The sequence below is a fragment of the Hylobates moloch genome, unplaced genomic scaffold, assembly GCF_009828535.3.
Source record: "Hylobates moloch isolate HMO894 unplaced genomic scaffold, HMol_V3 SCAFFOLD_13, whole genome shotgun sequence".
Lineage (NCBI taxonomy): Eukaryota > Metazoa > Chordata > Mammalia > Primates > Hylobatidae > Hylobates > Hylobates moloch.
Window position 1 is genome coordinate 31093652 of NW_026652288.1, and position 144179 is coordinate 31237830.

General features: G+C 41.5%; 1 protein-coding gene and 1 pseudogene across 2 annotated transcripts; both read right to left on the bottom strand.

Moving 5' to 3' along the window:
• Positions 1–989: 989 nt before the first annotated feature.
• XDH (xanthine dehydrogenase) lies at positions 990–80588 on the bottom strand. Its single transcript, XM_032172121.2, has 36 exons — positions 80547–80588; positions 71828–71885; positions 68978–69074; positions 67175–67283; positions 64181–64307; positions 63275–63336; positions 53862–53930; positions 53446–53532; positions 52059–52200; positions 49411–49503; positions 48664–48815; positions 47344–47437; positions 45579–45688; positions 42585–42769; positions 40912–41086; positions 39412–39495; positions 37772–37941; positions 35885–36008; positions 34061–34180; positions 33489–33585; positions 32346–32470; positions 31450–31583; positions 30931–31018; positions 29629–29715; positions 15562–15753; positions 15216–15361; positions 14377–14458; positions 13749–13844; positions 13003–13131; positions 12251–12325; positions 10163–10215; positions 7770–7884; positions 6917–6982; positions 5065–5253; positions 3223–3399; positions 990–1595 (listed from the first exon to the last, which is right to left on the bottom strand). Exons 1-36 carry the CDS (start codon positions 80586–80588, stop codon positions 1545–1547), a joined length of 4002 nt encoding a protein of 1333 aa, XP_032028012.1. The 3' UTR covers positions 990–1544.
• A 60562-nt stretch (positions 80589–141150) lies between these two features.
• Positions 141151–142648, bottom strand: LOC116480531 (elongation factor 1-alpha 1-like; annotated as a pseudogene). The gene has a single exon (XR_004251322.2). The product of XR_004251322.2 is annotated as an elongation factor 1-alpha 1-like (transcript).
• Between the last annotated feature and the right edge of the window lie 1531 nt (positions 142649–144179).

Below are 144179 nucleotides of genomic sequence, written 5' to 3' on the forward strand. Positions count from 1 at the left end.
ATATCATTTTCACCCTCCATGGCCAGAACCACAGATTCTGTCTGGCAGAAGGTTGGATTTATACAATGAAGGCATGCGACAGTGATCCATTGTCCACCCAGCACCATGTAGGGATTAAATCACCTGTTGGAGCAATAAAAGGGATGTTTGTTCTTCCCTTGTTCTCTTTACCAACCGCAGAAACTTGAGGTGATCTCAGCAGAGTTCATTAGACCCAGGTATCATATGACAGTAAGAAAACCAAGCCTTAGATAGCTGCAGATCCCTTATGTAACTGGAGTTTTCAGGTCATATATTTATAGGCTTTTAAAGCAGAAGACGTGAGACAACCCTTTACTGCAACCCTTATGTTTGCAGTAAAATGGATCACAGGAAGGGGAAATGACAGTCCAAGATCACAAAGATAGACACAGAAGAGACAGAGCTGGGATGAGAACCCAGACTTCTTGGCTCTTCTACCTCTGGTTGAGCTTGATTTTGATAGCAGCATTTTTATTTCTTTTTTTTTTCTTCAGAGACAAGATCTTGCTCAGTTGCTCAGGCAGGAGTGCAGTGGCACAATCATAGCTCACTGCCGCCTCAACCTCCTGAGCTCAAATGATCTCTCCACCTCAGCCTTTCAAGTAGTTGGGACTATAGGCATGCACTATCAAGACCAACTAATTAAAAAAAATTTTTTTAAAGACAGGAGCTCTCTATGTTGCCCAGGCTGGTCTTAAACTGCTGGGCTCAAGCAATTCTCCTGCCTCAGCCTCCCAAAGTGCTGGGATTACAGGAGTGAGCCACCATGCCAGGCCTGATAGCATCATTTCTAGGTGGAAATTACTTTGGCTTCAAATGTAAAGATTAATCTTTTTTTGTAAATAAAGAGGAAGGGAAAGAAATCTAGAACATTGTAGGTGCTCAATAATTGAGTTGGTTGGATTTTTGTATTATAGAGTAATCTTGCTTTATGCAGCTTAACAAAATTAGATCCAATTAACCTTGAATTTGTTTCATTCTTTATTCTTTCCAATGATTCAAAGATGGTTAGAGGATTTAATCTTACCCCACTGCCTCATTGCAAAATTTGAGTATAGATTCAAGGTTATGCTTTGCTGTTCGTTGGATTGAAGGCAAGGCTTTCAGACAAAGGCACATGATTTAAAGTAACATCGGTTTAAGCTTCTAGAGGTTTGTGGGAATCCTCTTCGAAGGACAGACACCATCAGAACTTGAGGTTACACAGGCAGTCCAGTAAGTGGGGAATAGCACAAACCCTTCCCGACCCTATTCCAAATACATGATTAAAACAGACAGAAAATGATCCTAATTGCATATTCACCATTTAGACCTAACAGTTTTGAATTTGCTTATCATTGTGTTCACAAATTACATTTTTGATCAAAATCTTCCATTGCATTCACTTGTCTTCCAAATCCTATCCTGACAAATCACAGCTCTGTCATTCTATGACTTTAATAGATCCATGTTCTGTGGTATGTTCCTCCTGCTTCATGGAAGCCCAAAGGCAGCACAAGAAGACTCTTCTGAGGACTCTCTCTTCAGACCCTCACAGACCAGGGTTTGCAGTTTTCTGGTACACCAGTGACACACTAGGAAGGAATGATAGTGTTCTCATTGCCAGGGTCTGCTGATCATGCTCCTCCCACCCTCTTGCATACCTCACCTCCCACCACTGCCAACCACCATTGCAAGGCCAAGCACCACTCTGCAGGCCCAGCTGTTGAGAATGCCTCAGGGCAGGACTCCTTAATTTCCTAAGCCATTCATTTATCTTCGTAGAGCACTTTCCATGTGGCAGGCGTTCTATTAGGTTTTGAAGATATGGTGATAAACAATACAGATGCGATCCCTTTTGAAACTCACAGTCCTTAAAAAGTTCATAGAATCAGCTGCTCATGCAAATCCATGGCAAGAATTTTTAAATCGCTGGTATGTTGTAACATAGAAACGGATCTTTGTTTCGGGTCTGGGGCCACAAAGAGCTTATGAAAATGACTGAGTTCTGCATCAGACTGTTGGCAAAGAGCTCACCTTGCAACCCGTGGGAGCTTATTGGGAGCCATGCCGCCCACTCCTCTCAGGGAAATGGGTTTGGGTGATTGTCAGCATTGGGAGCCATAGTGGGAAGGTTCTGAGCTGTGGGTAGGTTGCTGTACAGATGTGGGCAACTTCACTGCCTGGGAGTGCCACACGGTCTGTGTAGTTCTCACTCCATGGTTAAAGCTCTTGGTAGACCCAAGGAAGACCTGAATGGGGACCCACATGCCTCCTTCACCCGCTGTGTTGAGCTCTGGGGATGGCGGATTTGTCTGCCCCTGGGGCTCTCCTGTGCCCTCCCCACTTGGGACCAGGTGTACCCACTTTACCCATAAATCCAAAAGGCTTATCGAATTTAAAAAAGAGGAAGCCCAACGTGAGTAACAGGAAGAACCCAGTCCTGCTAACTCCACACAGGTTGTAGTTGCAAAGGCAATTAAAGCCATGGTACAGAGCCCACTTCAGCACCACTCAGAGGCTGGGCTGATTCTGAGATCCCCACAGTGGAAGCAACCGTCCTAGCAAAGTCTTCTTTTGTTAGGCATTGCCAGCTACAAGTATCACATAGGTGCTTCTTAAAGTGATTCCAATGACTACGGAATTCTACTACTTTCTGCCACATACACCTTCAAGGCAGTAATCAATCGCCCTATAATGGAATCATCTGGTTTCCCAAAGTTGCAAAGTCCTCAAGGACACCTATGTGTCCCCAGTATTAGAATGGCACATGATAATCACAGGACAAATGTGGTTGATCTAATTAATTATTTCCTCTTTCTCCCTCCATCCCCCCAATATTCATACAGTGTCCTTAACATAAATTTAAAAAAAATGCTAGCGACTGACTCATACTAAAGATTAGGCTCTCTGGAGTTTCATCCATCATCCTTATCTAGATGGAAAATAATAAAATCTGTGAGTTATGACTGTGCACCACACATTCCTCCCATCTCTAAGGAGGCACAGCTATAAGCTACAGCTTTAAGGAGGTTTCTCATTATTCTCTTGCAAGTTTGAGTGTGTGCTTCACACCACGCACAATGAAGGGTGGCCATTGATGCAAGGCTGCCCGGTTAAGAGAGAGCCCAACACCTCTCCTCTGTGCAGAACCTTCCCTGCAGTTTGCCAGCCTATCCCTGGCCTCCCCTGGACTGAGTGGACGCTTGAGGGGCATCATACCAGGGTGGTGAACTTGTCCACACAGGCATTGCGGATCTTCTCCGGGGTGGCAGGGCTGTCTAGCCGGAAGAGTTCCTTCACGTTGTTACCTGTGTGTTGAGCTCGAGCTGCACGGATGGCATCTTTGATGGCAAAGAAGATAGAAGCAGCCAGGAAGAGGGGCGGCTCTCCAACAGCCTGAACACAAACAGGGCACAGGGCAGGGGCTCAGGCAGGTGGTCCCGCCTCCACATCATCAAGTGGACCTAGGAGGCCAGGCAGCAAACTCTGCACGAGGAGGGCTGGTGGCACCAGGAAAGCACCGATGGGAGCCACACCAAATACAGCAGGAAGGCACAGTCAGAATTGATCAGGGGCTAAGAACAATCAAGCTAGTACATGACTGGACCTCATGGACATATTTCTTTGAACACTCATTATGTAATTTTCTCTGATGACATCATGCAAATATAATGTACCATTTAAAGTTATACTCGGTAATTGTATTTTACAGACCACAAAATCTGACGTGACTTTTAACCTTTTCCTCAGTCACTAGCCAAGGGGAAGAGTCTACCTGCAACTCTGACACCAACATACAGGCACCATAGTCATATTACAGCATCCGCAGGAATTATGGGCATAAGAACAAATAAGAATTAAAACACTTTCTAGCATAGGTTGGTTCCCCCCTGCAAAGTATAGATCAGAGACCACCTATATCAGAATCACTAAAGATAGTTGCTGAAAATGCATGTTCCAGGGCCCTAAGCCACACCTATTGGAGCAAAATTTCTAGGCGTGGGCCCCAGAAAGGCACATTTTTATCATGGGCCCTAGTAATTCCCAAGCATGGTAAAGTATGGTAGTCAATGGCAAGGGTCACAATACGTCCCAGCTTCCCCCACCCACTACGGTAAAGTAAGCCACGAAATGAGCAAATGGATGTTTCTTTGGTTACCAAGGATTAGTTGCCTTCCTTCTTCAAACTAGGATTATATGCATCAGCTAAATCAATTTTCAACCATTTTTTCATACTTACTGGAGATAAGGAAGAAATAGAAGACAGTTATTTACAATCCTCCAGGCATCTGACCAAGTCTTTTTTTTTTTTTTTTAGACAGAGTCTCGCTCTGTCGCCCAGGCTGGGGTGCAATGGTCCAATCTCAGCTCACTGCAGCCTCTGCCTCCCAGGTTCAAAAGACTCTAGTCCCTAAGCCTCTTGAGTAGCTGGGATTACAGGCGTGTCCCACCATGCCCAGCTAATTTTTCTTATTTTTAGTAGAGATGGGGTTTTGCCATGTTGCCCAGGCTGGTCTCGAACTCCTGAGCTCAGGCAATCCACCCGCCTTGGCCTCCCAAAGTGTTAGGATTACAGGCATGAGCCACGGCACCCAGCCTGATCAAGTCTTAAAGTTGAGTATTGGCAACCGAAGGAGGTAAAAGGGTGTGTACAAAGATGCTATCCCATTGGCAGTGAATGTGCTGATTGTCATTGGACCATAGCAATGCTGTACCTGTAAAATCATCTCTTAGGATCAAGCACCAGTGACGTATGCCTGAGATATGGGTATGGGCCAGGATTTGAATGACAAGGTTTGACGGAGGAATCCCTCTAAATTCACCCAAAGAAGTGGGCTTCAGACCATACTAAGGTGCTGTCCTCAACCCAATTCAACTGGTTCTCAAGCAGGATTGCCCAACTATCCCACTGCCCCTACCAAGGTCAGTGTCAAACATCTTCCCTCCTCAAGATATGCCCTTTGAAGACCCACCAGGTGGGTCACTGAGGCCTCTTATCACCCGCTGGGGCCTCCCCTAGGGCAGATCAGAAGAGACAGCAGAGAGCCAGAGCAATGGTACCTTCGATGCATAGATGGCCTTCTTGTTGGGGCAGTCGCGGAGCAGGGACACCCTGAACTCAATGGGGATGCTGCCAAATGCGGGGATCTTGTAGGTGCTAGGGCCACGGGTGTGCAGGCTCCCCTCGGGGGAATAGTGTAGCTCCTCTAGGGTGAAGAGGCCAAGGCCCTGGACAAATGCCCCTTCCACCTGCAGGATGGATGGAGAGCACAGTTAGCCTGCCTCCTTCTTCCCTGAGGACAGATACCACTTGCCACAATGGACACAAAGCACCAACTGCAGCGCAGCATGGAATGTAGCTAAAACCACCTTCTGTTGCTTACCTGGCTCCTGCCTCAGCCCTGGGATAACCTATCCGGACTTCTGCCAGGCTTTGGCTCAGGCAGAGCAAAGACATTAACATGGAAGGTCAGTGATTCTAGGAAGGTCATGCTGGTGGGCACATTTCCCACTACAGCCTGCCACAGTGCAGATGGAAATGTTCCTTCCATGTTGCTACTGGGGAAATTGTGGGCCAACACTAAAAAGCAAGCTCACAGGAGGATTTACTCAATAGTAGATTCTTTGAGACTTACCTCCAGCCTTTTTGAACGCCCACCCCTGCCTGTCCTCGGGGAGAAAGTGCCCCCACTGCAGTTCAGCTTACAGGTCTCTCCCAGGGTAACCGCCATGCTAGACAGACCCACACATCTGCTCTCTCAGCCCCCTGCTCAGAAGCGTGACATGGGGCACTACCGTACCTCAACGAGCATTCAGAAAAGACACCGGCTGGCAATCACCTTTGGGTCTGCAGTGCCTGGCTTGGTGCCTGGCCACAGTAGGGGACCATAAATGGTTGTTCAATGAATTAATGAACAGATTGACTAATGGCCAGATTTTCATATACTCAGTTGTTGTCCATTTTTTAGAAGTACAATTTGTATTTTCTACCAGATGCACAGTCTTGAATTCTTGACTCCTCCTCTGTTTTCTCCTATTTCACCTATTCTTTATTTTATTTTATTTTTTTGAGACTGAATCTTGCTCTATCGCCCAGGCTGTAGTACAATGGTGCAATCTTGGCTCACTGCAAACTCCGCCTCCCAGGTTCAAGCAATTCTCCTACCTCAGCCTCCCGAGTAGCTGGGATTATAGGTGCATGCCACCACACCCAGCTAATTTTTGTATTTTTAGTAGAGATGGAGTTTTGCCACATTGTCCAAGCTGGTCTCGAACTCCTGACCTCAGGTGATCTGCCTGCCTCGGCCTCCCAGAGTGCTGGGATTACAGGTGTGAGCCACAGGGCCTAGCCCTATTTCACCTATTCTTCCCAATAATCCCATATTCTCCTAAAGCGATTTTCTCTGGGACCTCCCTTTACTACTTCTGCTTAAGTCTTTTGTGTTTTGCTCCCAGGGCCCTCCACCACTCCAGGTTTGGCAGCATCTACTTCCTGGGGTGCAAAAGCTGTCCTGGGTGGAGGAGGAATGAGAAGACAGAAAACTCTTCTGACTTCAGACCCCACTGTCTGGGCATTGATCCCAAACTCAATCTCCATCCTACGTTGTGCTCGCACTCAAATTGGGTGTGTGCGCACGTTCACATGTGCATGCCATGTTTCCCCATTTCTCATCTTGTTCTTTGAGTTGTGAGTGCCCTTCCCAAGTTGACCCATATTAATTTGCTTTCTCCCTTGAGAGTTGGTTGGACTATCACCAATCTAAATTCTACTCCGGGGGGACCTCCCTAGGTTCCATGTTTCAGCCTGTTTGAAGACAACCTTGGACAACATGCTGTGGCTGGCGGCTCCAGGAGGGGAATGGGGCGCATCGGTGGCCAAGTCTGTCACCACTCTGGTCCCACTGAGCCTCACCTGTCCAATATCAATGGCAGGGTTTAGACTGGAGCCAACATCCATGACAATATCTGTGCGTAAGTTCTAGAGAAGACAGCAAAGTTACAAGAAGTTAGAGGAGAAAAAGATGTTTGGAATATGACAGATGACTCACGGTGACCCTCAGACTACAAGTGCCAACCAAAGAGTATGTTCCCAAGCAGAAAGCCCTGGGTGTGCTCAGGCAGAAGTGTTGATGTTCCCACCAAATCTCTGCTGCCATCATTACTGCTGGAGTCTGAGTTTGTAGCAGCCGGGTAGGGGACGGGGAGCAGCAATGATCTCTCAGTAACTGGGAATAACACACATTCATATGTGAGGAGTCAGATAGGGTCCCAGAAACCTGGGGCTTTGAATCTGAGTCTGGGTAGATCATGTACAAAAGAGTCAATATACTGCTTTCCATGGGCTGAATCCAACTCACCCCTGTTTTTGTGGGGCCTGTAGGCTAATAATTACATTATTAAATAACTGGAAAAATAAAAAGAAGAATATTTTGTGACAAGTAAAAACTGTATGAGATTCAATTCAAATTCAAATTTCAGTGTCTATAAATCATATTTTATTGGAACAGAGTCACACTTATCTGTTTACAAGCTGTTTATGACTGCTGTCACACTTCAATGGTAGAGTTCAGTAGCTGAGGCAGAAACTGTATGGCCCACAAAGCCTAAAACACTTACTCCATGGCCCTTTATAGGATGTTTGCCTATCCTTAATGGAAGGCATTATTTTTCCAACCAGAAAGTTTGTGTCTATCAGCTCTTGGTATTATAACTCAGTTGTTTCTCTCTGTTTCCCACTAAGTACTAAAGTTTTGCAAAGTTCTTACCTTATGATCTCCTGTTAGGCAGTCAATTTCTACTTCAGAGCAAGCCACCCCATAGGTGAAGTAGTGGAAGGGATTCCCTGAGTTAGTCTCAAAGCTGTAGCCCAGATTGGGTGTTCTGGGAAAGGAAAGAGAAGATACTGCACATGTATTAACATGAACACACCTCCTTCCCTATGCACGCACAGCTTGACCCACAACATCTTTAAACCCCACAAGTTTTTGCATTCAGCTGTTCTCCAAAAAAGTCCATGTGGTTTGAACAATTTGAACCTGTTAATGAAACCCAGGTATTCCAGAACATTTTGTCTCTGGGCTCTCCTCTATTTTGCCAGTAGCCCTTCTGTACTCATTCTCTACAGCCTAGTAGTGTTTAGTACCATGCTAGCTTCTACACAGTAGAAACAGAGGTAACAGATCCGTCTGGGCTCACAAAGGACATGAAAGTCACACTCCAAAGGATGTACTGAATTAGAATCCAAGGTCTTCAGGACTGAAGGTTCTGCCTGTGGTGGCTCTTAGACTGTTCACACAAGTTCACCTGCTTACCTTCTCAAGGTGAAAGTTAATAAGATCAGTATCTCATGCTAACCTGGATGCATCTTTAAGCAGCCACTCCCCATCTGCTGGTCCCTTTGAAAGTTCAACAAATGATTTGAGGGAAATGATATGAATAGAAACAAATGCTCCCTTATACATTTTTAAAATTTTCAATCTGGAGTACCTTATACAATTCCACTTTTGCCTGAGTCATATAAATATATGTGTATATCTATGCATTTGTGCATGTGTATTCACACACCTAGAGTTTACAGTACACTGACTCTGTGTTATTCTATATACTACACAGGAATAACATGAGCTGATATGACCGGATCTGCACAAAAACAAAACCAATATGGGGCTGAAGGAAAAGGCTTCTCCCAGAAAAAACCACCACCAATTCCTTTGACCTCTGCTTTCACCATGCTTCTCTGGTTTCACCTTTATAAAACCTTAGTTTCATGAACTCCAGAAATGCAATACAAATTTATGAGAAAATGTGTTTATGTATGTGTAGGTCAGATATTAATAACCTAGAAAGAATTGGCAAAACATTTCTTCACCATATATATATATATATATATGCACGTTTATACATATATATGCCTTATACATATACATTCAATGTAATATCTATACACATATATATGAGCCACATATATGTTCATACATGGCATAGAAATGTTTTTTGTGTATATATGTTTATACACATATGCCTTATACATATATGTATAATACATATATATGTATATATATGTATAAAGCATATATATTCAGTGTAATATCTATACATATATTAGCAATATATATGTTCATATATATGGCATAGAAGTGTTTTGTGCGTGTATATATGTTTATACATATATACGTATTCAGTGTAATATCTATACACATATATTAGCCATATATATGTTCATATATAGGGCATATAAATGTTTTTTGTGTATATATGTTTATGCCTTATATGTATAAACATATATATGCCTAACATATGTATGGTCATATATCTATTCATATACATACGGAAAACAAATGTTTCATACAAAGAAATGTTTACACATATATATATTTATGCATCTATATATTCATACATTTAGACAAGATATTTTAAAGAAACATTGAATTATTTTCCAAATATATTGAAAGAAAATATTCCAAATATCTGTGAAAGAAAAGGTCCTAGTTAAACTTCCCAGAGATGGCTAGAACATGATGACTGACAGTAAATATGATCTTATCTTTTTACAGCTGCTAAGTCAGATGGGCAGGGTCTGTAGCTATTCACGCTGCTACTAAATTTAAAGTTGCAGAAGTCATACGCTGTCTTGAAAATCTCCCTGTATTAATAAGGTTCCACTGTATTCTGCATTTTGTAACAAGACCACATGCTCTAAATCCTCCTCTCATTCTATAAAAAAGTCCCACACACAGTACAAAGAAGCACGCATAGCTAACAGCAATGCCTAACTCATAATACTACACACCCTGGTTTCTGCAGGAAAACACTGAGGGAGGAATGGTTAGGTACTGGCCCCAACATGTCATCAATGAGGAAACAGGGGAACAGGTTCAGCAGGACCACTGATTTCCTCCAGTGAAATGGTGCACCCTGAGACCAGAACTAGAAGTCAGGTCTTCTGACACACAGCTGGTGCTTTTACCCCTTGGCACACAGTGTGACCATTCCACATATTTTAGAGCATCTTTAGACTGAAATTAGTGGAAGTCTGTTGAAGAGATAAGTGGAGCTGCTCTCTCCTGACCACAGCCTGGCAGGATTCAGTGCTGGAGCGGACCAGTGAGGTTAGGATGACATCACACTATGAGCTGGGCAAGGACAGCACCATACTTACCTATAAAACCCAGTGGCAGACAAGCTCACGGTGTCCATGTAGGCAGCTGTGACCTGAGGAGAGGAGATGGCCATCAGGCAGGGGAAGTGAGGTTTTCAGGAACCCCGACCTGCCACTAAGCTTTCAGGAGCTCACCTCCTCTGTAAGCCAATCAACTCATTTTACTAGTGACTCCCATTTCCATCCTCATCTCACATTCTCACTGGCACCACCTGCACCAGGTCCTTACTCTCTGAAGCCTGGAACACTGTAGTCACCTCTTAACTGGTCTTCCTCCCTCGAGTTGTCTCCCCAGCCCAGCCAGAGTGGCCATCTTAACATACCACATTGTGCATGTCACTACCCTACTCTAGAGCTTTCCATGGCTCCCTATTGCCTATAGAGCAAATGCCTGATGTTAAGGACCACAGTCTCTCTGGCATTTTGTAGCACACCATGGCCACCCCAGCTACACTCAAGAGCTAAATCTCTCTCAATTCTTCCATCTCCCACACCTCTGCATCTTTATGTATGTGGTTCCTCTTCTATATATGTGCAAATCCTTTTCTTCCCTCAACAACTACTCAAACTTGCCCTCCAGTCTCCCCTCCTTGGTGAACTCTCCCTAACTGGCCATTATAAAAGCAACATGCTATAGTGCTCATGTGGTACTTCACATGTTCACCTTGTGCTTTTACATATGCTTTCCTGTTGATCAAACTATCCCTCCATCCTATCCCTTTGACTATATAACGTGCTTTTTTGGTATCCCCAAACACTAGCACAGACTCAGATTTAAGTTGTGCTTGATATAATTTGTGTCCTCATCATTAGCAGCCACCAAACGATTTACTATGTCACACACACTATTTAGCACTTTGCATACATTATCTTACTTATATTCACAACCCTAGAAAACCTATACTATTATTAGCCTAATTTTACAGATGAGAAAACTAAGGCTTAGAGAGAAAGACTTGGGCCTAAAACCTGCACTAGTCATTTAACATAATGTGTGTGTGCATGTGTGTGTTTGCATGCATGCTTGTGTGCATTTGTGTGTGTGTGTGTGAGCGCATGTGTATGTATGTGTTGGTGACTGTGGTTCATTTATTGGGGTTATCTGTTTACAAGGCACACTGGTCTACACGGCTGGTGGCTGAAGACAAAGCTCAGATCCACAGGTCAGATGATAGAACATTGTTGTCCAGACTGTTGTTAAAAACATTTAAACTGCCTGATAAATCCATGCTAAAACCCAACTACCAAAATCAAGCTACATTCATGTGCTATTGGTGCACGTGATATGGAGAGGTCATAGAAGGCATAGTAAGATGAGTGGGTCTGAGAAAAATGGCATGTTTTCTTTAAATCTACTGAGGAAGATTTGTACTGAGCTGGTTTATGTGCAGTCACATTTGATGTGTTACTCTTCTGCCCAGTTCTACCACTCCAATACTGGGGAAGGATGCAGCGCTGCTATTGATATTTCTGCCTACTGGAGGAGCCACAGCCTCCCGCCTATGAGAGACTCCCTTGCAGCTTCCCTCTGAGATGTCTGACACTCAGGCCACTGCTCTAGAAGTCAGAGAATTGGGCTCATTCTTATTATAAGTGCTTGTTCTGTCATTCCCCAAATCACAGGAATGATAGAAGTCCTTGGGTGATGTTTTCTCCCCACGCTGTCACAGAGGGAATCTCAGTAGACTCAGACTCAAGAGATGGAGATTTGAGGAAAACCAGGCTCATTTGGGACAAGCAGGGTGTGGGAGCAGACCCGCTGAGTCAAGACAATCTGATGAGGCATGTTCAGCAGGTACCCATCCTCTCAGGCTCAGGCAAAGAAAACCCTGATTCCCACAAGGCTGTCAAGATCCTGGATCAAAAACTTCCCTCAAATGACCTCCCTCAATGATGAAAGCTATAGAGAAAGGGACCCAGCCAGGATGAGCATTTATTCGTCCTGTAAAATCACACAAACCACCTCAACTTCTGTCTGCTGTTCTGACTAGAATATTGTCTCCTACTACTTGTTTGGGTTCGGAACGGAGGCCCTGCTGTCAATTTCCCTCTCCTTTGCAAAAGTGACTTGGATCAGTTCAGACTTACCCAGTCTTCCCAGGAGCCACTGGGATTCTTCTTCTTGTAGGGTTCCAGCCTTTTCAAGATGGTCTGACAAGCCGCCTAAAGTAAACACCCCCACACCCCAGACACATCACTCCTCTGCATTCTGTAGCCCAGGCAAAACCCAAGGGCCCCAGCAAGGCTACCTCCAAGCAATGCTGTGCCCAGGATGCCACTCAAACAGCCTGGCCACCCACTCCAGAATGATCGAGGCCCAGGGTAGAATCCACAGGACCTGGCCAATAGGGCCACCACTAGTCCCTGCTTGGAGAGCGCTTCCTGACTCAATTCTTAGGCTGACAGAGGGTGAAATGTTTGAGGGATCCCCAGAGAGGTGTCTTCTTCCCTCAAACTCCTTGTTTGATTCTATCCCCCATACGGCAGAGGAGCAAGTATGTCCAACCTGACTCTATAATCAAATTTCAGCTTCAGCCCATTGTCCTACTGCTAGCTCCAGCACCAGGCAGTATTTCCAGAAGCCTCTGCTTTCCCTCGGTATCCTCACCTCCCCATCCTACACTCATCCTTCTCAGCTTTGAGGGCAGTGATTATGATTCTTGGACCTCTCTTTTAGCTTGAGGTTTGGAGAAACAGCATCCTCCTGGATAAGGGAGCCAGGGGCCTGGCCAGAGCCAAAGAGCCTGCAAGGAACCCTTCTAGCTCCCATCCAGGGAGACTCTCCAGGCCCACAGCTCTGGGCTGGCCCCCTGCTCTGCGGGATCCCACGGGCTCCTTACGTAGATGGCCTGTCCATTGAGGTCAGCGCTGGCAGAGGCAGCCGTGGGAGAGGTGTTGGGCACAGTGTTAGTGCTTGTCTCGCTGATGTAAATCTTAGAGGTGGGGATTTTCAGAGCTCTGCTGGCCACCTGCGAAAAGAGAAGACATTGCTCTTTAGGGAAGGGGTTATCATGGGACTTGGCTGCCTTCTCCCCAAGACAGGATTCACATTCACTGTTACAGGCACGAAAACAATTTTGTAAGCTCTAATCTCATTGCCTGGGATGTCCTTACATCTGGCTGAACTTGAAGGAGCACTTGATGGAGTTTGGTTGGATAAAAAATTCATAAACTGACAAACAGTGCCTTTTTACACTAACACTCACTTTTCACAAGATCCAATCTGGCCAGTCTCCATGCGCCAAGCAGATGTGCTGACTCTAATCCAGCTCATTGTCCTCACTCCACTCCGAGGAGTCTTGGAATCTGGGAAACTCACGACCTTTACACACAGAGCATGCCCACCTCACACACTGAGAATGTTGATAATAGCAATGTTCTCAGAGGTCACCTGGCCAACTCCTTTGCACAGATGAGGAAACTGAGTTCAAGTGGGGGAAAAGACTTGCCTGAGGCTACATGGACATAAGCGACTGGGCCAGGGCCAGACCCTGGGCCTGCTTCTGCTCTGGTAGGTCCCACTGCTCAATTTCTTATACCACTTCCCCTAGCAACAGACACCACGCTGCCAGAGAGGGCTGCTCACCTGGACCATTTTGGTATGAAGGCCTTGGCCCATCTCAGTCCCGCCATGGGTCAGCAGCACAGAGCCATCTGTGTACACATGAAGCAGGGCTCCTGCCTAGGGAAAGAGAAGGATGCCAGACACAAAATTCAGTAAATTCCAACTCAGTAAGGTTTGGGACCAAAGGCATGGAGCCCAGGAACAAGAGAACCAGCAGCATTTTGGATGTAAATCTCAGATAAAAATTATGGCAGTATGAATCTCATGATTTAATTATATAGCACTTCAGTAGTTTGCAGAAGGTTCATATGTTTCTCTCTGTTTCTCTTGTTCTCAAAGGGAAATAGGTCAAATATCTGTCCTCACTCTGTAAGTGAAGAAACAGAACAAGAAAAATAGAGTAGCTCTCTCCAGTCTGATAATAAGGAAAGGTAAGAACTAGAGGTTGATCCCAGATCTCTGAGTCTCACTGCCCATGACCTACTGGACAAATAGGACTGTGCAAGTTCAACTTTCATTTAAACAGCAAAGAGTTCCTCCAGTAAGCCCTGTTACCAGTGAAATTGAAATTTCCCTTGCAATACTGTAAACAAGGGGGAAATGAGGTCCTAGTCCAGCGGAGATGGACACAATTCTATAAAGCAATTACCTGATTCAGAAAAGGAAGTGTGAAGCTTATTCCAAACTTGGTGGGAATTATGCATAATCCTCTCTTTTTCCAACAATTCTCCCTAGAGAAAAAGGAACAGTCTTATAGAACCTTCTCTACCATATTGAGGTCATGAACATCTTTGGATGTTCAAATCAAAACAGAACATCCTTGGGGTTGCCCATATAGTCTTGTAATAATGGAACTATGCCCCAATAATGTAGACAAAGATGAGAACAGTCAGCTGGTGCACAGCCCACACCAAGGGGTCTTGTCAACACTCTTCTTCCCTGAGTGCAACTTGTACTGGGTCAGAGTGCCCTGGTAGTCTTGGGCTATCATCATCTCCAGGAGGCACTGTGCCTCACTACAATAATAAAGGCTTCTCTGTGCTTTATATTTAATTATCTGAGTAACTCTGTGAGGAAGACAGAGCCAGCCCAATTATGCCCACTTTTCAGATGATGAAACTGAGGCCCAGGGAGATGGAGTGACTCTCAAATTCATATTTATAGATCGGTGTCAGAGGCAGGTGCATAACTGTGATGTGTCAGTCCTGGGCCAGTGTTCTTTATAGTATGGTGTGCCCAGAAGGTTTACAAATGCATAAAGATGAACCACAACTGACAGGCTATGACACTGATTGCAGGCTGTGAGCCCACCTGCCCCTGGCTGAAGATCATTATAAGATCTTGAAGAGATGGCTGTAAATGAGTTGGCAAACTCAGCAGTCTCCTAAGTTATCCATTGAATTATTAGCTTCCTATTTTGGGGTGAGCAGAAAGGCTGTAGGATATGAAACCCAGAAGAGCAACTGGACCTCTACTCCTAGTGCTTACTTGTTGAACTTGTCAACCTCACTCTTCCGAGCATGATACTGAGAGCTTGCTAGGCATTCTTCCCAGCATCTGGGCAAGGTGAAACCCTCAAGCTTCTGGTTGAAGTGTGTCAGGTCCCCTTCTTTGTACAGGTTTTTCCTCCGCACCTTCACAAGGAGAGAGACACAAAGCCCTTGTTGGTGGCAAGAGACTGTGGGGGCAGGGCACAACCTAAAGTTAAGCTTCCAACCCCCTCAGCAGCCCCTGCCTGTCATCTGCCCCCATGGGAGATGCCCAAGATACAAAGCCGCTCTTCCCCAAAGTAGTCTAAACCACTCTGACTTGTGCTATCAAATTCTCAGCTTACCTCCTCTGCAGGCATCCCACAGGTCACTGCGACTTCACTCATCCAGCACTCAGCAATGAGCATCCCTTGGGGCCCCCCAAAGCCCCGGAAGGCCGTGTTGGAGGGAAGGTTGGTTTTGCACAGCCGCCCAGTGCCCCGGATGTTGGGGATTTTATAGCAGTTGTCCATGTGGAATAGAGCTCGTTCCATAATCTGAAGCAGAGGAAACAAAAATGGGAGAGAACGGTGTACTGATTTCATTGGTTCTTCAAAGTAGAAACTTTGAGGGCCATATCCATTGCTGGCCTTTCCCCTCCGCACCCAAGTTATTTCTCCCCCAGGATATTGCAGCAGCATCTTTTTTTTTTTTTTTTTTTTTTTTTGAGATGGAGTCTCGCTCTGTCGCCAGGCTGGAGTGCAGTGGTGCAATCTTGGCTCACTGCAAGCTCCTACTCCCTGGTTCAAGCGATTCTCCTGCCTCAGCCTCCTGAATAGCTGGGATTACAGGCACGCACCACCACGCCCAGCTAATTTTTGTATTTTTAGTAGAGATGGGGTTTCACCATGTTGGCCAGGAAGGTCTCGATTTCGTGACCTCGTGATCCGCCAGCCTTGGCCTCCCAAAGTGCTGGGATTACAGGCATAAGCCCAGCCTGCAGCAGCATCTTTACTGCACCTTACCCACCTACTAGTCCCCTCATTCAGCTCCTCTGTGGAGAAGCCCTTTCCAGAGCCTCTAGTTGGAACTAATCACTTGCCTCTTTTTGAAAACAGTTAACTTTTAAAAATTCATTGTAAATTAGTTAATGAAAACTATGAAACAACCATGAAAGTTGTACTGCAAATAGTTTGAAGTGTCCCATACTTCTATAAGTCATGGTATGAAAAACAGTAACCTCTTCCACTTTCCTTCCTTCTAGTCTCCAGAAGCAATTACTTACAATTCTCATAGCTTATCATTTATCAGCTATTTAGATAAACTTATACATCTCTAGATAATGTGGCTACATTGCTATGTCTTGACTTTTTCAGTTTTAGACTTCTAGGTTGTCTTTCTTTTATGGAAAAGGAGAATTTAGTTTTGGCTTAGCCCCCTCCCTCCAGCCCTCACCCTACCAGCTTCCTATTTCACAGTATAGTTGTATTTTGATCAGATCAATAGTCAATTTAATATTATAACTCTGTAAACATTACTTACAGCTGAACCATGTAGTTACATTACAATTTCTTCTCTCTTGATAATATTTTTTTCACCCTGGAGTTAATAACTGTCTTTATTTTTTCATCTGCTTCATTTTGTATGTACTTATTACTAAGCCAACTTATAGTTTTCCCCAATTCTAAAAATCTGCTCCTAATATATTTTCTTTTTTCCCTCCTGAGCCCTGCTTCCAACATGTTCAAGCACATCAGATTTTCTATCCTAGAGCCATCTGGCCTATCCAATTTAAATTGGCTGCCCACTAGGTCTGCTACTCAGCTGTTACCTTAGGATTTAAATCTTAAATCCCCCAGTGGGATCCAAAGGGGTAAAGGGATTCATCCCAGGTATTCCCTTCACCTCTCTCCATATTGAATCTCCTTTTCCTAGATTCCATGCCTTTCCCTTTTTAAATTTTACTCCCTCATTTTGTTGGAGTACATCCTTTAATATCTTCATAAGAAAGGGTACACAAAGAGGAACATCTTTGACACCTTGCATGTCTGAAATGTCTTTATTCTACTTTCATCTTTAATTAATGATTTAGCTGTATATAGAATCCTAATTTGGAAGTAGGCTTTCCAGTTTTTCTCAGCAATGTGAAGGCATTTTACTAGTACATTCTAGCTTCCTGCTATTGAGAAGTCTAATCAATGCCTTTCTAATTCCTGGAGAGTTCTGTTTTTTCTTCCTGAAAATTGTGAAATCTTCTCTTTGTCCTCGGGTTTCTAAATTTCATAATGTTATAACTTGGCATAGGTCTATTTTCTTTCATTGTGCTGGTTATCGTATGGGCTGTTTTAATCCCAAAGTGTATGCCCATCAGTTTTGGAAAATTTTTTGAATTATTGATAGCTTCCCCCTCTCTGTTTTTTCCATTCTTTCTTTCTGAAATGTCTATGATTTGGACCTCTTGAACTGATCCTCACTTTTTTTTGTATTTTCTCTCTTTTTTCACATTGTTTTCCATTTTTGGGAGATTTGTCAAGTTTCTTTCAACCCCTGTGCTTTCATAGTGTCAAGTCATGAGAGCTCATTTTTATTCTTTGACTGCTCCATTTTAGTAACATTCTGTTCCTTCTTTAAGTTGTAATATCTCATCTCTCTGGAAAGATCAATGGCAGCTTTCTTTTTTTGTTGTTTGTTTTATTTTGGTTTTAGTTTATTTCTGCATGTGTACTCTCTCTCTCCCACAAGTTGCTTTATGTGTCTTTGATAATTTCAGTCTTACTCATCCTAGATGATTTTTCTATGTTTCAATTCATTCTACTTTTGCTTTCCCTAGTACTTTATCAACTTGTATTTCTGTTTCTTTTATCATCTACTTCCCCTGCCATATTGTGAATTTCTTGAGGGCAGAAACAATGTCATAGCCTTCTTTATGTAGCCACCCTAGGCACTTAATAAATATTTGCTGGATTGAATCGAAAATCTTGTAAGATGTCTAGGGAAAAAGACTGTATGTTTTTCAACGTGATTTTTTTCCCATACCAAAAAGCATGTCTTATACGTGAAGAGAACACGTAATAAGAATACTTCTTTTTTTGAACAATTTTAACCCTAGATCTGAAGTGTGAAGTTTCCTAACTGAGCCAATTAGGCAGCCCCTAGCAGAGAGGAGTGGGATCCAAAGGGGTAAAGGGGAACGTCGGCTTTTCCTGAAAACTTTAACTTTTTTTTTTTAAGAGATGGGCTTTTGCCATATTGGCCAGGCTGGTCTTGAACTCCTGACTTCAAGTGATCTGTCTATCTCGGCCTCCCAAAGTACTGGGATTATAGACATGAGCCACCGCACCCAGCCACCTCTTTTTTTTTTTTTTTCAAACAAGAACCTATACATATGTAACTACTATGGTTACAAAATTAGGATTTAAAAAACTGTAAAAAGTGGTACCACCAAAATAAATTTGCTAATTCTCACAATTGCATTTATTTCATCCACGCCCTCTAGTTGTTTTTCCAAACAACTCAATATTCCAAGTTCATCTGCCAAAGCTGTGACCACGATAATGAGGAGTGCATAGCTCCCACTTCTGATCTTACCCTGGTCATTTATAATGTGACTGGAGGAGCATCAACTGAGACTAAATATAAAAGCACACGATAATTACTGATGCATTACTCAGGATTCTATCTTGTGAGAAACTCAACATTGATGTATAATATGGAGACTTTCACTTCCATACCTCCATTAAGTACCACTAAAAACTCTGGAATTCTATACATTTATTTAATATCAACCACAACAACAATGTAAGAATATTCCAAACAGTGAAGGAAAAAAAGGCAGTCCCAGTAGGGACTTTGCAACCCAAGGAATGACATGATGGTGAGTTCCAGGGGTTTCCTTTTTTCCTCATCTATATATTCCCAGCCTTGGGGCAGGAGCTGGCAATCCAGAAATGCCAATGATGACAGAGACCAAAAAGCTCACTCTCTATTCCAAATCCTTTTATCTCTAGCCAAAAGACCAGGAAAAGGGTAGTCTAGCAAAACTAAACACTTTTAGACAATAAGTACCCCAGCCAAACATCACAGAAAAAAAAAATTTAGTCTCATTCCTACTCACACCTGCAAAATCTCAGTAGGAGCCTAGACTTTCACATTCATGAGGCTGTTATGAGATACCCCGACATTCCTGCTGGGATGGTGCCAGAGGAGACCAAGCAGGGAGTCGAGACTTTCATTGCTGATGGCCAGTCATAAGGCTGTACCTACACCTTATGATGGAGTCATTGGCAAACACACTGACTTCCCCACCCATGTAACAAAGACACGCCACTCTTCCCTTCCTTTCTGGTGGTGTCAGAAAAAGTCTAGTGAAGAGTCAAGACTTTTAGCACAAGCCAGTGGTAAAGAGGCCACCCACACTATGATGTCCACGGACAACACGTGGAATGTAGATCTCCCACCTCTGCCCAGAAGTAAGAAGGAGTTGTTCCTACCCTGGGTATCAACAAAGGCCAAGTGGAAGATCAAGATTTCTACCTCCACCTAGCAGTGAAGAGGTGGCATCCACCACTGCTAGAGCAAGGTCAGAAAGAGCCAATTAAAATAGAAGGCTTAAATAAGATCCAAGCTCTCAGAACATCATCATCACCATCATCATCACCACTATCATCTGTACATTAATGACGGGTTTCTCCAAGTTTCAGTGAAAAATCACTTGTCATACCAAGTGATAGGAAGATCTCAAGCTTCCTGAATAATAAAAGATAACCAAGAGATGCCATCACTGAGGTGACAAAGATGTTAAAATCATCTGACTGTAGTTTTAATGCAGCCATGAAAAAAAAAAGCCTCCAAGATCAATTGTGAACACACTTGACACAAATAAAAAGCTTCTGGAAATAAGCAGATAGTCTCAGCAAAGACATAGAAGATACAAAGCAGAACCTAATGGGCCTTTTAGAATTGAAAAGGCAACAACCAAAATAAATAGCTATTGGGTGGATTCAACAGCAGAAGAGAGGGGACATAGAAGAGAATCAGTGAACTGAAGAATAGAATAAGATATATTATCCAGTCTGAACTATATTGAGAATATGGAATGAAAAAAAAATAACAATTTCAAGGACCTTTGGGACTATAACAAAAGACCTAACACTCATGCCATTGGAGATCTGGAAGAAAAGGAGAAAAAGAGAAGAACACAAAAGTACTCAAAGCAATAATAACTGAAAAGTTTCCTAGGTTTCAAGATATGTAAACCTACAGATTCAAGATTCTTAGTGATCTTGAAACAGGATAAGCCTGAAGAAATCCATGATAAGTCCTATCATAATTAAACTTCTGAAAACTAAAGACAAAGGAAAAATCTTGAAGGCACCCAGAGAATATGACAACTTACCTATAGGGGGAGCCTAATTAGAATGACAAAGGATTTCTCATCAGAAGCCATAGAGACCAGAACAAAGTGGCAGTTTTTCAGGTGCTGAAAGAAATGAACTGTTAACTCAAAATTTAATGCCCAGTAAAGTTATCCTTCAAGAACAAGGAAAAAAATCAAGACATTCTCAGATGGAAAACTAAGAAAATGTGTCCCCAGCAGACCCACAATAAAATAATGACTAAAGGAAGTTCTAAACAGAAAGAAAAGGATAAAAGAAGGAAGCTTGGAAAATTACAAGGAAGGAAAAACACTATAAGCAAAATCATGGGTACAAGCAGTAAGCTTTTCTTCTCAGTTTTTAAAATTGTCTGATGGTTGAAACAAAAATTAAAACACTGTCTTGATATGGTTCTAAATGAATGTAAAGAAAATATTTAAAATAAAAATAATATAAATGGGAAAGGGCAGAGTCATAAAGGGAGGTAAGTTTTCTATATTTCACCAAAACTAGTAAAATGAGAACTTCAGTAGGCTGTGATAAGTTATGTATATATAACATAATACCTTGAACAATGACTAAAAAAGCTATGTAAGAGATACTTTTAATCAAAATGGAATTCTAAAAAAAGTCCAGGTAACCCACCCACAGCAAGGCACACAAAAGAATACAGAGAAATGAAAAGCTGATAGAACAAACAGAAAACAAAAAATAAAGTGGCAGACTTATGCCTCAACACATCAATAATTATATTACGTATAAATAGTATAAATACAATTAATGAGATCAGCAGAATGGATTTAAAAACATGACCCAATTGCATACTATCTTCAAGAAAAACACTTCAAATATAATAATGTAGGCAAGTTGAAAGTAAAAGGATGGAAAAAGATATACCATGCAAACATTAATCAAAAGAAAACAAGAGTGGCTTTATTAATATGAGATAAAGTAGACTTCAGAGCAAATACAATTACCAGAGACAGAGAGAAGGAGATTATATAATGATAAAAGTGTCAGTCCTCCCAAAAGACAGCAATACTAATTGTGTCTGCCCCAAATAACAGAGCTGAAAAAGATATGAAGTAAAGACTGGTAGAACTAAAAGGAGAAATAGAAAAATCCACAATTACAGTTGGAGATTTCAATGCTCCTCTCTCAAAATTGGTAGCAAAAAATAGAAAATCAGGAAGGGTACAGAAGAACTCAACACCACCATCAGGATCTAGTGGATATTTATAGCACATTATACCTGTGGTAGGAAAAAGAAATGCCTCCCCAAAGATATATTCACTTTCTAATCATGGAACCTGTAAATACTACCTTATATGGCAAAATATGTGATAAAGTTAAGGATCTGGAGAGAAGTAGCTTATCCTGAACTATTGGAGTGGACCCTAAATGCAATCACATGTCTCTGTAAGAGAGGAGTATGTATAGGTAGACGAGAACAGACACACAGGAGAAGGTGATGGGAAGACAAAGACAGAGATTGGAGTGATGCAACCACAAGTCAAGGAGTGCCACCAGCCACCAGAAACTAGAAAAGGCCAGGAACGGATCCTTCCCTAGAGCTTCCAGAGGATGTGCGGTCCTGCCAACACCTTGATTTCAGACTTCTGGCCTCCAGAGCTGTGAGAAAATAAATGTTCATTATTTTAAGCCACTCAATTTGTGGTGATTTGTTATAATGGCCACAGAAAACTAATACACAGCCCATCAACAGCAAAATACACTTTCCGTTTAGGTGCCTGTGGAACTTGTATCAAAACAGACCATGTCCTGGGCCATGATATGAACCTCAACATACTTCAAAGAATTGAAATCCTATAGACTGTGTTCTTCAACTAAAATGGAATGAAACTAGAAATCAATAGAAAGCCTCGGGATACAAAGATAACAGGAACATCTATAAACACTTGAAAACCAAACAGCATGCTTCTAAATAATTAGGGATCAAAGAGAAAGTGTCAGGGAAATAAACAAGCAGACCAAAAATACGAGAAAAAAATGAAATACAACATACCAAAACTTATGGGACCTGTCTAAAGTAGTGCTGAGGGGAAACTTTATAGCACTAAATTGAATACGTTAAAAAAGAGGAAAACATTCTCAGATAGTTAATTTAAGCTTTCAACTCAAGAACCTAGAAAAAGAGAAGCAAAATAAATCCAAAGCAAACAGAGTGAAGGAAATAATAAGGGTAAGAGCAGAAATCAGTGAAACTGAAAACAAACACAATAGAGAAAATCAATGAAACAAAAACCTGGGTCTTTAAAAAGAGCAATAAAATTGACAAACCTCTGGCAAGACAGAAAAACAAAGTGAAGCCACAAATTACCCACATCAGGACTGAAACAGGGGCTATCACTACAGACCCTGAAGACATCAAAAGAGAAATAAGAACACACTATGAACGATTCTACACACATGAATTTTTAATAACTTAGACAAAATTAAATTGAATTCATGGAGATAAAGAGTAGAATGATGTTTACCAGAGGCTGGGGAGGGTAGGGGGCACAGGGGATAAAGTGGGGATGGCTAATGCATATAAAAATATAGTTAGAATGAGTAATATCTAGTATACAGTAGCAAAATATGGTGACTATAATATTTTAAAATATATAATAATTTATCATATATTTAAAAATAAATAAAAGTAGAATTGAAATGTTCCCTAACACAGAAAAATGATAAATTCTTCAGGTGATGGATACTTACATTACCCTGATTTGTTTATCCTGATACACTGCATGCCTGTATCAAAACATCATATGTATCCTATAAATATATACAACTACTATGTACCCATAATAATTAAAAACAAAACATTTTTAAATGAATGTCTCAAAATACAAAACTACCACTTCAGTATGAGATAGATAATTTGAATAGTCCTAGAACTATTAAGGAAATTTAATCAATAGTTTTTTTTGTTTGTTTGTTTCTTTTTTTTTTAGTATTATACTTTTAAGTTCTAGGACAGATCAATGAGACAGAAAGTTAACAAGGATATCCAGGAATTGAACTCAGCTCTGCACCAAGCTGACCTAATAGACATCTATAGAACTCTTCACCCCAAATCGACAGAATATACATTCTTCTCAGCACCACATCAGACTTATTCCAAAAGTGACCACACAGTTGGAAGTAAAGCACTCCTCAGCAAATGTGAAAGAACAGAAATTATAACAAACTGTCTCTCAGACCACAGTGCAATTTAATCAATAGTTTTAAGGCTATCAGAAAAGAAGTCTCCAGGTCCAAACAATTTCACTGGAAAATTTTACCAAACATTTAGAGAAGAATTAACACCAATTCTACACAATCTCTTCTAGAATTAGAAGAGGAATTCTAACTCATTTTATGAAGCTAGTGTTAACCTGACACCAAACCCTGACGAAGATGGTATAATTTTAAAAGAAAAAACTACAGAGCAATATTTCTCATGAATATGGATCCAAAAATCCTTAACGAATTTTAGCAAATAAAATTTGGCAATATATTAATTATACCATGACCAAGCTAGATTTATTCCAAGGATAGTGGTTGGTTCAGTGTTTAAAAAAATCAATGAATACAATCCACGATATTAACAAGCTAAAGAAGAAAAAAATCACATGATCATATCAGTCAATGCAGAAAAAGCATTTGACAAAATTCAACACCCATTCATTATAAAGATGATCAGAAAACACTAATGGAAGAAAACTTCCTTAACCTGATCATGAGTATCTACAAAAAACAAACAAACAAACGAAACCCTACCAATAACATATTTAATGGTGAAAGACTGGATGCCTTCCCCTTAAGAATAAAAACAAGGGAAGGATATATGACCTATAGTTCTGCAAGGTCTGGCTAGCCATCACAGTGTGTAAAGAAAAGGAGATGAAAACATGCAGATTGGAAAGGAAGAAAAAACCATCCCTATTTGCAGATGATAATGATTGTCCGCAGAGAAAATCCCAAGGAATCTACAGAAGAAATCCTAGAACTAATAAATGAGTTCTGCAAGGTCACAGGATATAAGAAACACAAACAAATCACAATGAGCTATCACTTCACACCCACTAATTCTAGTGGGTAAAGACAGACAATACTAAGTGTTACTGATGATGTGGAACCCCTAAGGATTATTGATTGGAATATAAAATGGTGTAGTCACTCTGGAATATAATTTGATCATTTCTTTTTTTAAAAAAATCAATAGAAATTAGGTAGATCCATTTATTTTTTAAATACAGGAATAATTTTGGAAGGGCTATTTGACAAATTCAGCATTATCTGCCAACTCTATAGACATGTTTAACAAAACAGAACAAAAACCAAAAAAAAAAAAAAAAAAACCAAGGTATTTCCTCTTGACCCTTTTAGTACAGGCAAAGTGACCTATTGCATCACAAGTGCTAGTGATGCAGTAACAGATTCAAGGGCATAATATCAATGATGTTTTTTCCAACTGTGATTTAGTTGAAAAATAACATAATACAAACATATATTTATGGCTATCAAGACCACCAGTGATCTGCAGAATACCTAGAGGCCTACATACTTAGAAGGCTGACACTAGTAAAGCAATATTAAAACCAGTGTTTTTTTTCTTAGATTAACAATGACAGAGTGAGATTTCTTTGATTCCAATTTTATAAGGTGTGGTGGGGAATTGAGAGGAGATATTGGGGAAGACTGGCTGTGTGCGCTGAGTTAGAGTTGGGAATGTGGCTCAAATTAATCAATACTCAGATTAGGATATTTTTTAGAAAATTTTAAATGTGTCCTAAATTGTGGCATATTGTAGAGGATATTAAGGAACAATGATTCATTAGCCCTAAACACAATTTAATGAGTGCCATCAATGGGCATAAAAAATAAGCAGGGATGGGGGATGGTGAGGCAAAATGAGGTGAAAGACAAAATGGTAAGTGGAAAATATGCCTGAGCATTGGAGAATGTGAAAAGGCCACCAGAGAAACTCCTTTAGTTATCACTCAGATGTGCTCTTCCCATTGGCTACCTGCTCCTGATCACCCAAACACCAATTTTAGAGCACAGGAGCAGTAACCCCCTTTATCTGCAATTTCACTTTCCGTAGTTTGTTAACCAAGGCAGCCTTGGTCCAAACATATTACGTGGAAAATTCCAGAAATAAACAATTCATGTTTTAAATCACAAGTCAGCCGGGCACGGTGGCTCATGCCTATAATCCCAGCACTTTGGGAGGCTGAGGCGGGTGGATCACCCAAGGTCAGGAGTTCAAGACCAGTCTGGCCAACATGGTGAAACTCCGTCTCTACTAAAAATACAAAAATTAGCTGGGCATGGTGGGGCGGTGCACCTGTAATCCCAGCTACTTGGGAGGCTGAGGCTGGAGAATCGCTTGAACCCAGGAGGCAGAGGTTGCAGTGAGCCAAGATTGCACCACTGCACTCCAGCCTGGATGACAGAGCAAGACTCCATCTCAAAACAAAAAATAAATAAAATAAAATAAATCATAAGCTGTCCTGAGTGATGAAATCTGATGATCTCCTGCTCTGTCCTGCCCAGGATGTGAATCATCCCTTTGTCCTGCTTATCCACACTGTATACTACCTGCCCCTTAGCCGCTTAGTAACCGCCTTGGTTGTCAGATTGAAAAAACATAGTCTGTAAAGGGTTCAGTACTATTTGAGGTTTCAGGCATCCACTAGGGTTCTTGGAATGTATCTCCTGCAGATAAGGGGAGACGACTGTATAACAAGGGGTTCAGTACTATCTGAGGTTTCAGGCATCCACTGGGAGTCTTGGAATGTACCTCTTCCAGATAAGGGGAGACTACTGTATTACATTTCAGCTTCCATAAAACTTTACTAATTTGGGTTAAGAACATGAGCCTGATTTAGTAAAAAGAATCCATAAATATTCAGAGGTATAGTTTTGTTTCATCAAGTAAAAAAAGAGCGACTAATTCCAACAGTTGAAGTAGTAACAAGTAAAGGCTTCACCAGGCTTGCCTTGATGAAGAGTTAAGACATATTTTTAGGTCAACAGCACAAAATTGTTGAATAACTTGTATGCTACAAATATGCTGCTTCCACTCATCAAAACAACCCAACAGTCTTTACTATTCCAACTTGCTGAGAACCATGTCAGATGTTGCCTTCAAGAATGAAATGTTTCTCAAAACTGTTCTATCAAATGTAGTAGCTATTGGACATAAAACAGGTAATTTATTTCAGACTTTAGCCAGTTTTCATGAAGTATTTATCTCCAGCTTCAGTTTATTCCAACATTAATTTATGAAAGGACAGTTATTAAAATCAGCCATTTCTCAGACTGTAACTTTGAAATCATAAGAAATGGACAATTAAGCTCACTAGTCAAAATCTTGATTCAAGTGATGATCCAATAGCTTATAAATGTCTTCAGTAAACTGAGCTTTGAGGCAGAACAAAAAACAGAAAAATCTAAAACCTCTCTATCTCAAGCACCAATAATGGAGGCTAAGCAATTATACCTACAAATCCTTAATGACAGGTCTCTCCTAATGAAAAATCCTGAGATTTAAGCACTGTGACTTACAGAAGGCAGATTGGCTTAATGAGGAAATTCACTTTCAATAAAAAGACAATCAGCAATATTTTATTTTGGGCACTTAGCATTTCACAGATCCTCAATATGTTTTGAGGCAGGTCAAATATTAACAGTGTATTTTACAAACAAAACTCAAGCATGTGTTTCGTTACTTGTCCCAGACCGCAGAAGCAGTTCTATCATGGTCAGGAATAACACGGTCTCTCTGATCTTTCAGATTAATCTTTCATGTGTAAATTTAATGGTAATCACTTGCAAATATTCATGAAAAAAACAAAAGACTAGATATAGAAATTCTACTATGGGATATTTTAAACTTCTTAAATTTAACCTGTAATGAGAATATACTTGCTCTCATTACAAATATATATATATATAAAACTGATCTTTACAATTACAAATGAGCACAGGACTGACTATGTTGCTTTTTTGCCTTTTGGGGTGAGTAGAGCAGGAAGAAAATCAGCAAGCTTTCCTCTGAGCACTAGGCAGCCTTTAACTGAAGGTGCTATGTTCAAGGCACCATTGACTATGATTTGGGATCATAGGAGAGCAGGTATACTAGTTGAACCAGGATTCAGAAAAGATGTCTGGATCCAAAAAGGGGAGGCTCTCTGCGAGCCATGGATGAAGAGAAAAACAATAACATCTCAAGCTACTGATCCTGAGTATCATACTACGGCATTAAAACTACTTGTGAGAAGAGCTCCTACGAGAGCAGTAAGCTTGTCCCAATAAAGTCTATTAAAGTTCTTACTAACTGGATAAGCCACAAGTAAAACTAAATTGGTATTTTATTAAAGTGACATCTATAGAAGCAAATATCTAAACATTTTTAATATGAGTAAGTTTTACCTGTCATGTAAATTCCTCTCATTGTCACAAGCCTAATTCAATTAGCTCATCATAATTCCTAAAATAATTTACTAAAATTCAGCTCATCTTGACATAGGTTCTTGAGCCAGTATTCCAAACTGTTTCATTATAAAGTTCCTTTTATTTAAACAATTGTAGAATATTAGTAATAATAAAGCCCACCTCTCCCAGTGCCTGCCGGGCCACCTCCACCCATGAAAATGCGATCATTTCTTAAAATATTAAGCTCACCACAGATTCAGCAATTCTATTCCTAGGAATCTACTCAAGAGAAATAAAAATACATGTCTACGTAAGACTAGTATGAGAGTGTTCAGAGCAGTATTATGCATAAAAGCAAAAAACTGGAAACAACACAAATGTTCATCAAGTGATGAATGGGAAACAACATATGGTGTATCCCTATGATGGAATATTATTCATCAATAAACGGGAGTGATGTAGTGATACATGCTATAATATAGATGGGCCAGATGCGGTGGTTCGCACCTGTAATCCCAGCACTTTGGGAGGCTGAGGAGGGCTGATCACTTGAAGTCAGGAGTTCGAGACCAGCCTGGTCAACATGGTGAAACCCTGTCTCTACTAAAAATACAAAAATTAGCCAGGCATAGGGGTGCATGCCTGTAATCCCAGCTACTTGAGAGGCTGAGGTAGGAGAATCGCTTGAACTTGGAGGCAGAGGTTGCAGTGAGCCAAGATCGTGCCACTGCACTCCAGCCTGGGCCACAGAGCGAGACTCTGTCTCAAAAGAAAGAATAATAATAAAAACGTAGATGAACCTACAAAACATTATTCTGAGAGAAAGACGCCAAACAGAAAAAACTACATAGTGTATGGTTCTATAAAATGACTTGACTACAAGACGGAAAGTAGATTAATGATGACCTGGGCCTATGGAATGATAATGGGAGTGACTACAAATGATGCGAGAGATCATTCTGGGGTGATGGGAGTTCAAACACTGGATTGTGACAGTGGTCTAACAACTCTTGAAATTTACTAACAACCATTAAATTATATACTTCAAATGGACTAACTTTATGGTATGTAAATTATACTTCAATGAAACCATTTTTTAAAAAGCAATTCGAATTATTTAAAATTAAAACATCACAGAAATGTGTAACAGAGAAAATGACAGTGTGTACCCCTCTCAATACCATTCCAATCATTGTTAATAATTTGGTCATCACTGCTAACAGTTTGGTATATGTTCCTTCAGACACTTTTCCATGCATGTTATATATCGTAATATATATTATTATTAGTTTATATGTTAGTGTGTGTGTATATATATATATTACTATTCCATGCATATATACACACACACAATGCCACCACACTATACATAAAACATTGTAACTAACTTTGCTAGCTTGGCAAATTATCTTGAACAGGAAGAATGGGTTTTTAACCAGAGAAATAATATGATCATCATTGTGCTATAGAGATTAATCAAGGATGGGAAACCCGAAAGTGGGGACCCATTAGGAGACTACTGCAACAGTAGCAAGCAGGGACTGGGGAGGCCTGTGCCTGTGTGGGAACAGGCTGACCTTGAAGTCAGCTCTGGGTGCAGGGGCAGCTGCAGGTCCTACTCACACTCTGAGAGAGATCCTGGGTGTTCCCCACATTGCTGAAGTGATCCACCTCAAGAGCCACAACCGTCCCAGTCTTCATGAAGCCAACCTGATAAAAGGAGAAAGGAGAGTGATTTATCATAAGTCCCCTTTCCCCCACCTCTCTGTCTCTCTCTGATCCTCCCTCCTACTTATGCCACCTAGAGGAAATAAACAGAACACCACATCATCCCATGAAAAAAAGGTGACCTACAGAAGTCACCAGAAGGTAACAAGTGAAGAAGAGAGGAACTGACCTCTCCCCAGTGGCACACACTTGGCTCCCCACCCCTGGAAGCCCTTGTCCCCACACCCCCTCTTCCTGCTACGGGCACCTGGCTTCTGGTCTAGGAGGGGAGTAAGGAGGTTGGAAAGAGAAGGTTGGTCACGATAGGGCAGGGAGGGGAGCGCAGGGAAGAGAAACTAGGAAAGATACCAGACTGTCTCCTCACAGATTTTGGTCAGAAGACAAAAAAAGTTGCATTTCACAGGAGCACACAAATCCTTGACCTTATGTACACTGTTAAAATACCCTTTACAGGCTGTTTTACACACACGGAAACTGGGACGCCAAAAGATCAAGGAACTCTCTTCAGGCCCACAAGAATTTGGGGCTAAGAGAAATATAATCCCTTGTTGGGAGTTAAATCATGAAACAAACTCAGAATAGGTCAAAGGCCATGTTCAAGGCCAATTCATGGAGAGAGGGCTCCCAGGTTTCTAGACCCAGGCGGAGCCCCGTAAGGCTTTGCTGATGTGTACAGGGAAAGGGTGCATTGGTCATCCACAGAAACCCAGAAGAGGGACTGTCCCAGAGAGAAGTGTGGACAGTGTCCAGCCATGGTCTGGAAAAGCACATGGCCATCCTAACATCTTGGGCCTGTCCAGGCCCCTGGGAAGTTTTATTTCTCACAGTAAATTACTAAGCTGTCATTCCAATTTTTACATTCAGGCCTGTGATCATGTTAATGTTGGGCTACCAAGCACGATGGGTTTACCCTGAGTCTGCTGGTGAATCATGTCTCTGAGCCTGACCCGACTCAGAACACAGCAAATCCACAGTAGTCACGAATGCCACCCCTGGGAGATGGGATGCCAGCCTCCCTCAGCACTACCTTTCAGTGTTGCTGTTAGCCTATTTGAATTTCTCTTCTTGCTATATCTTATTTGAACTTCTACAGATAGGCAAAAAGTAAGAGTGCAGCTGAGGATGCCTGGACATTCGGTCCCAGGTTTCCTCAAAAAATGGCACATCCCACCCCAGCACAGCCCCAACATCTAGAACCTTGTATCTGGCCAGGAAGGGATGTCTGCCGCCAGTTATCAGCATGTCCTCATCACGGTCCAGCATGCAGCGCACAGGACGGCCGGTCCTGGGGGTTACCGACAGTGTTAGAAGCCTGTGAGCCTTCAACAGCAGCTCAGCCCTGCAAGTCTCAGAATAAAAACAGCTGGGAAGCCATCTTTTCCACCTGCATGCTGAGCAGACCTGTACGGGGCTGCTTTGCCATCTAGGCACTGTGCTAGCCAAGGTGGAGAATATAAGGACGTGAGGTATGTGCTTTCCTTCGGAGAGCTCACAGCCAGTAGGAGAGATCAGACGTGGATACCTGTGCCAGACCACAATGGAACAGGTGATGTTACCCTCCCACTATGCCCAAGCATTCTAAAAACAGAGGGCTGTGAGAATTCAAAGCAGGGGGAAACTAATTCTAACAGGGGCAAGTCCCGAAAACCTTCCTGGCAGAGGCAGCCTTATTCTTCTTCCCAGAGCCAGACGGGAGAAACAGGCTTTGGAACTCACTTATATGCAGCCAGGGCCACCGCTGTGGACACCACAGTGCTCCGGGTCTCCTTCCCTCCAAAGCCTCCTCCCATTCTCTTCACTCGAACCACAATCCGGTTTGCTGGAACCCCCAACATTTTTGCAACAAAGCTCTATGGGTGAAAGACAGAACATTCGCACTGAATGCGTTACCAGAACTTACTTCAGGCCTGAGGCAGAGCCTGTCCAATATGCATGGACCTAATTACTGCTGTGAATTCTGAAATTCCTTGATTCAAAATCCCCATGCAGCCTTGTGGTTAGTGATGCTGGGGCCTGCCAGACTGAATTCAGGCATTGGCTTTTAACCAGAGGGCAAGCAGTTGGTCACAGAATACTTTTAGAAACTTATTCTGTCTGACCAGGTGACCAGCGACTGGTAGATCATGAGAGAAGGACCAGCTGCCAAAAACACTGGCAACCACTGTCACATTACAGGCAGTAGAGAAACAAAGAATATTTGAGCTGCTGTAGATAATTTAGTGGTCCCTGTGGCTATGACTTAATCCAACACCTTCATTTTACATATGAGGAAACTGAGGCAGGATATGACTTGACCAAGGCCATAGGCACTGAAATGATAACAGCCAACATGTACCAAACTCTAGTTTAAATATTAAAACTCATCTAATAATTATGACAATCCACCCAGGCCCCATTTTATAGATGAGAAAACTGAGGCTGAGAAAGGTTATGGAACAAGGTCAGTGATACCAGCTTGTTGGTGACAGAGTCTGGCTCCAGGACTATGACACTCGAGTACCCTCTGGACAAGCCCACATCTCCCTCTTCCCATTTCCCACATGGCCCTCCTGGTTTGCTAGGAGCTCCCTGCTACCATGACAGCCCCTTGAGCTGACCCAAAAGACATCTACCTGGGTCTTCATGGTGTTCTGTGTAGACACAAAGAGCTCCATCTCCCCTGCCTCGCCTTTTGGAACAGCAATGGTGCAGTGAGTCTCCAAGTAGAAGTGTTCTTGGCCACCAATGTATATCTCCCCTGGGGAAGCAGTGAGATCCCTCACAGTGAGCCCGATGCTGCAGAAGGGGCCAGCTTGCCTAAGGAGAGAGTATACTCTGCCAAGTGGCCTGGGCAGGAAGCAACTGATCACAGGGCTACCTGAGGGGTAACCTCAAGGTTTCCCACTTGGGGTGGAAAAGGATCCCAAAGTCTTAGCTATCTGGGAGCTGAACGCTCCAGCCTTATCCCCCACCCCCACAACAAGGAAAGAACGACACTGAAATGCATCCAGTCCAAAGTTCTCTTCTCACTGCAGCTTATGGAAATCAAGGATTTCAAAAACTGTCATTGTAAAATTTTGGAAAAAGTAAAGCAGGGATTAATAGATGTGATTGAAACACTGAAAACCAGAGCATGTTTCAGAACCTAAGCTACCAGGCCTGGTGGAGAGTTGGCTTCATACCAGGCTTGGTGGAGAGTTGGCTTCATAGTGACTGCAAAGCACAACAGCCAATGTAAAAAACAATTCCAAAAGAGGTAGTCAGCTGTGTTGTCCTGGGGTGGATTTGATTTCACAATGTCAGAGACAATGAAAGCAATGGATTTGATTTCACAGTGTCAGAGACAGAAGTGGAGGGAGAGCAGGGCAAAGGGAAGAGGAGGGAGGATGCTAGTCGAAGATGGGTAAGGACTGCCTTCAGGTAGGGGGAGGATGAGCATTTATGCGGTTAGAGGCCTGGCAGACCTAAGGCTGTCAGGCATATGTGGCTGTTATGATCCCTAGATGGTCTTCCAGATCAGAATATTCTAGAATCTCTCTAGAATCATTAGGTCCAGCCTAGAGACGGGAGCGTAGAGATTAAGATAACTGAAGCTCTTTCCCAGCCAACTGTCTACTATTTTGCTACAAACGTAGCAAAGTGTAGTAACAGAGGGAATCTTCTGTTAGGAAATGTCTGGAAATCACTTCCCTGCTTCAGAGTTCAATGCATATCTCTTGAATTTAATTTGCAAACCAGGGCCACCCCATTCCCACTGCGCCATGGAGCGGCTCTACCTGACACAACATTATCTGCTTCGGAAAACCCCTTCTTGAGATCCCCTTTCTCAATCTTCAGCTCAGGTCCATAAAAGGAGTTGTTCTTTATAGCATCCTGAGGATCACAAATAAGTTTCAGAAATGTGGCTTTTAGCAGGGAGGGAAAGATGGGTTCTGATTTAGGGGAAGAGAAGCTCTCTGAATTGTTGACTCTCTCTTTCCATAAATGAATCTCTATATGCTTCATTTGAAGTAAGCTCTACTGTAGCCCAGGGAATCATATTCCTCCATTTCCTCAGCTGTAGGTGGACAACCCTGGACCTTGAGGAAAAGCAAAGAATACCACAAGGACCAGATGGAGGTAAAATTTTGGGAAGGAGGAACTCAGTTTGGCTGTTGTTAGTGGACTGGGCCTAAGATCATAAAGGGGAAGGTTTCATGGACCCCTAATCCCAGGGTTGAAAGGGATTTAAAAATCCATCTAGTCAAATCCCTACCTGCTGCTCAAATCCTCTCTAGGGGATCCTAATAAATGCACATCCAGGGATGGGGAGCTCACTCCTCTACACAAGCAGCCCATTCTCAGTTACCTCAATTGTGATAATGGCTGGTAGTTCTTCATAGATGATTTTCACCCCTTGGGCAGCTCTCTGTGTGTGTTCCGGGGTGTCAGCAACCACAGCACCAATGATATGCCCAACACAAGTAACCTAGTAGCAGAGACAGACTGTTAAAGAGTGCAACCAGGCTCATGGTGAAACAAATTATTTTTGGATTGTTCAAAAAGCCAAAAGAAGTCCCTGCCCTCACAATCAAAGCACATTTTAGGAATGCCCTGGGGCCTCTTAATTTCCTCATCCTACTGATTGAGGATCCCTAGGATCAAGATGACAAACACATTTCATCTCAAGGGCCAATTCTGAGTATTTAGTACTGGCAGACTATTGAGAAGCTGAACCAGATAGAATGTGGCAATTGATTACTTGTTTGCCATGAGCAGAAAGGGGGATATGGTACCAGGAAGTGCATTTGTCAATTCAGATTCACTCCAACACCATTGGTCTTCCTATGGAGACTCAGAAGGCAAGGCCACATTTGGCTAGTTACTATTAACAAATCATGACTAATCTTAGGCCCTGACCCCCAGTTTTGTTTTCTTTTCACCACACCACTCTCTTTTATGTTCTATTTCCCAGATTTATACCAAAAGCTTCTCAAATCCTGTAAAGGCTGTAAGCATCAATATAAGGCCTGTGAGACATATACTTATAAGACATGATACTTTTTTTTAAGTATCATGTCTTATACTCCACCTAATACCCAAAAGCAGTAGCTCTCAAATGCTGGTTCTTAGACTTGATGACCCATAAAAAGATTTTTAAAAATTTATATGCTAATGATTGTTGTTTTATTTTATTTAATAATTCAGTTTCATAAAAGCTTAATGGATCTCCTTCAGAGATAATTTTCATCCAACATCCCCAAAAAAGTAAACAATAAAAATTTTTTGTCCAACACATCACTTTAGAAGACGAGGTTTCTGACAATAGGAACCAACAATTAGCATGCATGTCTCTGACAATTATCTCTTGTGGCCCAAATAAGCTATTGACTTGGTTGGTTAGTGCAATGGTGGTTAAATCTGGCTGTTGGTTAGTGCAATGGTGGTTAAATCTGGCTGGCTTTCACTAGCCATAACGCTAGCACTGCTTTGAGAAGCTCTTAAAGTATGTAAAGCAATTTGTTCTTCTATGAAATGCTCTCCTCATGGAGTCCTTGTTCTCATATTTTTAGTTTTTTGTTCTCTCCCTCACTTTTACATCAATAAGAAGATGAATTCACTCTTCAGAATACCCATTCATGTCTAATTTGCAACATTTGATGTCCATTGGAATTACAAAATGACTGTCAAGAACTATCCTATGAGTAAAATATAAGGACTTTCGTAGCAGCTGCCTTAAACATTTGAAAAATTTTGTTTGTTGTTGCAGAATTCCATATAGTTGAAATCAATAGATAAACTTTCATGTAAGTGAATTACCAATTCATGTAGTGGTGGTATCGTGATTTCTAACTAACTGTTTATTAAATGTATTCTTATTTTATTTTAATTAAGGAGCTTACTGTTGTCCCTTAAGAACCCAATTGTTAGTTCAAAAGCAATCACCAGCCTTGTTTTACTGCCACTTTGGCACAGAGACATCCTACCGTGTACGAACAGCAGCCATCAATTCAATAAACAAATAACATATTCTATCCCTTTTTGGATTGTCCTGAATATGGGCCGACTGGATGATGGCCACAATCCATGCAAATGTATAACCTTTCCAGATCAGGAGTCTGGAGCAATGTACACAAATTAAAACTTCAATACTTATTCAATTTACTTCATATAAAAAAAATCCAAGACCTACCTTCTCCTTCGCAAAGACCATCTCATCATTACAAATTCCAGTTATGTTACTCCCAGGAACATCATCAGCGGAAATGAAACAAACAAACCCTGGCACCTTCTTAGCTTCTGATGTATCTATGGACCTGCAAGAATGAGTGGTGTGAGGGGCCAGGGCAGCAGGCTGGAGCAGGGGACCCATCACCTGGTTGGACAACCCTGTTCTTATTTTGATTGGCTTGGCTCTATCCTAATTCCTCAATTCTCTGCTTCTTTTCTATTAGATTCTAATTCAATTATATTCTATTCTGCAAATGTCAATTAAATCCTCACCATGTTCAGGCCACTATGCTGAATGTTGCTGGGGTTATAAAGTGAATAAGCCATCCAGGCACAGTGACTCACACCTTTAATCCCAGCACCTTGGCAGGTCAAGGTGGGAGGATCACTTGAGCCCAGGAGTTTAAGACCAGCCTGGGCAACATAGCAAGATCCTGTCTACATTTAAAAATAAATAAAGTGAATAAGGCAGGCCAGGCCTCTTTGGACCTTACATGATGCCCTGTCTGGTCTCCAAGTACAAGCAAGCCATATCAGAACAAACAGCACTTACTTTGAAGAGCTCTGGCTCACGCACGCATCTCACCTAACTCCCTTCCAAAATCAGCACGTGGAGCCCTGCTGTGCCATTGATCCAATGGCCCTGAACAGCTTCATAAAGCTGGATTTCTCTCCCCACATTCATGGTGCTATCCCAGCACGACAGGGCATCCTACCATAATTAGGCAACCTCAAAGGGAGGTTTAATCGATGAACCTCAAAGGGAGAATGCCTGAATATATGATCAAGGATAACAGTCTCAACTATGTACTCATCACACTGGCACATGCCCCCACAGGGAAATAGGGCAACACATTTCAGGGAAAGGTATGGAAACTGCCCTGAAGTACTAACCATCTTCCAAATGCTTAATCCTCACAAGAAACCCTGAAAGTACTTATCCTAATTCCCATTTTATGTTTGGGGAAACTCAAACTCAAGGAAGTTAGGTAGTTTGTCCAAAGTCACTAAGCCAGAAAGCAGCGTGACTGGGATTATTGGAACTGAAAGTTAGGAGGGTTAAGCTCTGTCCTGCCACACCCACTTCCAAGTGTGTGCAGCCCGGGAAGGCCCCAATTGTTGCAGTTATGACAATGTCAACCCCCTCATCCTCTTCCATCCATTCACACATTGCTTGGATGGAGGTGATTTGAGTGTAGACAATGTGGGTTATGGTATTGTCAATATGGGCTCAGGACAAGGAACAAAAGGGAAAGAATGTATCCTATAGCTGGAAACCATAGGAACTTAAACACGTTTTTTTGTTTTCAGGGACCTGGACAAGTTTATTTATCTGTTGGATTTCAGCTGTGCCTGGTTCACCATTCCTGGAGGGAGCCCGTCTCCAAACTAGGAGCAGCAGCAGAGAAAAGACCAATGACAAGGAAACCTGATTCCTAGTCCACGCAGTGGGCCCAAGGAAGGGCTTTTCCTAGCTGATCTGCTCAGCAGGCTATGTGTCTAACGCCCACCAGGAAGTGAAGTTCATGCTCTCTGGCTTGAACATCCTGAGGCAGCACAACATAGTTGCTCACGTTGCTTGGCTTCAAATTCCAACTCTGCCACTTACCAACTGTGTGGCCTGGGGCAAGTAACATACCCTGCTTGTGCCTTAGTTTCCTCATCTGGAACAGAGAGATAATAATAGGACCTGCCTATAAGGTCTTCCCCTCTCTCTAGCCTGGGAGGTCCTGGAGGCACCTCATTATCTTTGCATCTCCATGGCCTAGCAGGGTGAGAGAAGTCTCCTGGGTACTGCCAGTGGCCCCCTCACAGCATTCCACCAGCTCCTCCTGGCGGTGACACTCACTTGATCTTGGCGTGGGCCCGGGTGCTGGTGACCAGCCGGAGAGACAGCTCATTCTCGTAGCGAGGAATATCGTCACAGTACACGGCCTCACCAGAGGCCTGCATGTTCGCTGCCAGGTGGGGCAGGGGCCGGCCCACCATGTCCTCCTCAGACTGACCCTTGGGCACCTCCTGGAATGACAGGGTCATCAATCAGGGTGAGCTGCCAAGGACACTGCCCCTCTACAGGCCCAGGGGACACTGGTGAGCTTCAGGCTACATGGCAAAGCACACCGAGGGGTAAGAATAAAGAATTCAGAGGGGCTTGGGGCAAAGGGAACAGGAAGGTGCATAAGTGATGGCAAGGGTGGTCCTAGTGTTGTTATACAAAAGAACAACAAGAAAAAGAAGAACCTACATTTCCACTAATTGGGGATTGGGTAAATAAATTATTCAGCCCCATATAACACAATAGTATGCAACCATTAAAACATACTTTTGAAGAACTTTAATTAGAAAGATTGTTCATGCAAGCATAAAAACATGACACAAAACATTTGTGTTTGTGTTTGACGATAATTCAAATTATGTAGGAAAAGATAATATATGCTATAAATATAGTATATATATGTCCATATACGCATAGAAATAATGAAAAGAATTAAACAAAAATATAATAATAATTTGCTCTTGGAGGTAGAATTGTTGGTGATTTTTATTTTCTTCTTTATGCTTTTCTGTATTTTCTAAAATGTTTTAAATTATTGATTTTATAATAAAGTTCTGTTTTTGTTTTACAAAGTAATCATAACAATGGCTAATGTTCATTGAGTGTTTCACCATATCCCAGGGACCATCTAAGCAATTTACTTTTATTAACACGTTTAATCCTCAAAACCATCTTATGAAACAGGTATGTGATTATCCACATTTGCAGGTGGGTATAATTAACTTGCTTAAGAGGCACACAAGAGGATAAATAAGTTGTTCAAGGTTGCACAATTTTGAAATGGCAGAGTGTGGATACAAATTCAGGCAGTCAAGCACCAGAGTTCATGCTTGGGACAACTACACTCCAGTGTGCAGGGGCAGTAAACTGTGGCCTGGGGGCCAACACAGGCCCACTGCCTGTTTTTATAAATGAAGTTTTATTGGAAGGCAACACAATCATTCATTCCTGTTTTGCCTGTGGCTGCTTTTGTGCTACAATGACAGAGTTGAGAAGTTGCAATAGAAACAATCTGGCCCACAAAATCTAAAATGTTTTCAGGAAAAGTTTGCTGACCCTTTATGTAGCACCTCTCAAAAAGCTGGAGTAGATAGATGGTTTGTTTGTTTGTTTGTTTGTTTGTTTGTTTGTTTTAGCATGCTCAAGAAGACTTCTGGCTTTGCACATTATCCATCACGTAAAAAAAAAATTTGTAAGGAAGAGATGCAGCTAAGAGTTTAATCCCAAAGAGAGAAATTTAGGCAAACAAGGGAGAAATAGTGACATTAACATCTATAAGGTTCCCATTTTCTTCACTGGATATTTACGCACAAGAGTAAGGAGCTTTATGCACCTATATACAATTCAAGTTAGTCATTAGCCGATGGTCAGCCACTAGCCAACTCGTGGCCTGCAAAGTCCCCTGATATTAGCCATACACTGACTGTACTCACTTGGAAGAGCTGGACATTGGCTGGGGGGTCTTTCTGAAAGAGTAAAGTTGCACTGGCGAAAGTGGGGTCCAGTTTACCACACTTCTGTGGAGACAAGATAACAGAGGTGATCAGGATTATATTTCAGTCACTGATCCCTTCCTTGGTTGTCCATAAAAATGACCAAACTGATAACTGATCCCCTTGTCTCTTTACTTCATGCCCCCTTTGAGTGCTGGCCGGATCTCTCAGCATCCAAACGTGGGCTCCGAGAGCTCAGAATTAAAGAGCAGCCTCAGCTTCACTGCTAGCCCCCCAGTGTGCCCTGTAGGCTGAATGGTCTGTACTTTCTCCAACACCCCAAACTCTTTCCCTCCTTCTTGCATTTATGCCTGCTGCTGTCTCTGTTGGGAATATCCTTCTCCTCCAGCCTTCCTGGAAAAACCTTCCCTGCCCTCCTCAATTCCATGGGAAGCATTCAGTGATACAGAAAATGTTCACAATATAATCCCAATGGAAGCACAGAGGGATTTAAAGCTCTATATGCAGCGTGGTCCCAAGTCTACTTAGAAAATAATATATCCACATCAAAAGATAGGAAGATGACAGATATTGATAGATGGATGGAAGGACAGACAGAAACAGAGAGAGAGATGGGGAAGACAAACAGTATGACAGATAGATGGACAGATAAATTCAGGAAAAAAGATCAGAGAAAATAACCAAAATACTTAGCAGTGGTTTTCTCTGGGATTTGCGAGTAAGAGTAATTTTAGGTTTTCTTTATCCAATCCTGTATTTTTAAAGTTTTTTTTTTTTTAAGAGGGATTTATCTCTGCTATCCCTGCATCAGTGACATCTTCTCCGCTTTGGTATCCTTCCACACTCCACCTCCGCAGTTGTCTCCCAAGTGCGGCCTTTATTGTCCATGTTCTCCCTGACACTGAGCTGCCCCCTAGCACCTCATGCAACCTGGCGTAGGACAGGCGCAAAATAAATCTTGGTGAACAAATCTCAGGAGTGGGGCCCCACCTCACCCTGCACTCTCTCTTGAGGGCACATCCTATGCATTCCACAGCCTCCTGGCTATTGCAGCCCCACCTGACATTCCCATTCCACCCTACGTACTCATCACACTCTGCATTCCCTTTTTTTTCTCTCTTTCTTTTTTTTTTTTTTTTTTTTTTTGAGACAGAGTTTCGCTCTTGTAGCCCAGGCTGGAGTGCAATGGCATGATCTCAGCTCACTGCAACCTCCACCTCCCAAGTTCAAGCGATTCTCCTGCCTCAGCTTCCCAAGTAGCTGAGATTACAGGGCAAGAACCTGTGTCCCCAAAGCCCAGCCCAGCTGCCTCTAAGCCAGCTGGTCACTCCCATTTCCGTGATTCTTGTGCTGTGACCCTGGTCCCTGCTATTCTGCCCTCAGATATCCAGAGGAGAGGAGCAAGTTTACTACCCAGACCAACTTCTTATATCCCCAAACATGCTACAGAGAGCCTGTGCCTGGCCAGGCCCCACTCACGTCTTCCAGGTTCTCTTGGCCCAGCTTCTGAAGGACTGTCAGGTAGAACTTGAAGAAGAAGCTGAGGGTGAGGGTGCGCCGGAAGTCCACCATGCCACCAGGGGCATCAGGAGGCAGATGTAGCTCCTCTGCCAGTCCTGCACACACGTCCTGCAGCAGCTCCTCCTTCCAGAGCCTGCCAGAGAGCAGGGCGTGGGACAGCGCTCCTGCCCAGCCCTCCAGACCCCTTTGTGTACAGCTGTATGCCCAGGGCCTCGGAGGTGTACAAAGCTTAGTTCAAAATTTGGCTTGGATACTTAGAGTTGGGTGACTTTAGGCAACTTAACCTCATCGAGCCTCTGTTTCCTGATCTTTAAAAATAGATACAATTTTAAAAGACCACCAAAATAATAACAGTTAAAATCTATCAAGTCTTCACAATATGCCAGGCAACATCTTAAGTGTTGTATATGAATTCTCACTTTTAATTTAAATTTTAAAATATAGTAAGGAAAATTCCTACACCCATTTACCAATGAGAAAACTGAGGCACAGGGAGGTTAAGAAACTTGACTTATGTTACCTATTTGGTAAATGACAAAGCCAGGAATTTTAGAACCAAGAAACCAAACTCCAAGTTAAGCTTTATTGATCCTATGTGGGTGCTGTAAGGGTTTCCTAGGATAATGCTAGTGAAGTGTTTGGTACAATTTCTGTTATATAATAACCATAGAAATAGTAATAGTAGTAGCAGTAGTACTAATCACTGCCATAGTGGTAGCAATAGTAGAAATAACAGAGCAGTAGTAGTAGCATCAGCATCAATACTACTAGTAATAATACTAGCAACAGCAATAATAGTTGCAGTAGTGGTAACAATATAGATAGTCGTAGTAGAAGTAGTAATAGTCATAGAAGCAGTTGTAATAGAATCAACAGCAACAGTAGTAATAATAGTAGCAACAGAATCAATGCCAAAAAGTAGCAGTCATAGCACCAGCAGCATCAATAACAGCAGTAATACTACTGTTAGTAGTAATAGTAGCAGCAGCAATACTAGTAGCAATAGTAATAGTAGTAGTAGCAGTAACAGTAGTAGTAGTAATTTCAGTAGCAATAATATTAGAAGCAGTAATGTTATTAGTAAAATACTAGTATAACAGCAGTAATAGTAGTAGTAGTACTAATAGAATAAGTAGTAGAAGAGGCAGCAGGAGTAGTAGCAATAGTAATAGTAATAACAGCAATAATACTAATCATAACAGTGACAGTAGGAATTGCAGCAGTGATCATAGCTGCAGTGATAGTAGTAGCAACAGTAGTCATAGTAATAGCAATAATGAGTAACAGTAGTAATTCTAGTAGTAGAAGCAGCTGGAGTAGTAGCAATCATAATATTAATTATAGTTGCAATAATAGTAACAATAGTAATAATAGTAGTAGCAGCAATGGTAATAACATAGCAGTGGCAACACTCCTAGCAGTAATACCAGTAGTAGTATTGGTAATAGTAGTAGCAACTGTGGTTATAGTAGAAGTAGAAGTGGTAGCAATAGTAACAGCAGTAGCAGTAGTTATGGTAGTAGTAGCAGTAATAGTAATACTATTGGTAGTCATAGTAGCAGCAGCAGTAACAATGATACTATTAGTAGCAGCAACATTAGCAGCAGTTTCATTCTGCTGTTAGCTCTTACTTGGAAAGCTGCCTCTGAGTGGTCTTGAGTGCTGAGATGGTTCTGTTGGCCATTCCACCATAGCAAAGGGCCAGCTCCTCTACCTCTGTGGTTCCTGGCTTGAATAAAACTCTCATGCCACTGGTTACCTTGGCAATGTCATCTTCTCTCCGGGAGGCCTGCTTGAATGCTGAGAAATACTCCCCCTAAAAGAGAACAGGAAGGTGCCTGTTTTCCACCTTGCTCTGCAGGGGCTGCAAATGGCAGACCCAAACCACAGAGCTATGAGGTGAGGTGAGGGGATAACACCATCACACATCAGTGGGTGAGCTGGCCCCAGGAATCAAAGATCAAACGTAACTGATTACCACCTGTTTAGGAGAGGTTCCAGATAACATTCCCAGAAGCTGAAAAAAAAAAAAAAAAAAAAAAAAAACAGTATTTCTCCCTGCTAGTCAGAAAAGCTGAGGGTCACGGACAAAGTAGAACTGGGTGGTCTCCATTGAACAACAGCTGCAGGGGAGGAAGGGTGCTTTCACAAAGCTCCTCAGAAACCCCTCATCCCCCTTACCTTCCCCACCCTGGTGCCCACTATCAGTGCCCACCCAGCCTCTCTGGGGACTGAGTCTGTTTGGCCTTTGGCATCCTCTGCTTGTGGCCTCCACAGTGCCCTCTCTAACCTGCCTCTCCCACCAGTCTGTTGGCATCGTTCAGAAATCTTGGTGAAAGAACCCGGGCACAGTGGCTCACGTCTGTAATCCCAGAGGCCTAGGCGGGAAGAGTACTTGAAGCCAAATGTTCAAGACCAGCCTAGGCAACATAGTGAGGCCCTATCTCTACAAAAAAAAAGAAAAAATTAGCCAGGTGTGGTGGTGCACACCTGTGGTCTCAGCTACTTGGGAGGGTGAAGTGGGAGGATCACTTGAGCCTGGGACATTGAGGCCGCAGTGAGCCGTGATCATGCCACTGCACTCCAGTGTGGGCCAGCAGGCAGAGTGAGATTCTGTCTCAAAAAAAAGAGAAGAAAGAAAGAAAGAGAGAGAGAGAGGAAAGAAAGAAAGAAAGAAAGAAAGAAAGAAAGAAAGAAAGAAAGAAAGGAAGGAAGGAAGGAAGGAGAAAGAAAGAAAGAAAGGCAAGCAAGAGAAGAAAGAAAAAAGAAAGAAAGAAAAAGAAAGAGAGAGAGAGAAAGAAAGAAAGAAAGAGAAAGAAAGAAAGAAGGAAGGAAGGAAGGAAGGAAGGAAGGAAAGAGAAAGAAAGAAAGGCAAGCAAGAGAAGAAAGAAAAAAGAAAGAAAAAGAAAGAGAGAGAAAGAAAGAAAAGAAAGAAAAGAAAGAAAGAAAGAAAGAAAGAAAGAAAGAAAGAGGGAAAATATCACTATCACACTATGCAACAATCACTGCCCTTGTGCTTTAAACACATTTTCCTTCCTGGGTTCGAGCCAGGATCTTTCTTTAAGGATAGGAGGAGAGCATGAACTACTTTCCAGGAAAGAGCCACCTGACTTCAAGCCCTTTCTGTGTCAGGTTCCTTTTGAGGTCTGTACTCACTCTGGCACCACAAATTCTGATGAACACCAAAATTAGCAGGTTTAGGGAGAGGAGATCTATTGGAAAAAGCACAATGAGGCCCACAGTTGAGGCCGCCAAATGGCCACAGGCTTTTCCCTGAAGAAGCCATGGAGCCCCTCTTGATGACGAAGCTAGCTCAGCTTGGATGTCAAGTGTGGCTCTGGGGCACTGAGCCCAGAGTTTGACCTATTTTCTGGAAGAGAGGTCCCAGGTGCTCACTCCCAGGACTGTGCCCATCCACGGGGACATTCTTGCTGGGGTACGGTGAACTGTCAGTGTCAGGTTGACAACATCCTTTCTTGAGAGTTTCCTAATTCTGGGTATTAAAATCTCCTTTCTTTTATGGAAGGATGTATTTTGTTAATGACCATACCTGGCAAATAAAAACTGAATAGAGCTACACCTATTTCCTCCCCCCTTTCATCACTCATAATTAAAAAAAAAAAGTTTACTGAGCTGTGAAATTCAAAACTCTGGGAATCACTGCTCAAAATGGTCTATACAGACAAGCTAGAAAACCATTACGAAACCACCTCAGGGATATAAATGCTCTAATTTAATTAGCTTTCTCATTAAGGAAGTCAAAATTACCAAGGGCAAAACATGCCTTAGAACACTCGCTAAAGCGCCGGCTGTGGGAAACCTTCACACTCTCTCTGACAGCGGCTCCCCAAGCCTCTCCCAGATGCCTTTTCTGACAGGCCCTTTTGGATGTGTTCTGAGCTGGTAGCTGCTATGAGAGGAAAGACCTACACCAGGTCAAGATATCACAGGGCCCAGGGAACAAACAGTAAGGCAGCCAGTGGTGCCCAGACCTGCCCCAACAGGCCAGAAGAGCCACTCATAAAGCAGGAATCCATCCACACCAATCCACAGCGAGGTCAGTGAAGCAACACCTCGTCAAGCCTAAGGTCAGAGTATGAGAGTCTGAGCCGCAGGCAGCTTCTTCATGCAGCACATGAACCCCACATTCTTTACCACGGGAAAGCAAATTTCCTCTGACATGGGCAGGAATCCTTGACAGCTAGATGTGTTCTTGGAATTCTGTTCTTAGCTGCTGGTCATCTCCACTGGCTTCTAGGCATCACCAGGAACCTTATGAATTGTTTATTTTCAGTCCTTACAATAAACCCTATAGTAAGTGACATGGTGCCCATTTTACAGATGAGGGAATTGGGGCTCAGAAAGGTGAAATGGCTCACTCAGGACCAAGTTTCTAGCTATCTGGTTCCACAGTCCATGCCATGTGGACTCCTATCCTGCAACTTCTCATTGTCCAGAAAGGAATATGGTTGGTTCAATAGAGGCAAAGTTCAGAGAGAAAAATCATCAATGTAAAGGTTGAGAGATGCTCAAGTTGGTCCCTGAGGCAGATTCTGATCTCTTTGTCTAGAGCCTGGCAATAGGATTCATTTGAGCAGAGCCTGGAGCCACTTCCAACATCTCACCTCCCTGCTGTAGGGGATCTCTATAGAGAGCAGTATCTCCTCCGGGCTCAGCAGGGTCTTTCTGTAGCCAGGGAAGAAGGTGTGGTCCATCCGGACAGTTCTCCTGGTGCCTGTACAGAAGCAAGATGAAGAGGAGCCAACGTGAGGGAAAGGCTGGGAACCCCATGGGGAGCAAAGGACAACCATCAGTGGGATTTTTCATGCTGGTCTCCAATGCCCACAGTCAGGGGGAATGACTGGCACAATTGGGGCCAAATCCTCCATCTGAAATCCTTAAACATCCTTAAGCAATGGTGTGCTGGTGAATAACAACCGGTTCTGTGTTGGGGGAAAAGCCCTGGTTTATAGCATTTGCCAATTTCTGTGGTGTAAATACTTCCAGTAGCCAATTTCAGGCCACCAAAGTTGCATCACCGAATGTGAAGCTGGGAGGAGGGCAGGAAAGAGTTAGCACAGCAACCCGGACTGCTCTCCTCTGTAGGGGTTGCTTACAAGCCTGGCCCTTGGGAACTTGTACTTCACAAGGGTTCCCAGTGCTCCATGATAGAGCAGCTCACTGTGCCTAAATTCTCTGTACAAACAGTAGTTTATGCTGAACCCCTGCTTTCCTTCTGGGAGTCTAGACTTTAGGCACATGCTAGTAGAGGCCGCCTATGTGACGAGCTCCCAAGAAAACCTCAGTCGCTGAGCCTCTAACAAGCTTTCCTGGTAGGCAAGGCATCACTTGTGTTGTCACGACTTATTGCTGGAGGAATTAAGCATGCACTGTGTGACTCCACTGGGAGAAGTCTCTGGAAGGTTGGACCTGGTTCCTCCAGACTTTGCTCCCATGTGTCTTTTCTCTTTGCTGATTTTGCATCCTCCTGCTATAATAAGTCATAGCCAGGAATATGACGGCATGCTGAATCCTCTCAGTGAATATCAGAGCCGGGGTGGTCTTGGGGACCCTCTGACAAGGCAGAGATGCACAGCAGCACATAATTGTAGAGCATTTCCACCGTACAGACGGAACAGATGCAAATCACTCAAGGAGCACTGATAACAGCAAAATGAAGTACTTAGGAAGTGATGAATTTTGAGTATTTATTCCTTTTATTTTGAATATAATTTAGTTCATTGTAATTTTATACAAATTTATTGTTATTTTTATTTTTTGAGACAGGGTCTCACTCTGTCACCCAGGCTGGAGTGCAGTGGTGAGATCTCGGCTCACTGCAACCTCCGCTTCCCAGGTTCAAGTGATTCTCCTGACTCAGCCTCTCTAGTAGCTGGGATTGAAGGTGCACACCACCACACCCGGCTAATTTTAGTGTTTTTAGTAGACATGGGGTTTCACCATGATGACCTGGCTGGTCTTGTACTCCTGAGCTCAAGTAATCCTCCAGCCTCAGCCTCTCAAAGTGCTGGGATTACAGGCATAAGCCACCACACTTGGCCTGATTTTTACTAATAATTGTGTTTCACAAATGGCTCACAGAATTCCTGAAGATACAACAGCAGGCTGTGGTGAGCCAGTGCATCCCAGCCGCAGTACCCCACTAGGTAAGGCATGCAGGTAGCAGTTCCTGCTGTGAATTCTCTACAAAAAAAGGTCCAGCTTTCCTGTCCCCCAAACCAGGTACATTCTCCTTGCTTCCCTGGATCCAAACCTTAGGGAAAGCTGGGTCACTGAACTTTGAGCTCTGTTTCTCCAGAAAATGACCTATCTGGTGAGACTTTTCTCCCCCAAGTCCTTCTTCCTGGACATCTGCTTCAGACAGCTCACCTCTGGACACAAGTGTCAGCTTGGCCCCACTGGCCATGAACAGGGGGTTGAGGTCGGAGATGGGGCTGGCAGTGATGATGTTCCCTCCAATGGACTAAAACAAGCAGAGAGCATGCAGTGAGAGCCCACCCCAGGAAACCCCTGCTCACGTAGCAGCCTCCTGAACACAGGGCAGCCGAGTGACACCTGCTGCAGGCAGACCCCTGAGGACCTGTGCCTACTGTAGTCACAATACCAGTACCGTGAGAACTTCGACATTCTGAAAAATGCGCAAAATTTGAAATCAGAACACTTGAGATTGGATCCCAACTCTAAAATTTTAGCAGGCAAGCCCCTTTAAGTGTGTTTGTTTGATTGATGATTTCACTCAACCTTTTCCCGAAAGGATTGAGGTGATTTATCACAGAGCCATATAGACTTAGTAAAATAGAAGATATAGATCAAGGAAAGAGAGGAGGAAGACTTAAGGTTGAACAATTTGCTCTACTGGGATCTGAACTTCCTGGTAACTTGGCAAAAAAGTGTAAGAAGAATCAGACACAGGGTTCTTATTATTAGAAAACAAGAAGAAAATCAGTTGCACAATGAAAATAAAATTCTTCCTGGAAATAGATTTTAGCAGAACTAGGGAACTTGGCAGAGTTTTTGAGTTTATGTTTCCTTATCTATAATCAGAAGTGACAGGTACTTGGGGTGGGGGCTGGGAGGAATAGGAGTAGGCTGTTTTGTTTTAATTTAAAAAAAAACAATTTAAAAATGGAAGAGATAGCTTTTCTTCCAACACCATAAAGTGTTGTGAAGAGCTTCCATTGGCATAGGGTGTTTGAATGCCACCATTTGCAAACTGGGAGTGTGGGGACTTGTCTGAAGGCTGACTGAATAATCAACAGGTGGATTCCTCCCTCTGATGGAGGGCTCTGTCTCTGGTTCTCCCTATAGCTCTGAAAGGAAATTCCCCTCTCAATTCTGACTTCTCCCTAGCATATCTCTTATTCACCTACTGTTTGGCTCAGCCAAGCTCAGGAAGGGGGAGGGAGGCAGGAAGCCTCATCTCTGCAACCACAGAATGAAGCCTATGAGTCGTGGAGTGCATTTCCCAGGGTACCCCACAGACCACCTTCATCAGAAGCACCTGAAGAGCTGGGCTATATACCAGACCCATATATCAGAATCTCTGAGGGTGGGGCCCAGGAATCTGCACTTGAACAAGCACTGCTCCTCCCAGGCAACTCTAAGCACCACACAGTGAGAGTCTGGCTGCCCTGCTTTCAGATGAAAGCTCCGTCCTACGGGCCTCACTTGCTTCTGACAGCAACTCACCGCCACAGACTTGACTTGCTTCCCAGCAAACCAACGCAGCTGCTCCAGGACCCCTCTGAACACCTCTGTCTTTTGGGCGGGAAGCTTAGCAACGGCATCCACCAGGGTTTTTTCCACAATGCTCAGGGGGCAAGCAGCTCCGAAGGAGATACCTGGGAACACACATTCGGAATCACAGAAATTCTTCCCACAGTTCAGAAGAGGCTTTCATGCACATTTCCTCTGAAGCTTTCCAGAAACCTGAGCAAGGCTGAATCAGGACTCACAGCTTTCCATGGATGAGGAAATTAGGGCCCAGAGTGGTTGAGTGACTTAACCAATGCCACACAGCTAATAAAAGAGCCAGTACTCAAGCTTGGGCCTCTTGGTCCTACAACCAATGCTCTTTCCTCTAAACCAGTAGTTCTCAACTCATTAAAATCAGAATCTCTGAAGGTGAAGTCCTAGAATTCTTTTCAAAAGCACTCAAGCACAATCCCCACCTCCCCACTCCTGCATTCTAATGTGTAGCCAGAATTGAGAAAAATGATTGAAGATCCCACAGCCTCTTGCCCACTGGCACCCTACCATGGATGTTTGTGCAATGAATGGGGTCTCCTCCCACCTTTCCCTGTGCAAGGTGGGCCCCAGGAGAAGCAGGGGGCAGCCAGAGCCGGTGGGGAGACCATCCTGACACCTGCCACCCACCTTGTAACCTATCCTCAGCCTCACAGCCCCTCCATAAGCTTGGAGTGAACCTCCCCTTACCGTCGGGTCCATGTTCTACCGAATTCAGCTCAGGGATCCAGGCTGGGCAGACAATCATAGGAAACAGCATATTCTTGAACTTCATCTCAATGCCTAGAGAGAAACAAGAAGCTGAAGTTGTAGGCCCATTGTTGTATCACCAGGGCAGGCCTTAGCAGTTTTCTCACCATTACACACAGGATATATGACATATCCACAATCATAATATGCTCCCTGGTGACTGTAGGTGTCTGGGAATAGGTAACTCAGTAGACCAGGGATGGGATTAGATGTAGTCTTTGGACTGTCAGCCCAAAACTAGGTCTTTCTTTCCCTCTCAAAAAACCTACCTGAATTCAAATGAAATGAGTTTGAATTCACTCTAGTGTGTGTGTGTGTGTATGTGTGTGTGTGCATTAGAAAACACAGGAAATTAAGGTATGTCAGGAACCCTTCTAAGCACTTTCCCTATTTTAGCTTATTTAATGCTCATAACAACCCTATGAGGTGCTATGATTTTTCTGTTTATAGATGAAGAAGCTAAGGCACAGAAAGGTTAAGTTTTTTGCCCTAATCGCACAGCTAAGAATAACCAAATTTCAGTACTGGAATGATTATTCGTGTTGGGGTATAATCGTAATAAAAACATGAAAGTTTAACATTAAAACAAAAAAAGGAAAATGGGAGGGAAAACTTCAAATCTGTCCTCCAGTTCCCAGTATCTGCCTGAGTTCTTCAAGTTGTCTGGCTTTGCGGGGCCACACCTCTGTGTGTGGTTTCTAGCCTTCCTGACTAAACGAGTCGGCAGCCTCTGTTAAACAAGTGCCCCTCTGTTCCTTAGATCCAGTTGGCTCAGCATCTCTCCCAGCCCTGCCAACAGTATATAGATGGAAAAGGTTAAAAAAAAAAATGCCTGTGACCTCCTTTCCCCCCAACCCCCCAGGGTGCTATTTAGGATTTCTGAAGGGGGCCCTAGGCTTTGAGGGCCCCCAGATTCCAGAATCTTCTAAACTCCCTTCAGAAATCCTAAATAGCACCTGAATACCAGCCCCTTTTGAATATCAGCTTCCAGGACAAAGAACACAGATTGAGACAATAAGTTCTATGTTGCTAAGGTTTTCTCTCTGTCTGCCTTCCCCCAATACCCTGCATTGACTGGAGGTGGCTATGCTATTGGGGTATGTATAAGAGAAGAGGGAGTGGCACAGACAGAACTGGTCTTTAGAAATCATTTCTAATTGTGGAGCTTAGGTAATCTTTGTAAATTCCTTTCTCTTGGAATCCAACTGGGCCCAGGACATTGGATGACTCATGGCAAGGAGCATACAAGTGTGAAATGATCCCCTTGAGGCTGGGATGGGGGACCACGTGAGCCCATGAGTTTGAGGTGAGCTGTGGCGGCATTGCACCACTGTATTTCAGCCTGGGCAACAGAGTGAGACCCTGTCTTTGAGGAAAAAAAAGAAGGACCTCCTAAGATTCCCCCAACCACCTTAAATCAAGCTACACCTGAGCTACATGAGCCATGAGTCCTGTTGAGCCATGGCCATCAAGATCACATTTCTTGAGGTGTGTCTCAGCCCACCCTGCTGCCTCAGTGTGTCACAAAACCACAGCTGGGGACTCCACTGTATGTATATGTGCTCACGAGGGCGGCGCCCATTCTGACTCCATCAGCACTGACCCAAGCCAGGCTCTCCTCTCTGTGGCTGAGGAGCCAACCAGAACTCAGGGCTTGGCAGCTTCTTCAGGAACCAGAGCCAGGACATGACTGCTTAGAAGGATGGCATACCCCTCCACAGCAGAGGTCCTCAGCTGTGCCACGGTCTCCTCCTTAGATCCTCACTAGGCTTGGGACCCAGCAAAGTAGAAATAGGCTATGCCAGGTTTAGAAATCGATAGAGATTAGCAGGGGCCTGGGGACCTCTCACCATCTCTTACAGCACTGGGGCTGAGAGCTGCATATTCCGAGTCTCCCAGCCTGTTCAAATATTCCAGGCCTCACATCCTAGGTGGTGGCACTGACAGGGCAGGTGGCCATGGTCATAGGCAACACAAACACAGTCACACCTGGAGCTCTCCTCTTCTTTATCTTATCACATCATCCCCCAGAAAAAGCGGGGTGGTGGGGTCAAAAGCGTGACATTTATGGAACCTCTAGTGTCCATCAGACACTGGCCTAGACACTTTGCTTAAATTAGTTCCTCCTCCCTTAGACTAGAAGGCCCTTTAGGGCAAGGAACCATGTCCAATTAATCTTTATATCCCAAGCCCCTTCCAGAGTACCTGGCTCATGCTTGGCGCTCTGTAAATGTTTATGGAGAGAAGTCAACTACATGCAAGGATCTCATTTCACACCCAAAACAATCCTTCAAGGAGTTGTTAGTTCCCCCATATAAAAAACAGAAAATGAGGGTAGATGAGGACAAGCAACTTTTCTGAGGTCACACATCCAGCAAGGGGCTGAGCCAGGCCTGTGGGGCTCCACAGCCAGGGCCCTTTGCAGGAACTGGAGTGTCCAGGGATTTCCAGTTGGCTCCAGGTAGTTAGTGGGGCAGAGGGGTAGGGTGCAGAGGCAAGTAAAGTCAGGGGGAGGTGAGGATGGGCAAGAGGACCTAGAAACACCCTAGACCCCCTGGCAGCCCCAGGGCAGCCTCCCTGGCCCTTACCAATCTCCGTGTTCCCCACCACCAGCTTGGCGTCAGGGTGCTGAGCCTTGAGGTCCAGCAGTTCCTTGAGGGTTGAGGCCTGTATCCACGTCACACGCTCCCCTTCAAATCGCAGCTGCTTCCGAGGAGTGTCTTTCAGCCTCTGGGAAATGCAGTTTTCTTACTACACTGTCTCCCTCTTCCTACTGTCATTCCTCTTATAAATTGCTTTAAGTCCTCAATGGGATGTTTTACTGACTTTCAGAATGAAAATATCTATCAGGAAGAAGCAAGGGGATGTAATATGTTCAGAGGCAGGAACTCCATTGGGACTATTAAATATATGCTTAGTCTTTACAAGACCTCCATGAAGGTGGCATTGTGAGCCTCATTTTTCACCGGTGAAAGAAGATCCTGAGGGTCAAGGAGGTTATGGGACCTGCTGAAGGTCACCTGCCATGAGGGGTCCCCAACAGACCTGGCTGAAAGCCTAGATTCCTTGCAGTGCCCCATACTGTCTCCAGGGGGCACCATGGACAAGTCATGAGAAGGGGAAGGAAGGGAAGGAAGGAAGGAAGGAAGGAAGGAAGGAAGGAAGGAAGGAAGGAAGGAAGGAAGGAAGGAAGGAAGGAAGGAAGGAAGGGAGTGTTTGTTATAAGGGGATGCCTAGGAAGGCTGGCTTTAGTGCTTGCAGGGTGACACTGGGCTGAGAACAAAGCCCTCAAATCAAACTGCCAATATTTTCAAAGTTTCACAGTCCAGAGAAAGATCTGCTAGTGGCCTGCTGCAAAGCCATTCTCTCTGGCCTGTTGAAGCTACAAGGCAGTTTTCATGAGCTCAAAACCCTGAGAAATGAGCACTTCAAAAACTCTGAGTGGCTTGATTCTTTTGTTGCCATAAATATTAGAGTGACGGTGATAAAGTGGGTGTGAGAGGGTTTCCTTGAGACAGAGCTGTGAGCTGCAGATCATGTCCTTTGAAGAGAGCTCTCATTTTTTGTTTTGTTTTGTTTTAAATAAACGGATTGCTTATAGGGGGAATAGGTTTCTTGGAGTGCTTATGTATTAGATATAGGCAGGAGATCAACAAATGGTTATAGTGCACCTGCTACGCTACACAGTGTGCCTAGAGAGCCAGTCCCTATCCTCATGGGGCTTGTCATTTAGCAAGGAACACAGACATCAAATTAATAACTGTAACTCTGACACACATGAACTGAAGTGCAGGGGCTGTGGGCACATGTAGCAGAGACTCAACCTAGGGGAGTGTCAGAAAATGGAAGGGAAATTTAAGCTGAAACCTAAAGGACAAGAAAGACACAAAATTCCCAGTGGGTATGAAAATAAAGCAGGTCTCCAGGGACTCACAGTACAGACCTGGCTGGATCTGTCCCTGAGGCATCACCTACCAGCAACTCTGGGGGAAAAATGGGCTCCTGGGTGGGATCCAGGGGCGTGAACTCCTCTGGTTTGAATAGAGATGGCGATAGGCTGACCTACGGGGAAAGAGAACAGGTAGGTGATGCAGCATCTCCTCCTTTGAAACACCCAAGAGGACCAATTCAGCCTTTCCTTCCAGCAAGCTCATTCCCAGGACCCTGTAGGCTGCAAGAGGAGCAGGTAATCCCTGGGAGGCAGGAATGAGAGAGTCTCAGTCACAGGACCCGGGGCTAATGTGCACCATCACCATCCCCACAGTCTGCCATCACTGACTCACCGTAGGTTCCTTTTCCAGCCCCGACTGCCAGGGACATGGAGCTTGTGCACTGACTCCTCTAAGTCTCAGATTACCCCCAGGCTTCCAGGGGGAGAAGAACTCACTTACTGAGTGGTCTTTCTTCTGGTTCATGCAGCAATTTGGATTGTTCCCATCTCCTCCACAGCATCCACCATCCTAGAGAGATGATGAACATCTGCACAAGGGTATTTACAAAGAGTATTTGCAGAAGCTAAGGAACCTAGATTATTAGCATCCAGAACACTCCAGCTCTGATGCCTGTCCCAGCATCAACAGCAGGGGCATCCTACCTGCCTGTCGCACAGAGTGGAGGCCTCAGCTACATTCCCTCTTGCTTGGCCAATGTAGATTAAACAATTCATAGATAAACAAATAGAAGCAACAAGGTCACTGAATTTCAGGAACTTTCCTCCATAAAAACTAGGTCCTACTTTCTCAAAACCTATCCCTTATGCACATTTCTCTTCTTCAGTGCTGCTTCCTCAGGAAGTGTTTATGAGGGATATTCCCATTGGCTCTCTCAAGACTCAAGAGGCTCGACTTCCAGATCAGCAAGGTTCTAGGGGGTGTGGCTGGTGTCTCCCAGCCTGGGCTCTCTGCGGGACCCTGCCAAATGACGTCCCAGACGGATGCTGCCAGTGTGCCCAATGGCCTCCCCACTGCTTATTAGGCACTTCTTCCCGGAAAGGTAAACACTCTTCACTCCTCATTGTGGGCCTGTTCTGGAGAAGTATGCAGGTCAGATCACCCAGCATCTCTGGGAAAAGACTTGCTCAGGACCTGTTAGGATACCAGTGGCAGAGCACACACAGAGTCTAGAATCACCACCTCCCAGCACCGAGGCATTGCAGGGTGGCAGAGGGGCGTGCTCAGCTGACTGATCTGCAGCTCAGGGCTTCAGAAGACAGAGTCCTGGAGTTGTGCTGAGATGAAAAAGTAGGGGAAACTCATAGGTTCTGCCTCAGGCACTTTTTTGGGGGTAGTCAATTCCTGAAAAAGCAGGCTGGGAGCAGTCCTTCTGCATGTTAGCCACAGGAGACACCACGCCGTGCTGGCATTTCCCAGAGGCTGTTTCGCAACTCATTGTCTTCCCCAAGAAAGCACTCATGGGACGCTGGAGGTGTGACCTTGGAGAATTTGTAAGCAGGCAGGCAGTGGCATCAGGAGAGAAACCTCCCACCCATCCCACCACCTGCACATGCTGCTCTGTGTGCAAACTCTTCCTGCATTCACAGCTCCAGCACTGGACGCCAGACCTGTTCCACCATTCTGAGCCTCCTCTCAGCCAGCCACCTTGCACTTCCCCTCTATATTTAGAAAGAAAGAAAGGAAGAAAGAGAGGTTTCTTAGTGCCTCTTCTCACCTTTCTTCTTGGAGAAGGAGTGATGTAGGGAAATGCCCCACCCCACCTGAAGTGAAAGTCCTGCACCCCACTCACCTGGCCCTCCTGAGGAAGGACATATTTCACAGAAGTGCCTTTTCCAGACAAAATGCCAGTGCATTATTACTTAGATCTATTTTCTTGATAATTCATTGGTGTGTTAATGACATAAATTACTGTGATGTGCAGTAATGTGTCACTGCCCTCAAGGTCTATTGAGGTTGGATAAGACTACATTTTCTCATCCCCACCCTCCTGAGATTCCTACTTTACTAAGTAGGCTAAGACTTCTGCACTGGTGCCTTTAAAAAAAAAAAAAAAAAAAGCTTTTTTTTTTTTAGAGTGGTTTAAGGTTCACAGAAAAAACTGAGTGGAAGATGTAGAGAATTCCCAAATATCCCCTATCCCAACATGCACGCACAACCGTCCTCACTTCAGTATCCTCAAAAGTGGTATATTTGTTACAGTTGATGGACCCACATTGACACATCATTATCACCCAAAGTCCATTAATTTATATGAAGGTTCACTCTTGGTGTTGTACATTCCATTGGTTTTGACAAATGCATGATTACATGTGTCCACCCTTATGATATCTTACAGAATAGAGTTATACTGGCCTAAAAAACCTCTGTGCCCTGACTATTCATCCCTCTCTTTCCCCTGATCACTGGCAACCACTAGTCTTTCTACTGTCTCCATAGTTTTGTCTTTCCTAGAATTTCATAGAATTGATATCATACAATATGTAGCTTTTAAAGATTGACTTCCTTCACTTAGTAGTAGCAATTAAGGTTTGTCTATGTCTTTTCATAGCTTGATAGCTCCTTTCATTTTGGCACTGAATTAACATTCCATTGTTTGGATGTTCTACAGTTTATTCACCTACTGAAGGACATCTTGGTTGCATCTAAGTTTTGGCAATTATGAGTAAGGCTGTTGTAAGCATTCCTGTGCAGGTTCTCATGTAGCAATAAGTTTTAAATTCATTTGAGTCAGTTCCAAGGTGTGTGATCACTGAGGTGCATGATAAAACATGTTTAGTTTTGTAAGAAACTGCCAAATTGTCTTCCACAGTGGTTGTGCAGTTTGCATTCTCACCAGCAATGAATGAGAGTTCCTGTTGCCCCACATCCTCACCAGAATCTGATGTTGTCCGTGTTTTGGATTTGACCATTCTAATAGACGTGTGGTGGTATTTCACTGTTCTTTCCATTTGCAATTGCCTAATGGCATATGATGTTGAACTTACGTGCTTACTGGCCATCCATATACCTTCTCTGGTGAGGTAGCTGTGCAGGTCTTTTACCCATTTTTTAATTTAGTTGTTCGTTGTCTTATTGCTGAGTTTTATAAGTTCTTTGTATATTTAGATAAGTATTTTACAAGATGTGTCTTTTGCAAATATTTTTCTCCCAGTGTATGGCTTGTCTCCTCACTAATTTGTTATTAAATTTTAATGAAGTCCAGCTTATAATTATTTCTTTTATGGATCATATCTTTGGTGTTGCATCTGAAAAGTCATCATCATTCCAAGGTCATCTAGGTTTTCTCCTATGTCATCTTCTAGGAGTTTTATTGTTTTAGATTTAGGTTTATGATTCATTTTGAGTTAATTTTGAGAAGGGTATAAGGTCTGTGTTTAGATTCACTTTTTTTTGTATGTGAATGTCCAATTGTTGCAGCATCATTTGTTAAAAAGACAATCTTTGCTCCATCGTATTGCCTTTTCTTCTTTGTGAAAGATCAGTTGACTGTATTTATGTTGGTCTATTTCTGGGCTCTCTATTCTGTTCCATTGGTCTCTTTGTCCATTCTTTTTGTAGTATGGACAGTGTCCATACTACACTGTCTTGATAACTGCAGCTCTGTGGTAAATCTTGAAATTGGGTAGTGTCAGTCCTCTGACTTTGTTCTCTATTCTCCTTCAATATTGAGTTGGCTATTCTGGATCTTTTTCTTCTCCATGTAAACCTTAGGATCAATTTGTTGATAGCCACAAAATAATTTACTGGGATTTTGATTGGGATTGCATTGAGTCTACAGCTGGGAACAACCGACATCTTGACATATTCAGTCTCCTTATTCATGAAAAAATATCTCTCCATTTATTTAGTTCTTTTATTTTGTTCATCAGAGTTTTGTAGTTTTTCTCACATAAATCTTGTACACACTTTTTAGATTCATACCTAAGTATTTCATTTGTTGGGGAGTACTAATGTAAAATGTAAATGATAATGTGTTTTGAATTTCAAGTTCCACTTATTCATTGCTGTTACGTAGGAAAGTGATTAACTTTTGTATTGCCTCTGATTCTATCTTCTGGAAGAGATTGTAGAGAATTGACATAATTTCTTTTTTAAATGTTTGATAGGATTTACCAGTGAAGCTATCTGGGCCTGGTGCTTTCTATGTTAAAGGTTATTAATTAATGATTCAATTTCTTCAATAGTTATAGGCCTATTCAGATTATCTACTTTTTGTATGAGTTTTGGTAGCTTACATCTTTCAAGGAATTGTTTTATTTCATCTAGGTTATCAAGTGTGTGAGCATAGAGTTGTTCTTAATATTACTTCATTATCCGTTTAATGTACATGAGATCTATAGTGAGATCTTTTTATTTTGATATTAGTAATTTGTATCTTCTCTTTTTTTTCTTACTTAGCTTAGCCAGAGGCTTATTAATTTTATTGATCTTTTTAAGGAACCAAATTTCAGTTATGTTGATTTTCTCTATTGATTGTCTGTTTTCAATGAAATTGATTTTTGCTCCAAATTTTATTTTTCTTCAGCTTACTTTGAATTTAATTTGCCTTTTTTTTCTAGTTTTCTAAAGTGAGAACCCAGATTGCTGATTTTATTTGTATTTTATTTTTATTATTTATTTATTTATTTGAGATGGAGTCTCTCTCTGTCACCCAGGCTGGAGTGCAATGGTGTAATCTTGGCTCACTGCAACCTCTGCTTCCTGGGTTCAAGCGATTCTCCTGCCTCAGCCTCCTGAGTAGCTGGGATTACAGGTGTGTGCCACCATGCCTGGCTAATTTTTGTATTTTTAGTAGAAACAGAGTTTCACCATGTTGGTCAGGCTGGTCTTGAACTCCTGACCTTGTGATCCACCCGCCTCAGTCTCCCAAAGTGCTAGGATTACAGGCATGAGCCACCATGCCTGGTGGATTATTGATTTTTTAATCTTCCTTTCTAATATATGCATTCAATACTATAAATTTCCCTCTAAGCATTGTTTTCACTGCATCTTACAAATTTTGATAAGCTGTATTTTCAATTTCATTTAATTCAAAATATTTTAAAATTTCCCTTGAGATTTTCTTTTTGACCCTGTGTTCTTTTGAATTGTGTTGTTTAATCTTCAAGCATTTGGGGGTTTTCCAGCTATCTTTCTGTTATCGATGTCTAGTTTAATTTCATTTTGGTTTGAAAGCAGACATTGTATGATCTCTATTCATGCAATTTAAATTTGTAAATGTGTGTTTCATAGCACAGAATGAGGTCCATCTAGGTGAATGTTCCACGTGAGCTTGAGAAAAATGTCTTTTCTGCTGTTGTTGACTAAAGTAGTCTATAAATGTCAATTATACCCAATTAATTGATGGTGCCATTGAGTCCAACTATGTCCTTACTGATTTTTGGCTGGTGCTGTCCATTTCTGATATAAGGGTGTTGAAGTCTTCACACATAATCATGGATTCATCTATTTGTCTCTGCAGTTCCACCAGATTTGCCTCATGTATTTTGAAGCTCTGTTGTTAGGTGCATACACATTCAGGACTGTTATATCTTCTTGGAGTATTGATTCCTTTATTATTTTTAATGCCCCTCTTTTTCTCTGATAACTATTCTTCATCTGAAATTTGCTCTGTCCAAAATTAATATGCTACTTCCACTTTCTTTTAATTAGTGTATCATGGTCTACCTTTCTTTATCTACTTAGTTTTTATCTGTGTCTTTTCATTTAAAATAGGTTTCTTGTAGACAACATATAGCTGGGTCTTGTTATTGTCATCTACTCTAACAATCTCTGTCTTTTAAATGGTATATTTAGATCACTGACATTTAAGGTAATCATTGATGTAGTTGGATTAGTATCTACCATATTTGTTATTGTTTTCTATTTGTCATCCTTATTCTTTGTTTCTAGTTTTGTCTTTCACTCATTTTCTGACTTTTGTGGTTTGAACTGAGCATTGTATATAATTTCATCTCCTTTTCTTTCATAAAATATCAATTATACTTGGTTTTTTCTTTTTTTTTTCTGGTAGTTGCCCTAGAGTTTGCAGTATACATTTTTAACTAATCCAAGTGCACTTTTAAACAACACTATGCCACTTTACAGATCGTGATAGTATCTTATAATGACAAAATATTTCTAATTTTTCCCTCTTATTTATTTTATCATTGTTGTCATTCATTTTACTTATACACAAGCACATATATATACATATGCACACAGAAACAAATGCATTGCTGCTATGATTATCTTGAACAAATTGCTATCTGTTAGACCAATTAAGATTAAGAAAAATAAAAATTTTTATCTTACCTTTACTTATTCATTCTCTGATGCTCTTCCTTTATGTAGATCTGAGCTTCTGGCCTACATCATTTTCTTTCTCTTTAAAGAACTTCTTGTAATATTTCTTACAAGACAAGTCTACTGGCAACAAATTCTCTCAAGTTTTGTTTGAGAAAATATTTCTCACTCACTTTTGAAGGACACTTATGGAGGTTACAGAATTTTAGGTGCTTTGGTTTTTTCTTTCAATACTTTAAGTATTTCACTCCATGCTTCTTGCTTGCATGGTTTCTGGGAAAAGTCAGATATAATTTTATGTTTGCTCTTCTATAGGTGAGGTGTGTTTTCCTCTGGCTTCTTTCAAGTCATTTTTCTTTACCTTTGATTTTTTGAAGTTTGAATATCACATGCCTTGGTGTAGTTTTTGTTTGGTTTTGTTTTTTGGTACTTATCCTGGTTTGTGTTCTCTGAATTTCCTGACTCTGTGGTTTAAAGTCTGACATTAATTTGGGGAAATTCTCAGTCATTTTTGTTTCAAATATTGCCTCTTTTCCTTTCTCTTTTTCTTCTGATATTCTCATTACACATATGTTACATCTTTTGTAGTTATGACACAGTTCTTATTGGTTTCTGTTTTCACTCACTCCCTTTTCTCTGTTTTTTTGGTTTTGAAAGTTCACATTGTCATATCCTCAAGCTCAGAGATTGTTTTCTCAGCCATGTCCAGTCTACTAATGAGCCCACCAAAGGTAGTCTTCAATTTGTTATAAGCGTTTTCAATCTCTAGCATTTCTTTTTAATTCTGTCTTAGAACTTCCATTCTCTGCTTACATTATTCATCTGTTTTTGTATGTTATCTATTTTTTCCATTAAATCTCCTAGCATACTAACCATAGCTTTCTAAAATTCCTCATTTGTTAATTCCAATATTCCTGCCCTATTTGACTCTGGTTCTGCTGTTTATTCAGTCTCTTCAAATTGTGTTTGCCTTTGACTATGCCTTATAATTTTTGGTTGAAAGGTGGACATGATGTACTGGCTAAAAGGACCTGATATAAATAGGCCTTTAGTTAATGTATTGGTAAGATACGAAGGAGAAGTAGCCTATAGTCCTAGGATTAGTCTCAGTTTTTTGGTGAGCTTGTGCCCCTCAGCTGTGAACTTCACAAGCGCTTCTCAGGGGTTTTTTTTCTCCGTTTGGTGGGACAGGATGGCTGGAGGGGGCTGGGCTTGTGTATTTTCCTTCCCACCCTCTAGGTGAAAGACTAGAGGGCCTGGGGTTGTGTATTTCCCCTCCCCAAGGTAGGTGAGGCTCTAATATAACCTCAGAAGTTTAGGCTGCGGTAAAATAATTTCTTCTGAGGACAGGCCTTTTTAAGAAGAACAGAATGCTCTGGCATATTCCAAAATGGTTTATTTTTCCCACTCCCTACCAGAAACACAAGGAGATTTTTCTCCAACATTTACTGTGAGGACCTGGTGGAGATCCTGGAGGTAAAACTCACAAAGGTGCAGAGCACCCCCTCCATGACTGCATCCCCTGGAGTTTATATCCACGTATAAACTCCAGCAGTTCATCAGTTAGTACTTACATCTTCCTATCCTGGCAAAGGTTCCTGCACAGGTTTCTACTCCTGGGTTTCTGCTCTGATATGCCGTGACTGCCTGTCTGTCTCTCCAATTTTTTTGACAATGAGTTGTCCTGTGACCTCATTCCTCTGATGGATCTAAAAACAATTGTTGATTCTTCAGTTTGTTCAGCTTTTTTCTTCTTGTTTAGATGAAATAAAGACTCCTAAGCTGCTTACATGCCAGACCAGAAACTGGAAGTCTTGCTTGTACCTGTTTAATGGTTCCTCCATTTCTTTCCTTGTTGCCAGATAGGTGTGGTCACTTTGTGAGCAGTGTGCCCACCTCTAGCTGACCCTCCACACGCTTTCTAGTGTGTGCTGTGGACAGGAAAACTAGTAACCGAGTTTGTTAGAGCTGTGTGTAAAATAAAAGTAAAAAGGCTCTGAAGAAACATCTCAGAGACCTCCGATGAGTAACATGCATTAGCTTCTGAGCACCTTTTGTGTGTCAGGCACTTTGGCTGCTCAGAGATCTCAGCCTTGCTCTGCTCTGCACTGCAGGGTAGCTGAATTGAGGGAGGTAAGTGCTGCATGGTGAAATCAGGAGCCATTTCAACTTCCAGGAGGGAAGGCAATTGCTATACTCAAAAATCCTTCTCTTTTGAAAAATTAAGAGGACTGGTTACATTATATCACTTTGAGCAGGTTCTCATGAAGTAAATAGAGGCAAGATTAACAATCTCTGGTTCTCAGGAAATACTGAGTAACCTGGGAAGATTATACAGAGGCTAATGGAAGAAATGTACCAGCATTATAATTTATAGTTCCCATTTATTGAATAAGAGAAATGTGCCAGGCATTGTTCTAAAAGCTTTTCAAGAAGTACTTAATTTTTATAAACACAGTAAGGTAGATATTCTAATGAAATCACCTAATAAAATCACCATTTTATTAGGTTGGTGCAAAAATAATTACAGTTTTTCCCATACTTTTAATGGCAAAACCACAGTTACTTTTGCACCAGCCTAATAGAAACAAGGAGACTTGCCCAAGGTCGTGCATCAATTAAGTGCATCAAATTGAACACAGGTCTGCAGAATCTGAATTTGTACTTTTAGGCATTTTCATTTAATTCCACACTTGTTAATTCTTCATCATCAGCAGCATTAATCAGAGTGTGGTTTTTCCATTCTTACAAGGTCCTGTCTCCATGTCTACCCACCCCTTCTTGGATTATACGGACACAGCACTCTTTTTCATGATGCGCCAACCCTAAAGGTGAGTGGAAAGCATAGGAGTCTGTAACTCCCCTGGACCCAGAATCAAATTGAAATGAGATGGTTTGATTTGGAGTCAGGATTAACTTGGCCCAACTGAGAAGTCAGGCAAAACCTGGGGGGAGATTAAGCCGAGAAAGGAGATGCCAGCTCTCTGCCTTCCTTGCCAGATGGCAGGTGTGTGTATGTGTTTATATAATCAATGCCCACACACCCGGCTGTGACTTCTCACTCAGAGTTATATGAACACTGCAGGGGTTCACAAACTGTCTGGAGATCAAATTACCAGTTTCATAAGCCCAACAGAGTGCCAGCCACAGAAAGCAGCCAGGAGACGGAAGGAGGAGGGGTGCAAGTGCTGAGCAAGGCCAGGTTGTTATTAAATGCTACATTCAGCACCTGTGCAATGGGCTGAGCCTGCCAGTCTCCAGGGGAAAGCTGCCAAGCCCAGAGGCACTGGAGGAAGCTAGCTCTTAGGCGGTGAGCCTCTTCCAGGAAGCCAGTCTCCAGACCATCACTGGCAGAAAGTCCCATGCTATTCAGAAGAACCCTTCCCTGAATAAGAATGGCAGACTGTACTCCGCATGCCAGATGTCCCCTGAAGAAAGACTTACTAACTGGTCATCTTATCATTCTTGTTTGTAGACCAGAGGCCCTTGGTCTCCCTCCCAACAGTGATTTCTGAGCGTTGCTGTTTTAGGAGCAGAGATACTGATGTTCCGGAGTCCCCACTTACCCTGGCGAAGGTCCGGAAGCCCTGGAGGATGGGTCTGTAGCCTGTGCAGCGGCACAGATTTCCTGTGGGCCAAGGAAAAAACTGCAATGTCAGTGCAGGGCCCTGGGATGGGTGAGGAGTTTGTGACTTTGCTTGCAGCTAAGTTGGGTGCTCTCTTTACCAGGCTGCATATTCTGTTACCTCTGTCTGGAAGGCCTCTTGGCCTTCTCCTATCCTGACGTCAGAACAGTTATCATGACTACAGGAAGTCTTTCCTAGAATGGAAGCCTTGCTAGAATGCCTAGACTGAGTCAGGTGCCTCTCCTAAGTGCTCCCACAGTGGCTGATCGTAGCTTCATCAGTTAGCCTATCAGACTACCTTATAAACTCTCTTCTTCAGAGTATGAACTTTTTGAGAGTAGAGGCTGTGTCTTTTATCCCTGTGGCACAGGATGTGACTCAAAATAACTGAATAAATGATGGAAATGGTGAATAGATGGGGAGGCTTCTCTATTCATTTCAGAGAAACAGACACATGGGTGGTCTTGGCCCTGCAGAATCCTGTTCTGGTGCAAACTGAGAGGGAAGGAAATCATATCACTAGCCCCCATGGAGTTTTCTAAATGACCTCTTCCTGCACCAGCCATGCACTGCCAACCCCACTCCAATACTGGTGGAAGGCAGACAGACACCTCAGAAAGATGAACCCAAAGGCAGGAGACCCCAGGAGGTCTCCACACCAACCAGGAATTCTCCCAACTAAGAGAGGGTTGGCTTTCTAGCAGATCTTAGTCACCGCCTTGTTGGGGGGCCTGACCCCTTCCTGCAAAGGGTAGTCCCTCATGCTTCACACCCTGGCACTTGCCCTGACCTCTGCAGGGCCTCGTTTGCCATTCCACCTCCTAGGCTGTGCCTGAAGGCCCGTACCTTGGAAGGCATTCTCAATCTCCTCCATGGTGGGTTCGGGCTGATTCCGGAGCAGTGTGTACATACTCATGACGATGCCAGGGGTGCAGAACCCGCACTGGGAGCCGTGGCTTTTGGCAATTCTCTCCTAAAAGGTACAGATGACATAGACACCTGGGATGGCAGAACCCTCCCAGGCTCCCCAAAGGACTTGACTGGAGCCAGCCCATGTTGAGAGACAGTGGGAGTAGTAGTCTCTATACAAAGTCAAGCCCCAGTGCCACCATTTACCAACTGTGACCTTGGCCAGGTTCCAAGCCCTCTGAGTCTAGGTTCTTCATCTGTATGATGAGGACCATCCTTGTAGTTACCTCTAGAGCTGCGATGAGGATTAACTGAGATAATTCATGTAAAACCCTTAACACTGTACCTGCATATAGCAGGCAGTCAGCCAATGTTAGCTATGACTAGGAAGGTCCCTTCAAAGAACAGTGACTATCATAACCAGAAGGCAACTTCTGAATGGATTGGGTGTGGCATATGACAGAAACAGTCAAAGGTGATGTCTAGATTTTTGTCTTGAGCCATTGGGTGGATGGCTTTGCCATTGACTCAGATGGGAGAAGACTGGGGAAGGAAGCCATTAGGAGAAGAGTAGGGTTTTCTTAAGTTTGAGATTAGACATCCGTATTGAGATGTCAAGTAGGCAATTGGAAATGTAAGTGTAACTTCTGAGGAGAGGTCAAAGCTGAAGTTGTAAATGCGAGTGCCATTGGCATGTGGACAACATCAAACTCATGTAGGGAGAGTGTAGGGATGAAGAAGGGGAGGGGCCCAGGTCAGGGATCAGGGCACTGCAGCAATTGGAGACTGAGCAGAGGAGGAGCCTGTGTGGAGAGAGAAGGAAAAGCCAGAACCACAGTGTCACACAAACCAAGAGAAAACAAATAAATGGACGAGAAGTGGAATCTGGGCTGGGCGCGGTGGCTCCTGCCTGTAATCCCAGCACTTTGGGAGGCCAAGGCGGGTGGATCATGAGGTCAGGAGTTTGAGACCAGCCTGGCCAATATGGTGAAACCCTGTCTCTACTAAAAATACAAAAATTAGCTGGGCATGGTGGCGTATGCCGGTAGTCCCAGTTATTTGGGAGGCTGAGGCAGGAGAATTGCTTGAACCCAGGAGGCGAAGGTTGCAGTGAGCTGAGATTGTGCCACTGACTCCAGCCTGGGTGACAGAGTGAGACTCCGTCTCAAAAAAAAAAAAAAAAAGAAGAAGTGGAATCTGGCTCTGTAGCCTATTTGTAGCCAAAATACGTGCATTAGGAATAAGAACCTGTACCATTGGACAGGGAGGATTTTAGGTTGATTATACAGATACGACCTGATATGGTTTGGCTGTGTCCCCACCCAAATCTCATCTTGAATTGTAGCTGCCATAAGTCCCATGTGTTTTGAGAGGGGCCCTGTGGGAGATAACTGAATCATGGGGGTAGTTCCCCCATCCTGTTCTCATGGTAGTGAATAAATCTGACAAAATCTGATGGGTTTCTGTTTTCACTTAGCTCTCATTTCTCTCATCTGCCACTGTGTAAGATGTGCTTTTCACCTTCTGCCATGATTGTGAGGCCTACCCCAGCCACATGGAACTGAATCCATTAAACTTCTTTTTCTTTATAAATTACCCACTCTTGGGTATGTCTTTATCAGCAGTGTGAGAAGAGACTAATACTTGGCCACTATGTTTAAACTATTTATTCTTTCTTTCATCTGTTTCAAAGAAAATAACAAGCCTTAATTAACCCTCTCACATCTCCTTCAGATTGGACAAGTTTAGTAATTTCCCCTCTTTCTGCCTAAGAAACAACTCTATAGATGGGAAGCAATACCACCCCGACCTGGCTGACCTCACACGACTGGCCCAAGATGCCATTCCAAGGAATAGAACCAGCCACTCCGCGGGAGGCTCTGGCTCCATCGCCTGAATGACATGTCTCCTCAAATCATCAAGGGAGGATTAAGACCTGGGCCAAGCTCTGGTAACTTTTTTTTTTTTTTGAGATAGAGTCTCGCTCTGTCGCCCAGGCTGGAGTACAGTGGCATGATCTCGGCTCACTGCAAGCTCCATCTCCCAGGTTCACGCCATTCTCCTGCCTCAGCCTCCCGAGTGTCTGGGACTACAGGTGCCCGCCACCCACCCGGCTAATTTTTTTGTATTTTTAGTAGAGATGGGGTTTCACCGTGTTAGCCAGCATAATCTTGATCGCCCAAAGACCCCAAGTTTCCTCAAACAAAATGCTTTGGAGACAATGGCCGTTCCTTCCAACAGGGCTCTACTCCCCTTTCTTTCCACTCAGCCTAAGAGCATCCTGATTGTCACCCCAAACCCATCTCAGATTATTACTGCCCACTTGCCCCAGAAGTGTTTTGGATTTCAACGCATTTTCAGGTGGTCTGATACCATCAAGGAGAAAGCCTTGCTCAGGCACTAAATCTCTGTCATCTTATTTAGCACTTGCTAACCTCCATTCTAATGAAGGCGGAGGCCTAGCAGTTTACATTTGTACTATCTGTGGGTGGGAGGTAAGGGGTACAGAATTACCATTGCAGGGAGTCGGTGGGCTTATAAACAAGGGACACAGATAATTAAAATTCAAATCTGGGAAGGCTGGGAGTTTCCTAAACACACTCCAGAAAAAAGTGAGGAAGCTCCTCTGCATCTCTTCCTCCAAGTTCTGGACTGGCCTAGCCACCAGATTCAGTTGACCTCTTGGGTCCCTTGAGGTCATGCAATGTTATAACCAACCAGCTCACAGGATGGAGCTTCAGGCTTGAGTGTTTCTTCTTTTCACCTCACGGTACCCAGAGGAGATGGGGAGTGGCCAGGGTGCAATGCCTCCTTAGATTAAGCAGTGAAACTCTTCCCAACAACCCAAAGCAAGTCTGCAACTTTGGCATGAGCCTCCCTGCAGAGGAAACAGCCTGATCTCAAGAGCACAGCTCCCTTTCCTCTGTTTACCTGCACAGGATGCAGCCTCGTCTTGGTGCTTCCTATTCCTTCCACAGTTGTCACTGCAACATGGTGCAAGGAGCAGATGGGGGCCAGGCAGGCATTGGCAGAAAAGTGGCTAGAACCCCAGATTAAGGTCATTCCATTTATTGTCCACTCAGATCATCAGAATGGGCCTGACGGTGGGCTCTGGAGGACTTTGTGAGGCTTTATGTTACGTCTCTCCGCTCCCATTTATGTTCTTGTCTCTTCTACCAGTGCCCTCACCTCTCCACTGAAGACTCTGGGCAAGGAACAAAAGAAGCTCTCCTTGTAGGCAAAGCTGAGCCCCTCCAGAGTACTGTGGGATCAGGCATCAGAGCATCCTCAGCCTCTGAGCAGGAGCAAGGGAGCCAGGGTCACTTTCAGTTGCCTCTTACTCAGCCTGAGGCTGAGTCAAGAGGAAGTTTATCCGGCAGGCTGCAGCCTTAAAGTATGCTTCTGCCTGCAGGGCTGTTCCTTAGCCTCCAATCACTTTGCTTCCCTGCATTTCCTCACCTCTATTGCTTTCATTTCTCTGTGGGGAGAGGGGGAAGAAACCCCCAGGCAACATGAGACACCAAGCCCTTAGCTAGAACTTCCTGGCATTCATCACTCATTCACTTACATTCAGCATCAGTTATTGAGTGCCAAACATAAGCCAGGCACTCTGCTGAGGGCTGGGAAAATAAAGGTGAATAAGATGAAAGCTCTGCCCTTCAATAGCTGCAGTCAGCTGAGAAAACCGAAGCCCATATGAAGGTGCAATTTAAATCTTGTTAAAGTAAATTAAAAAGGAGACCAGGCCTGAAGACTCAGCAGACAAAACCAGTTAGGCCTCATAAGTGACCTAAACTCTGCTTGATTTGCAGCAGAGTCTTAACTTGAGCTACTTCTTACGAATATCTTTACGTAAAAAACAAGCCTTACGATCAACCAATCAGAAGTAGTCAACAAACTTCTAAGTATAGAACTAGGGACTTTCCAGTGGGATAGACCAAGTAAGGCAATTGTATAATTGTAACCAATCAAATAATTTCTTTGCTTTTTGCCTGTGTCCATCCTACAAAAACCTCCTGCTTGCATTTCCCTGGTGGAGCTCCTGAACTGCTTCTATTTGGAGCTGCTTGAACTCATGAACTGTTGTTTTCTCAAATAAACTGTAAAAATTGTATCATGCCTCAGTTTACCTTGGGAATGCTGTGCACAAGGGACTATGGGACCAGCACAGTCAAGGGGCACCTAACCCAGCCCTTGAGAGATCCAGGATGGCTTCCTGGAGGTGGTGATATTTTTGCCCAGTTCTAAAGAGCTAGTAAGATTTAGCTGGATAGAGAAATCCTAGGAGAACTTCCCAGCTTAAACAAAAACCAAGCAATTAGTGGGCCTGTGTCATTGGTATTTCACAATTGTCTCTGCTTGAATGGAGTGCTGGGCCCATGGTGAGAAAGAAAACCGGAGAAGAAACCTGGGGCATACTGTGCAAGGCCTTGCCCACTAAGCAAAGAGATTTTGTCCTGGGGGCAATGAAGAGCTATTGAAGGGTTTTATAGAATGTGATACAAACCTGGATTTTAGAAAAGTCATTTTATCAGCAGTTCGGAGCCTGGTTAATATTATAAGCCTAGAACATACTTGCTAAGAGATCATTCTACAGTTTTCATGTGCACAGATTCTCCATAAAAACAGGCTCACACATGTGCACATACACACACATACACTCATGCACTCCCTCACAAGCTGGTCTTGCATCGCAGCCCCCACGTGGGTGGTCAGCCAGCAGGCAAAGGATACACAATCTTGTTCTGCAGAAGATCATACTTGGAGAGCATCACTGTGCAAGCCCCACAGCCCCCCTCTCCACAGCCGAGCTTGGTTCCACTCAGCCCCACTGGGTGGTCAAGAGTTAAGGAGAATGAACTCAGGGAGAGAAGTCTGCTGGGTTGCTAGGAAATGCCTGGGCAGAGCTGTGGGCAGAGCCATTCATTCCCACACGTGCTCAGGCCCCTCAACCCAGGAAGGCAGCAGGCCCACTGGCCTCCTTATTCAGAGGGGCTGCACTGCACCCCAGGGAGGCAGGGAACAGGGCCATCTCCACTGCACAGAAGAGCAAAGGCATCAGGACCCCATGGACAGCACCCAAGTAGCATCTCTTGGGACATGAGTTCTAGTACTGGTCAGTCCTAGAGCCTTCTCTTGGGTTGAGGTCTTCTATATGTGAGCAGGTAAATCATACACCTGAGCATACGGGGCAGTTCCCACATCACTCCCAGCTGGGCACACCATGAAGCTGCTTGGGCCAGAATGAGACATTGATCTGTTCTGGGATCTCTGAGTCCTCGCTTTTCACTCTGAACTTTTTGGGCTGATAAATCCCCAAGAATCAAAATTAGGGCTAGACCAGAGGCTTTTGAATATTTGGCCCAAAAGATATGTGAATGGAAATTAAAATAGAGTGGTTTTTTTAGGTCCGGGTCCAATACTGGGCCACACTCTTAAATATACTTGCAGAAAGATCATCTGCTACTTTGAATTTTAAAAGTGCATAACTGGTAAGCTATTCTAGAGAACAGCTATTGTGGAGGTCACTTTCCCTGAGTCACATGGCTGCTTCTCCCTCAGACCTGCAGGCCTCTAAGCCACCCACTACCTACTGAAGATGGAGGGAACTGAGGGTATTATCGCCTGGTCACTTCTCTCATTTTCAAGACAAAATTTAAAAACAATGATATAACATCTTATTTTCGAAAAGCACTTACACCTAGATACCAGTTTGACCTCCAGAATGATTTGGTTAGCAGGTAGGAAAGAAACTTCCTCATAGATTTAAAAAAACAACAAACAGACCCAAGAGGTAAAGTGGGCCACACAAAATGACACAGGAACTCATGTTGCCCTGCCGGTGTGGCCCCATCACAGCCATCTGACTCCAGACCAGGTGAGCTCCCTTCATCACGCTCCTTCCTTCCCAGCACACCTGGGAAGGTTTTCTGTGTCCTAGTCAGGATATATGCAGCTATCAGCAGGTCAAACAACTTTGGAGGCACCCGAAGATGAATGGTGGCACCTGAAGATGAATGGTGGCAGTACAAAGTCTAGCAAGGTCTTCTTCCAGCCTGGAGACCTTTCTGGAAGCTAGGGTAAGAGTCAAGGCTGGAGTTTTCTCCCCCATCTGGAACTCCCATAAATTGATTCTGAACACAGATAGCCATAAGCTGCAAGGTCATCCTACTTATGTGCCAACTTTCAGTTTTGCATTTCATTTAAGATGTGACACAGCCAATTGCTGTGATAAGGAATTTCTGAGGCTTCTGGGCCTTCAAAACTACAATGGAAATGATTAAAAAATTAAAATTAGTTTTATTATTAGAAAGCTAAAATTGATCTCAATAATCTCTGAGAATGAACCTCTCTCCCAGGTAGATGGGCTGTAAATAGAGTTCCATGCAATCTCCTGATCCGATCCAGTGACACTTTCGCTCCCCAACACCACCAGGTTTATCTTCTGTGAAACTCCAGATACACCTACTTAAGGTAAAAAATCCAGAACAAAGTACACCAAAGCCAACCACTGTACTGTCTGATAGGAGGGGAGCAAACCAGAGTGAAAGCATGGGCTCCAGTCTCATTTCTGTGCGTGGTGAAATAATCCTTGCTGTCCCCAAATATGTCACTGGAAAGACCCACTAGACACCCCCGCTGGGAGAAGGAGGGTTTTGTTGACAGAGGTCAGGATGAGCACAGTCCTGCTCACAGGCCCCCTGGAGAGTTGCCAGTGCAGGTCAGAGGCTGGGAACACAGCTCTAGGCTTTGGTGCAGTCTCCATCACTATTTCCCCAGAACACACTAGCAAAAGGCAGGTCACTTCACATGTCAAGGCCTCAGTTCCTCTTCTGTGAAAAGGGAGTGTTACGCTTCCATGGGATTCCTGTGGAGATTGAGGTGAGCTGCACAAATCGCTTTGAATCCTGCCTGTACATAGGAAGTGCTCATTAAATATTAACTCCAATTATTATTATTGTTTTAGTTCCAGGGTCCCAGAATACTTCCGATACTCAGAACTAAAGGTAAAGGGGCTTTTCCAGAAGCCCCGCCCACACTGAGTGAAGAGTAGCACCCCAGTCTCTCCAAGGAGTACCCCCACCCTCCAGGGCTCCCTGTTTGCTGTTTCTACAATGAATACTACCTGTACAGGATTCTTACCTCACGCATCCTTTTCCCAATAGACACACCTTCCCTTGCTTCCCTCCACCTAGGCAGAGCTGGAAACATTCCCCAGGAACTCCATTTATGTATTAAGCAAATGTCACCTAAGGAAGGCCCCCGTCTTCCCACAGAGGAATGACCATGAAGCTCACCAAGGCTAATGAGGGCCTTTCTACAGGCCCTGGATTAAACCTTGGCATTACTAGAGTCTTAGCTGGGAGACACCTCGAAGATCACCACAAACAATGCTCTCATTCAGTAGCTAAGAATTTCAGATTACAGGTGCAACTAAAATGCAAGTGTCCCAAGTCCTAATCCAGCGCTTTTTCCTCCACACCTCATGGCCACCCCACCAGTCACTAGGAAACAATGTAAGGCCTAGAGAATCAGTCACCATTGCCCCCCTTCTCCATCACTCCCACTCCAAAGTCAGGATACACTTTCTTCTCAGATAGGCCAAAAGGGTTGTCTCTGGATCTGCATTTTTCTCCACCACCTATTAAAAGAAATGAAAGAAAAATATATCATAGGTATACTTAGTCATCCTTCTGCAATTAATTTCTTCCTTCAGTGTCTCACTCAATAATTTGTAGAGTTAGTGGGAAGTGTGATATAGTTTGGACTCTGCCCCTCTAAATCTCATGTTTAATTGTAATCCCCAGTGTTGAAGGTGGGGCCTAGTGGGAAGCAATATGATCATGGGGGCAGATTTCTCATGAATGGCTTAGTGCCATCCCCTTAGTCGTGAATTAGTTCTCACGAGATATTTAAAAGTGTGTGGCATCACCCGCTTCTCTCTCTCTCTTGCTCTTACTGGCCATGTGATGTGCCTGCTCCCACTTTGCCTTTTGCCATGAGTAAAAACTCCCGGAGGCCTCCCCAGAAGCCGAGCACATGCTGGTGTCATGCTTGTACAGCCTGCAGAACTGTGAGCCAATTAAATCTCTTTTCTTATAAATTACCCAGCCTCAGATATTTCTTTATAGCAATGCATGAATGGCCTAATACAATGTGCTAAATAGATCGTGAAAACTAAGGTATTTTTATGGCAATTCCACAAGAATGAACCTATAAACTACAGCCAGACTATGTATATACTCAAATCCTTAAATTCTAAAATTATACCTCAATGCCCACCTTGGGACCCACCGCAGAACACGTAGGCATTCCACCTTCCACACTGGCTCAACCAAGGCAAAGTCCCCTTCAAATCAAACCTGTCATCTCATTTCAACTGCTAGATCACACTTGTGAATTTCAGGGGCCTCTGAGAGCATGGCATGCAGATCTCGGACTTTGCCTTTTTGAGTATACACTCTCAGACCCGGCATGTGACTGTGGAAAGCCAGTCTGTTGGCCTGTGCTCAGAGCAGAGTGTTGCATGTGATGGGTATTAGTCAACACTAATACATATCAGAAATGAAAGAGAAATCCCAAACCAAAGATCCATCTCTGGGTTCAATAAGGTGGAAAAAGGGGTCTAGAAAGTGTGATGTCAGTTCCCACTGTGAATTGTCAAAGGAAATCTATGAAAACCCATTTCAGTACTCCTCACACATTACCAAAGCTTAAAAGGGTGTATATTATTGGGATAATAAAGAGAAAGAATTCATGATAAGGTTTTTGTTGGAGGGAACTATACTACCCACACCTTCCTAAAGGAGAAGGGGAGGAATATTTGCCTCCCACCTCAAACTTAGTGAGGGGGCTTGCTTTGTGCTACATAAAAATCTAACATGCCACCTTTGCAGCATCGGAGAAGAGATAGGCTTAACCAGAAATTAATACCAACAATGACAAGTTTAAACTCCTCATTAAACTTAAGTTGGAGAGGTGGCTGTGCTGGGGTTGGTACACACTCCCAGAGCTTGGTAGAGCAGAGGATGTGGAAGTGTTGCCTATGGATGTAATGCAAGCCATTCATGAGATAAAAAGAGCTGGCTTGGAGGTCTTTAAATCATTTGCCAAAATACAGGATAGAGGCTTCAATAAAGAGAGACTGTGTGGAGTGGACTTCCCCAAACTGGAGGCTGATGGAGAACAGCAGCCTGAGAAAAGTGCATCAGTTGTGTCATGAGACATGCATGCAAATATTCCCTGTGGTGGCCCTTGAAGATCCTTGAAGGCCATCACAAGAAGAATGAAAGGGTCAGCTCCAAACACCTAAAAGGCTCAGAAAGCCGGAAGCCATCTTACAACAGTACCAATTAAAGGAGAACTTTCTTGCTATCCTCACCACGCCGCCCTGAATTAAGACTGTTTGGCAACTTAAAAATAACCATAAGATTTTTTATTGACTAAGAGTAATAAAAAGTGCATGAAACTGCCAGAATTTGCCCTTTGAATAAAGTTCAAAGGAAAGTAGATGAAATTAATTTTCTTATATGATTACGCTCCATGAGTCCAGCTTATTCAATATCCTGGTTACAAATCATAGAAGAAATCATAAATGCACAAAATAGCAATCTTTATCACCTTTCTTGTAGACGACAGTCAGAGCCTCCTAGCTTACTACCACATTGTTCATTTCTCCTGTATTGCAATTCTGCTTTTATCACATCAGTTCCCTGCTCAATGCCTTTCATGACCACCCACATATTCAAGGTAACATCCAAGTTCCTTAGGCTGTCTTTCAAGGCCCTTTTCAACATATTCCCAATCTTCATTTTCAGCCTTTCTCCCTTCTACTTCCCTGCCAAGCTGGTCATCTTACTGCACTAGAAATACATTTTATATCTTCTAACTCCTGTGCCTTTGACTATGCCATTTCTCTTCCACCTGCATTTTGACTTATCGGAAGACTTCAAACAATTTCTTCATAAAGGCTTTCTTTATCACTCCAGCCACAAGTGGATTGCTATAGAGAATGACTGTACCACACTCAAGGTGTGACAGCAGGATTACCACGGTGCACTCCATTGAACACTCTCAACAGGATACCAGTGGGTATCCCAAAGGAAAAACATTTTGTAGGGAAGTGAGTTAAGGAAATGTTGGGTTAAGCAGATTGCTCTGGTAAAACTCGAGCAGCAAAAGAAATAACAGCCATAATGGGCTATAATACATTAAATACAATTAAAACCTATGAGTCCAAATAGATAGAGTCAACAAACAAACAAATGGAAGATATGGAAAAGCTCTTCCTGGCAGAAGAATGTCATCTAATAAATACGATTGGTCATCTTGTAATCAGCACAGTTGATCCAGTTAAGAATCATCAAGGGAAATTAGTACAGCCACTATGGAGAACAGTTTGAAGGTTCCCCAAAAAATTAAGTATAGAGCTACCATATGATCCAGCAATCCCACTGCTGGGTATATACACAAAAGAAAGGAAGTCAGTATATAAAACAGATACCTGCACTCTTATGTTTTTTGCAGCATTATTCACAGCAGCCAACATTTGGAAGCAACCTAAGTGTCCATGAACAGATGAATGGATAAAGAATATGTGGTACATATACACACTGGAGTGCTATTTAGCCATAAAAAAGAACGAGATCCTGTCATTTGCAAAAACATGGATGGATGGAGCTGGAGGTCATTATGTTAAGTGAAATAAGTCAGGCACAGAAAGACAAACTTCACATGTTCTCACTTATTTGTGGGAGCTAAAAATCAAAACAATTGAACTCATGGAGATAGAGTAGGAGGATGGTATCAGAGGCTGGAAAGGGTAGTGGGGGTAGGAGGAAAGTAGGGATGGCTAATAGGTACAAAAAAATAGAAAGAATGAAAAAGACCTAGTGTTGGATAACACAACAGAGTAACTACAGTCAATAATAATTTAACTGTACATTTAAAAATAACTAAAAAAGTATAATTAGATCATTTGTAACACAAAAGATAAATGCTTGAGGAGATGAATACCACATTTTCTATCATGTAATTATTACACATTGCATGCCTATATCAAAGTATCTCATGTACCCCATAAATATGTAGATCTACTATGTACCGCCAAAAATTAAAAATTAAAGGTCTTTCCATCTCCCATTCTTCTCTTATCTTGTGGTTTTTATGTAAGTGTTGCAATGAGCCATCAGTGACTATGCGATCAAGTGTAATACAGAACTCCTAAAACTCAACAACTATAAAACCCAATTCAAAAACGGGCAAAGGACTTGAATAGACATTTCTCCAAAGATCTACAAATGGCCAACAAGTAAATGAAATGATGCTGAACATCACTAATCAGAACTATAATGAGATTTCACCTCATACCCATTAGGATAGCTATGATCAACAAACAAACAAACAGAAAATAAGTGTTTGCAAGGATGTGGAGAAACTGGAACACCTGTCCACTGTTGGTGGGAATGCAAAATGATACAGCCACTGTGGAAAAATAAGTAGGATGGTTCCACAGAAAAGCCAAAACAGAACCAGCATATGATCCAGCAATTCCACTTCTGGATTTATACCCAAAATAATTGAAGTCAGTGTCTCAGATATTTATACACCTGAGTTCATGGCAACGTTATTCACAGTAGCCAAACTGTGAAAGCAACCAAAGTGTCCATCACTAGATGAATGGATAAGCAAAATGTGGTACATCCATACAATGGAATATTATTCAACCCGAGAAAGGAAGGAATTTTTGACATATGCTACAACATAGATGAACATTATGCTAAATGAAATAAGCCAGTCACAAAAAGACATACTGTATGATTCCCTTTAAGTGAGGTACTTTAGTCAAATCCACAGAGACAGAAAAAATGATGGTTTCCAGGGACTGGGGGAAAGGTAGAATAGGGAGTTATTATTTAGTAAATTTATACGGTTTGTCTTAAAAGATAAAAGAAGTTATGGAGGTGGATGGTGATGATGGTTGCCCAATATTATGAATGTATGTAATACCACGGAACTGTACACGTAAAAATGATTAAGATGGTAAATTTTATGAATTTTACCATAATAAAAATTATTTTTAAAAAGCATATCAATGGATACTCAAATTAGTGGGTGAAAATTTGATGAACAAGAATTTGTGTCATTCCAAAGTATCTTCTCACATAGCCTCTATTAATTATAAAGGTAAAGAAAAGTTATCTTACAGTGAAGAAACTTGGTGGATAACACCTTAGCCAAGTCATCAAAGTTCGCATCACAAAAAAGACCTAAAAACTGATGTTAAAAAAACAAACCTAATAATAGAATGCAGTGAGAAAAACACATTACTTCTGTGGCATTCCTGCCCCCCAAATGCAGACTCTGAATCTAATTACAAGAAAGCATAATACAATTCAATGTGAGGAACATTCTGAAAAAAAAACTGGCCTGTTCTTTTCAGAAACACCAATGTCATGAAAGGAAAGCTGAGGAGCTGTTCTAGATTAGAGGAGACTAAAGACATGGCAACCAACTGCAAGGCGTAATCTTGGATTCCAGGCTGGGGCTGGGGAGTTATAAATGCCAGTATTGGGAAAATTGGAATACATTTGCATGAAGTTTATAGTATTACACCAAAGCTAAGTTTCTTGATTTCTATAAATGGACTACAGTTTTGTAAGAATATATTTATTCTGGCCAGGTGCGGTGGCTCACGCCTTTAATACCGGCACTTTGGGAGGCCGAGGTGGGTGGATCACAAGGTCAGGAGTTCAAGATCAGCCTGGCCAAGATGGTGAAACCCCATCCCTACTAAAAATACAAAAACTTAGCCAGGCATGGTGGTGGGTGCCTGTAATCCCAGCTACTCAGGAGGCTGAGGCAGAGAATTGCTTGAACCCAGGAGGCGAGGTTGCATGAGCCGAAATCGCGCCACTGCACTCTAGCCTGGGAGACAGAGTGAAACTCTGTCGCAAAAAAAATAAAAAAAGAATATATTTATTCTCAGGATAAGAGGTAAAGGAACATGATGTCTGAAACTTACTGTCAAAAGGTTCAGAAATCTATCTTATGCTATATATTCATTTATATTATGTACATTAATATATAGAATTATTTATATCCTTATAATACATACATGTGTATCTGTGTGTGTGTCCAGAGCGAGAGAGAATAATAAAGCAAATGTGGCAAAACATTAACAGTTGGTAAAGTACATTAAGGGTATTTAGTATTTCCTTGTATTCTTCTTGCAATTTTTCTTTAAATATAAAATAATTGTAAAATATAAAGTTAGAGAAGTAATTTATTTACTACAGAATTTCTCAAAGTTTTAAAAATTCATCCACTTATTCCATCCACACTAGTTGGACACTTACTGTATACCATGCACTGTGCTAAGTGGTTTAAGAATATCCAAGAAGAGCATCTCATGCTGCTAGTTTTCTGTGAAATACATTTCAGAAGGTATTACTTTGTCTAATTATAATCCATCTCTCTAACTAGTATATGTGCTCCGGAATGGCAAATGCCTGATCTTAGAGATCTTATTCCTCCAGTGCATATCCTGCTATCTGAGGCCTCAGAAGGAGCTTGATAAATGTAAACTATGTGGGGAGTGAGCAAGTGAATGATGAATGAGTGAGTGAGTGAGTGAGTGAGTGAGTGAGTGAGTGAGTGAGTGAAAGTCACCATGAGGATCTCTGTAGCCGACACTCACTTCTTGTGGGAATCACTCCTGGACAGCTTTGGCTGCACCCAACCTGCTAAATCCTCCCAGATTCTTCCAGATGCCACAGTCTCAGCTAGACAGAGTGACTACTCAGAAAAGCTAGAATGCTGCCTTGCAAAAAGGCTGTCATTAAAATAAAAATAAAATACTGGACAGCTCTTTCCCTTTGACTCTGACTCTAGAACAAAAGAAGATGTGAATGAAAACAATAGTTATCAAGGCTCATCACCACCACAGAAGGCCCTAGAGGTATTTGACTTTTTGCATCTAACACCTTCCGCAGGACCCCATTTAGTGAAGCCAGAGTCCTGGACGGCGGTACAAAACAAGGAGAGGAGTAGGCTCACATTTAAAAACCAAACACTGCATGTTCTCACTCATAGGTAGGAATTGAACAATGAGAACACTTGGACACAGGAAGGGGAACATCACACACCGGGGCCTGTCATGGGGTGGGGGGAGGGGGGAGGGATAGCATTAGGAGATATACCTAATGTAAATGACGAGTTAATGGGTGCAGCAAATCAACATGGCACATGTGTACATATGTAACAAGCCTGCATGTTGTCCACATGTACCCTATAACTTAAAGTATAATAATAAAAAAAAGAGTCACTAAGTTCTTACAGCTTCTTTGGTAACTACTTTTCACAATTCCTGTAACAAAAGGTCTAGAATATCTTCCGAATAAAAATGAGGACAACTTTCTCACAGCTGCCATTGTTTACCCAGGAATTCCCTTGCTTGGTCTTGTTTTTACAGCATTGCTTTCACATAATTACTTTCTGCATTGCCCCTCTGCCTTTCTTGCAGTTTCTGAAGATGCTACATCATTATAAATTACAAACATGGATACTCATCACAGAAACTGGCAATAGTAGAAGCTTCTAAAAATAATAGGATTTGATGTGATGGTACCATCTAAAAATTTAAAATTACTCTCCTAAAGTGAAAGTAAAATGCAAGGGAAAATAATTTTCCCCAAGCCGGATTTACCTTGAAATTCTTCTTTCTAGATTTAGTGCATAACAGCAAGCCATCCCTGAAGAAGAGCAGAAACTTACACTTTCACACGTTAACCACTGGTTTGGTTTAATAAATAATAAAACCTTACAGTAAGACATGACCTTGGAAATCATTGAATCTAGCTGTTTGCCCAATGTAAAAATTACTAATAAAAATTCCAGAGATGTCTTTGTGTAAGTAGCTCTCCTAGAAAGCCAATTGCACAATGGTTTCCTAGATTTCTACAATGTAGTTGCTGAAGGAAAGAAGTTGTTTGAAATGTTGGATGCAAAATCTTACACCTGAAAGCTTTGCCCTACTTCTTGGGTTGGTACCAGGTGCCAACCCTGAAAAGGATGCAGCTCAGAGAGGAAACTCTGAACCCAGAAGAACATGGCTGTCCCCATTCCCCAGCACTTCCCAAAGGCACCACTCAAAGAGAGTCCATCAATCTTTGGAGCACCGATGTTGAAACAGTCCGTGAAATTTCTTTTACAGTCACCCAAACACATCCTGGAAATTTAAGACCTAGGAGTCCTGTGAAGCACATTATTGTTCTTGAAAATTACACCAAAAGTCACTCAAAATTACATCAAAAGTTTCTCAACTCAATGCAAAAATGCCAATATAGAAAGACAAATAAAATTGCCCTTCTTTGGGGGACACTTTGGGCACATTCATCACACACAGTCCACACAGTTAGTTACAATGTGCAACTATGGGACTATTTTACTATCCTTTTCATTCCCAAGTGGGAAGTTGAACAGGTGTGAGCATCTCAGCAGTGTTGTAAGAGGGCAAATGGAGGCTAGTGACCGTGTAATATGCTTGCCCCCTCTCTCCCTGCACCACATTAAAATTTGCAAAGATTCTCACTCTTGTCCAAGGGCTGGTACCCATGTCACCTTCCCTAAGTCCCTGTGTACCAATAAGGTAAATTCAAGTAGGTAAGAGATTTGCAACTTACATGTAGAACTCAGTGTGTGTGGGTGGGGAGTGGGGGGAATGCGGGAGATGCCCTTTATGAAAAAAAATTGTAGTTTGCCACAAGGTGTCAGTATATGTCACCACACAGTGAATCAAGACTGGCTGTTAAACCTATATATATAATATATTAGATTCAAAGGCTGCATACATCTTATATCCTGATAAAAGCAGGAAAACACATTCCTGTTCCTTCTCTCTGTAAAGAGAGCAATGTAAATTTTAGGATATATTTGATTAAAGACAGAAATAGAAGTGTGGTGATGATCTCAAATCTCACCTAGAACTCAACTCCCCTTTCTCATTCTTTGCCAATCTCCACTACTGCAGAGAGTTGGCAGCTAGCTCACAGATGCCTCTCTACTTGCCTCTCTCTCTCCCTCATTCTTTGGCCTGAGTATCTTGTCTGTGCTCTAGCCCCAAGAAGGTCTTCTTCCCTAATGTTACCAAAATGCAGCAACACCTTTAAAGGGAGAGAGAGAAAGACAGGAGAACAAGTAAGAGGGAACAGGAAAGAGAGAAAACAAGATATGGCTCTGCCAGAGGACACATTTCCCCTCCCAGGGAGAAGGGACACAAAACCAAAGGTCAGCTCCTACTTACCTTTCTGCCATTCACAAAGAAAACCAATTCATCTGCTGTCATTGTTGCAGGTTGGGGTCCCTGAACCCCAGGTACCTCACTCCTAAGAGACACTGGCAGGTAGTTATCACTGCTCTGTGACCTGAAACTTATGCCTCCCAATAAAATGAAATAAGGTCCACCAATGGGAGGGAACCAGCTCAGAGCTTCAGGGCATGAAGAGTTCTTGGCAAAAGCCACTGGTTTACATAATCAAGGAAGTGCAAACAATCATACACAGCAAATTACAATCTCCATACCTGTGTCAAAGAGCACAGGAAACTACATCCAGATATCAGTAAGGTTGTTGACTTGGCACTAGGTGACTGTGGGTCTTGGGCACTGCTCTCATGAAACCTGCTTCATCCTCCCACTTGCTTCAAGATAGAGAAGGGGAAGACAGAGGAGGGGAAGGACCATTGTCAGAGTCACTGCTAATAGAGCTGATTCACACCCTCTGTGTCTACATTTGTCATTTTACCATTCAGGTTTACAGCAACACAGACTGACTGCATGAATGCAAGAGTCATTCTTTCACAGCCTGGTGGAGTAGAGAGGTCACAGGACATGGAGCCCCATGAACCTGACTCAAATCCTGACATTTGACCTCAGCATGTTACTTACTACCTTCAGAACTCAGTTGTTTTCATCCTGTACAGGATCATAGAATGATATCAAGAATAGAAGAATGAGGGACAAATGACATTTTGGGAGTGCCTTGTAAATTTGCAAAGAACCAAAACATTTATCACTGTTGAAAAGATATCTTCAACATCTCAACAAATAAAATCCTAACAGCAAACTATGTTTGAGATTTGTCTTTTATGTGTTTCTCTCAGGAAAATATCCTTGACAAGTTGTCAGAGTAACTCATAAAAGTATTTCAAAACACCAAAGAAATTAAAATGCTCATACCACATAGTCATAGGCTACAGTAACACATAGCTGAAAACCTTTCCCCATCCAATATCCATTAACTTTCAGTGTAAACACAGATGTGCACGTCCGCTGGAGCAGCACTAATGGGCTCTCCGCAGTCCAGCACCCTCCCAACTGCCCCTACCAGTTCTTTAGTTCAACACACACACACACACACACACACACACACACACAGAGACTAGCATTCACTCTGGTCTTCTTCTGTCCTGTAATGACCCATACAGTGGCTCAGCCAGCCTTCCTTAAGTAAAACACCTCCCCTACAACCCTAGCAGGCTACCTGAAGGGGAAGAAAGGAGTATTAGGCAGATGTACTTGATATAGCAACAGCTTAGAGAAACTGAAGACTGCCAGGACAGCCACACAATCAACACAATGCCCCCTCCCACCACAGCCTTAATTTAACCAGGAGATGAAACTTTACTTGTTGGTTGACCAAGTATCCCAGTTTGCCCTGGACTATCCTACTTTTAACCTTGAATCCCTGACAAATGCCTCAGAGATCCTAGTAAATCCTTCAGTCCAGGGCAAACTGGGATGGTTGGTCACTATAAAACTGGTTGTTGGCTGGGCATGGCGGCTTACACCTATAATCCCAGCACTTTCGGAGGCCAAGGTGGGTGGATCACCTGAGGTCAGGAATTCATGACCAGCCTGGCCAACATGGTGAAACCCCATCTCTACTAAAAAGTGAGCTGAGATCATGCCACTGCACTCCAGCCTGGGCGACAGAGTGAGACTCCACCTCAAAAACAAAACCAAAACCAAAATCGGTTGTTAAATCTGAGAGATTCCCTACCCCAGAAGCCATTTGGCAATGTCTGGGGATATATTTTATTGTCACAACTGGGGAAGGATGCTACTGGCATTTAATGGATGGAGGCCAGTAATGCCACTAAACATCCTATAAACCACAAGACAGTCCCATCCCAATAAAATGAACAACAATGAATGTCAATAGAGCCAAGCTGGAGAAATTCTGCCCTGAAAAAAAGAAGGAAGGAGCTGGGGAGAGAGAGAGGGACTGAGCCTAGGGCATGTTTTGTAATTAGTCAATTCTTCCAAACCCTCACACCCCTTTGATTGAGAGGCTTTTCCTCTATGCACTAATCTACCCAGTTTAACAAGCCCTCCCCTTCCTCCTAGGCATTCCCCAGCCAATGCTCCAGGAAAAGCTAAAGGGACGGGCTGAGGAAAGAGCTCAGGCTTTGGAGTTCCATAGGCTGGCTTGAATGTTAGCTCCACCACTTCTGTGTGCCTTTGGCAAAAATCTCTCTCTTGGCATCAATATTCTCATTTACAAAATGGAGGTGGCCATCATTGCTTTGTAAGGACCAACTCTTAGCAGAATGAAATAAAACATAGATTAAATCTGTTGTCCACAGGAGAAGCTAATGTTGGTGTGCTTCTCCCCACTCAGCAAATCTTCAACCCCTCTCTTATTTAGAGGTGAAATTCCTCTCTATTACTATGGAGCATTGAAAGATAAAAGTGAAATAAATTTTCAATAAGGGTTTGTGTTGTCATGCAGAATTTTCAGCTTTGTAATAACTAGTTGAAACCCCAAATACTGACATTTGACAAAAACTTTAATTAGTATGATTACTTATTATTTAGCAAAATATTTGCCACCATTTTCTTTCTCTGTGAGTTTATTTTATTTCTTTAACAAATTAAAATCATATGCATTTATCACGTATAATATGATGTTTTTAAATATGTATACATTGTTAAATAGCTCCATTGAGCTAAATGACATACCTGTTACCTCACATATTTATCATTTCTTCTGGTGAGTACACTTAAATTGTCTTAGAGATTTTCAAAATATACATCATTATTAAGTTACAGTGACCATGTTGTACAATAGATCTCTTGAATTTATTCCTTCTAACTGAAATTCTGTATTATTTGACAAGCCTAGCTCTATCGCCCAGGCTAGAATGTAGTGACGTGATCTCGGCTCACTGCAGCCTCCAACTCCCTGGTTCAAGTAATTCTCCTGCCTCAGCCCTCCAAGTAGCTGGGATTACAGGCATGTGCCACCCTCATGTTTGGTTCCAAAATTCTCAAGACCAGTTAAATGGGGCCTCTGTCTGTTTATAACAAAGGCATGGAGAGGCTGATGAAATTTTTCCTAGGAAAAATTACTCTCTTTTTCTAATTTGTCCTGAACAAGTTCACAATCTTTGCTCACAGACCCACCATTGACGCACTCCCATTTAGCCCAAGGTAATTTTCGTATTTTTAGTAGAGACGGGGTTTCACCATGTTGGCCAGGTTGGTTACGAACTCCTGACCTCAGGTCATCTGCCCACCTTGGCCTCCCAAAGTGCTGGGATTAGACCTATATTTAGGTGTCTCGATGTTGGGTGCATATATATTTACAATTGTTATATCCTCTTGATAAATTGAGCCCCTTTTCACTATATGATAATTTGTTGCCTCATTTTACAGTTTTTGACTTAAAGTTTATTTTACCTGATATACGTATAGCCAACCTGCTCTTTTTTGGTTTTCATTTTTGTGGATATTTTTTCCCATCCCTTCACTTGCAGTCTGTGTGTGTCCTAAACGTGACAGATGAGTCTCTTGTATGCAGCTTATAGTTGGGTCTTGTTTGTTTTTTTTTTTTTTTTTCCATTCAGCCACTCTATGTCCTTTGATTAAAAAATTTAATCTATTTACTTTTAAGGTAATTATTGGTAGGTAAGGACTTACTACTGCCATTTTATTGTTTTCTGGTTGTTTTATAGATCTTGTGTTGCTGTTAGCCTATTTTGCTTTCTTACTCTATGATTAAGTGATTTTCTCTAGTGTTATGCTGTGATTGCTTACTTTTTATCTTATGTGTATCTACTGTAGGTTTTTCCCTTATGGTTACCATGAAGCTTACATAAAACCTCTTACAGTTATAACAGGCCATTTAAAGCTGATAACAGCCTAACTTTGATTGCATACAAAACCCTAAACTTTTGCTCCATCCTCCCTCACATTTTATGTTTTTGAAGCTGCAATTTATATCTTTTTATATTGTGTATCTCTTAACAAATTATTGTAGTCATTATTTTTAATAGTTTTTTTCTCTTAACCTTCATACTAAATATATAAGCAATTTACACACCACCATTACAGAATTAGAGTGTTCTGAATTTGACTGTGTATTTACTTTTACCACTGAGTCTTACACTTTCATATGTTTTTGTATTACTAATTAGTGTTCTTGTCTTTCAGCTTGAAGAACTTCTTTTAGCGTTTCTTGTAAGACAAGCTTAGCGATGTAAACATCCTTCCAAGTTTTTGTCTGGGAAAGTCTTTATCTCTCCTTCTTCATCGCTTCTTCATTTCTCCTTCATTTTAGCTTTTGAGATACAATATTTTTGGTTGGCAGATTTTTTTGTTCAGCATCCTGAACATATCATCCCACTATCCCTGGCCTGTGAGTCTTTGCTGATAAATCTGTTGCTAACCTCATTGGAACTCTCTGATATGTTATTTGCTTCTTTTTTCTTGCTACTTTCAGGATCCTCTCTTTGGTTTTTAATGGTTGGATTATAATGTGTCTTGGTGTAGTTTTGTTTAATTGAAACTTATTGGAGACATTTGACCCTCTTTACCTGTGTATTTATATCTTTCCCCATATTTGTAAAGTTTTCTGCTATTATTTCTTTAAATAAGCTTTATACCCCCATTGTCTCTTTCTTCTCTGTCTTGAGCTTTTATGACTCAAAATTTGTACTTTGGAAGTTGTCCCATAAGACCCATAAGCTTTTTTAAAATTCCTTTTTATCATTTTTTTTTCTCCTTTGGCTGTATGTTTTCAAATAACTTGTCTTCTAGTTCACAGATTCTTTCTTCTACTTAATCAATATTGCTTTTGATGCTAGCTATTGCATTTTTATTTCATTCATTGTATTTTTCACCTCTGGAATTTCTGTCTTTTTAAATAATTCCAATATCACTGTTAAATTTCCCATTTTGGTTGTGCATTGTGTTTCCTGATTTCTTTGAATTTCTTTATATTTTCTTGAAGTTGGCTGAACTTCCTTAGAGCAATTATTTTGAAATCCTTGTCAAGCAGTTTTTATATCTCTATTTCCTTGGAGTCAGCTACTGGGAGATTATTCTTTTGGTGGTGTTCTATCAACTTGCTTTTTCATGTTTCTTTCTGCCTTCTGTTGATATCTGAGCATTTAAAGAAGTAGTGACTTATTCCAGTATTTGCAAACTGTCTTTGTCTGGGACAGTTTTTCACCAGTCAGCCCATCCAGAGATTTGGGGCAGGTTGTCTGGTATAATCTGAGGGTGGGCTTTCTGCTGGAGTCTTTAGGAAGACTGGCCTGATGCCTAGGTTAGCAGGTGAGTGGGCCTGGGGTCAGGATCCACTGGGATAGACCTATTGATTGAGTCCAAGGGCAGTAGGCCTGGAGCCTGAGTCGGTGAGGGCAAGCCCGGAGCCTATTTCCACTGATGCTTGATGTCTGGGTCTGTAGGCATTGACCTGGTGCTGGGATAAGTTTTGAACCTGAGTGTGCAGGGGCTAGCTTAGGGTGCTAGGGTGGAACCTGAAGCTATGGGATCACACTTGGCACCAGAGTGGGCTTGGAGGTTTAATCCCCAAGTGGATTGGAGTCTGGGGCCACGGGGGCCTGCATGGCACTGGGTTTTACTCTAGTGGACCCAGTGTTGGGTTCAAGGCAAAGTTTAGTGCTCACTTCCCTGTCCCTGGATATCTCCTTGGAGATCTTGGAGAGATATCCAAGTGAAGGATACCTCTCTCCACTGTGCTGCCTAGGGTTGGGGAAGTGGTAACACAGATAATGTAAAACTATTCTTCCTACCCTCTTCAATGCATCTTTTCTCATTTCTACACTGTACCCAGGTGCTATAATCTCTTAGCTGGTATTCTTAGCTCTTGTGAATGCATTTTTTTTTTGCATAGATATTTGTTTAAATTGATGTTTCTGCAAAAGGATGATGCTGAAAAATATTCCACCATCTTGCTGACATCAGTCTCTTCTTTGGTACTTTTCAAACTAGTATAAATGAAGGGAAAAAAATCTAAAGTCAGAACTTTTTCCATACTGAATATCTACTGTATATGCTTTTCACATTAGGATGAATTCTGAAATTTTGGCTGAAGTAATGGAATTTTACCACCTGGTAATAGACCAACTGTGATGTACATTGTATTACATTAACTTACCTTATTCTCCTAAGAGATATCTTGGCTTTTAATATACACTGCATTGGCATGTGAGGTTTTAAGATTCATAGAAAATCCAGATAAGCCCTGAGGCCTTCTGGACACAGACCTCTTCCCAGTGGGAGCCACACTTTCAGGAAATCACAAAAGATAATAAAAGTAAAAATGCTGCCAAGAGTCATAACTTATTTTTTGAAGAGTGAGCTCCCTCAGGGCCAAGTACTTCCTGGAGGAAAATGATTCAAGAAAGACTATGGAGTGTTCCCTGAAAGGCTGGTCAGAGCTAGACCAGCAGCTGTGGAGACTTCAGTGCTTTTGAATTCATGCCCTGGCCTTCTGTGCCCTGGCTGTGTCTCTAGCTCTCTTTAGAAGTCACTGCTGGCCTTTATCCTGCCTCTGCAGCAGCTTCTTCCCAGTCTGCTCTGTCCTTTTTCTTTTCAACCAGATGTACATTCTTGTCTGTAACCTAGGGGCATTCTTGTTCATTTTCTTTATTTACAACAAAGTTTACTTTAAAAGAAAGAAAATGTTTTTTCAATATATTCCATTGTTCAGATTTTTTTAACCAAGACTGGTTTCACTCCTACATATGCTCCACTCTGGATGAAAGATTTTTGCCATATTCTCAGAGCATTACTACTCAACACCCAATACTCCTCTGTTCTCTCAGACATCTATATTATTAAGTAATCCTAATAATATTTCTTGACTATGAATAACATTTCTTTCACACATCTTGATTTCATTTGATCCTTATAATAGCCCTGTGAGGTAAGGAAGGAAGTTATTTTTATCTTCCTTTTTCAGACAAAAGCAAGTGAGAGTCAGAGAGGTTGACTTGCCAACTGTCGCGCAACAAGCAAATGCCAGTTTCTACATCCGTCACCCATTTCCCAGCAGAAAAATTATCTCTTTGATGGTTCTTCACTAGTAAAACCAGGATTGTTAGCATAGCACTTATGGCCCTTCTTAGTCTGGCTGAAATCCAGCCTTCTGGTTGGTAAAGTGTCTTTCTCTCATGCCTAGATAGTGGACCCCTGAGATTAGGAGCAGAACAGTGTTTACCACTGTTTCACTGGTGCCTAGCATAGAGCCAGATCTATAGAAATACCAAAAAATGTTTGTTGAATTGTGTCCACAATGCAAGGGATGAGTTATGCTTTCACAAATGTCTAGGCATCTGCCTTTTACTAAACACAGAAGTTTCTTCCATCATTTCATATATTCTTAGCATCATTTAACTTCCTTTACCAGTTCCTTTCTAACTAAACTTTTGTTAGTTAACCAGCTAGTAATCCTTAAGATAAAGGTCACATTACTTCATTACTATCGAGGAAATCAATCAATCAAGCAAATACACATCTGGGAGAATCCTCATAATCAGGAAGATGAGATTATAAAAAAAAATGGACACAGTCAAAACTAAAAGCATGTAAACTTCAGCCTGGGTCTTCACTGCAAATACACAAAGGCCCAGGGAATAGAAAAGGCCCAGAAGCAAATGTAAACCCACTTCAATCTGTCTGCATCATCCTTATGTTTTCTATAATGTATTTCTCACCCAATAAAGTCTGTCACCACAGAGTTGTGTGTGGCAACGACCATGTGGGTTTGGTAGGTAGCTGGACACAAAGTAAAGTTTCTCTTTTCACTCTGAGCTGCTCTTGCACAATTCAGGAAAGAAAGTCCTTACCTCTTCACTTATTCAAGGATCAACTCACATGTGGTCTGTAGACAGTATAGACCAATGAGTAGCCATTGGAGAAAATTATTATTACAACTATTTGCACCCTTAATTCCCTCCCCTGATTTATTTTTGCTATTATCATCTGAAATGGTACATAGTGCACTCACTTATATGTTTATTGTCTGTCTTCCTGCACCCAACAGAATGTAAATGTGGCAGGAATGTCAATCTTCCCACCAAATATTCATGCTTTCCTTCTCTAATGAAGAGTTTCTGCTGGGAAGTCACTATCCAGCCAGGAGCTACATTTTGCAGCTCCCTTCTATGTGGCTAAAGCCACATGATTGAATATTGATGAATGTAATATGGGTAAAAGTGATGTGTACAATGTCCGGGCTCCCATTCTGTCTTTTCTACTGTCTGACAACTGATGTCAATGACCAGGGTGACGTTGGAAGTCACAAACTGAAGACAGTAGAGCTTTCGATAAACTCAAGTGCTTAAATGAATACAATGAGCTGAACATTTCCCCCTACGCTTGTTGCTGATTGACTTTACAGGAACAAAAAATAAATTTCTGTTGTGCTTGCTCACTGAGATTTCTGGGTTTATCTATTATAGCCTCTAGTTCATTAATACATTCACTAATACAATAAATTCCACAAAGGCAGAGATATTATCTGTTTTATTCAATGCTAAACTCTGCCTGGACATGGTTGGCATACTATTATATTCACGAAGTATTTGTTGAATAACAAATGAATGAATGAAAACGATATCAGAACCAGGTTTCAGTTAAAGGCAAAGGAGCATAGCTTAAATGTCTGGCGTGGCCCTCATGCAAAGCTGTGTGTGCAGATGGTATCACTGGGGTTCATAGGCTCCTCAGGAGAACTTCTTTTCTTTTCTTTTTTTTTAATAAAGTGTTTCTTTTATTTCTCTTTCTTATTTTCAAGCCATCCTGTTCATGTTGCAAAGGCAGTATAGTGGAAAGAACACCCAACTAAGAGATTGGAGACCTTCATTTGAATCTTGATCCTGACACTAACTTGCTGGATGACTTTGAACTAGTTACTTAACTATTCAGGGTTTCCTCCTACCTGATGTTGGAGAGTTGAACTTGATGCTGTCTAGAAGTCCCTCCTAGGTCAAATATTTGGTAGTTCATCTGAGTCTTTTCTGTCTGTGGCTCTAATCCACGCCTGAGTGTAACCATTCATTCGATCACTTCCCTTTTTCATTCATTCATACCACAAACAGGTGTTAGGTCCTTAGGAGAACTTATTTTCATCCCCAGGTCTTCAACCTTAAGTGTCCCCATTCCCATACTATGTTTTAAGGATGGATTCCAGAGCAACTTCTACACTAGGCAATATTTACACATCCATTTACTGATCAACCATAACAAGGCTCTGTCATATGTCCTATGTCAGGCACTATGCTGGGCATTGAGTAAACTCTAGGGACAAAGAGGCTTAAAGTGTATCCTTACTGTATCTTAGAAATAAACCATGAGCCAACATTGTAAAAACTGAACCCAAGCTCTTTACTTACCCTCCTAAACTTCACCACTCCCCAGAGCAAGGATGCTATTATGATTTAGATAATTGTCCCACCCAAATCTCATGTTGAAATGTAATCTTCAGTGTTGAAGGTGGAGCCTGGTGAGAGGTGTTTAGGTCATGGGGGCAGATCTCTCACAGCTTGGTGCTGTCTTCATGATAGCGAGTGAGTTATGAGATCCAGCTTTTTAAAAGTGTGTGGAGACTCCCTCTCTCTCTGTTGCTCCCACTCTCACCATGTGTCGTGCCTGCTCCCCTTAGCCTTCTGCCATGATTAAAAGCTTCCTGAGGCCTCTCTAGAAACTGAGCACATGCTGTCACCATGCTTCCTGTACAGCTGAAACATGAGCCAATTAAGCCTCTTTTCTTTATCAGTTACCCAGTCTCGGGTATTTCTTTGTAGAGATGCAAGAATGGCCTAACACATTCACATGATTATCTCAAAAGATGCAGAAAAGGCCTTTGACAAAATTCAACAACCCTTCATGCTAAAAACTCTCAATAAATTAGGTATTGATGGGACGTATCTCAAAACAATAAGAGCTATCTACGACAAACCCACAGCCAATATCATACTGAATGGGCAAAAACTGGAAGCATTCCCTCTGAAAACTGGCACAAGACAGGGATGCTCTCTCTCACCGCTCCTATTCAACATAGTGCTGGAAGTTCTGGCCAGAGCAATCAGGCAGGAGAAGGAAATAAAGGGTATTCAATTAGGAAAAGAGGAAGTCAAATTGTCCCTGTTTGCTGATGACATGATTGTATATCTAGAAAACCCCATTGTCTCAGCTCAAAATCTCCTTAAGCTGATTAGCAACTTCAGCAAAGTCTCAGGATACAAAATCAATGTACAAAAATCACAAACATTCTTGTACACCAATCACAGACAAACAGAGAGCCAAATCATTAGTGAACTCCCATTCACAATTGCTTCAAAGACAATAAAATACCTAGGAATCCAACTTACAAGGGATGTGAAGGACCTCTTCAAGGAGAATTACAAACCACTGCTCAATGAAATAAAAGAGGATACAAACAAATGGAAGAACATTCCATGCTCATGGGTTGGAAGAATCAATATCGTGAAAATGGCCATACTGCCCAAGGTAATTCATAGATTCAATGCCATCCCCATCAAGCTACCAATGACTTTCTTCAAAGAATTGGAAAAAACTACTTTAAAGTTCATATGGAACCAAAAAAGAGCCCACATTGCCAAGTCAATCCTAAGCCAAAAGAACAAAGCTGGAGGCATCACGCTACCTGACTTTAAACTATACAACAAGGCTACAGTAACCAAAACAGCATGGTACTGGTACCACAACAGAGACATAGATCAATGGAACAGAACAGAGCCCTCAGAAATGATGCCGCATATCTACAACTATCTGATCTTTGACAAACCTGACAAAAACAAGAAATGGGGAAAGGATTCCCTATTTAATAAATGGTGCTGGGAAAACTGGCTAGCCATATGTAGAAAGCTGCAACTGGATCCCTTCCTTACACCTTATACAAAAATTAATTCAAGATGGATTAAAGACTTAAATGTTAGACCTAAAACCATTAAAATCCTACAAGAAAACCTAGGCAATACCATTCAGGACATAGACGTGGGCAAGGACTTCATGTCTAAAACACCAAAAGCAATGGCAACAAAAGCCAAAATCAACAAATGGGATCTCATTAAACTAAAGAGCTTCTGCACAGCAAAAGAAACTACCATCAGAGTGAACAGGCAACCTACAGAATGGGAGAAAATTTTTGCAACCTACTCATCTGACAAAGGGCTAATATCCAGAATCTACAATGAACTCAAACGAATTTACAAGAAAAAAACAAACAACCCCATCAAAAAGTGGGCAAAGGACATGAACAGACACTTCTCAAAAGAAGACATTTATGCAGCAAAAAAACACATGAAGAAATGCTCATCATCGCTGGCCATCAGAGAAATGCAAATCAAAACCACAGTGAGATACCATCTCACACCAGTTAGAATGGCCATCATTAAAAAGTCAGGAAACAACAGGTGCTGGAGAGGATGTGGAGAAATAGGAACACTTTTACACTGTTGGTGGGACTGTAAACTAGTTCAACCATTGTGGAAGTCAGTGTGGCGATTCCTCAGGGATCTCGAACTAGAAATACCATTTGACCCAGCCATCCCATTACTGGGTATATACCCAAAGGACTATAAATCATGCTGCTATAAAGACACACACACACGTATGTTTATTGTGGCACTATTCACAATAGCAAAGAGTTGGAACCAACCCAAATGTCCAACAACAATAGACTGGATTAAGAAAATGTGGCACATATACACCATGGAATATTATGCAGCCATAAAAAATGATGAGTTCGTGTCCTTTGTAGGGACATGGATGAAACTGGAAAACATCATTCTCAGTAAATTATCGCAAGGACAAAAAACCAAACACCGCATGTTCTCACTCATAGGTGGGAATTGAACAATGAGAACTCATGGACACAGGAAGGGGAACATCATACTCCGGGGACTGTTGTGGGGTGGGGTGGGGGGGAGGGACAGCATTAGGAGATATACCTAATGCTAAATGATGAGTTAATGGGTGCAGGAAATCAACATGGCAGGTGGATACATATGTAACAAACCTGCACATTGTGCACATGTACCCTAAAACCTAAAGTATAAAAAAAAAAAAAAAAAAAGATCTAAAAAAAAAAAAAGAATGGCCTAACACAGATGCAAAATGCAGGCTGATATATTGATATATTTGAAATAGGTATAATATGAAAACTTGAGCACTTCCTCCAGATCTCTTGGGCCAACTTCCTAGTTTTATTACAATGGACTCTAAGAAGTCAATTCAGAGCACAAAAGGCTACAGGAAGATCACCTGCTGTTCCTCTTCTAAATTTGTTCTTGTACTGGAACTCTCCACAGGAACTCAGTATTGCTAATGCTGTTATTTTCTTTGTTTTACTTTTAAAAAGAAAAGAACCCCTTTTCTCCTGCAAAAAGAAGTTCATTAAACTACTGTTTGCATCCCTAGGCATATAACCCCCAAAAGGAGCATATTCCCCAAAGCAATCAGGGACAGAGAGCAAACTGACAACCTCAGATCTGTTCTCTAGAGTAAGTTTAGTTTTCCCAACACTCAAGGAGAGGAAATGGAAACTACTGACATTCTCCATAGAGTCTTCCCTACTGCAGGAATCACTTGCTGGTGGTTTGATCCATGCCTGGCCAATATGGTCTTCTACTGATGGGACCTTTCCTTCCACCCTTTTCCACACTTTTGGAAAATGTCTTCCCCTTTCTCCAGAGCTTTGAAAGTAAGTTGATGTTTGGCATTTATGGGTTAATATTTGAGATTTTGGCTATTTGTGAGTAATTCTGAAAGTTCATGACATAATATTCAGCATTTTCTAAAACATAAATTTTATCTCATGAGCTACAATAATACAGTTGCCTCTCAGGACACTGAGCAAGCCTTGTTGAGAATTTTAAGGGGATTTCTTTTATCATTAGCTTTATTTTGGTGCATTTTATGAGGATTGGGTAAATTAAGACATTCATATCTCTTTATTGATCTAGCAAGTAGCTTAAAGCTCTTTTAGGAGACTACAAGTTCTTGCTTTCAATGCTTCCCCAGAAGGCCTCCAGCCTGTTGGCCAAGGCAAAATCACCTCTATAGTGAGAGACAGTTTGAGGAGGACAAAAGTTTATGAAGAGTGTAATATGTGCCAGGCATTCCATATTTATCTCATTTACTTTTCAAAAAATCCCTATGAGAGACATACATTTTTTAATAAATAAGAAAGCTGGCTGGACTCAGAGAAGTTATCACAAAAAGTCACATGGCTGGTAAGGTATAATCAAGATTCGAACCCAAGCCCCGGTGATTCTAGAATCTTCTGACAGCAATAGAGAGCAGAGGCTGGGCTTTCCTAGCTGGACACCATCCAGGATGGCCCCTTTACACTGTATAGGCGTCGGAGGCAGAGGAAAAACCATCTCATTGAGTCTCACTAATGCAGGGTTGGCAGCAGCAGTGAGAAAGTTTGGCCTTAAAAGAATCAGAGTGAGGAGAGTAGAAGATGAAACAGCATGTAGTGTGACAAAGCAGGCTCCGAGGCTTTCAGGCCTGTCTTTAAAAAACACACGGACATGGTTTGTTTCTCTGTTTTTAATGTTACAATCACAATAAAGTGCTTTGAGGAAGGAAATTGAACAAGAATCTTGTGAAATTCTGCAAACCCAAACTAAAATGCAGAGTGTAAAAATATCATAAGGAAAGAAAAGAACCAGACGGTGGGAAGTCGATAGAATCTTAGCTGTCATTTATTTGATAGTTTGGCTCCGGGGGACCTAGAGAAGGGCCCCAGGTTCCAGGTCCACTCTGCCAGAAGGAGCAGATGGAACGGAACTTGTTAGCCACTGCCAACTCCCCCCGAGTCCCTGAGCCCAGCATATGCAGAGAAGGGTGAAGGCGTGGCACTCTTGCAGGGTCTGCCTAGTGCTTGGATTTGCTCCTCGTTCTCTCAGGAGGACCAGAGACTTCTGGAAATCAGTGGCCCCTGGTGGCTTGGAAGCTTCCTGGCACATGGAAGGAATATTGAGCTGGATGGGGAAGGTTTTGACCTTCCTTATGTCATGTCTGTGGATCTGAGCAGCGGCATCAATAGACTTAGCACAACAGCAGAAGAGAGGGAAGGCAGAAGACCCAAAGGAGGAGCAGCAGGGGAGGGGCAGGCATAAAGAACGGTAAACATAGAATGGCAACCATAGTCACCTCAGGAATCAGCTCATGGCCTCCTGGTCAAGCTTCCTCTCCCTGTGATTCTTGGCTGTCTTCCATCTGCAGCTAAGTAGCCAGACCAGAATAGTCAATAATTCTAGTGATCTGGCAACTATAATTTTCTAGTCTTGATCAGTATCAGTACTGTCACTGTATTAAACTTCCCCTATTCATCATCTCTATCTGATCATCATTATTATTCTGAGAATCCCATGTGGAAGTAGGAACTGGGGTGACAAGAATCTGGGTGCTGGCTGCCCCTTGAATGCATCCCATGGCCCCATAGTGGTGACTGCAGTGCCAGTGAAGCAGCAGTTCCCAAGAAATACACGGATTGCCTTACCTGGGGCTGAATGGGAGTGCTTCAATGGTGGGTCTGTGAGCAAAGATTGTGAACTTGTTCAGGACAAATGAGAAAAAGAGAGTACTTTTTCCTAGGAAAAATTTCATCAGCCTCTCTGTGCCTTTGTTATAAACAGACAGAGGTCCCATTTAACTGGTCTAGAGAATTTTGGAACCAAACATGAGGTTGTGATGAAACCATGGAAAGAGTCCCAGTCTAGGAAAAGAGAGACTCAGGTGAAAGCCAAGGATTTGCTCCTCTCTCTGTCACTTTTGGCAAGCCCCTTTCCCATCTATAAAACTTCAAGGACCCTTCCAGCGCTAACATTTATGGGTATTATGACATGAGATAATATCTGTGTGTGTGTGTGTGTGTGTGTGTGTGTGTGTGTGTGTGTGTGTGTGTATCCTCCTTTCTGGTGGCCTTTTTATTCCCACCATCTGAGCCTCACCCATTTCTGAGCAAGTTGGGTCCATGCTACAGGATATTCCCACTTGTCCAGCATTGGAATGGCTGGAATGCTAAGGAAAAGAGTATAATACCAGATTATGAAAGTTCTGCAGTCCGTTTTTTGCTTGTCTTTTTTTTTTTTTTTTTTTTTTTTTTTGAGATGGAGTCTTGCTCTGTCACCCAGGCTGAAGTGCAGTGGTGCAATCTTGGCTCACTGCAACCTCCACCTCCTGAGTTCAAGCGGTTATCCTACCTCAGCCTCCCAGTAGCTGGGATTACAGGCATGCATCACTACACCTGGCTAATTTTTGTATTTTTGGTAGAGCCTGGGTTTCACCATGTTATCTAGGCTGGTCTCGAACTCCTGGCCTCAAGTGATCCACCCGCCTCAGCCTCCCAAAGTGCTGGGCTTACAGGCGTGAACCACTGCGTCCAGACTGTGCTTGTCGTTTTCATGTAACTGTTTGAACCAGTATTTCCTAATATAGAATATCCTTGAGTAATCCTCCTTTTCATAAGCCTCTGAAATTTTCTTGATATTCTTGTAGCATGACAAAATATACTGTCATCCTAAGACTCTTGTCCACCAAGGGATAGAGTGCATTCTCTATCCACTGGGAAATGGAGGTGATAAGAACACTTCCTGCTGACAAAGTCTGATGCTTCTACCAACTCAGCCCAGTAACTCTGAAAGCGGACTCACCAAAGACAGAAGTGGCTCATCACAGCTCCACTCGGAGGCCCAGACAAAAGTGGCTCTGCCTTGGGTCTGCTCTTTAGAGGGCTCTACTCTGGCATGCCTGTGGCTATGCCTCTCCCCACTGGGTGAGAAGTTCATTGCACCTGTGGAATGTGACCATTCAGAGCCTATGTCACTTCCTGTTTACAGCACACCCCGTGGACCAGGGCCCCTGCCCAGTGACCTCCAGCTCACTCCCAAGGCCCAGTCTGTCCATTTCCCTTGGCCTTTCCCCACAGAGGGGACCTGTGCTCCTGGTATGTCCACCACTTGGCTCCCAAGATGTATATCTCTAGGTGCCCTTGGGGTGATGACTGGGGCAGTGGGCATAGCTTAGATATGTGGACCGTATTATCCACCCATGTGCTTGAGAGAGGATTGTCACAGAATGGGGCAAACTAGGGATGAGAAGTCAAGTTAGGGAAGGGAGACAGTATGGTGAGGACAGGGGAAACCAGTTTTCTGGAGAGTCTGAAAATGACCAATTATAACTTGATCTTCAGGGTGATTATGAAAGTATACTTGTCAAGTGAGGAGCATAGAAATTCTGATTTAACATTTTTTAAAGTTAGTTTACAACTGTTAAGAATGAAAACATCTAGCCAATGAGCCTCCATTTGTACCCTTGCCTTGAGCCCTGCAAATGTGGGAGTGGGCCTGGAATGTGGTACTGTTCCCACAGCTTGAATATATACAATCAAGGAGGACGGAAAGATGTTGAGCCGTTGCAAAGATGCACAGTTTAGGGGGAAATCTCTCCTAAAACTCAAAGCAATGCAAACAGAAGGACTCCAAGGGCACTGAGGATTCATGGAGCCCAGCACAACCCCCCCGGCCTCAGCACACAAGCTTGTGCCATCTGGACCCATGTGGACCCAGCCCACCTTCCAGCCTCATTTCCCACTACTTCACCCACACAAACCATCTTTGGCCACAATAGATTACTCTCTGCTCCCTGAACTTACTGCCAGTTTTACACCTCAATGCTTTTGCCCAGGTCATTTGCTCAGCCTAGAACTCCCTTTCCCCTAATAAAATCATGTAAAGCTCAGCTTAAATGCAACCAGCTCTTCAAAGCCTATGACCTTGGACTCCCCACACAACCACACCTAGGGAAACTCACTGGTCTTTCATTCATGTCCATTGTTATTTTATACCTATGTCTATTATGGCATATTACACAGAAACCAGATCTTACTTGTTTTTGAATCCACACTAACATGCAGTAGTGGTCAGTAAATACTTGCTCAATGACTTCTGCTCAATAAAGAAAAGCCACTGATTCTTCTCAGTCTACCTAAGGTTGCTTCCCTCCCACCCGGAAGAGAAAGTCATCTTGTGCTTATTCTCCTCATCACTCTTCTCCTTTTTCTTCCTCTTCACCATTGTTATGATCATGCGCTATGGTTTAATATAGTATTCTCGTTTATTTATAGACATGAATTCATGGCAGCTTCATATATGTGATATTGTAAGTCTCATTTTCTCCTGAAGAAATAGGTTCTGAGGGTGACCAAGCAGCAGAACTTGCACTTGAAGCCCACTTTTTCATTCTAGAATCAGCACTCCTTCTACTCCACTAGATCCCTGAGGTTCAGACCTGAGCACTCAGGTGGGTCTCACGACTGAGCAGCTTATACAGGGCCTGGTGGAGGATCCACACAGAGATTTAATCAGCAGTGGATTGGGGCCAAGAAGGAAGAGTCAGGAAGGAAATCCCCAAAGTGTAAAAAACAAAACCACAACAATCAACAATGAAAATCCAGGGACAGGGAAGTGAGTTCCACCTAAATAAACCCCAATCATTGGACATTCTGGCTTAAGTGAACTAGGACTTTCCAGAAAACGGGAGGTCACATGGGAGTGACTCAAGGTTTCGACCTCTGTCCTAGGCAGTGATTGCTGGAAACTATCTCACAAGGAACACTTCTGAAGGGATTTGGAAAGAATGCTTGCTAAAGGAAGGAAGCAGTCCAGAAATCGACAAATGAATCCATAAGGAAGGGCTGAGAAAGGGACAGGTGGGAAAAGTGGTCTGGGTGAAGATGAGGGAGGAAGTCAGAAAGTAGTTCGAAAAAACCAATTCTAGCAGATGGAGGATGAGCCAGGCACTCCTGGCCACCTCTGTGGCCTTGTGGTTTCCTGTGGCATGATGCCAACTTAATTCTACACAAGCCAGGTGAGTCAGTGCTGGCAAGAAGTCACTAAGAATGGGCCAGACCATGGGCTTGTCTTCCCCAACTCCACAAAAAGCCCTGGAAAGTGAGACACTCTCTCTCACTTCCTGCTGAGAAAGGAGAAGCCCCTCTGCTTACTGCTTTTCCCCTCTCAAAGCTCTTCCCAGGTTTCCTCTATGCCCCTTCAGGAAGCAAAGGCCTCACACTCAAGTCCCTTGCTGCTTAGGTGTGCGGTGGGGCAGCTGTGATTCACTTTTACATTGTGTTGGAAGCAGGGCGCTGCATCAGCATTTGTAGAACCAGATAAGGAATACCTATATTAATACCAACTTTTGTCTGTGAAGGCCAGTTTTCCAGAGCTAAAGAATAAAGCATGAGAATCAGATATCAACTGCAAAAATCAGTCATTTGTCTGACCTAAATTAAAGACTCATCTTCACGTGCACAGAACCTGCCTTCTCCCTCAATTAGGGCCTGGAGATCCATCCCTTTCCTGTCAGCACCCACTGAAAAGAGAAGAAACAGCAAGGAAGGGGTGGGAAGACACTGCTTCTGTACAAAGCTTAACAGAACTCAGACATGTCATTTAAAATTCCACCAGGAGCTTCCTCAAGGCCCAACTATGACAGGCCCTGAAATGCCCAGCAGAACCACAAGCTGACAATTAGTCACCATCAAGAGCCGGTAGATCAGCTTGAGAACAGACACAGCAGCAGCCAGGAGGCACGGTGAGTGGCACCATCTAAGATGTGGGTGCCTGTGGCCGCCCCAACATGTCCCCCTAATTATGGTGTGCTCTTTGACTCAGGAGACATCACCTACAATTAGTTCTGGGACATGTTCTGGGGAGAGGGGCCTGCAGCAGGCTTTTTCTCTTGTGCAGCACCTGTGGTACACAGATGGACACTGAGTGATACCTAGGAAGGTCTTGAGCCAGCAGCTCCAGCCGAGCCCTATGCCTCCCTGGTTTCCTATGTGAGCCCGAAGCTTATTTTTGCTGGCACAACCTATGCCGGAGTAACCGACAGGAATTGGGAAAGAAGGTTCTGCTGTTTTGACTCCAAAAGCTTGCCTCTCAGAGCTCTTCCATTACACTTGTAAGAACTAATTTTTGTCACAAAGGAACTATTTTCAGGAGACTGAAAAATATCCTTCAATACCAGAACAGAAGGAAGAACTTTCAAAGAAAAAGATCCTAGGGATGAGATTTAGCGAAGATATTAGAGATTAGTAGTGGTCTGTGCATTTTCAGTAACATACAGAATGGATGGGATAGAGAGAGAGAGAAGAAGAAGAAGAAGCAAGAATTCAAATGTTTGTAGATCTCGGGTTCACAACTCACTAGCTCTGCATCCATTGGCAAGCTCTTTACGCTCTCTGACCTTATGTCCCCATTATTTAATGGAGACAGTAGTAGTTTCCTTACCTAGCGGTTGTAAGAAGACAATGTTTGTTAATGCCAGGATTAGAGCAAGTATCAAGAAGTGTTTCTGAAAGCAGAAGTTGGAGCTTGGCAGTATTTTATACGTATTTTATGCCACTCTCCCAAAGACTTCCCGGCCATGTGCACCTACCAATAAAGTAATGATGTTCTTTCAGCACCTTCTAGGGAAAAGGTTCTGAATCCCACATTGAGACACACCAATGACCACCAGCAGGCAGAGAGAGAGAGAGAGCATGAATTCCTCCTGTGAGGCCTGTCTTGGGCCAAACTGTGGAAGTAAGTACTCCTTCATATCACTTGTGGACTAAGTGGTCTCAGATATCCAGGGATCTGGCCGGGTGCGGTGGCTCATGCCTGTGGTCCCAGCACTTTGGGAGGCCGAGACGGGTGGATCATAAGGTCAGGAGATCGAGACCATCCTGGCTAACACAGTGAAACCCAGTCTCTACTAAAAATACAAAAAAATTAGCTGGACGTGGTGGTGGGTGCCTGTAGTCCCAGCTTCTTGGGAGGCTGAGGCAGGAGAATGGAATGAATCCTGGAGGTGGAGCTTGCAGTGAGCTGAGATCATGCCACTGCACTCCAGCCTGGGCAACAGAGCGAGACTCCATCTTAAAAAAAAAAAAGATATCCAGGGATTCAGGACCATTACGGATCAGGTCCTATCCAATAAAAATGTTTAGTGGCCCAAAGGCCAGCAGTATGGATTTGGGTTAGAGGATCAAAGTACAGCTGTATTCTCATTCTCTCTCTTTACTAAGACATACATATCTAATATGCTTAATGTTTTGTTCCTGATTCTTTACTGTCTTACTGCACTTGGGCCCAGAGGCCCTGACTTCTCAAGCCTGGAGAGATTCAACCAAACTAAACCTGCCTGGAAGTGATACATATGACTTCTCTCCTGATGTCCACACATTTCAAATGGGCCCCCATTCACTCTATTTCATTTCCCTCATCAATTGCTCTCCTACTCTGAGTCAACTTGTCCTCATCTATGACCATAGATGACATCAGCAAAAGTGCTGGTCAGGCCAGTATGCTTCTAGTCTTCCTTATAGCACATTCCTCATTGTAAACAATTAAAACAGCATTTGGGTTTTATAAATTTTCTTCTTGATAGCTCTATTAGCATTACTGAGCATCTAACCCCTATCAGCTCTAGTATATTGGGTCCTAAGATGGCAAGCCAAGGGCCTTAACTGGAACTCAGTGTATTCACCAAGGTAAATGCCACTTGGCAATGTGAGGCTTCTTCATGATGGGTCAATTGGCCTTTCCCAGGCAACACCTCTTATGTCTTTTTATGGGTTCCATTCTTCGGTTCAGAAAGGAGAAACTACTTTCAGAATTTTAAGCAGGAAGGGACTTAATTCAGATAATTAGATATTTTCAAAATCATTGTAGGGGCTTAAGGATCAGGTTCTAGACTTGTCCTCCTGGAATAATCCCAAGGAATATAGAACTCATCCATCATGGAAATGACTCCCTTGAGAGTGTCACTTTAGCTATAGATACAAAAAGTCACTGCCTTGCTTGCTGCCTCTCATGCCTTGGAAATCGGACCATGGACACCCCAGACTGTAATTAAGATTAGAAGTCACAGAGAAGGTAGCATGGGGCATGATGTCAAAGTAGAAGGCTCCATCAATCATGCTCCCAACAAGGACACCAATTTAACAACTATCTACACACCAAAGAAGTATGTTCATGAGAATCAAAACACAGGTGAGCACTCACAGTACCTGGTTTTAACTTTGCATCACTGAAAGAGGTACCGATGAGGTAGGAAAAGCAGTGCTGAATCACCAACGCCACCCCTTCCCCATACCAAGCAGTGACAGCATGATGCAGAGAGCGATTCTATGTTGGGAAGAAGGAGAGTGCAGCATTTGTGAGACATTGAACTCAGTTCTGCCCTGTTATAGCAGAAAGAAAAATTGGACCAAACTCAGCTGACACCCACACATGGGGTGAACATTTAAAAAGACCCTAGCCAGAGAGGAATCAGCAATCCCAGTGGTCAGAACTTGAGTTCCCACAAGCCTCTCCATCATGGTCTAAAGTGCTCTGGGGCCCTAAATTAACTTGGATGGCAATCTAGGCCACAAAGTCTGAAACTTCTAGGTGAGTCCTAGTGCTGAACTAGGTCCAGTGCCTGTGTACTGGGTAGGGGAGGGGTGGGAACATGACCTACTGAGACACCAGCCACAGTGGCTAAGGGAGTGCTGGCATCACCTCTTTCCTAACCCCAGGCTGCACAGCTCATGGCTCCAAAAGAGCTCCCTTCCTTCTGCTTGAGGAGAGGAGAGGTAAGAGTGGGGTGGCCTTTGTTTTGCACACTGGATACCAGCTCAGCCACAGCAGGATAAGGCATTGGTCAGAGGCATGAGACACCCTTTCCAGGTCCCAGCTCTCAGATGATATTTCTACACATACCCAACACCAGAAAGGGACCTACTGCCTTGAAGAGAAGGACCTACTTCTGGCAGGATTCACCACTTGCTAACTGAAGAACGCTTAGGCCCTGAATAACCACCAGCAATACCCAGGTAGTACATTGTGGGTCTTGGGTGAGACTCTGAGACTAGCTGGATTCAGGTGAGACTCAGCATATTCTGAGCTGTAGTGGCCATGGGGTGAGACTCCTTCTGCTTGAGAAAAGTGGAGGGAAAAATAAAGGGAACTCTGTCTTTCACCTTAGGTACCAGCTAGGCCATAGGTGGGTAGAGCACCAAGTGGGCTTTTGGAGCCCCCAATTCCAGGACCAGGGACTTTGATGGCATTTCTAGACCTGCTCTGGGGCAGAGTGGAGCCCACTGCCTGAAGGGTGAGTCTCAGGGGAGGCATCATTCACCACAAGCTGACTGAAGAGCCATGGGGTCTTAAAGGAACATAGGTGGTAGTCTGGTAGCACTCTCAGTGTCTCAGTGTGTCTGTGTTGGTGGTGGCCATGGGATGAGGCTCCTCTGCTTTTGGAAAAGGGAGGAAAGAGTGGGAAGAACTGAATGTTGTGGTTTTGGGTGCCAGCTCTACCACAGTACAACAGAACACTAGATAGACTTCTAAAGTTGTTGACCTGGCTTTCAGATGGCACCTCTGGGCTTGCCTGAGGCCTGGGGTAACATGTCATCCTGGAGGGAAGGACACAGGCCTGGATGGCTTTGCCACCTACTGATCACAGAGCTCTAAGGCCTTGAGCAAGCATAGGCAGTAATGAGGTAATGATTACAATAGGCCTTGGGTGAGACCTATTGCTGTATTGGCTTTAGGTCAGAACCAGCACAGTCCTAGTAGTGGTGGCCATAGGGATGCTTATGTCACCCTGCACCCAGCTTCAGGAGTTGGGGAGAGAGAGAGAGAGAGAGACAGAGAAAGGAAGGAAAGAAATAAATAAAGAAAGAAAGAAAGAAAGAGAGAGAGAGAAAGAGAGAGAGAAAGAAAGAAAGAAAGAAAGAGAGAGAAAGAAAGAAAGAAAGAAAGAAGAAAGAAAAAAGGAAAGAAAGAAAGAGAAAGAAAGAAAGAAAGAAAGACTCCATTTGAAAGACTCCATTTGTTTGGAAGAAAGTAAGGGAAGAAAACAAGAGTCTATGTCTGGTAATTCAGAGAATACTTCTGGATCTTTTACAAGACCATCAAGGTAGCACCTCTATGAGTCTGCAAGAACCACAGCATTACTGGGCTTGGGATGTCTCCTAAAGCAGATATAGCTCAGATCACAACACACAAGTCTTTTTGAATATCTGGAAAGCCTTCCCAAGAAGAATGGGTACAAAGAAGCCCAGACAGCAAAGACTGCAATAAATACCCAGTAATTCTTCAACACCCAGACACGGATGAACATCTACAAGTCTCAAGACCTTGCAGGAAAACATGATCTCACCAAATGAACTAAATAAGGCACCAGGGACAATCTTGGAGAAACAGAGATAAGTGATCTTTCAGATAGAGAGTTCCAGATAATTGTTTTGAGGAAACTCAAAGAAATTCAAAACAATACAGGGAAATAATTGAGAATTCTATCAGATAAATTTAACAAAGCAGAAATTCTGGAGTTGAAAAATAAATTGACACATGGAAGAATGCATCAAAGTTTTTAAATAGCAGAATTGATCAAGCAAAAGAAAGAATTAGTGAGCTTGAAGACAGGCTATTTGAAAATATACGGTCAAAGGAAACAAAAGAAAAAAGAATGAAAAACAGTGACGTACATCTGCAACATGTAGAAAATAGCTTCAAAAGGGTAAGTCTAAGAATTCTTGGCCTTAAAGAGGAGATACAGAAAGCGACAGCAGTATAAAGTTTATTTAAAGGGATAATAATATAGAATTTCCTAAACCCAGAGAAATACATCAATATTCAAGCACAAGAAGTTTATAAAATATTAAGCAGATTTAATACAAAGAAGACTACCTTAAGCCATGTAATAATTAAATTCCCAAAGGTCAAGGATAAAGAAAGGATCCTAAAAGCAGCAAAAGTAAAGAAATAGATAACACACAATGGAGCTCGAATGCATTCAAAGCAGATTTTTTAGTGGAAACCTTACAGGCCAGGAGAGAGTGGCATGACATATTTAAAGGGCTGAAGGAAAACTTTTATTCTAGAATAGTACATATAGGGAAAATATTCTTCAAATATAAAGAAGAAATAAAGATATTCCCAGAAAAACTAAAGCTGAAGGATTTCATCAACACCAGACACACCCTGTAAGAAATGCTACAGGGAGTACTTCAATTAGGAAGAAAAGGAGATTAATGAGCAACAAAAAATCATTTGAAGATACAAACTCACTGGTAATAGTAAGTACACAGAAAAAACACTGAATATTGTAACACTGTAACTATAGATTGTAAACTACTCTTGTCCTAAGCAGAAAGACTAACCAATGCACCAATCAAAAATAATAACTATAACAACTTTTAAGGACATAGACAATACCTTAAGATGTAAACAAAAACAATGGAAACTTGAAAAACAGGGGGACAAAGTTAAGGTGTAGAATTTTTATTAGTTTTCTTTTTACTTGTTTGTTTGCTTATATAAATGGTATTAAGTTGTTACCACCTTGAAGTAATGGGTTATAAGATAGCATTTGCAAGCCTCATGGTAACCTCAACCCAAATGTCATACAATGAATACAAAAAGGATTAAAAACAAAGAAACTAAAGCATATCACCAGAGATATGATTCACTAAAAAAGAGAGAGGACGGAAAGAAAGAAGGAAGAGAAGAACACAAAACAAACAAAACACGAATAATAAAACGTCTTCAGGTAGTCACAGTCAAAACACAATTGACAAAGAAATTTGGTTATTTCTGTGATTTACAATAACTTAACATAATAACCTTAATTATTATTGATAGCATATACTCAAACATTAGATTTTTTTAGAAATCCCATACCATTTTGGAACATATATTAATATTTCTTAGTAAAATATAACCTGAAGAAGATTAAACATTATTTTTATTTTGGCAATTCCACATAACTAAACATGTCAAATAATCCTATTTACCTCTCTTTTGGATGACCCAGGGGCCCTCTGTAGCATCCAAAAGTTAGAGATCAAGGAAGACAACCTTGAAACTGAAATTGGATTTTGGGAAGCCTATTAAATATGTTAGAGGCTTAAAACATTTGATATTATGAAATAGAATTCCAGATTTCCGTAAGCCATTTACTTAGCCAAAATGATGACTCAAAAAAATTTTTAAAGGCAAAAACCTTACTCATTAGGAGGAAAGATTTAGCTTTCCAAACAATCTGTCTCTTGTCTTTTCCTTATTTTTTTGAGTAGTTGATTCACAAAGCAAACAAAAATTTTTTATTATCCTTTACTATTACACGAAAATCTCATTCAAGGGAGAGAAAGCAAATTTCACCCTTTCATTAGTCTACTATTAATGTCAACCCCAATTTTCTAATGAAATATTATAGATAATTCTATCCAATCTTAACCAGTTTGATCATGAAGTGAGATTCTTGTAGACCTTTTATAACACTTTACAAATTTTTGTTAAATAGCAGATCAGTACCCTAAGAAAATCTTGTTTTATTCTTCTATTTTAATGCTCAATTTAGGGAAAAAAACCATATAATACTCTATTGAATTTAGTCAATATGTTCACATACAAAATTTCTTTTGCAAGATTAATTTTTACAAACTTTCCACTACTTGTTTAAACCTTCAGCTTTATCTTTATCCAGTTTAAAACAATCCTTTAACCCTCTGAACTAGGCAAAAATTTACATTCCCATGCTTTCTTATAATCTTGTACTAAGAACACATTTTACTTTCCTTACACACCTTGCATGTAAATCTATGTTCAGTAGTCTCAATTACATATTATAATGGTAACTCTTAGCAATTTTTAATTTTAATGTAAAGCATGGTAAGTTATTTTAATTATGTACTAGGCACAGAGAGGGTCTAACTCTTTCCAGCACAGTTAGGGACATTTTGAATTCCGTATGTCCCCAGGTCTTACCAAACCATAAAACAAGCAAGTTGGACAATTTTCAAAGGCCGAAGAAGCAGTTTATAACCTTAAAGCATTTAACAAGCCCAGTATCTGACCTACATAATTTAGACCACATATTTACATTTTGAAGACATTTGTATTTTACTAATAATCTTTAAAACTGTTTTTATTTCTCAAAAATTAAAGTCACATTAACTAAAAGGCATTACACCTTTTCCTTTTTGAATCAAAAAATGTTTAATCTAAGCATATGTTTTTCTCTAAGCCAATTAATTAGAGCTCTTTTTTATATAAACATCACACACATAACACATATATAACTACACAGACAGACAGAAGATCCAGTAGTTGTAAGATTTTCAATTGGCCAATCTCCTAATTAGATTATTGGCCTCAGGGTGGGGCCCTTCAACAAACAGGGTAAGAAAACATGCAGTTTCTATGGCCTAACAAGCAGATATAGCTAAAAGACAAAAACATATTCTGAGAGAGATTTAGTCACTTTTAATTCTTGGGGATCCATGAAGAAAACAGAAGTTTTTTTCCAAAACAGGGTCAATGGTGCCTCCTCTGTTTTTTCTAGGGAGTCCCAGGCCAACAGAAGTTATCTTAGGGCCTCTCATGCGTGCATTAAGAGTGGTAAGACAAAATCGAGAAAAATAATTCAGTTGGCTGAGAAGAACAAAACTCTTTTTCAGTGAAACAAGATCCAAGAAGAGAAAAACATAAAACCCTTTTAAATATACCTATAGTATGGATATCCACTTTTAATTAAGCTGACTTTTAACCATAGCGCTCTTTAAGAAAATCCTTTTAAATCTCTTGTTACCTGACTTTAGCCATACCAAGTGGCCAATATTTCTGGCTTTTGAACTTTACCAAAAGTAACCTCACAGGTGAAACCAACAAACCTTAACTAAGGTTATGATTTAACAGTGAGTGTACAAGGTATTTTCAAAGATCTGGTAAGCAGTTTTTACAAAATCTAGAATCTTTAAAGGTAGTTTAGAAAAAGGAAGATTTAAGAATGGACGCTGGAAGCTAACGGAGGGAAAGAGAATCAGCGAATTGTAAAAGCAACAGAGATATTAGCCAGAAAGTACTCATTCCCTAAGCCAGGATTGAACCTGAGCCACAATTGTAAAATGGCAGGCACCATAAGAAAGTACTGCCACATGGTTACATGGTCAAGCTCCAAAGGACATAAAAAATGATGGAGACCTCATTCAGTTTTTTTCCCTTCAGAGACCTGTAGCAAAGTTTGTTACTGACCAGTTTGCTGGGATGGTTTCAAAAGTGGGATTATGGGTCCTAGACCTGCATTCTATCCTAAGGTACCCCTCTATCTAATAGAAAGACATAGAAAGGTAAATTCTTAGCACAAAGTACAACAGATTTGTTACAGCTTAAGTCTAGCCTCACACATCCTTTTTCCCATTAATCAAAAGTTTACAGAGGATATAAACAGTGATTTTTATCATTCATTCTACCACTTTGCATAGGGAGAGGAAGGCCAGAAGTCTGGCTAGCTAAAAAAAAAAAAACAAAACACCTTTTACCCTTTTGCCAGTGTGTCAGGCTTCTGGGCTCCCTTCCCTTAGCTGTGGAGCCCTTTTGTGACTCTGGAGTCTTGTAAAGGGGGAGCAGACAAAGAGGTTATTTGCATACTATAAAATTTGTCCCTCCTAAAGAGATTTGCTCAGTTAGACCTGTAATTTTTTCCTGGCTCATTTTTAAGCCAAAAAGTTTAAGATTTGGGAAAATTAACTTTTCCCAGTTTGGGGGATGCATCTGAGAGGAGTGTCCTGTGGTATGGAGAGTAGCTGAAGATGGTTGGTTACCCATCTGGAAAGAGGGGAAAGGGTGTCCTTTAGTGCCTTTTTTCCCAGAGCAAATACCCAGGGCGTATGAGGGAGAGAAAGAAACGATGTCTTCTTTCTTCTGTCTTTGTATCCCTGAGTCCCAGCAAACTCCACAGGGTGCTGCCCATGGGTGCCAGTGACTTTCACCCATGTGGAATAGGGTGTCCTAGAGTGTAAGAGTTATCTGCACTCACCTACACATTTCCTATTCTCCCTGCTGTTGGTAACCTCATCTATGCCATGGATGCTAGCATGACCTCCATCCATGAAATGGTGGGGGGCCTCATTGGCAGGAATTAGTCATGCTCACCTGTGCTGTGTCCCTTGAATTCCATTGCCATCTGCCTCTGGATTCCTCAGATCCAGTTTTCCTTTCTAGAGTTTTAACTTGAAGCTTGGAATTGAGTTTGGGACAAATAACTGCCTGAGGAGGGTGCATGGACTCACTAAATTAAGTCCTAGGTGGCCCTTGCCAGACTGCAGACAGCAGCCAGTGGGGCTGCTCCTTTGCTGCCTCTTTATCATAAGCTGAATGCTAAAGTAAAGCTGTAGACCTGGGTCCTCCTCAAACAAGGGAGAGAAAGGGGGACCTGGCCCTTCTAAAGGAAAAAAGATGCCTTCCAAAAGGAAAAAAGAAAAACTCTCACATAGAAAAGCTCCCTGTATTTGCAGGGCTGTGTTAACTTCTGACATGGTAGAGAAAAAGAAAAAGACAACCTAAGTGTGGGGGTGGGGTAGGTGCTTGCTGGAAGAAGCCTCTTACTGTATGCAAATGAGTTTCTTCTATAGGAAAAAAACTCTTAAACACTGTACCCTTTTCGCCTCTAAGAACAGACAGAAACCACATTGTTCTGAATTACATTTTTGATGACTGGGCCAAGCACCCATTCTACTCAGTAATATCTCTGCAGTTTGCAATAACACTCTTAACATTGTAAAAGACAAGATAGGCACCATGACAGCCCCCAAAACAAGAAGGAAAATATCATAGAAAAGACTGGATTGGAGTAAGACTCACATTTCCAACTCTCAAGAGTGACAGAAGGGTCCTCTCCAGCATCCTGTCCTGTGTAGTTGTACCATTCACTCTTAACTAGCTAATCAGAGGTTCAGTGCTTCATCTGCCTTCAGAAAAAAGTCTGAGGACAAGAAGCCTCAGAAAAAGTGAAGCATCTTGGTTCGCATTTACTCACCCTTCAGGGATCCTGGGCAAGCCTCCAAAATGACACGGGATTTTTCTTGGCCCCTTTGCCAGGCTCACAGCAGGGGTGCCTCAGCTACTTGGCCTACCATGCTCAGCTTCTTGCGGAAAGGAGCACAGAAGCGAGCAAGTGCAGGATCCGGCCAGCCACTCTGAGCACTGACACAGCAGCAAGCTCCATGTGGGTCCCACAGCCAGACCAGGCATGTCACCTTGAGGGCAATACAGTGGCACCCAGACAAGGGTGCTCATGATTGTGAAGCCCCAGAGTGGGTGTTAGTGTGCTAATTAGCTCTTTTAGTTCTGCCATCCACAGCCCAATGGACAGTGACATGTTAGCAGCTCAGTTGGCCCCTGGATCAATTGCATGGAGCAGCTGCTGTCTGGCAAGGGCAAAGGGCCAGTGTGATAGCCTTTCTGGGTACCCACACTAGGTGGGTCTTGGGCTCTTGCCCAGCAACCAAGAAGAATGAAGTCATGCTGATGACTGAAAGGTGAGGATGGGTGGAGAAGAATTTTATTGAGTAAGGGAACAGCTCTCAGTGGAGAGGGGATGTTGGGGGAGGTACCCCACCCCTACAGTCAGGTGGGTTTTTTGCCTCTCAGTGTGGCTGGGTCTGGGGCTTATAGACTCACAATGGGGAGTGTATGCTGATTGGTTTGTGAGCATGCAAAAAAGTTCAAAGCAAAGACACCACTCAAAGGTGGGCACAACAGTGTAGAAAACCAATTAGGAAAGGGTAGGTATATGTAAAATAGGTGAAGGGTGGGGATCAGAGGAAAGCATGCTAAAAGGAAAGACACGTTCTCAATCAGTCCATGGATTTAACTTGTAGCTTGGCTTTCAGGCTTTAAACTGTCTTCAGCTTGGAGGTGGGGTTTCACTGAGGACGTGCTCCTATCTGCCTAGGCATTTGACTGCCTCCTGTAACTATCAATAATAAAGGGGTCAATTCAGCAAGAGGATATAACAATTTTAAATATATGTGCACCCAACACTGGATCACCCAGATATATAAAGCAAATATTATTAGAGCTAGAGAGCAAGACAGGCCTCAATGCAATAATAACTAAAGACTACAACACTCCACTTTCAGCATTGGAAAGCTCTTCCAGACAGAAAACCAACAAAGAAACACTGGACTTAATCTGCACTATAGACCAAACGGATCTAGATATTTATGGAACATTTTATCCAATGTCTGAAAAAATACACATTCTTTTCCTCAGCACATGGATCATCCTCAAGGACAAATCCTTGAGAGTGTTGGGTCACAAAACAGGTCAAAACATTCAACAAAATTGAAATAATATCAAGCATTTTTACTGACCACAATGCAACAACAAGAGGAGAAATCAACAACAAGAGGAGTTTTAGAAACTATACAAATACTTGGAAATTAAACAATGTGCTCCTGAATGACCAGTGGGGTCAATGAAGAAGTTGAAAATTTTCTTGAAACAAATCATAATGGAAACACAACATACCAAAGCCTGTGAGATACAGCAAAAGCAGTACTAAGAGGGAAGTTTGTAGTTATAAGTGTCTACTTCAAAAAAGAAGACAAACTTCAGATACACAATAGAATGATACACCTTAGAGAGCTAGAAAAGCAAGAGCAAACCAAATAAAAAAAAGAAGAAAATAAATAATAATAATAAAGATTAGAGCAGAAATAAGTGAAATTGAAATAAAGGAAATAATACAAAAGATCAATGAAAAAAAGATGAATTTTTGAAAAGTTAAACAAAATTGACAAATATTTAGCCAGACTAATAAAGAAAAAAAGAGAGAACATCCAAAATCAGAAAAGAAAAAGGAGACATTACAACTGATTTCACAGAAATTCAAAGGATCACTAGCATCTACTATGAGCAATTATATGCCAATAAATTGGAAAGTCCAGAAGAAATGGACAAATTCCTAAACACAACCTACACAACCTACCTACCATGGTTGAATTTCTTCATGGTTGAATTTTTTCAAGCATGAAGAAATCCAAAACCTAAACATACCAATAACAAGTAACAAGACAGAAGCCATAACAAAAAGTCTCCCAGTAAAGAAAAGCCTGGGACTTAATGGCTTCACTGCTGAATTCTACCAAACAATTAAAGAAGAACTAATACCAATTCTACTCAAACTATTTCAAAAAATAGATAAGGAGGGAATACTTCCAAGCTTATTATACGAGGGCAGTATTACCCTAATACGAAAACCAAAGATACATCATAAAAAGAAGTCTACAGGCCATATCCCCAAAGAATATTGATGTAAAAATTCTCAACAAAATACTAGCAAACTGAATTCAAGAATACATTAAAAAGATCATTCATCATGATCAAGTGGCATTTATCCTACGGATGCAAGGATGGTTCAACATATGCAAACTAATCAATGTGATATATCATATCAACAGAATGAAGAACAAAAACCATATGCTCATTTCAATTGATGCAGAAAAAGCATTTCATAAAATTCAACATCCCTTCATGATAAATTCACTTGAAAAACTGGGCATAGAAGAAACATACCTCAACATAATAAAAGCCACCAATGACAGACTCACCACTAGTATCACACTGAATAGGGAAAAACTGAAAGCCTTTCCTCTAAGATCTAGAACACAACAAGAATGCCCACTTTCACCACCGTTATTCAACATAGTATTTAAAGTCCTAGCTAGAGCCATCAGAAAAAGAAAGAAATTTAGGATATGCAAATTGAAAAGGAAGAAGTCAAATTATCCTTGTTTGCAGATGATATAACCTTATATTTGGAAATACCTAAAGACTCCATCAAAAAACTGTTAGAACTGATAAACAAATTCAGTAAAGTTGCAGGATACAAAATCAACATACAAAACTCAGTAGCGTTTCTATATCCCAATAGTGAGCAATCTGAAAAATAAATTTTAAAAGTAATCCAATCTGTGATAGCCACACATAAAATTAAATACCTAGGAATTAACTTAACCAAAGAAGTGAAAGATATCAACAATGAATAAAAAACACAAATGAAATAAATTAAAGAAGACACAAAAAATGGAAAGATATTCCATGTTCGCACATTGGAAGAATCAATATTGTTAAAATGTCCACACTACCCAAAGCAATCTACAGATTAAGTGCAAATCCCTTACAAAATACCAATGATGTTCTTCATATAAACACAAACAATTCTAAAATTTACATAGAGCCACAAAAGACCCAGAATAGCCAAAACTATCCTAAACAAAAAGAATAAAAGTGGAAAAATTACATTACCTGAGTAAAAAATATACTACAGAGCTATAGTAACAGAAAGAGCATGGTACTGGCATAAAAACAGACTCACAGATCAATGTAACAGAACAGAGAACACAGAAACAAATTCACACACCTACAGTGAACTTGGTACAAAGGTACCTAGAATATATGCTGGGGAAAAGATAGTCTCTTCAATAAATGGCACTGAGAAAATTGGATATCCATATGCAGAAGAATGAAACGTAGACCCCTATCTCTCGCCATATACAAAAATAAAATTGAAATGGACTAAAGACTTAAATCTAAGACCTTAAATGGTGAAACTAGTACAAGAAAACATTGGGGAAAATCTCTAAGACATTGGTCTGGGCAAAAGTATCTTGAGCAATACCTCATGAGTACAGGCAACCAAAGCTAAAATGAACAAATAGAATCACATCAAATTAAAAAGCTTCTAAACAGCAAAGGATGCAATCAACAAAGTGAGGAGACAACCCACAGAATGCGAGAAAATATTTGCAAACTACCCATCTGACAAGAGATTAATAGAGCAAGACCAGTCTGCAGGATAGTGTAAAAACTCGGAGAAAGCCAAATGTCAGATTTACCCAGGGCTGTGGGTTTGCCAGATATGTAAATGGAGTGAGGGGGACATAGCAAGAGAATTACCAGTGTGAGCAAGGAGCTATTATATTTACAGTGTTATTGACAGTTCATGGAACCATGTGGGATAAGGGGGGAAGTGAGCCCATGAGGAAAGATAGGAGGATGAAAAGCAGAAAAGGGGTGGACTCAGTGGATCTTGATATGGTCAGAGAATTGTGCCAGTGGGGTTTTTGAGGTAGGTCAGAGGTAAGTTTTTGGAAGAAAATTAATTTTTGTGATGATAGATTTTGTTTGATTTAGGATATTCTAGGACAAGGGTCAGAAAACCACAGCCTGCAAGCCAAATCTTGACCTCCTTCTGTTTTTATAAATAAAATTTTATTGGAATATAAAGCCATGTTCATTAATTAATGTATTGTCTATGCATGCTTTAGTGATACAGAGACAGAGTTGAATATCTCCCACTGTATGGGCAGCAAAGTCGAAAAAATTTGCTCTCTGGCCCTTTGCAGAAAGTGTTTGCTGACCCAATGGCCTTTCCCACCCATGTTCCTATAAATTAAATCAGCCCCGAGCCTTCCTCACCACCCCCATCATACCAGGGGTTTTGGTGTGTCTACTTTGCAGGTGCCTCAAGCATGTGTTTTATCTGCCTGTTGGAGTAATCCATCCAGGTGTTCTGCTAACATCAGCGGGCAAGCCCTCTGCCCCCTCTGATGTAGAACACAGCACTGCCTGTAATCCCAGCTACTTTGAGAGGATCGCTTGAGGCCAGGAGTTCAAGACCAGCCTGGGAAACATAGCAAGACCCTGTAACTAAAAATAAAAAATAAAAAGAAGATAGAACACAAGCATAGCTTTGTCAGTGCCAGGATAAGGATGAGGTAGGAGAAACGCTTGCCTTGGGCCTAAAATTTGAGGGGGTGCCTCCAAAATTCAGTAATTAAGATAAAAATTATTTTAATGTAATTTTTTTTAGAAAAATAAAATCAATGGAAAAAAATCCAGGATAAACAAAATATCCGAATTTAAAAATAAAGACAGGATCCAACAGGGCCATGCCAAGCCTTATTTTTTTAATGATTGATATTTTTCCAGAAGTAAATTTTAGAGATACTATTGATGTTTTTGCTTCCATCAGAGGTAGGAAAGTCAAATTATAATAAATAGATTATTTTATGGAATGCAAATAAAATATTTAAATTTGCAATAATGTTGTAAGTTGTAATATATTTGCCTATCAATTTTTCAATATTTTTCAACTTCTTTAGTATTCTAAAATACAATACCATTAAAAGACAGATGAGAACATGTTGATAGGGGTGCACATTTTTTCTTTAGCTCCAGGCACCCATATGTCTCTGCATGGTGCTGGCTTTGGTATATGGGGATTAATGTAACTCAGCTTCAGCAGGGGTGACAGAGATGGAGGGGACAGGTCCAAAGGCCCCAGAAGCCACGGCTGCGGCTCTTCAAAGCCCTTCTCAGGCCAAGGGGGCTCCAGCCGCAGAAAGCAGTGAGTGAAATCAGATGAGGAAAAGAAGAAACAGGTGGAAATTAGAGTCACAGGAAGGACAGGCAAGAAACCTGCAAGGCCGGGTGAGTGCTTTTCAGGAGGCTCATGATCCAGTGTTGGGGAGTGAGAACAAGAGCCAGCAAAACAGGTTTCACGTCACTAAGCAATTTGCTGTGGTAAGACAGCAATTAGAACAGCCCACACACACCCAGCCTGGGTCTGATTTCCTGTCAAGGGTAGGTGGTGTGCTTCCTTCAAACCAGTCATTTTCTTCTCTAATGCCCTGCTCTGCAGGTGGAAGAGGATCAGGATGGCTTAAGTTTCAGGAGCTTTTCTCCCTACCCTTTCTCCATCACTTTCCCTTCCTACAAATTCCCACCACTCCAGGATTTCTCTCCTTTCATTGTAACCCTTCTCTGTTCTCCATATCTACACCCTTTCTCCTGTCTGTGGGAAAAATGGCAATAGAGTGGGGGCCAATCTATGACTTTAACTAACGTACCAATAAATTGGATCCTTACATGTAATTCTTTAACAGATTTTCCATTCTCTAGGCTTTGAAAAGCATTTGGAAATGGGAAGTGGAGGTCATTGTAGAAATTTAAGAATAAGACTCTTATTTACAAAAATTGCTTTAAAGGAAGGAAGATGATACGTGTTTACCAGCTTTGGGCATTGACTACTGATACGGTTTGGCTGTGTCCCCACTCAAATCTCATCTTGAATTGTAGCGCCCCAATTCCCACGTGTAATGGGAGGGACCTGGTGGGAGGTAATTGAATCATGGGGGTGAGTCTTTCCCATGTTGTTTTCATGATAGTTAATAAGTCTCAAGAAATTTGATGGTTTTATAAAGGGGAGTTTCCCCTGCACAAGCTCTCTTCTCTTGTCTGCTGCCACGTGAGATGTGACTTTCACCTTCTTCCATGATTGTGAGGCCTCCCCAGCCACATGAACTGTGAGTCCATTAAACTTCTTTCTTTTGTAAATTGCCCAGTCTCGGGTATGTCTTTATCAACAGCATGAAAACAGACTAATACAACTACTATACCCTCAGTATATCAACATTTCATTCCTGTACAAATATAATACAAGAATTCTCTGAGAATTTCCTTGAAGTCATCAAGGGAGGAAGCCCTAGAAGGAAAGATGAAACCTCTTGATACTCAGCAGAATGGTGAGATTAGACTTTGCCACCATAAATATTAGATACTTTCCAAACATGCTATTTGAAACGGGAACTGATAACATACATTCGAAAGAGGTTACATATTTGCCCAATAAATATTAAATATCTATAAAAGTTCACAGTATTTGTCCAAGAGAGTAACATATTGAAGCTCTATAAAAGAGTCGGTTTTTTTTTTCCAGGGCATCCAATGATGAAGATCTCTATAACAGTGAAAGTGTGTGTCCAGAGGAACAAAACACTAAGGAGCTCAGTTGGTTGAGATTTTTATCTTTTTTTTTTTTTTTTTTTAGACGGGGTCTTGCTCTGTCGCCCAGGCTGGAGTGCAGTGGCGCCATCTTGGCTCTCTGCAAGCTCCGCCTTTCGGGTTCATGCCATTCTCCTGCCTCAGCCTCCGGAGTAGCTGGGACTACAGGCGCCTGCCACCACGCCCGGCTAATTTTTTGTATTTTTAGTAGAGACGGGGTTTCACCATATTGGCCAGCTGGGTCTCGATCTCCTGACCTCGTGATCCACCTGTCTCGGCCTTCCAAAGTACTGGGATTACAGGTGTGAGCCACCGCGCCCGGTAGAGATTTTTATCTTTTATAATTAACTACGACTGGCATGGGAAAATTGTTGGGTTATTTTGGGGGATTTTTTTTACTTTGTTTGTTGTTGTTTTGTTGGCAAATTGAAATGTAAGGTCATGCTCCACATGTACCACATTTAAGTGTGTAACTCTAATTCATTTACCAAGAAACCTGCAAGTCCAGATGTGAATTAGGCTGAGTGCAAGAGAAGACTCTGCAATTAATCCAATTAGTGAAAGCTGTCCAGCCACTTGGATATAATCTGGAAGATTTGGTGATGCATACTGTGTTTGTGGCAGATAAGGACACTGTATGGAATCTCTGGCTAATCCCAGTAGTAGTACAAACCTCTAAGGTTTTAAAGCAAAGCCATGTGATCCTCTTCAAATAATCCTTTGAGAAACAGCTTCTGGCTTACTGCTGAGCTCCAGTTGAGACTGAATGCCTGACCACAGAACCCAGTGCCATTCAATCACTGCTGCTCATTATTAGCTGGATATTATCTGAAGCCAAGGTTATAGTGGTGGACATCTAGAGCAGCATACCATAAATGAGTAGACAGTTGGATGAACAGCTGGCTCAGTCTCCAGCAGCACCTGCTCCCACTAGATGGCTGCTGCAATTGTCATCACATCTGATTAAGTTTTTAAAAATGCATAGTCATTCCACAAGACCTACCTGTCTTCTGGCCAGGTCAATAGGCACAATTAGAGGGGATATGGGAGGAACCACCATCCCTGCATCTTTCAAGTCTCTGGCTGGGGCACTGACTCTTGTAGTTCATCAGGTGTATGACATTCACTTTGGTTTACCATCCCAGTGACTTTTGCTTGAATCTTTCTACCTTAGTAGTCCTCAGTCCACAAATCAGAGACTTAACATAATAATTCTGCCAGTTACCAGTAGACCAATTCCAATCATGCATTCAAAAACGTTGGAAGTAACCCTGAGGAAGACTCAAAGACTTTCTAAACCCACCGTGAGATGGATTTAGACCAAAACTCCATCTGTCTTCCACCTCCACAAGCCCCCACTCTTGCAGATCATGGATGCATTTCAGGTCACCAGAGATTAACATTAATTCAAATGTATTATCTACAATTCCTAAAGATATTGTATTTCCCTTTCTTCAAGTCATTGTCATCCCGATATGTCGATGCACGTCCTTCGGGGGAATCTTGCAGGAATATTCACACTGTAGAACTGTGGTGGCAACGCGAGCACCTCCTCAAGGAGGTTTCATCTCTCCTTCACTCAAAAGACTTTAAGTTTTTGAATTGGCTTGCCAGAAATTAGAGTGATAGGACACAACTCTACTGTGGTGACAAACTGACAATATCAATGCCTGTTGTCCAGATCACAAATATTTCTGATTATAAGTACTATTCCAACTGGTTGCCCATGTATGGATCCTGAAGACACTGACCAAATAGCTACATTGGGTCACATTAGGTCACAGCATTCTGATTCCTGCTCCACCATTCTAACCATTTCAGTAATTGACCCTGTGTCCCTGGTACTTAAGTGCTGCCACATGGTCTCAGCCACTCTGGGGTGTCCCATAATAGTGGCATCTATCACTTTCACTTGCAGCTGGCAGGAGACAGACACTACAGAGCTTTATGGAATGATTATGCTTCTCTTGTCAATGCATTTCTTTTTCTTTCCTTTTTTTTTTTTTTTTTTTTTTGACAGAGTCTCGCTCTGTTGCCCAGGCTGGAGTGCAGTGGTGTGATCTTGGCTCACTGCAACTTCTGCCTCCTGGGTTCAAATGATTATACTGCCTCAGGCTCCTGAGTAGTTGGGATTACAGGTACACACCACCACACTCAGCTAAGTTTTGTATTGTTAGTAGAGACGGAGTTTCTCCATGTTGGCCAGGCTGGTCTCAAACTCCTGGCCTCAGGTGATCCACCTGCCTTGGCCTCCCAAAGTACTGGGATTACAGGTGTGAGCCACTGCGCCCAGCCTGCATTTCTTAATACTCTAGGCCTTCCTGCAGACACAATGAAGGAAATTTCACTTGAGAAATTTATTTCAACGTTCTTCTCCCTAAGCCTTTGGATTCTTTCCTTTCCATTATACCAGAAAAGTTATGGCACCTTAACTTCATGGAATTAGGCTACAGTCAACTCCAGGTTTCAGTCAACTAAACAAACAAACTGACAGTAACCACTTCAGCTGCTCAAAATTATGCATAGATTTCAAAAGTTCTGGCAATGGAGTTCATTTCAATAAATGCAGTTTGATCCAACATTATGTGCTATCATCCTTGGTAGCTAGTACTGTATCAGTCAGGGTTTAGGTAGGAAAAGAAAACCACCTTAAGTATTTTAAGAACAAAGGAATTTAATACCATGGATATTGTTTTAAAGTGTAAAAAATGACTAGAGAAACAAAATGGAAAGAAGGAAAGAGAAGTACCACCACCCAGAGATCAGGTGCTGCAAGAAGCCACTACCACCTGTATTAGTTTTCTAAGGCTGCCATAACAAAGCTCCACAGACTGGGTGGCTTAAACAACAGAAATTTATTTTCTCACAGTCTTGATAGCCAGAAGTCTGAGATCAAGGGTTAGTTTCTCCTGAGGTTTCTCTCCTTGACTTGTAGATGGCCTTTGTATCAGTCTGAGGTCTCCAGGGAAACAGAACCAATAGGATGGATGAAAAGTTTAATAGAGAGAGAGAAACAGAGATTACAAAGAATAGGCTCAAGCAGTTGTGGAGGCTGAGAAGTCCTAAGATCCTCAGTCAGCAAGCTAGAGACCCAGAAAAGCAGACGGTCTTGTTCCAGTCCAAGTCCAAAGGTCTGAGAACTTATGCGACTGTGTTAGTTCCAGCCCACGTCTATGTCTGAAGGCAGGAGAAGACTGATGTCTCAGCTCAAAGACAGTCAAGCCAAGAGTGGATTCTCCTTTACTCCACCTTTTTCTCTACTCAGGCCTTCAGTGGATTGCATAAGGCCACCTACACTGGGCAGGGAAATCTGCTTTACTTAGTCTACTGATTCAAATGTTAATTTCATCCAGAAACACGTTTGCACACACACCCAGAATAATGTTTAACCAAATATCTGGGCACCCCATGATCCAGTCAAGTTGGCACATGAAATTAACCATCAGAGCCATCTTTTCTTTGTATCTTCTCTTGGTCTTCCTTCTGTACACATCTGTGTCCAAATTTTCTCTTCTTATAAACACATCAGTCATACTGAAGTAGGGCCCACTCTAGTGACCTCATTTTAACTTAATCACCTCTTTAAAGACTGTCTCCAAATACAGTCACATTCTGACATAGCAGGGGTTACACCTCAATATGTGAACTTTGGGGGACAGAATTTAGTCTATAACCCCAGAAGGAGCCCATAGAAATCTGCTTCACAACTCACTCTTTCTTACAGGAGACTGTGCTGGTCTGAGTTCCATCTCCACAGGAGTCTGCACAGCCGTTCAAAGGCCCCTGGAATCCACACTCACTAGAGTCCAGGCTTCTCTCTCTCTCCATGCTGCTGTGCTCTTTCTACAGGAAACTATTACCTCTATTAATGCCACTAAGGTGCATGGGAGCCAACAGTCAGTGCTGTCATAAGTGAGATCACAGCCCATGGCATTCTGGAGCCACCTCCATGGCCACCACCAGTGACTCTGCTGGAGACTCCATCACTGCCAAAAATGGGGTAGCTTCTTTCTCCTTGCTTGTAATCTTGCATGAGTGTCTCCCTTGGCAGAATGTAGCTGCAAGTCTACTGGCAACAGAATCTGACTTGCAGCCCCTGCAACACAGGAGAGAAAATAGAAAGGCAGCCATGCATCTGAGCACCAACAAGGAGTGTCTGGCACAGAAGCTTTCCCAAAAACATAACATTTGAGCAGAAACCTGAAGAACAAAGGAGCAAGCTGAGCAAGATACAAAACTAGAGCATTGCCAACAGAGGGGCTAGCAGTTGCAAACCACTGAGGTAGAATCAGCCTTATTAGTTTAAGAAATCCAGAAGACTCAAACTAGTGTACCTGAAATGGAATGGACAAGGAATAGTAGTAAGAGATTAAATCAGAGAGATAGTTGGGGGACCAGACCATGAAAGCCTTGTAACTTGAGTGACAATATAATTTATCATACAAACCAAAACATTTTGAGAATGAGAATGAAGGAGGTGGTACTACTAATAATTATACTGGGACAACAGGCATAAAACAAATTATCCCAGACCAGTCAAGACATAACCACTCTACTTATAAGCCATTGTAAGGATTTCTTTTCTTTTAAGCTGAGTGACAAGGGAAGACATTGGAGGTTTTAACAACAGTGATATGATCTGACTTACATTTTTAAAGAACCACTATGAGTTTTATGCTAAGAATGGGCTGTAAAGGGGCCAAGGATCAGAGCAGTTAGAAGCTTACTGCAATCATCAAGGTGAGTGGTCATGGTGGCTGGAAGCAAGGTGATAGCTGGGGACGTGGTTAGCAGAGGGATTTGTTGATGAATAAGATACAGGGTACAGGAGGAGCAATTGTTAACACAAAAGCTAGAGTGGCCTGGGTCCATGAACCTCTTCTCTTCTCTCTCTACACTCATACCCATAGAGATATCACCCAATTTCATGGATTTCAATGCCATACATTTCTGTATATTTACTTCTGCTCATGATATCCAACTCATATATAGTATCTCTAGACTTGTAGATCCAACTCTCTTCCCAAATGTTTTACTCAAATAACTATATCAAAGTTATTCTACTTCAAACTGAACTTGTTTCTCTTCTACTTTTTCAAAAGTTTCCCTCCTCTGATATTCCTCCATAACAGTAAATTGATAGTCTTTCAATCAATTGCTCAGGCCAAAAAAAGTCTTGACATAATCTTTGACTTCTCTCTTTTTCTCACATATAACACCCAACCCATCAGCAATAATATTAGCTCTACCTTAAAACATAATCTAAATCCAACCACTTTTTATGCTCTCCATCACTACCACCACCCTGCCTCAACTACCACAGCCCTATCTCTCTGGCTGATTTCCTTAGTTCTACATTTGAGCCCTGGTTTTCTACTGTCCACACAACAAGCAAAGGCATTCTTTTAAAACAAAAGTAGGCTCATGTCTGGTGTCTTTCCACTCCCCCTCCTTACTGTATAGAACATATTGCCTTCTCCATCACTCACTACTGACACCTGTCTAAAGCAAGGAACAAAAAAACGAGGCTTCTAAACTCTTCAAAATTATCAAAGCATAAGCCTTGGCCTTCAGGAGGTTGGGCCCCAGATTTGATTATCAGACTTTTAAACAGATATTTCTTAGCCCTTCATCTTCTTAGCCTTTGAACCCCACACCTCCCTTGCACCACTTTCTCAACAGACCCCTGAATTGGTCATAATTCTCAAACTTTATGGCATGAAATATGTTAAGATATACAAATATGTGATTATAGTCAGTTCTCCATAAATACTTTCTTGTTTCCTTCTCTACTCCCTTCCCCTAATATTTATTTACTTTTTCTTTCTTCTTATTTTTTTCCCCATTTCTTCTTGGATCAGAGTCAACTTTGTGTACATTCACACAAAGGAGACCTTGTCCAAATAAAGTGAAAATTGAAGTACATGCCCAAGTTGTTTAGAGACTCTCAAACCTTACTTTTAATGATGTGAATGGAGACTCTCATGTTAAAGCAGCACATTGTGCTATTTGAGGCCAGCTTGATTCTTTGGCTTCTCTTGAGTTGAGGAGACCTAGTTGGTATTCCGCTACCTGTCCAGCCTAAGTTAATATAAGGTGACCAATTTCTTCTGTTGCTGAAAGAGATGAGATCTCTAAAATCGGTCGCTCAGAGAGGGGAATTCAGTATGGAGCTGATTTCATTTGATAAGATACTTAAATTTCAGTGCCTGCAGAGAAACTCTATTTTGTTGAAATAGAAATGTATTTGGCTCACACCATATATTTATTTCTGTAATATAGCTTAGTATAGTGGAGAAGAGAAAAAAATACTATATGTGGACCTTTTAAAAGAAATCTATTCTTAAAATGTGTTCCTCCTTTTATGATAGGAAACTGGGGAGCAGTAGGTAAACTTTGGTAAGGGAATGAAGACCTGAAGAAATTAGGTTCCTGGAGACCTTTGTATCTAGAAACTATGATTGTAACTATAACCAGGAAGTTGAAAGCAGACATGGTTGCTGGGGTGATTTGCATCCTAGTTTTATCAAAGTGGAATCCTGATTACACCTGTAAAATGTTATCAGGGAACTGAGGGATTAAACAGATCATCTACCATTTAATAGAAGTTTTCCTCTTTTATAATCTATTCCTACATGTTATTCATTCCCTGATTTAAAAATATAATAATTTTTTGTTTGGGGTTTTCAAAAACACAGTTTTCTGTTTTGTTCAGGCTCAGATTGTGTAGCCTTGGGGTCCCTGTTATAGGAAAGGCTGAGACTGCCAAACCATAATCAATGTTTCTAAAGCCTGGCACCATCTCTTCCCTGCAGGCACAGATCAGGGACGTGATGAATCTCCAAGAAAGATGAATGACTGCTCAGTTTTCTCAGGGCTTGACTGTACTCCCACTAGAATAAGCCTGTGGTGTAGAACAGTGACACATAGTTCCTATCAAAACTAATGACCTGCAGAGCTTTGTTCAGCATCAACTCATCTGATTCAAACAAATGAGCTGGACCAAGAGAGCAAAAATCGCTGTGTATATGTGGGTGACTCAATAATTGAGCACCCATGGGGTTTTTCCATGGTCCTTGAACTAAATATTTTCTAACTAAGCTGTCTTTCTAAATACTGTGTAAGTACAAACTAATCAGACAGCTTATTTTCCAAGTTGGTAATTAACAACAGCAGGGGATAGAGAGAGCTACCAGAGATACTAAAAGGAACCAGTCTTCATTCATGGGGAACTTGACTTCATTTTCCTGTACTTAGAGGTTGATTTGGAGAAATGTAAAGTCCACACTTTCTATACTATCACAATATGTATCTATGTTTTTGGTATATGCAATGAATAATTCTGCAACATTTAAAAAATCAGCATGTTAACTCTAAGGCACACCTTACTACACAGTCTGTGAGAATAACAAAAAAGCTAAGCATGCCCCGGAAACCCCGAAGTTGGGGAGCAGCTGTGGTCCCATACCAGTCACTGACATGGTCAACACAGGAGCACAAAATATCAAAAAGGGAGTATGAATTTGCCTTGGGGCCACCAAGTTTTGGAGAGAAAACGAGTAACTCAAGGACATTTTCCTGGGGGTCACACCGATATTTGGGAGGCAAATAGGAAGAGGAGTGGAGACTGAGAATTAATAGTCCAAGAAGTAGAAGGCAAACCAAGAGAGAGAAAAATTGGACACCAAAATAGAAGAAGGGGTTAAGGAGGAGTGATCAGGTGAGGGAACATGGTTTTCCAGATGAAGTGGTTCTCTAGCCCCACTTGAACTTTGAGATGGTTGTAGTTCCAACTGGCAGCTTTATTGCAAGCTTGTGAGAAACCCTGAGCCAGCACCACCCAGCTGAGTCTCTCCCAAATTCCTGATCCCCAGAAAATGTTTGTTATTGTAAATTGCGAAGTATTAGGGGTAATTAGTTACATAGCAATGGACACCTAATACAGCAACAGCCATTTCAGTAGAGCAATGGAGTGGAATCCAAGACACATTGGGCTAAATAGAGATTTAGAAAAGAGGAAATTGGAAAACGAAATGTAGAATTCTTTCGTAAATCTTGACTGTGAGGAATTTATGAGTAATGACAAAAATAGCAAGGATTTGGCACCAGGGAAAGAGTTTGTTTTTGTGCTTTAATGGGAACCATATTTTTATTTTGAGAGGAAAAAGCCAATAGATAACAGGGTTTGAAGATAAGGATCCTGTGGGGATCTTGATGCTGATGCCATCACAGTGATGAGGAAGGGGATGGAGTGGTGCACGTTACTGAAACAGTAGGAGGGGAAGAAGTGAAACCCTAATGGCTCCAGCATTTATAACTCTATCTTTTGCTGGCTCTAGGTCATTCTGTAAACACCCTATCTCTAAGTTGCCTAGTCTTTTCAAATTCCAAGAACTCTTAGGTGCTCCTAACTGTCCAGCCAGGGGCCTTGGATATCAAACTGTAAGACAGGAATGAACTCACATATGGACAATTTGGTTATGTTTTAGGCATTTAATTTCATCTGATCAAAGCTAGAATTTCATATGGTCTAAGAGCATAAGTGACATGCTGTTCTGGGGTGGTTTGCTACTGAAGGTGGAAGGACCCTATGGGAACTACAATTAAGTCCTTCAGTAAAAGTTATGGGCCCATGATTCCAATGCCATCAATTCGGATTTTAGGATAATTCCCTCCCAGCCTGAGCTTTGAATCTTTTCATGCTTTTGCTTAATGTTTTCCTCCACCTGGTATGCTAGGCTCTGCATGGTCAAACTGTAACCAGTTCAGAGGTCACACACTTCATTCTTTGTTTCCTAATGCTGCCTACTGGTTTTGACATCTCTTTTCTTTAATTCCTGTAGTGTTTTCTTTTTGCCTCTTATTTTTTGTGTTGTGCCTTTTTTTTTTAAGTCACTTATCTTCCTATAATAATGCCCCAGTTGCTCTATCAACACCTCTGACTCAGAGGCCAAGCTACATTTACCTCAGTATTCTTAATACTTGGCATAGCACCTAGCATATAATACTCTGTCTGAGACATGGTATATAAAATGCATTTGATGTAGTACTTGATGGATAGTAGGTTCTCCTTGAACTTCTGCCTTCCCTTTTGATTGGTTGGAAGGATGAATGACTGTTTGTATAGACGGATGTGTGAGCTGATCAATGGAGAAAGACACTCTGGCAGTTTTGCCTGTCCTTGAAGCACTCAAGTAAGTAAAATGCTGTATACCTTAGGAATATGTTACTTCATTTTTTCATAACTGTAGGGAACACTTGGGACTAAACAATTGCACTGAAGATTATTTTCAATATTATTAAAAATTATTTTCTGACAGTTAGCTGTCATGATTGAGAACTGGTTTAAGGCACCCTAATTATGAAGATCCAGTATGTCTGCAGTTTCAGTTCCTGGTTTCAGAGACCCCTGTGGCTGGGCAAGTGTTCATACCATAACACAAAAAAGCTTTGGTTAAATTTCATTCTGTGAAACATGTATATTCATTATGTTGGTAGCCTTTCACTTTTCTCAGAAACAATTACTTGTGTTTATAATTTTGTTCTTATTCAGACAGTTCTCATTTTTTAGCTTTGAAGTAGGGGAGAAAAGCACAGAGTACCTAGAAGTTCTGAGGTATAAAACGAAGGGAAGGAAAACCTGTACTAATGAACATAAGCCTACAGTTATGAAGTGCCAACTCTACCACACACTTGGCATCTACAAGGTCACTTCGACCCTCATCCCAACACCATAAGGCAAATATTGTGATCCTTATTTTACAAATGTAAAATCTAATGATGTTGAGTTATTTGCTGAAAGTTACGTAGCTAAAGAGCAGCTCAGTTAGGATCTGAATCTTTGATATCTTACTTCAAAGCTTCAGCCTTTGCCACTATACCAGACTGTATTTGTAGCTCATGGGTATGAGTAGAACACCTTCCCTGTACTTTTATTAGTTTGCAATATATTTACAGAGCCTTTGAAACTCAGTCTTTTAAAATACTGTCTCACAAATGTAGTTTTCTCATGTACTTTTTATGATGAATTATTTTTAACTTAGAGAAAACTATAGAGAATAACACAAGCTGTATATCAGCATACACATCGACAGTTTTAACAAAGTCTGACAATTTACCATTTTTGCTCCCAAAATGTGTCTCAAAAAAAAAAACACAGCTAGATTGAGCCTTTCATCTCATAATAATTGTACATTCAGTATTCCTATTCCATGAATTGCCTATTCAAGTTCTTTGCCATTTGGAATTATCAGTTTGTAGGAGTTTTGGACATAGGTATTGCAAATAGGTCCTTTCAGACTATGGCTTATGTTTGCCTTCTCTATGGTATTCTTTTTTCTACAGAAGCTTTTTTTTCTTTAAAGATAGTGTTATCAATGATATCCTTTCTTGTCAATTTTTAGTGATTCTTGAAAGAAATTCTTGCATATCTCTTTTTAAAAAATCTTTTATTTTAGGTAAATGTGAATGTTTGTTATACAGGTAATTTCATGTCATGGGGGTTTGTGGTACAGATTATTTCACCAACCAGATATTAAGCTCAGTACCCAATAGTTATCTTTTCTATTCATCTTCCTCCTGCCATCTTCCACTCTCAATTAGATCCCAGTGTCTGTTGTTCCCTTCTTTGTGTTCATGGGTCCTCATCATTTAGCTCCCACTTATAAGTGAAAACATGCAGTATTTGGTTTTCTGTTCCTGCATTAGCTTGCTAAGAATAATGGCCTTTAGCTGGACCCATGTTCCCAGAAAAGAAATGATCTCTTTTTTTATGGCTGCATAGTATTCCATGGTGTATATGTACCACATTGTCTGTATCCAATCTGTCATTGATGGGCATTTAGATGATTCCATGTCTTTGTTACTGTAAATAGTGCTGCAATGTACATTCATGCACATGTCGAATGATTTGTTCCTCTGAGTATGAACCCAGTAATGGGATTGCTGAGTCGAATATTAATTCTGCTTTTGGCTCTTTGAGGAATTGCTATACTGCTTTCCACAATGGTTGAACTAATTTACACTCCCAGCAAGTGTATGTGTTGTCTTTTCTCTGCAACCTGGCCAGTATATGTTTTGTTTTGTTTTTACTTTTTAATAATAGCCATTCTGACTGGTGTGAGATGGTATCTCATTGTGGTTTTGATTTGCATATCTCTAATGACTAGTGATGTTAGTATTTTTTTTCATATGCTTGTTGGCTGCATGTTTGTCTTCTGTTGAAAAGTGTCTGCTCATATCCTTTGCCCACTTTTTAATGGGGTTGTTTGTTTTTCTCTTATAAATTTAAGTTCCTTATAGATATTGAATATTGGACCTTTGTCAGATGCATAGTTTGCAAATATTTTATCCCATTCTGTAGGTTGTTTGTTTATTCTGCTTATAGTTTCTTTTGCTATGCAGAAGGTCTTTAGTTTAATTAGATCCCACACGTCAATCTTTGCTTTTGTCGTGATAGATTTGATGGCTTTGTCATGAAATGTTTGCCCATTTTTATGTCCAGGATGGTATTGCCTAGGTTGTCTTCCAGGGTTTTCATAGTTTTGGGTTTTACATTTATGTCTTCAATCCATCTTGAGTTGATTTTTGTGTATGATGTAAAAAAGAGGTCCAGCTTCAATCTTCTGCATCTGGCTAGCCAGTTATCCCCGCACCATTTATTGAATAGGATGTCTTTTCCCCATTGCTTGTTTTTGTCAGCTTTGTCGAAGATCAGGAGGTCATAGGTGTCTAGCCTTATTTCTGGGCTCTCTATTCTGTTCCACTGGTCTATGTGCCGTTTTTTGTACCAGTACCACATTGTTTTGGTTATGGGATCCCTGTAGTATAGTCTGAAGTTGGGTAACATGATGCCTCCAGTTTTGTCCTTTTTGCTTATGATTTCCTTGGCTATTTGGACTCTTTTTTGGTTCCATAAGAATTTTAAAATAGTTTTTTTCTAGTTCTGTGAAGAATGTCATTGGTAGTTTGATAATAACATTCAATCTGTAAATTGCTTTGGGCAGTATGGCCATTTTCATGATATTAATTATTCCTATCCATGAGCATGGAATATTTTGTCATTTTTTTGTGTTTTCTCTGATTTCTTTCAGTGGTGTTTTGTAATTCTCATTGTAGAGATCTTTCACCGCCCTGGTTAGCTGTATTCCTAGGCATTTTTTTCTGTGTGTGGCAATTGTGAATGGGATTGCCTTCCTGATTTGACTCTTGGCTTGACTATTGTTGGTGTATAGGAATGCTGGTAATTTTTGTACATTGATTTTGTGTCCTGAAACTTTGCCGAAGTTGTTTATCAGCTGAAGCAGCTTTTGGGCAGAGACTATGAGATTTTCCAGATATAGAATCATGTCATCTCCAAACAAAGATAGTTTAATTTCCTCTCTTCGTATTTGTATGCCATTTATTTGTTTCTTTTGCCTGACTCCTCTGGCCAGAACTTCCAATACTATGTTGAATAGGAGTGGTGAGAGTGGGCATCCTTGTTTTATGCCAATTTTCATGGGGAATGCTTCCACCATATGCTCATTTAGTATGATGTTGACTGTGAGTTTATTATAGATGGCTTTTATTATTTTAAGACCTGTTCCTTCAATACTTCTTTTATTGAGAGTTCTTAACATAAAGGGATGCAGAATTTTATTGAAAGCCTTTTCTGTGTCTATTGAGATAATCATGTGGTTTTTGTCTTTAGTTCTATTTATGTCATGAGTCACATTTATTGATTTGCATATGTTGAACCAACCTTGCATCCAGGGGATGAAGCCTACTTGATTGTGGTGTATTAGCTTTTTGATGTGCTGCTGGATTCAGTTTGCCAATATTTTGTTGAGAGTTTTTGCATTAATGTTCATCAAGGATATTGGCCTGAAGTTCTCTTTTTTTTGTTGTGTCTCTGCCAAATTTTAGTATCAGGATGGTGATACTATTACCATTGGTAATATCCTGTTACGCATATATGGTATGCAAACATCTTGAGATTTTTGTCTATACCTATAAGTTGACTATTTACAATTTTAATATCAAGGTTATTCCAGCCTCATAAAATAAGCTATGTAGCATTTCATTTGAAACAATTTGCATAAGATAGAAATCATCTGTCCCTTGGAAGTTCAGTAAAACTTGCCTGTAAATCATTCTGGGTGCGATATCTTTTGGGTGTGTTGATTTTAACTAGCAATTCATTTAAATAGTGGTCATTGCTAGTGTTTCAGCTTTGGCCATTATAAACAATGTAACTATATTAATCATTCTGGGCCTCAGTTTCATCATTTATACCTACTCCACACCATTTTTATTTTTATTTTTTTCATTTTTATTTTTATTTATTTATTGAGACACAGTCTTGCTTTGTTGTCCAGGCTGGAGTGCAGTGGCACTATCTCAGCTCACTGCAACCTCTGCCTCCTGGGTTCAAGCAATTCTCCTGCCTCAGCCTCCAAGTAGCTGGGATTACAGGTGCACATCACCATGCCTGACTAATTTGTTTGTATTTTTAGTAGAGATGGGGTTTCACCATGCTGGCCAGGCTGGTTTCAAACTCCTGACCTCAAGTGATCCACCCACCTTGGCCTCCCAAAGTGCTAGGATTACAGGCATGAGCCACCGCTCCTGACCTATTATTCATTTTTTTTTTTTAAAGACGTAGTCTCGCTCTGTTGCACAGGCTGGAGTGCAGTGGCACAATCTCAGCTCGCTGCAACCTCCGCCTCCTGGATTCAAGTGATTCTTCTGCCTCCGCCTCCCAGCTAGCTGGGAGTACAGCCGCTTACCACCATGTCAGACTAACTTTTGTATTTTTAGTAGAGACAGGGTTTCACCATATTGGCTAGGGTGATCTCAAACTCCTGACCTCATGGTCCGCCCACATTGGCCTCCCAAAGTGCTAGGATTACAGGTGCGAGCCACCACACTTGGCCCCTATTATTCATTTTTAAATCTTTCTTTTTGAGAAAATTTTGATTTTTTTATTTAAAATTTTTCGTATTTATTGGCATAAAAGTTTTTTGTTATTTGTCATATTACTTTTTTATTTGTAACTATGTCTCCTTTTATTGTTAAAAAATATACATATTTTTGCAAGATGGCCAAATAGGAAGAGCTCCAGTCTGCGGCTCCCAGTGAGATCAATGCAGAAGATGGGTGATTTCTGCATTTCCAACTGAGGTACCTGGTTCATCTCAGTGGGACTGGTTGGACACCAGGTGCAGCCCATGGAGGGCAAGCTGAAGTGGGCAGGGGGCGTTACCTCACCCAGGAAGCACAAGCAGTAGAGGGATTTCTCTTTCCTAGCCAAGGGAAGCTGGGACAGACTACAACTGGAGAAACAATACACTCCTGACCAAATACTGTGCTATTCCCATAGTCTTAGCAACTGGCAGACCAGGAGATACCCTCCCATGCCTGGCCGGGCAGATCCCATGCCCACGGATCTTGCTTACTGCTAATACAGCAGTTTGAGATCAACCTGTGGTGCTGCAGCTTGACAGGGGGAGGGGCATCTGCCATTGCTGAGGCTTGAGTAGCTCACAGTGTAAGCAAAGCACCTGGGAAGCTGAAACTGGGAGGAGCCCACTGCAGCACAGCAAGGCCTACTGCCTCTCTAGATTCCACCTCTGGGGGCAGGGCATAGCAGAACGAAAGGCAGTAGACAGCTTCTGCAGACTTAAACATCCCTGTGTGACAGCTCTGAAGACAGCAGTGGTTCTCTCAGCATGGTGTTCAAGCTCTGAGAACAGACAGATTGCCTCCTCAAGTAGGACCCTGACCCCCATGTAGCCTGCCTGGGCAATACCTCCCAGTAGGGGCCAACAGACACCTCAAACAGATGGGTGGCCCTCTGGGATGAAGCTTCCAGAGGAAGGATCAAGCAGCAATATTTGCTTTTCCGCAGCCTCCACTGGTGATACCCAGGCAAACAGGGTCTAGAGTGGACCTCCAGCAAACTCCAACAGACCTGCAGTGGAGCGGCCTAACTGTTAGAAGGAAAACTAACAAATGGAAAGGAATAGCATCAACATCAACAGAAAGGACATCCACAGCAAAACCCCATGTGTAGGTCACCAACATCAGAGACCAAAGGTAGATAAAACCACAAAGATGGGGAGAAACCAGAGCAGAAAAGCTGAAAGTTCCAAAAACCAGAGAGTCTCTTCTCCTACAAAGGATCACAGCTCCTCACCAGCAAGAGAGCAAAACTGAATGGAGATTGAGTTTGACAAGCTGACAGAAGTAGGCTTCAGAAGGTCAGTAATAACAAACTTCTCCGAGATAAAGGAGCATGTTCTAACCCATCGCAAGGAAGCTAAAAACCTTGACAAAAGGTTAGACAAATGGCTAACTAGAAGAAACAGTGTAGAGAAGACCTTAAATTACCTGATGGAGCTGAAAACCACAGCACAAGAACTTCGTGATACATACACAAGCTTCAATAGCCGATTTGATCAAGTGGAAGAAAGGATATCAGTGATTGAAGATCAAATTAATGAAATAAAGTGAGAAGACAAGAATAGAAAAAAAAGAGTGAAAAGAAACGAACAAAGCCTCCAAGAAATATGGGACTATGTGAAAAGACCAAATATATGTTTGATTGGTGTACTGGAAAGTGATGAGGAGAATGGAACCAAGTTAGAAAACACTCTGCAGGATATTATCCAGGAGAACTTCCCTAACCTAGCAAGGCAGGCCAACATTCAAATTCAGGAAATACATAGAACACCACAAAGATACTCCTCGAGAAGAGCAACCCCAAGACATATGATTGTTAGATTCACCAAGGTTGAAATGAAGGGGAAAAAATGTTAAGGGCAGCCAGAGAGAAAGGTCAGGTTACCCACAAAGGGAAGCCCATCAGACTAACAGCGGATCTCTCAGCAGAAACCCTACAAGCCAGAAGAGAGTGGGGGCCAATATTCAACATTCTTAAAGAAAAGAATTTTCAACCCAGAATCTCATATCCAGCCAAACTAGGTTTCATAAGTGAAGGAGAAAAAAAAATCCTTTACAGACAAGCAGATGCTGAGACATTTTGTCACCACCAGGCCTGCCTTACAAGAGCTCCTGAAGGAGGCACTAAACATGGAAAGGAACAACCAGTACCAGACACTGTAAAAACATGCTAAATTGTAAAGACCATCAACACTATGAAGAAACTGCATCAATTAACAGGCAAATTAACCAGCTAACATCATAATGACAGGATCAAATTCAAACATAACAATATTAGCCTTAAATGTAAATGGGCTAAATGCTCCAATTAAAAGACACAGACTGGCAAATTGGATGAAGAGTCAAGACTCATCGATGTGCTGTATTCAGGAGACCCATCTCATGTGCAAAGACACACACAGGCTCAAAATAAAGGGATGGAGGAAGATCTACCAAGCAAATGGAAAGCAAAAAAAAGTAGGGGTTGCAATCCTAGTCTCTGACAAAACAGACTTTAAACCAACAAAGATCAAAAGAGAGAAAGAAGGCCACTACATAATGGTAAAGGGATCAATTCAACAAGAAGAGCTAACTATCCTAAATATATATGCACCCAATATAGGAGCACTCAGATTCATAAAGCAAGTCCTTAGAGACCTACAAAGAGACTTAGACTCCCACACAATAATAACGGGAGACTTTAACACCACACTGTCAATATTAGACAGATCAATGATACAGAAGGTTAACAAGGATATCTATCCAGGAATTGAACTCAGCTCTGTATTAAGCAGACCTAATAGACATCTACAGAACTCTACACCCCAAATCAACAGAATGTACATTCTTCTCAGTACCACATTGCACTTATTCTAAAATTGACCACATAATTGGAAGTAAAGCACTTCTAAGCAAGTGTAAAAGAACAGACATCACAACAAACTGTCTCTCAGACCACAGTGCAATCAAATTAGAACTCAGGATTAAGAAACTCACTTAAAGCCCCACAACTACATGGAAACTGAACAACCTGCTCCTAAATGACTACTGGGTAAATAACAAAATGAAGGCAGAATAAAGATGTCCTTTGAAACCAATGAGAGCAAAGACACAATGAACCAGAATCTCTGGGACACATTTAAAGCAGCATGTAGAGGGAAATTTATAGCACTAAATGCCCACAAGAGAAAGCAGGAAGATCTAAAATTGACACCCTAACATCACAATTAAAAGAACTAGAGAAGCAAGAACAAACAAATTCAAAAGCTAGCAGAAGGCAAGAAATAACTAAGATCAGAGCAGAACTGAAGGAGACAGAGACATGAAAAACCCTTAAAAAAATCAATGAATCTTTATAGCAGCAGGATTTATAATCCTTTGGGTATATGCCCAGTAATGGGAAGGCTGGGTCAAATGGTATTTCTAGTTCTAGATCCTGGAGGAATCACCACACTGTCATACGTGATTATTGTGGCACTATTCACAATAGCAAAGACTTGGAACCAACCCAAATGTTCAACAATGATAGACTGGATTAAGAAAATGTGGCACATATACACCATGAAATACTATGCAGCCATAAAAAAGGATGAGTTCATGTCCTTTGTAGGGACATGGATGAGGCTGGAAACCATCATTCTGAGCAAACTATTGCAAGGACAGAAAACCAAACACTGCATGTTCTCACTCATAGGTGGGAACTGAACAAAGAGAACACTTGGACACAGGGTGGGGAACATCACATACCGGGGCCTGTCGTGGTGTGGATGGAGGGGGGAGGGATAGCATTAGGAGATACACCTAATGTAAATAATGAGTTATTGGGTGCAGCACACCAACATGGCACATGTATACATACGTAACAGACCTGCACATTGTGCACATGTACTCTAGATGTCAGAATAAGTCCTGTCTGAAGCTGAGCGATCAGCCCAGCTCACCAAGTATTTGAGAGAAAAACTGGAATAGTAAATACAATGTGTTTGCCTGGAGTTTTTCTCTGCATAGTTACTTGTGATGGTCCAAGTGACTAACCAGGGATCCTGGGAGCTGGCAAAAGGTCATCACAGTCAAACAAATAGCTGACCTATAAATTGATTCTCATTCCCTAGTCTCATGTTCATTATTACAATACAAACACCATGAAGACAAAAATGCCATGCCCCAAGCCCCTTAGAGTTGTCCAGCTCTCTTCCCAAGCACTTTTTTTCTCTTGTCTATGCCAGAAGGCACTGGATTAGGCAGTCTCTTGCCCATTCAAAAAGCCCTAAACTGACCCTTCTGAAGAGGATCAACTAGCAAACCAGCATTAGACTATAATCTTTATTTCAGGCTACATCAGAATGAGGCATCCATTGACAAATGGTTATGATCAAAAGAAATAGTTGGAGAATCAATTAGTTGTCCAACTGATTATAATTTTCTTTGCACAAAATATGGATTCAATTTCTGGTATTGAAGACCAACTCAGTAGAAAGAAGCCTTAGAGGGTTATGTCAGATTTCCCTTTATTAGATCCTTTGCTCTCCTTTGGTCTTCACGTAAGCTTCAGATATATGCTGGAGAAAACCTTCAGTAAGCCATGAAGTGCCCTTTGAACATCCGTCCCTCCTGGTTGCAATATTCTGAGCAGATAAGACAGGCAATTAACTTGGTACAGAGATAAGGTTGGGGCAGGAAGCCCGGCATGATTTTAGGCTCTTGGTGAAGGAGAAGGTCAAACAACTCAGCTTATAGAAGAGAGACAACATGTTACAAGAACACACATAACCCCACTCACTACCCCATTGGGTATAGTCTTTTTCAGTCCTACATTTCTAGAAGGGAACAGCTCTGCTGTTTATACCTGTGGGAGGCATTCTGGGGCCTAGTCTACCACAGGTATTAGATCTACATGTGGTTAGCAGGAAAGTGTCCATAAATTTGCAAATCCTTCAGGAATTCACCCTATGTTTACACCTAGAATTTAGAGTTGAGTTCAAAGCTGATGAGTATAAGTTTAGCCCAAATTCAACTGAACCTAAGATTATGGATCCCGCCCTAATTTAAGGGTAATAAAAAGAGAAGAGCAAAGATCAAGAGAACTAGAGTGAGTTCAGGAATTCTGGAGCAACCTATCAAATTAACAGTATTTACTTAGCCTTGTGTAGCTCCACACAATGCTTTGTGTTAAAGGATTCTTAAGTGTGAGACATGGGCCCTGGACCACAGAGGGGACAAGACATGCACCCATGAGAAGATCAAGAAATCATGCTAGGCAGCGCATGCTGCTGACAGTGCAGGGTCAAGTGAGGCACCTGAGGTAAACAAAGTACTTGCCTCCAGTGCAAAATTTAAGGGGCACCATAAAACTCAGTAATCAAGATAAACAATATTTTAATGCAGCATTTAAAAGATAAGATTCATGTAGAAAATCTGTAATTAATAAAATATCAAGATTTTAAAGAAAGACAGTATCAGTTAACAGTGGCATGCTAAGCCATATTAAAGCCTGAGAAAAAAGGAAAACTAAGTAATACTAACTTTGTCCTTTTTTTGGAAACTCAAAACACATATTAGTATTATTAGGGGCTTTGTACTGCAAAAAGTTCTATTCAACTCTGTTTAGTGCTACATATCCCAAATGCATTTAACCGCACGTTTTTGCAAGCAAAATCTTTAGAATATTTTTCAGGACAAGCTAATATATTTTACTATTTTTTGACTAATAAAGAAACCAAGGCATTGAGAGTCAGCAAGATCTTTCTAGTTAACTAGGAATAAATCAATGAAAAATGTTGTGAGTGTATCAGTTCTTTTCTTGTATGGATAAGTGTGGTATAATGAATAGCTTTTAACCTTTAATTATTTTTTACAAGCCTTAGGTAACTATAATTATAAATTAATTGAGAACTGTCTATGAATATGATTGCATAAATTGTAAGGAATTGTGTTAAATCTGTGCTGACTTCAAGGTAAAAACAATACTCTTCACTGTATGGGAAATGAGCATCTAAAAAACTGAACTTGCTGCAAACAGGAGTTATAAGATCTGGACAAAATACAAAAACTTCTACACAAGACTCTGGAGACTGAACAAAAGCAAGTATTTTTTGGAGGAGAACTAAAGCCGACAGCAAGGAACACCATGGAACACAATGAGTTTTCACTTTATGTGGCTTTCCTCTGAAGGTAATAACTAGAAGATGAATCAATAAGAAGAATCTGAACAACAGGAAAAAAGTGAACAGAACCTCACTGACTTATGGAACAACTTCAAAAGATCTAGCATATGTGGAAATGTAGTCAATAAAGGAAAGGAGAAATATAATAGGACAGTAAACATATTTCAAGAAATCATAGCCAAAAATTTCCAAAATCTGGTTAATGACTTAAATTAACAGATTAAACTAGTTCCATGAATCTGAAGCAGGATAAATTTGAAAAGAATCATACTTAGGCACATCGTGGTCAAACAGCTGAAAACCAAAGATAAAGAGAAAATTATGAAATCACCCCAAGAAAATGACCCACTATATTCAACACTATTTGAATAATCATGGCTTCTCATCAGAAACAAAGGAAGCATACAGTAAAACAATATCTTTAAAGCATTAGTAGAAAACAACCCTACTAACTAAGAATTTCATGTTCTGCAAAAATGTCTTTTAAGAATGAAGCTGATATATATTTTCAAATAATGAAAAACTAAGGGTATTCATTGCCACCAGACTTGTATCACAAGAAATGTTATACTGAGTTTTTTAGGCTGAAGGGAAATGATACCACAGGAAAATTCAGAAAAGAATAAACATAAGGATATTTATAAAAGACTATTTCTTCTCTCAATTTATTTATAATACAGATGACTGTTTAGAGGCAAACTTTTAGCATTGCCTTATAGAATTTACAGTGTATGTATATCTAATACCTATAGTAACCATAATATAGAGAATGGTAGAGGCATAAATGAATAGACCTAAATAATTGCAAGGATTATATATATTAAATAAAGTGGTATAAGACTAACTTTAAATTACTCACTCTAAATTAACTTACCCTATGAAACACTAACCATAGTACATCAATTAGAAAGATTACACCAAGGAATATTGCTAAAAATCTAATATAGAACATTAAAATTGAATTGTAAAATACATATATAATGCAAAAGAAGGCAGAAAGAGAACAGCAAAAAATAAATAATGGGCAAAGAGAACAACCAAATAAATAATAAATTGGTAGGACTAAATCCAATCATTTCATTAATTTCATTAAATGCTAATGTACTAAGTATGCCAAAGATTATCAGAATGGATTATTATTATTATCTTTTTTTGTTGTTTTTTTTGAGATGGAGTCTCGCTCTGTCGCCCATGCTGGAGTGCAGTGGCACGACCTCAACTCACTGCAAGCTCCTCCTCCTGGGTTCACGCCATTCTCCTGCCTCAGCCTCCCAAGTAGCTGGGACTACAGGCACCTGCCACCGCGCCCAGCTAATTTTTTGTATTTTTAGTAGAGACGGGGTTTCACGTGTTAGCCAGGATGGTCTTGATCTCCTGACCTCGTGATCCACCCGTCTCGGCCTCCCAAAGTGCTAGGATTACAGGCGTGAGCCACTGCGCCCGGCCCAGAATGGATTATTTTAAAGGCAAGATTAAATTTATATTGTCTACAAGAAACATGTTTTAAATATGAAGACATAGACTACTATAAAGATGGACAGTAAATAGAAGAAAAAAGAAATACCATGTAAATAGTCAGCTTAAGAAGATTGAAATTGATATATTAAAATCAGATAAAACAGACTATCAGATAAAGAGTAAAAATTACAGTATTATCAAAGATAAAGAGAGCCCTTCATAATGGTAACATTATCTATTGGGGCCTTTTTATCTCAATTAATTGGTAAGATTTAATAATAAAAAATGTGTATACACTTAATAATAGAGCCTCAAAATACAAGAAGTGAAAATTGATACAACTAAGGCAAAAATAAACAATAGAAAAATTATAGTAGGAAAATTTAACACCCTTCTCTCAGGAATTGATAGAACAACTAGACAAAAAAAATCAACAAAATGTGATATCTCATTGTACTTTTGATTTGCAATTTCCTGGTGATTAGTGGTGTTGAGTATCTTTTCAGATATTTTTTGGCCACTTTTATGTCTTCTTTGGAAAAATGTTTATTTAAGTCCTTTGTCCATTATTTAATGGGGTTATTTGTTCTTTTGCTATTGAGTTGTATGAGTTCCTTATATATTTTGGATATTCACTCCTTATTAGATACATAGCTTGTAATTATTTTCTTCCATTATGTAAGTTGTCTTTTCATTTTCTCAAGTCCAAAAAATCATTGCCGAGACGGAAACAGAAAAACAATAGAGAAAAATCAATGAAACAAAAAGCTGGTCTTAGAAGAGATCAGTAAAATTGATGACCCTGTAGCAAGATTGACCAAGTGAGAAAAAAAGAAAACACAGACATCAAAAGAAAAATAAGAGGATATAACAGACAATTCTATGTCCAAAAATTTGATAATTTACATAATTAGTTCAATGTCTTGAAAGATCTAAACTACCAGAACTCACTGAAGAAGAAATAAATAACTCAGATAATACTATATTTATTTTAAATTGGATTTGCAATTAAAAACCTTCCAACAAAGAAAACTACAGGCCTAGATTGTTTCACTGGTGAATTCTACAAAACATTTAAAGAAGAAATAATACTAATTGTATACCATCTCTTTAAGAAAACAGGAGAGAGGCAACTTCTTAACTAATTTTATGTGGCCAGCATTACCTTAATACTCAAACTAGACAAAGACATTACTAGAAAACAAAACTATAGACCAATATCCCTCATGAACATAAATGCAAAAATTCTCAACAAAATATTAGGAAATCAAATCCAGCAATAACTACATATGATAATATATCATAACCAATAGGTGTTTATACCAGATTTGGTTCAACATTCAGAAATCAATGAATGTAAGTCACAATATTAACAGCCTAAAGAAGAAAAACCATATGATTATGTCAATAGATACCCAAAAATATTTGGTAAAATTCAACATCTATTTATCATTTAAAAAAAAACTTTCAGGAATCTAAAAAAATAAGGAAACTTCCATACTGATAGATGGCATATCACACACACACACACATACACACACACAACATACAACAAACAAACAACTATAGCTATTAATGTTGAAAAGCTAAGCGCTTTTTTCCTAAGCTTAGAAACAAGGTAATGATGCCCCCTATCACCACTCCTATTCAATATTTTACAAAAACTCCAGCCCATGTAACAAGATTTTTTTAAAAGATGATTGAAAATAAACAAAACTCCCTCTGAAAACATTATTTTTCCTCTAAAACCTTCTAAAAATCCATTTTTAAAAGGTTCATAGAACTAATAAGTGAGTTCAGGATACACAATCAAGATACAAAATCAATTGCATTTCTATAGGCTAGCACAGAATTCCAAAAATATAGAGTTCAAAATTTACAAAACTGTGCCACTTACAATAACATACAAAAAATGAACTAGTTAGGTGTCAGTCCTACAAAATATGTATAGAATTTGTATGCAGAAAACTACAACACATTGATAAAAGAAAACAAGTAAGATCTAAATAAATGGAAAGACATACGATGTTCATGGAATGGAAGATTTAATCTTGATAAGATGTCAATTCCCTCAGATTGAGCAATAGTCACAATGCAATGCAAATCAAAATCTCAAAGATCTATTTCATAGATAATAAGAAGCTGAATCTAAAACTTACATGGAAAGACAAAGGAATTAATACAGCCAGAACAGTTTTGAAAAAGAAAAAGTTGGACCACCCACACTACTTAATATAAAAACTCATAAGTTTAAAGTTATCAATATATTGTGGTATTCTTAAAAAATGTACACATACAGATCAGTCATATAAAATAAAAAATGCAGAAATAGATTCTACAAATATAGTCAACAGATTTTTGGCAAGTGTGCAAAAGCAAACCAATACAGAAGAGTTCCTCTTTTCAACAAATGATGTTGAAGCAATTGGATAGTCATCAGGAAAAATACAAGAACAAAAAGTTAACCTCAATCTGTATCTTACATCTTACACAAAAATTAACTCAAAAAGCACCATAGAATAAAATTTTAAAGTGTATCTATAAAGCATCTAAAAGAAAACAAATAAGAAAATCTTTATAACCTTGAGTTAAGCAAAGTTATTTAGCTATAACACCAGAAGTATGATCCATAAAAGAAATAAATTAATAAATTAGACCCCATTTAAATTAAAATTTTTTACCTGTTAAAAACACTCTTACATGAATGAAAAGACAAGGCACAGGCTGGTAGAAAATATTTTCATTAGATACATTTGACTGAACACTTGTATTCAAAATACGTAAATAGCTCTCAAAACTCAACAGTAGATTGGCTCAGGCCCTGAATCTCAGCAGTTTGGGAGGTTGAGATGGGAGGATATCTTGAGCCCAGTTTAAGACCAGTCTGGGCAACATAGTGAGACCCTTGTCTCTACAAAAATGTTTAAAATTAGCCGGGTGTGGTGGTGAACACCTGTAGTCCCAGCTACTCAAGAGGCTGAGGTGGGAGGATTTCTTGAGCCCAGGAGATTGAGGTTGCAGTAATTCATGATTGTGCCACTGCACCCCAGCCTAAGACCCTGTCAAAACAAACAAACAAAAAATCTCAGCAATAAGAAAACAACACGATTTTTTTTTTTCTCATTAAACTTTTTTAATGGGTCTCAAAATTCTGTGACAAATTTTTGGTCAAGTTGTTTCCATTAAAAAGTACTGATTTTAAAAACTAATAACTTAAAACTGCCACACGCAAAAAAGAAAACCAAAGTGGTCCACAAAACATTCTCCTTTCCTTCTGAAGGTTTTATAATGCATTGTTATCATTAACCAGTCTTTTACTACTAAACTTAAATGGCCAATTGAAACAAATAGATCTGAGACCGTTCTTCCACCACTGATTAGGAGTGGTGTAGCAGGTATTAGGGATAATATTCATTTAGCCTTCTGAGCTTTCTGGGCAGACTTGGTGACCTTGCCAGCTCCAGCAGCCTTCTTGCCCACTGCTTTGATGACACCCACTGCAACTGTCTGTCTCATATCACGAACAGCAAAGCGACCCAAAGGTGGATAGTCTGAGAAGCTCTCAACACACATGGTCTTGCCAGGAACCATATCAACAATGGCAGCATCGCCAGACTTCAAGAATTTAGGGCCATCTTCCAGCTTTTTACCAGAACGGCGATCAATCTTTTCCTTCAGCTCAGCAAACTTGCATGCAATGTGAGCCGTGTGGCAATCCAATACAGGGGCATAGCCAGCGCTTATTTGCCCTGGATGGTTCAGGATAATCACCTGAGCAGTGAAGCCAGCTGCTTCCATTGGTGGGTCATTTTTGCTGTCACCAGCAACGTTGCCACGACGAACATCCTTGACAGACACATTCTTGACATTGAAGCCCACATTGTCCCCAGGAAGAGCTTCACTCAAAGCTTCGTGGTGCATTTCGACAGATTTTACTTCTGTTGTAACGTTGACTGGAGCAAAGGTGACCACCATACCAGGTTTGAGAACACCAGTCTCCACTCAGCCAACAGGAACGGTACCAATACCACCAATTTTGTAGACATCCTGGAGAGGCAGGCGCAAGGGCTTGTCAGTTGGACGAGTTGGTGGTAGGATGCAGTCCAGAGCCTCAAGCAGCATGGTTCCACTGGCATTGCCATCCTTATGGGTGACTTTCCATCCCTTGAACCAAGGCATGTTAGCACTTGGCTCCAGCATGTTATCACCATTCCAACCAGAAATTGGCACAAATGCTACTGTGTCGGGGTTGTAGCCAATTTTCTTAATGTAAGTGCTGACTTCCTTAACAATTTCCTCATATCTCTTCTGGCTGTAAGGTGGCTCAGTGGAATCCATTTTGTTAACACCAACAATTAGTTGTTTCACACCCAGTGTGTAAGCCAGAAGGGCATGCTCTCGGGTCTGCCCATTCTTGGAGATACCAGCTTCAAATTCACCAACACCAGCAGCAACAATCAGGACAGCACAGTCAGCCTGAGATGTCCCTGCAATCGTGTTTTTGATGAAGTCTCTGTGTCCTGGGGCATCAATGATAGTCACATAGTACTTGCTGGTCTCAAATTTCCACAAGGAGATATCAATGGTGATACCACGTTCACGCTCAGCTTTCAGTTTATCCAAGACCCAGGCATACTTGAAGGAGCCCTTTCCCATCTCAGCAGCCTCCTTCTCAAATTTTTCAATGGTTGTTTTGTCGATGCCACTGCATTTATAGATCAGATGGCCAGTAGTGGTGGACTTGCCCGAATCTACATGTCCAATGACGACAATGTTGATATGAGTCTTTTCCTTTCCCATTTTGGCTTTTAGGGGTAGTTTTCAAGAGACCTGTGTTCTGGTGGCAAACCCGTTGCGAAAAAAAAGAACACGATTTTTTTTAAATGAGGAAAGATCTAGACACTTCACTAATGAGGAAATATAGATGGCAAATAAGCATATGAGAAGATGCCCAACATCATTACTCATTAAGGAAATGCAAATTTAAGACAAAAAATTACTACTACATACCTATTACAGTTGCTAAAGAAAAAGGCAATATCAAGTGCTTGTGAATATGCAGAACAATTGGAACTCTCATACATTGTTGACTGAAATGGAAAATTATGCAGGTACTTTGGAAAAACTTGTTGGCAGTTTCTTAGAAACATATGCATACCTAATCCAGCAATCTCACTTCTATGTATTTACCCAAGAAATTTATTTATTTATCCATGAAATGTATGTTTGCTAAAAATCTATACACAAATATTCATAGAAGCTTTATTTATAATTGTCAAAAACTAGAAACAACTCAAGTATCCATCAACATGTGAAAGAATAAATAAAATGTGGTATACTTTGAGATACTTAATGCAATATTACTTAGAAAAGCAGGGAATAAACTGATACAATCAATTACATGAATTAATCTTATAATTTTTATGGTAAGTGAAGGAATCCACATATAATAGAGTGCATACTTAAGATTCCATTTAGGTAAAATGCAAACTAATACAAGAGGGAGTTGAAAAGTTTGTGAACAAAATTGAATGAAAAGACAAAATAGAAAATGTGAACTTTATTTCTCAACATAAGTTCCATCAAAGTCATGACACATTTGTATGTGATGGCATCAGACATTTAGTTCATCCCTAAAGAACTGAACTTCCTGGGAATTTAAACAATGTCAATACTGTGTTTTGTTTTGTTTTAACACTGTTAGCTGAAGAAAAATGGGTATCCTTTACAGACTTTTTTAAGATTAGGAAACAAAAAGAAGTCAGGAGCCAAATCAGGACTGTAAGCCTAACGATTTCCCATCAAAACACTTGCAAAATTATCCTTGTCGGATGAGAAGAATGAGCAGGAGCATTGTCGTGGTGAAGGACTCTCTGGTGAAGCTTTCCTGGGTATTGTTCTGACAAAACTTTGGCTAACTTTCTCAAAACATTTTCATAATGAGCAGATGTTACCATTATTTGACCCTCCGGAGAGTCAGCAAGCAAAATGCCTTGAGCATCCACCAAAAAACCATTACCATGACTTTTGCTCTTGACTGGTCCAATTTTGTTTTGACTGGACCATTTCCACCTGTTGGCTGCCATTATATTGCTTGTCCTTTGTCTTTAGGATCATATTGGTAAAGCCATGTTTTATCTCCTGTTATAATTCTTCAAAGAAATGTTTCTGGTTCTTGATCCCATTGTTTAAAATGTCCATTGAAAGCTCTGCTCTTGGCTCCAGCTTATGTGGGCATCTTTCAGTCAGAATATGGAAGCTGAACCAATTGAGATGTCTATGGTGCTGGCTATTGTTCATGCTGTTAATCATCGGTCCTCTTCAATTAGAGTGGAACAAGATTATTTTTTCCCTGACAAATTGATGTGATAGTCTGC

Bases quoted from the DNA above. Each gene is read 5' to 3' on its own strand.
- XDH (XM_032172121.2), bottom strand. From the start codon at position 80,588: ATGACAGCAGATGAATTGGTTTTCTTTGTGAATGGCAGAAAG. The intron at 49,504-52,058 runs GTAAGGGCCAGG...GTTTCTCTCTAG, and splicing joins GGTGGGGAACACGGAGATTG to GCATTGAGATGAAGTTCAAG. The intron at 31,584-32,345 runs GTAGATGTCTTT...TTTCACCCATAG, and splicing joins AGAACACCATGAAGACCCAG to AGCTTTGTTGCAAAAATGTT.